This window comes from Aedes albopictus, chromosome 3 (assembly GCF_035046485.1).
Source record: "Aedes albopictus strain Foshan chromosome 3, AalbF5, whole genome shotgun sequence".
NCBI classification, from domain to species: domain Eukaryota; kingdom Metazoa; phylum Arthropoda; class Insecta; order Diptera; family Culicidae; genus Aedes; species Aedes albopictus.
In genome coordinates, this window is record NC_085138.1 from 130,131,273 (window position 1) to 130,275,451 (window position 144,179).

General features: G+C 38.6%; 2 protein-coding genes across 2 annotated transcripts; both read right to left on the bottom strand.

Annotated features, from left to right (window-relative positions):
• Positions 1–3,565: 3,565 nt before the first annotated feature.
• On the bottom strand, positions 3,566–33,184 carry LOC109405995 (fatty acid hydroxylase domain-containing protein 2). The gene is made up of 3 exons (XM_062859045.1): positions 32,876–33,184; positions 23,079–23,715; positions 3,566–4,865 (listed from the first exon to the last, which is right to left on the bottom strand). The coding sequence occupies exons 1-3, from the start codon at positions 32,973–32,975 to the stop codon at positions 4,721–4,723; spliced, it is 882 nt and encodes a 293-aa protein (XP_062715029.1). The 5' UTR covers positions 32,976–33,184; the 3' UTR covers positions 3,566–4,720.
• A 10,158-nt stretch (positions 33,185–43,342) lies between these two features.
• On the bottom strand, positions 43,343–102,955 carry LOC115261575 (fatty acid hydroxylase domain-containing protein 2). Its single transcript, XM_029863474.2, has 3 exons — positions 102,269–102,955; positions 50,742–51,378; positions 43,343–43,934 (listed from the first exon to the last, which is right to left on the bottom strand). Exons 1-3 carry the CDS (start codon positions 102,366–102,368, stop codon positions 43,793–43,795), a joined length of 879 nt encoding a protein of 292 aa, XP_029719334.2. The 5' UTR covers positions 102,369–102,955; the 3' UTR covers positions 43,343–43,792.
• Between the last annotated feature and the right edge of the window lie 41,224 nt (positions 102,956–144,179).

Genomic DNA, 144,179 nt, shown 5'->3' on the forward strand with positions numbered 1-144,179 from the left:
CCATACAAAAATCCAGCTCACTACTTTCAATCTAGTACTTCACTGATTGCTTCCTATTTATCTCACCAATATCACAGTATTGGCAAACTTCTCGTAACATTAATGAACAATTGGTCTGTGTGTCTCTGACAGATTTTAACAACGAAACTTAACGTGGGCAGGCTTTAATTACGTTATAACTCATACTACCCGAACTGGCTCCTTTTATGTTGCCTTTCCGCTTTGACTTCCAAAGCGTTCTAAACCGAAAAAATGCTGAACAAATTTGAGGAGAAACCTGAGATAATTCTGCCGAGAAGAATTCCGTGAGAAATCACTGGAAGACAATCTAGAAGAAATCGATAGATAAATGGTGGAAGACATGTTTGGAAGAATTAAAAAAAAATACCTCGAAGAACCGTGGGAGAAGTTTTTGAATAAATTCAGGAAGAAACTTTGTAAAAATTCCGTGAGGAATCTTTGAAAAACTAACTTGGGTAATTTGTGGACATAGTTCTGGGAAGCATCTCTGGAAGAACTCCTGAAGAAAACCCTTAAACGAATTCCGGAAAGAATCCTTCGGTATATTCCCGTGCAGCACACTTGCTCTAGAAAAGCATATGCAACTCTTGTATGTCTGAATTTGGTCGTATATGAGTACCCAGCTAACACAAAGTCTTATATGATGTTGAATAGGATGCTAAAGTGGAGGCCATATGCAGGCTTGTCCCGCACTGAACGCATAAAATTTTTGCTCTTTGAATTTACACCACCTTACTGATCATAAACTTCCAATGTTTATTGCTTAACCAATAGAAGGATATTTGAATATCCTAAATGTCATTTCGAACTGTCAAAAAACCGCACCGTAGTGCCGCGCTGGCGTGCGCAAAGAGAATTACACTTGAGTGCGCGCACTCTAGTGTATTTCACTTTGATCGCTCCGTGCGGCTCTGCGGTGCGGTTTTTTGACAGTTCGAAATGACATTTAGGATATTCAAATATCCTTCTATTGGTTAAGCAATAAACATTGCAAGTTTATGATCATTAAGGTGGTGTAAATTCAAAGAGCAGAATTTTTTGCGTTCAGTGCGGGACAAGCCTGGCCATATGCGTACCTGCTTCCATTTAACCGCGTGTAAAGTGTGCGTATATCGCCTCCACTTTTGCATCCTATTCAACATCATATACGACCGTGTGTTGACTGGGTATCATATATGCTTGCCTAGACCATGTGTGCCACTAGCGTTTAAGGGAATATGCCCGACCGTGAATTCAAAAAGAATTCTTAAAGAATTCCGGTGGATTCTTTAGGTGAATTTCGAAAGAAGTCCTAAGAAAAATTCCAAGACGAAATTTTGAACATTTTCCGAGTAAGATCTCTTTAAAAACGGTTATGTAAAAAGCCTCATAAAGTCCTTGATGGGATTCTAGAATAAACCCTTGGGAAATTATGGAAGAAATGTCTGGAAGATCTTCGGAAGAATTCCTGGTGGAATTCCTACATATTGAGATCTCTGGAATATTTCCCGGTCGAACCTTCGAAAGATTTCCGAAGTTAATTTCTGGGGGGATTCAAAAATATGATAATTTCAGAAGAATTTTGTGTTGCATCTTCACAAGATTTCCGGAAGAAAATCATGGAAGACTTTTGGAAGAAATCCCTGGAAGAATTCTGAAAGATATGTCTGAGGAAACAGGGGGAATCCTGGAAAAAATCTGAGAAGAATTTTTTGGAAGAACTTGAGGAGAAATCTCCACAAAAATACCGGGTAAAATCCTTCAAAAGCTTCTGGGATTAATTTCAGAAAGATTTCCGGAAGGTAATCTTTTGAGAATTCTTTCATATATTTTTGAATAGAATTCCTTGAAGTATTTCCTGAAAAAAATCAGACATAATTCTAAGTACAGGAGCTCGGAAACCATAGAAGAATATCAAGAGAAATCTTGGAAAAAAGAGAGAAATTTATGTAAGAACTCCGAGAGGCATTTATTTGGGATTTTGAGAGAAAGACCTGAAATAGTTCCAGCAAGAATCATTGGATGATTTCGTGAATGAGATCCCTGGAAAACTTCCCGGTTGAGCTCTGGGTTGAACCATCCGGGTGGGTTCTATGAATACTCCGTGAGGAATTATCTTAAGAATTCTGGGAGGAATATGTGGAAAAATTCTGGGAAGAATTCGTTGAAAAACTGGAGAAACTTTTGGTGAAATTCCTGGAAGAGTCCCAGGAGCAATCCTGGGGAGTACTCAGGATGAAATCCCTGGAATAATTTCAGGGAGAATCATTGAGAAATGTTCAAGTAGAATCCTTGAAAGAATTTAGGAACAACCCAAGCCTAACGATCCCTTAGCACAACTCCCTAAAGGAATCCCTGGAGAAATTCAAATAGAAAATGTTAAAAAGTGGAAGAATCCTTTGAGAAATTTGTAAAAGTCCGTAGAGGAATCTGTGGACAAATCGTTGGAGAATTATCTGGAGGCATCCCCTAAGGAATTTCACAAGGAATTACAAGTTGAAACCCTACAGGAATTTTCGAAGAAAACATGTAAATAGTTTCTGTTAGACACCTCTGGCGTAGCTTCTGGGATAAATCCCTTGAGTAATTTCTGCAGAAATCCCCATGGCGCTTGCCACGGATATCCCAGGAGGCATCCTTAGCGAAATTCCTGGAACAATCTCTGGAATAATTCCTAGAAGAATCATAGAGGAATTGCTATTGAAATCTTTTGAGAAAACTCGGTCAGAATTTCAGATAAAATTCCTGGAGAAATTCACTGAGGAATTCCTGAAAAAAAAGTTCTGGAGCAATATCTGGAGCAATTCCTGGGAGGAATCCCTGCAGAAATGGTATTCTTACATGAGATGAGATGAGATGAGATGAGCAAGTGTTTCTGAAGGAATTCCGTAAGAAATCAAAAGAGAAACTTCTGGAGCAATGCCTACAGATATTTCTTGGGAATATCAAGGAAAGATTTTGAAGAAATCTCAAGAGAAACCCTCGAGGAATTCATAGAGGATGACAGATAGGGAAATCTATAGAGGAACCATGGAGAACCCCCCTTAGGAATTCTTGGATAAATTGTATGAGTAATTTCTCCAGGAACTGAAAGCATACATACAGATTTTTAAGAAATCTCAAGAGGGATTCCAGGAGAAATCCTTGAATAAATCCATGGCAGATTTTCTGGAAGGTTCCCACCAGCAACTCCTGGAAGAATCCATAGGAAAAGCTCTAACTCTAGGAGGCATTATTGGGGAAATTCCTACAGAAATCTCTGGACACATCCCTTGTGGAGTTCATGTCTAAATTTTTGGAAAAAGTCCTTCAGAAAGAATATAAGGAGGAATGCCAGTAGGGGTTCCTGAAAGAGGTCAAGATTATATCGTGGCACGAAGACATTCTATTTATGCTCAAGGAAGTCAAGTAAATTTGCATTAACGAAAAGTTCCTGGATCAACTGAGGTCTTACTGAATACCCGTGCGTTTACAGTTTCGGCTATATGGGCTCTGTTTAGGGACGAGTTATTGAAATAATTACTGAACTCTGACGCAACTAATGGGCACAACAATCCGTTGTGAAGCCATATGGGTTCAAAGAACTGGGATGATTTGATACTCCCACAATTGATGCATTAGTAAGTACATTAGACGCAAGTAATTTTTGTCACACTCTGACTTAAAATAGAAACGACGTAGATATATTTGTTTCAAACTGAACATTTATTGAAGCATGTCAATGCTGTTATCGATCCTACTGGAAGTTACTTTACAACTTTGAAATAACTTTCCGTCTAGACTTGTTCCTAAATTTAATCGTTTCGCAAGTATTTATATCCATCTGTATATTCAATTGCGCAGGTAAGTGAATCTTAGGCTATATGAATGCAATCTCTCGAGTTAAAACTCGTTTGTGCTTTCTGGTTTTGTTGTGATTATGGTCTTCCTCAGGGCATACATTGTGTGATAATCGCTATTGCTATATGCTTACTATTTTTATCAGATAGCTACTGTGAAATGGCGCAGACTCTTTACGTAGGTCAACAATACATTAATCCGTGAGCATATCTAAACATTTAAAGTATTATTTGTATTATTTGTATTGAACTATGTATGTAACTCTTTGAAATTAATATATTATGCTGGTTGTGAATGATAACATGAGTCACCCTAAACTGCGTGACTAAGTAGCTTGTTTAGAGTGAACTCAAATTTATCATTAACATTCTTGTTGCGAGACATTTCTTCATGATGACAGTTTTGATTAAATGTTTAGTTTAGTTTCATGTAGTCTGTCATTTTCATAAGTAAACCTATTTATTTTACTAAAATTACCTTAACTCTAGTGTACGATCATAACTCCGGTTCATAAAGAAAATGATGGTGGTCTTATTGTACTTGTTTCTAAATTCAAGCATGTGTATCGTGTGTAAATGTGATGACAAAACGAATCGGATGATTTTGTATTCACTAGATACATTTGGAATGAACCAAACTGTCTGGTAAAACTGGAATTTCGATTTCACATGCTGGGGATCCCCTATCACACCCTGCGCGAGACTTCTAATGCAAAGTTGCTTGTTTCCTTCCGGCTGACTGATAAATCGACGCTCAAACGCTTACGTGCATAATGCACTGAGCAGTATGAGGTTCGTAATCACTAATCAGAACCGGCTTATCGTAAGCTAATATTATCCTCTTGTGTTTGTCCGGTGCGGTGCCCCATCCCAACTGATGTCTAATCGTCTTCTGGAATCAATTCGCGGGCTGATTTCAGAGAGAATATTCTCTTGTTGCGAAGGTATTGCTTCCTCTTGCGGAATTCGTCGTTCGTGCCGTGCAGCGTGTCCCACCAGCCGTAGTTTCCGTAGCACTGGTTGAATCTGGAAATAGAAGTTTGGAACAGGTTGAATGAGGTTGATCATGTTCAATGCAGCTATTAATCAGTTTGGGATTCTTCAATAATATGGCGTTGGTTTAGGTAAGAATTTTGGGAGCCCTGAAAGAATGTTGCTGAAATTTCTGGAAGAAGTTTATGTGAAATTCATAGTTCTCGAAGGAACAACAAGCATTCTTGAATTGAGAACATCTTAGATGCATTTTGTTTACTGTAATACATATTAACGTTAGTTGGAGTTACAACCATTTTTGCGGACCCCTCGATTTTGATCAATTGTTGGCACATTTAAATTTCTATAACTCGAAAATTTCTCCAGAAACCACTGACCTTTACGTGCCATTGAAGAAGCTTCTCTGCATCTTGAGCTGTCATAGTTTTTGTTGAAAAAAAATATCAACAAAAATCATCATAACCTCTTTTTAAGTACGGAAAATTTTTCAATTAGGTTTTAAAACAGTTTATTGCTACTCTTAATACGGTTTTCACGTGAGGGATGAGAACCACCATGTTTGTGGTGGTTCTTCCGGGTCTGTTCTGGCATTAGCCTTGAATAGGTCGTATGTTCATAATGATTTCTATGCAGATTCGGCCTATTCATATCCTTGGACCGCAGCTGCAGCTGCTTTATTCCATGAACCTCAATAGGGTAACTTTCCGGGAGTCGTGGATCGTCTATTTTCGACATGAATTTCGGTTTCGCAGCAATTACCGGCGAGTTGGGTGGTTCGCTATCGTATTCTCTGGGCCCGTTTCTTCTCTACGGTTCCCCGTGGAATTGCTATCACCGATTCTTCCAACGCGAACTGGCTTTTGAGTAACTCAGAGCGGCCCATACACCGTCCATCTTGCCGCCGGCAGCAGCGCATTTTCCTGACAACTACAGGCCAATCTCGATGTGTTTTCTGTCCACCGGATGGTCAATCGCTCTGGTACTCCGATTGCTCCCAAACGGTTGTTGGCGAGGTTTATCTCCACCTGCGTTACGGAAGCTCCTTCGTCTAGTAACGCCAACACAGGATGAATGAGCGGATTGTGGTATTCTCTTCAGTCGCCGTTTGTTGCAACGCATTTCAAACTTGCATAGCCCGCCGTGTTCGTTAGGATGGCACAACTTCTCCCGCGTCACCAGCTTCAAGCGCTCAACGTACCGCATCTTTTTGAAATCCCCGCAGGGCCACAGACGACGGTTCGTTAGAAAGCCACATCATGCACGGCTTCGGCTTCCTCGCTTCGCGTGTGTTGTCGGCCGAACTGTTGGCTTCACAGTGACAGTGCAGTCCAGCCTCATTTGGCCGGGTGTTTCCGGATCGGGAAAATGGTTTGGACGACGAGTGTAGATTGAACTCCCCAAACTTCACCTCAACGATGGCTTCGCAGGTGTCCGAAACTATGTCCATAAGGAAATCCATCAGCGTCCGCAACGTTGTTTCATGCGTTGTTTCCTCCCGACAGTGCTGGGAATGGATCCACTCGCGCTTTTCCCGATTCGGCAGTTTGGCGACCAGCGACTTTATCAGTAGCGGGCTGACGAGATGTTGCCGTACATCGGCTGCCTCTCGATGGCCGCAGAGTTGTTCCACCGTGTTTTCGAATGGAACAAAACTTCCCAAATCTTCTGGCTTCCAGCTAGTTGATCTTGTCCAGCAGGCTTTGAAGTAGTTGTTCCGGGCGGCCAAAGTGCCGACACAGCTTTTCGATGACCTGCGGGATGGATTCGGAAAGTAGTAACTGCTCAGACACCAGCTTGGGAGTGTTGACTTCCAGCGCGCCCTGGAGTCGCATCAAATTAACAGGCATCTTTGGACCACAGACAAACAGACGTTGCTCTTAATCTTCCGTCAATCGCGCGATTGGTCATCATCGTCAGCCCCACGCTAATGCTGAGTACAAGTTTTTTTTCAGCGTGTTGTACAAAATACAATAGCACGATCGCTCGACGGGTGACGGGTTCGATTCCCGGTCGGTCCAGGATCTTTTCGTAAAGGAAACTTCCTTGACTTCCTTGGGCATAGAGTATCTTCGTGCCTGCCACACGATATATACACATGCAAAATGGTCATTGGCAGAGGAAGCTCTCAGTTAAAAACTGTGGAAGTGCTTATTGAACACTAAGCTGAGAAGCAGGCTTTGTCCCAGTGAGGACGTTACGCCAAGAAGAGGAGAGGAGAGAGGAGCATTGCGATCCCAAAGGAAAAGCATTTCTGATCATGTTGATTAGGTAGGAGGTCACTGAATAGTTAAGTGATTTTTCTATTACATCGAGCGTGCAGAATTTTTACCGTTTAGACTAGAGTTGACGCTGACTTTTTGCAGATTTTCCGGATGCGAGCCTGCTTCTTGGCGACCATCTTCATCAGCCGGTACTCCTGGGCCTTCTCCTGACAGACCTTGCTTTAGCGGTACCAGTTTGCCCTCTTCGCTACCCACACAACGCCGGATGTGGAACCATTCCGGACAACCGTCGCAGCCGACCACCACACACGAATTGCGCTCTTGTTCTTCTGGGGTTCCTCTAGAACAAATTTTCAGGAGCGCGACCCCCTTTTGCCAGCAGACGTACTTTTCGCGACCCAGCATAGAAATTCTCTCATTTGTTGTCTGTTACAGTAAAATATTCAACTGTCCCTCGCGATCCAAACCATTATCTAGAAAGTCAAACTGAGATGCCACAAGGGGTCTCTTCTGAGATTTTTCAAAAATTTCCTACTGGGGTTATTTTTAGGTTTTTGTTTTGGAATTACTCAAGTTATTTCTTTCCTCCGGAAAGTCCTTCTGAGGTTCCTCAAAAAGTTCTTTTAGGAATTTTTCCTGGATTTAAACCCAAGATTCCTTCAGTAGATCCTTCTGGTATTTCTTTTGATGTTCATCCCTTATGTATTTACTCCAGATTTTATTTTACGATTCTTTCAGAAGCTTCTTCTAAGGTTATACAGGGAGCTCCAAGAGAAAGAGAGGAATACCAGAAGAAACTATTTTAGTACCTACACTCCCGTTCAAAAGTTTGGGGTCACCCCCTCAAAAACATGTCATTTTTTTAGGCCCATATCTCCGCCAATTTGCGTCCGATTTCAAAACCCGAGGTTTCATTCAAAAGATAATAAGTCAAAGAAACTTTGAACATGAATTAAAAAGACTTTTTCAAAAAAATTTGTATGTAAACTTAACCCAAAGTTGCCAAATTTTCTAAAAAATGAATATAAACTTACGGCAGTGTCGCTGGAAGTTAGGTCGACCAAATTTTAAGATGAGAGCGGTAATATGACCCATTTTCTATTAGCTTTCAACTGCTTTTTACAGAACTTAGCTAAAAAATCTAGAAAAAAAGTTATTAAGTAAATTAATCCTTGATGTCATCGACCAAAAGTTTGGGGTCACCCCTCAATATGATGTATCGGCCAAAAGTTTGGGGTCACTATCGTAAAACATGGAAAAGTGATTAGTTGATATCTTTGTCATCTTTCATTCAATTTTAATTCTTCTTGGCTTATTTGAAACAAAATGAATGATACTTACTGCATAGACATTGAACCACACATATTTGTTGAAATTTACATACTAAAACTTAACGTAAAGTTGCCTCATTTTTTGAAGCGTGGTAAAATGTGCTAACTTTACATAACATTTTTATATACAAAAATCGTTAAATACGTTAAGTTAATGACATCAAACGTAAATTTAGTTAATTATCTTTGAAATGAGCCAAAAATAATTAAAATTGAACTATAGATGACGAAGATATCACCAAACTGATGACAGATGACCCCAAACTTTTGGCCGATACATCATATTGAGGGGTGACCCCAAACTTTTGGTCGATGACATCAAGGATTAATTTACTTAATAACTTTTTTTCTAGATTTTTTAGCTAAGTTCTGAAAAAAGCAGTTGAAAGCTAATGGAAAATGGGTCATATTACCGCTCTCATCTTAAAATTTGGTCGACCTAACTTCCAGCGACACTGCCGTAAATTTATATTCATTTTTTATAAAATTTGGCAACTTTGGGTTAAGTTTACATACAAAATTTTTTGAAAAAGTTTCTTTTAAATCATGTTCAAAGTTTCTTTGACTTATTATTTTTTGAATGAAACCTAGGGTTTTGAAATCGGACGCAAATTGGCGGAGATATGGGCCTAAAAAAATGACATGTTTTTGAGGGGGTGACCCCAAACTTTTGAACGGGAGTGTATTTCTTCATAAAATGAACTTTTTATAACTATTTCATGTTCTGATTAACTACATAACATCCCAACCAAGGCTCCATAAAAAATGTCAAAATAGAGAATTAACGGGAAGTCCTATTAGCGATTGATTGTTTAGTAGCAATGATTTCAGCTAAATTAGAAGTACATTGCAAATTCCTTGAAAAAATTAGGCAAAACTAGCTTCTTTCTAAAAAAAAATAAAAGTTTACACCCATCTCTAGACATCTACGAATCAGATGACGTAAAAAGTTTAAGATCATTTCGACGCTTAAGAGTTCCTATTATGAAATTTAAATGTAGTACCCGAGTGATCAATGTCACCCCGCTGATCAATTTGACCCCGGTTTACGGTAGTTTCAGAAGGATCTCCAAGAGAATTCCCAGAAGGGATTGCATAAGCAATTCAAGGAGGGACTCCTCGAGGAATCTGGGAAGGATGTTCTGAAGGAATCCCATATGAAATTTTGGGATCCTAGTGAAACGTCAGAAGAAAAACAAAAAAAAAAATATCGTTGAGGAATTCCAGCAGGATCTCCGAAAGAAATTTCTGAAGGAAACCATGAAGCTACTCAGTGGCGTAGCTAGGAATTTGGAGGCCCGGTGCGGAACCAAATTACTGGGCCCTCATGAAAATTACAGATGTACATATTTTACAATGATAAATCTATACATTTTACTCTCGAATGATCGCGCTGTTGTGTTTTGTACAAAACGTTGGAAGACTTGTACTCAGCATTAGAATCTGCTGGCAGTGGTGGCCAACTGACTGACGGAAGGGTAGTCCACCTGGGATTTTATCAATAATATTCATAGGATTCCCAAGAAATTTCAGGAAAAATTATTACAAAAAAATACTCTTCTAGGATATGATATATATGATTGTTTTTGAACCATAGAGTAAGGTGGGGCAAAAGTTCGACCTTAGTTGAAAATTCAACGTATTTCAAAAAATCGAAGCAGATAAAAATAACAAATAGCGTGTGGTGATTCTACCATCCATCAGCTAAAATTTTACTGGACAAAGTTACGCCAAATGTCTTTTCAATTTTGAGTTACAACACTTTTTGTATGTGGGTAATTCTCGCTGAGACCGGCCCACTATTTACACCTTGTCTTCAAAAACGTGTAAGGTGCCGATTTTCTGAAAGCCATCGCCTAAAAAGTAAGAAAAATGCATTTGGTTACTCAAATTGATGGACCCCCCGTTAGTTAGAGCCACAACAATTTTTGCAGACCCCTCGATTTTGGTAAAATGGTGGCTCACTTAAACCGTTATAACTCGAAAGTTTCTTCAACAACCACCTCAAAACGAATTGTTGTTGAAAAGAAGAAAGATAGAGCTACTATTTACAATAATAAAAAATTGGGTCGGCCATATTGATTTTGGCCGCCATCTTGGATTTTTATACCAAAACATTTTTTTCACCATGAGGGCAACCATCGATTTTCAAAATTTTTACATCAATTGAAAGCTGGGACATTTATACAAAACATATCAAAAAATTAGAGATGTCTTTTTCTTCTTTCAAAAGTTATCTGCCGTTTTGTAAACCATACCACTGGGCCCGGTGCCGACCGTTTACATAAATGCAGCGTTATTTCGCAGTGTTTACGAACACGAATTAAAATTCTGAAACCACTAATGGAAAGTTGAAGGTTTAAGCTTTTCAAAACACTAAAAAAAGTAATAAAAACAATGCCCGCATCATTGAGAAACAGTCAAAAACGGAAACGCACCTCCGATTTGGCCAAATTTTGCGGCACGCGCCTTTGTGTATACATGCAGGCGTAAACTCGGATGCTGTTGTATGTCTCTGCCGGTGCGCATGGAAATGTATGGAGAAAACGTGGCTTAATTTGCAAAACTGTAGATAACTTTTGAAAGAAGAAAAAGACATCTCTAATTTTTTGATATGTTATGTATAAATGTCCCAACTTTTAATTGATGCAAAAATTTTGAAAATCGGTGGTTGCCCTCATGGTGAAAAAAATGTTTTGGTATAAAAATCGAAGATGGCGGCCAAAATCAATATGGCCGACCCAACTTTTTATTATTGTAAATAGTAGCTCTATCTCTCCTCTTTTTAACAACATTTCGTTTTGAGGTGTTTTCGGTGAAACTTTTGAGTTATAACGGTTTTAGTGAGCCACCATTTGACCAAAATCGAGGGGTCTGCAAAAATTGTTGTGGCTCTAACTAACGGGGGGTCCATCAATTTGAGTAACCAAATGCATTTTTCTTACTTTTTAGGCGAGGGCTTTCAGAAAATCGGCACCTTAAACATTTTTGAAGACAAGGTGTAAATAGTGGGCCGGTCTCAGCGAGAATTACCCATGTGTGTGTTTTATTCGAACTCTTGCCCCACCACTGCACAATGGGGAAAAACCCATGAAAACCAGGAAAAAAATCAATAACTTTTGTCGCAGTGGAGTGAAAATTGCAAACAAAATCATTTCCGCTTGGAATACGTCTGATAAATCGAATGGAACTAGTGTCGTTCACCGCACGAAACTGTATGTCGACCTACAAAGTCGATTTATCATCGGATTCTTGAATTTTCATACTAAAAGATGCGTTTTAACAGAATATCTCATACAATATATTGATATTATGAGTTTACTCTGGCATACAAATTCTTTAGAATGTACACAAGGTGTATTCGATATAAATATTAATTTATGTCGACTCAAGTATTATTTTGGCGAAAATGATCGATTTTCATACAAAATCTCATAATTCTGTCGTTGTTAACTAGGATATTATGAATTTACTCTGACATACAATTCCTTTAGTATGTGCACAGGTAGTATTCGATATAAATATTTTTTATGTCGACTCAAATTGGTTATTTTGGCGAAAATGATCGTTTTCATATAAAAAATCATAATTCTGTCGTTGTTAACTAGGAACACTAAATCGTTTCCGCTAAGTAAACGGCTGGCAAATCGACTGTAGCTAGTGTCGTTCACCGGACGAAATAGTATGTCGACCAACAGAGTCGATTTATCATCAGATTCTTGATTTTTCGTACTAAAAGATGCGTTTTGTATTAAAATTATGAATTTATTTTGACATACAATTACTTTTCAATGTACACAAGTAGTATTCGGTACAATTTTTTTATGTCGACTCAAGTAGGTCGTTCAAATGATTAATTTTCTTACAAATGATTAATTTTCATACAAATTGATATTTGTAATAGTTAACAAAGAAGTAAATATTTGAAAACATTTGAATTTTGAAAATTGTAATTACTTCTGCACCCCAAATTTCTCTCTCTCACTATCTTCTTGGCGTAACGTCCTCACTGGGACGAAGCCTGCTTCTCAGCTTAGTGTTATATGAGCATTTCCACAGTTATTAAGTGAGAGCTTCCTCTGCCAACGACCTTTTTGCATGTGTATATCGTGTGGCAGGCACGAAGATACGCTATGCCCAAGGAAGTCAAGGAGATTTCCTTTATGGAAAGTTCCTGGAGCAATCTGGAATCGAACCCGTCACCCCCAGCATGCTCATGCTGGATACCCACGTCTTTACAGCTGTGGCTATATGGGCCTAAATACTGTATTCCAAATTTATTTTTCTATCGTAAACAGCTATTTTATAACTCGAGTCGATTAAATCGGCTCGCCTGCTATCACTGTAGAGTCGAGCAGAAAAGCTAGTACAGAAATCGACTAGCTCGATAGCCGACAGAAGCAGAGTGGTCGATTTGTGATTTTGACAGTTTAGTGAGAGAAATTCCTCAAGGATTTCCTCCAAAAAATCCTCCAAGAATTCCTCCGCAAATTCCTCCGGAAATTCCTCCAAGAATTCCTTCGGAAATTTGTCATGGACTCCCTCCGAACTTTCTCCGCAAATTCCTCAAAGATTTCCTCCGGAAATGCCTCAAAGATTTCCTCCGGGAATTCCTCAAAGATTTTCTCCCGAAATTCCTTAAGGATTTTCTCCGGAAATTCCTCCAGGATTTCCTCCGGAGATTCCTCCAGGATGTCCTCCGGAAATTTCTCCAGGATTTCCTTCGGAAATTCCTCCAGGATTTCATCTAGATTCTAGAAAGTCCTCCAGGATTTCATCTGGAAATCTTCCGGGAATCCCTCAGGGAATTACTCCAGAAATTCCTTCAAGATTCCCTTCGGAAATTCCTTCAGGATTTCCTCCGGAAATTGCTTCAGGATTTCCTCCGGAAATTCCTTCAGGATTTCCTCCGGACATTCCTTCAGGATTTCTTTTGGAAATTCCTCAAGGTTTTCTTCCGGAAATCCCTCCAGGACTTTCTTCGGAAATTCCTCAAGGTTTTCTTCCGGAAATTCCTCAAGGTTTTCTTCCGGATATTCCTTAAGAATTTCATCCGGAAATTCCTTAAGGATTTCATCTGGAAATTTCTTAAGGATTTCTCCGGCAAATTCCTCAAAGGATTCCTCCAGAAATTCCTCCGGAAATTCTTCCAGGAAATCTACGGCAAATTTCTTCAGGATTTCCTTGAAATTCTTCCAGAATTTTCTTCGGAAATTTCTCAAGGATTTCTTCCGGAAATTCCTTAAGGATTTTATCCGGAAATTCCTCAAGGATTTCATCTGGAAAATCCACCAAGGATTTCCTCCGCAAATTCCTCCAATGATTCCTCCGGAAATTCCTCCAGGAATTCCTCCAGAAATCATTCCAGGAAATCTTCTGGATATTTCTTCAGGATTTCCTGCAGGAATTCCTCCAGGAAAATCTTGAGGAATTTCCGAAAGAAATCATGAAGGAATTTTCGGAGGAAATGCTGAAGGAATTTCCGAAGAAAATCTTGGAGGAAATTCCGGAGGAAATCCTGGAGGAATTTCCTGAGGAAATCCTGGAAGAATTTCCTTAGGAAATCCTGGAGGAATTTCCTGAGGGAATCCTGGAGGAATTTCCGAAGGATATCCTGGAGGAATTTGCCAAGGAAATCCTGGAGGAATTTCCGAAGGAAATCCTGGATGAATTTTTGGAGGAATACATGGAGGAATTTCCGAAGGAAATCCAGGAGGAATCTCCGAAGGAAATCCAGGAGGAATTTCCAAAGGAATTCTTGGAGGAATTTCCGGAGGAAATCTTTAAGGAATTTCCGGAGAAAATCCTTGAGGAATTTCCGGAGGAAATTTTTGGGGAATTTCCGGAGAAAATCTTTGAGGAATTTCCGGAGGTATTCCTGGAGGTATTTTCGGAAGAACTCCTGGGGGAATATCCGGAGGAATTCCTGGAGGAATTTCAGGAGGAATTCCTGGAGAAATTTCCAGAGTAATTCCTTAAGGAATTCCCGGAAGGATTCCTGAAGGACTTTCCAGATGAAATCCTGGAGGAATTTCGGAAGGAAATCTTGGAGGAATTTCCGGAGGACATCCTGGAGGAATCTCCGGAGGAAATCTTGGAGGAATTTCCGAAGGAAATCCTGGAGGAATTTCCGAAGAAAATCCTGGAGGAATTTCCGAAGCAAATCCTGGAGGAATTTCCGAAGGAAATCCTGGAGAAATTCCCGAAGGAAATCCTGGTGAAGTTTCCGTAGGAAATCCTGGAGAAATTTCCGTAGGAAATCCTGGAGGAATTTCCGGAGAAAATCCTTAAGGAATTTCCGGAGAAAATCCTTAAGGAATTTCGGGAGAAAATCTTTAAGGAATTTCCGGAGAAAATCTTTGAGGAATTTCCGGAGGAAATCTTTGAGGAATTTGCGGAGAAAATTCGGAGGGAGTCCATGACAAATTTCCGAAGGAATTCTTGGAGGAATTTCCGGAGGAATTTGCGGAGGAATTCTTGGAGGATTTTTTGGAGGAAATCCTTGAGGAATTTCTCTCACTAAACTGTCAAAATCACGAATCGACCACTCTTCTTCTGTCGGCTATCGAGCTAGTCGATTTCTGTACTAGCTTTTCTTCGACTCTACAGTGATAGCAGGCGAGCCGATTTAATCGACTCGAGTTATAAAATAGCTGTTTACGATAGAAAGCTGAGAAGCAGGCTTCGTCCCAGTGAGGACGTTACGCCAAGAAGATAGTGAGAGAGAAATTTGGGGTGCAGAAGTAATTACAATTTTCAAAATTCAAATGTTTTCAAATATTTACTTCTTTGTTAACTATTACAAATATCAATTTGTATGAAAATTAATCATTTGTAAGAAAATTAATCATTTGAACAACCTACTTGAGTCGACATAAAAAAATTGTACCGAATACTACTTGTGTACATTCAAAAGTATTTGTATGTCAAAATAAATTCATAATTTTAATACGAAAAATTAAGAATATGATGATAAATCGACTCTGTTGGTCGACATACAGTTTCGTCCGGTGAATGACACTAGTTCCAGTCGATTTTCAGCCGTTTTCTTAGCGGAAACGATTTAGTGTTCCTAGATAACAACGACAGAATTATGAGTTTTTATATGAAACCGATCATTTTCGCCAAAATAACCAATTTGAGTCGACATAAAAAAATTATTTATATCGAATATTACCTGTGTACATACTAAAGGAATTGCATGTTAGAGTTAATTCATAATATCCTAGTTAACAACGACAGAATTATGAGATTTTGTATGAAAATCGATCATTTTCGCCAAAATAATACTTGAGTCGACATAAATTAATATTTATATCGAATACTACTTGTGTACATTCTAAAGGATTTGTATGCCAGAGTTAATTCATAAATAGTATGAGAAATACTGACAAAACGCATCTTTTAGTACAAAAAATAAAGAATCCGGTCATAAATCGTCTCTGTAGGTCGACATACAGTTTCGTCCGGTAAACGACACTAGTTTCAGTCGATTTACCAGACATTTTCTTTGCGGAAATAATTTAGTTTTCCTAGTTAACTACGACAGAATTATGAATTTTTGTATGAAAATCGATCATTTTCGCCAAAATAACCAACTTGAGTCGACATAAAAATATATTAATGTCGAATACTACTTGTGTACATTCTAAAGCATTTGTATGCCAGAGTAAACTCATAATTTCAATATATTATATGAGATATACTGTTAAAACGCATCTTTTAGTGTGAAAAATCAAGAATCCGATGATAAATCGACTTTGTAGGTCGACATACAGTTTCGTGCGGTGAACGACACTAGTTCCATTCGATTTATCAGACATTTTCCAAGCGGAAATGATTTTGTTTGCAATTTTCACTCCACTGCGACAAAAGTTATTGATTTTTTTCCTGGTTTTCACTGGGGCAAAAGTTCGAATCTAGTGTTTGTTGAATTTCGCTAACCGTAGCACACTATTTTGACCCTTTGGTAATAGGAATACCTGAAACCACTTAATATTTGATGTTAGAACTGGAATACACTTTAAAATTCGATTTGGATTTTACCCAAATCAGGGTTAAATTTACTACACCTAAAATTAGTAGTTTTCCGTCAAATTCAGATAAAACAACTTTTTTTTCAACTTTAATCGAATTTTCTCACTAATTCCATCACTCTTAGAGATAATATGTACATTTTGCAGAATTTTAGGTGTATACCTAAAGTTGCCATATGACTCGAACTTTTGCCCCACTATGTGTAAAATACGATTTCCAAATCTTTTTTGCAAAAAGTTATACATGCTAGAGCATCTTCAAAATATACCTAGTTACGCCCCAACATAAAATATCGAATTCAATTTCATTAAAATTTCATTCCATGCGTTGGAAGGGCCATCGCATGTTACAATTTATTGATCAAAAACCAACATTTTGTCATAACTTCTCGAAATATTGATCAATTTTCATAATTTTTGGAGTGAAAGACTCTTTTTCAAAAAGGGTTCGAACAACCTTGACACCCGAAAGAAATAATTTGAATTGAGCTCAAAAACTTTAAAAGAAACTCTTGCCCCACTTTACTCTATATTCTTCCAAGAAGTTACATCGGAATTCCGGCAGTCCTTCTTATAGAATTTCTTTAAACATTCTTCCGTGGTTTCTTTTAGATTTTATAGATCCTCCAAATTTTGATTTCAACAGAAGATAAGTATTTCACCATACATTCTTCAAGGATTTCTCAAATATTCCGTTACTTAACTTTTTTTGAGATTTCTCGAAAAAAAATATCTTAGCATTTCCTCATACATTCATCGTTCATCTTGGCGTTCTTTTGAAGCTTTCTTAATATTTTTTCCAAGGATTCCATCAAAAAATATTGCAACGCTTTTATTCGTAAAATTTCTGTAAAGAATTTTCAAGGAGTTTCTCTAAGGTTTTAATAAAAGATTTATTCTAGAATTCCTCCAAGAAATTTCTAAAGATTCCTACAGAAGTTCCCCTAAGAAAATTCTCAGAGAAACTTCTGTTCTGTAGGAATGTTTTTGAAAAATCCTTCTGGAATTCCTCCAACGAATTCATTATTATTCATGCACACTAGTGTAGTAATAGAGATAGAGGCAACAGTCTTATTGTTTTCTCCATTTCTTGCAACATAAACAATATAGTTATCCAAAGTTTTTCTCAAACAGCATCAAATTAGGCAAGGAATCATAATACCCACGCTTATTGCACCATTTCATTGCAGAAACGGAGAATTGACCTTCTCACAATACTAAAATTCAGCTCATTACTACAAATCTACATAGTACTACACCAAACGTGCCCCATTCCTGGTAGGGTCAACATTCTCTTAATAATCTTACAATCCCAAACTCTTCCTATTCGAAAACAAAGCGATTACGACACCGATTTATTACGCAATTTTTGTTATTATTTGTGCCCCCTAAGACTGTTTGCCACTTTCTGCAGGAATTCTAGAATGCCTATCTATCTCTTAAGTGATTAATGCAAAGCTAAGATTTCATAGAGGATATCCATCGGGAATTCTTCAGGAATCGTTTCAGGAATTCCTACGGGAATTTTTCCAGTGAATTATTAATTATTTCTCAAAAAAGCCCTTCAAAATTATCAAAAGATTATTTTTGAATTTCTTCAAGGATCCTGTTAGAAACTCCTTCTTGTTTAATTTATTTAATAGTTTTTTCAACGATTCTACGGAGGATTACTTGTGGGATTTTTTCAGGGATTGCTTTAGGAATTTTTCCAAGGTTTTATTCAAAGTTCTAAAGGGATTTCTTCAAAGAGGCTTTTAGAAATTGCTCCTAAACTTTCTTCAGGAATTTTCCAAAGCTGTCTTCAGTAGTTCATTAAGTAAATAGTCTTGCGATTTCTCCAAAAAATCTTTCACAATTTATTCAATTATTCTAGGAGTTTATTACTCCTGCAAGATTTTTTTCGAAGATTCCTTCACTAGTTCCTCCAAGACATTCTATAGGAATTCTTCCAGAGGATACATTAAGTGTTTTGCAAGAAATGCTAAAGAAATTTCTCCAAAAAGCCATTCAAGGATTCAGCAACTGCTTCTTTAGAAATTCAAATGAACAAATATAAGAATTCTTTCAAGAATTGTCACAGAAGTTCTTCCAAGAAATTCTATTGAAATATCGTAAAACATTTTTAGAAATTGCTTTGTGAATTTTTAGGAAATTATTTGTGAACTTCTCTGGTAATCACCTTATTTTTTATGGAAATGCTTTAGGTATTTCCTTTGAGATTTTCTTCGTTGTAAAATCTCGGATTTTTTTTTGAAATTCACAAGAGTATATCTCATGTAGCTTCAAATATGATAACCGACGGAGTTCCGTAAGGAATTATCAAAATAAATTTCCAGAGGAATTTCCAAAGGAATTTTCTGAGGAATTACCGAAGAAGGTTTCAAAACCTTGCCACTTAAATGTACACAAAAATTGACTAAGGAATTTTCAAAGTACCTGTCGAATGAATTTCTAAAGGAACTATTGAAAGAATTGCAAAGATAATTGTCAGGTATATCAGCAAAGGGACGGCCGGTGAAACTTTCAATGAACTTCCAGCAATACTTATCCCGTAGGAGTTCCCTGATAAATTTTCAAAGTAATTGCATAAAGAATTTCGAAAAGTAATATTGTAGATATTTTCAAACATAAATAATTTCCAAAATCAATTCAGAGAAATTTACAAAAGAGTTACCGAATCAAATTCCGAATCAAGTCTTCGAAAACATTTTTCAAAAGAAAAACAAAAATAATCGCCAAATTAATTTCCAATGTAAATGCCAAATGAATAAACCAATCAATTCTCGTAGGAATTGGCAAAGAAGTTTCCAGAAGAGTGTAGAAGTTATTCCCAGGGTAATGAGCAGTGGATTTTTCAAACGATTTGTGAAAAAAGGCAAAAAGTTTCAGACGAAATTTCTGATGAAATTTCCATAGCAATAAATATCTGAAGAATTACGCAAAGCCATTGCTGAAGCATTTCCGAGAATCGATTAAAGTATCCAAAGGAATTGCTTAACAATTTCTCAAAAGAATTGCAGCTTGCAGCAGAAATTTTCAAAGAGTCTTCTAACGGAGATTAAAAATAACTATTTTTTTACCAAATGGAATAGCTAGCTCAGTTTTCACCCAGCTCCCAGCACCCAGTTTTCACTCAGCTGAGACAGTTTTCAAAAGAATTACCAAAGAAATTTTCTAAAAATAATGTAGAATGAATTCAGAAAAAAGTGCATAAAAAGGTATTTTCGAAGGAAATTTTCAGAGTAGTTGCTGAAGGGATTTCTAAATATTTTTTTAAGATATTCCTTAACGAATTGCTGCACGAATTTTCAAAGAAATTACTGAAAAAGATCCAAAAGAAATTTCCGATGAAATAGGGTGACGATGGGTATTATCGGCAGGTTTGTTCTCTTCGTCATGGAAGGTTTTTGCGGACCAAATTGCCTGAAATTTGGACATATAACTCAGCTTGGTTGGGAAGGATTTGAGGCCAACTCTGAGTTCAACAGGTTTGAAAAAACCCTCCATGACGAAAAGAACAAAAATGCCGAGAATACGTAAGTTCCCCTAGTTCAAAAATTGTAATGAAAAAATATAAAAATTCTCCAAGAATTCTCACAGAAATTCTACTGGGATTCTTTCAATGAATCCTTTAGGTATTCTACTCCAAGAATTCTATCTTGGATATTTTTTACGATTAATCTAGCATTTACTTCTACGTTTTCTTAAAAGATTTCCTTCGAAAGTTGCTGCAGCGATTGCTTCAGAAACTCCTCCAAGCGTTTCTGAACGAATTTCTTTAATAATATATATTCCCAAGAGTTCCATAAAAAGTATTTTAAAAATTTCCACAAACGATTCCTTTAGGGCTACCCCACATAATCACTTTAGAAATTTTCCAGAGGAATCCATTAAGATTTCCATCAAGTTTTTTTTAGAAATTTCTTCTAAAATTTCATTTACAATACTTAAACAGTTTTTTTTTTTGAAGTCATTTAGTCCTATAGTTATATTATGCCTCTCAAGAAAAATCAGAATATGGCGATTATCTGCCTCTGGCTTCTGATATCAGCGCGACAGTCACTAATCATAGCAGTGTCACCAGATTTAAAAGTATCTAATTCCACTATATGGGGTTTGACAGCAAGAACACTCATTCCACTGAGCTACTCTTGCCGTTCGTCACAAATACATTCAAAAACATCTGTCACTTCGCGAAACCCACGTGTTTTTGTTTTTGGCGGGAACACTTTTTCTTTTGTTTTGCCTTGCGACTGTCATGCGGCGGTATGCCTTGCGAGCGTACGAACGCCACAGGACTCTAATAAAAGATAAGCGCGACAATACCTGCAGGGATTTGTTAAGAAATTCCTCCAACAATTGCTGTAGGAAATCGTCCAAAGATTCCTTTGGCGATGTTTTCAAGTCCTCTTTCAGAATTCGTTAAAGAATCCTTTGACCCTCGAACGATCGCGCTGTTGTACTTTGTACAACACGTGAGAAAAAATCTCGCTTAGCTTAGCATTAGCGTAGTGCTGACGCAGGTAGTCAACCGCGCGAGTTACGGAAGGTTAAGAAACTCCAGTGAAGATTTAATATTTTTCTTCAAGGATTGTTTCAACCTACGTTACAAAGAATTGTTCAGGGATTTCTCAAAGTTTTCCTTCAGATATCCCTACAAGGATGAACACATTCATCGCCAAAGGGTTCCTACAGAAATTCCTCCAAGGAAATATATAGGAATTCTTTTGAAGATTATTTTTTAATTTGCTCCAAAGAATTTGAAAGGAATTTTTTGGGGCTTCCGCCATTGAGTTTTTGAGAGATAATCTAGGTATTTAATCATAAGTTCTTCTAAAAATCCGCTTGCTTTCAAAATTTCTTCAGGAATCCATTACGTAAATCCTCAAAGTATTCCTAATACTTCTAGTACTATTTCATAGTACTGTAGTAATCCTTCAAGAATGTCATCATAGATACCTCAAAATCATGATTCATTCCGAATACATCTTGGAATTCATCTAGATGATTCTCCAAAGATTCCTTTAAAAATTCCTCCAAAAATTCCTGCAAGTATTTCTCTAAAATTTCTTTCGAAATTCTCCCAAGGGTCCATTCAGGTATGCCTCCAAACATGATCTCAGAAATTCATTCAATATATTTCCTATGTGGAACACCCACAAGATATCTTCTTGGAGAAACCTCTAAATCTAAAGGAATCCTTGGAGAAATTCCTTAAGGGTGATCTAAAGGATTCCTTGATAGACTTCATGAAACAATCCTTGAAGGACTTTATGAAGGAACTCGAAGAAGTATTTCTGGACGAATGCTTGTAGAAATACCTAAAAAATTCATGAAGCAATTTCTGAATGAATTCATGAAAAGTTCCTGAAGAAAAGCTTTCAGGTATCATTGTAAGTATTGTAAGCATTGATTCATGCTTAGAAGAATTTCTGAAGCAATCCCTGAAAAAAGTTCTGAAGTTAATCTTAGAGGAATTTTTGTAGAACTCTTTGAAGTAACTGTTAGATAAATTATAAAAGATATTCCCGAAGCCAAGGTAAGTATTTACCTTGCCCGAAGGAATTTCCGCAGAAACCCTTCAAGGAATACTTGGAAAGAAATACTTGATGAAATAGTTGTAATACGTTGATTGCACTTATTTTTTTATACGAGTGCAAAAATAATCGACAAACTATTGTTATTACGGGTTTGACGTGACATGTGTTCAGCACTTAATTTTCATAAATGGGGCCCCTGAATGTTCTTAAACTATGTTAACAGCTATGTTTGGTCCTGTGGTTAGGATATCAGGGACGTTTTCATAATGTTCATGAATTTTACTTCCAAATCAGTACTGAATTTCGTATAATTCAATTGTAATTTCTAGCACATTATTTTTGTATTTTGGGGCCCCTGTACGTAAAAAGAGTAATCATCAAACTAATCAAAACTAAACTAAAAAAAACTACTTGAATAAAATGTGCGCATTTAAAATTGTTAATAATAGGACTACAAATTAGCCATCTGTGTGCTCCATTCCAAAAACTATTGATAATCACGAAGGGGCCGCTACATACCTATCAGCAGTTCTGCAAGTATTGAACTTATACTTATCGGAAACTATCACTTTTTAAGAAACTTTATTCAATCCAGTGTTCGTAACCTTCTCTGATTTGGAGGCCCTCTGAACTCGGGGGCCCGGTGCGGACCGCACCCTCCGCACCCCCCTTGCTACGCCACTGAAGCTACTGCTGCGGAAATCATTTGCAGGAATCCCAGAATGAATTCCTGAAATATCCATCGAAAGAATGCCAGAAGAAAATTTAGGAGAAATTCTGAAAAGTATTCCATGACAACACTCGATAGGAACTCCAGGAGGAAAATAGTTAAGAAACTCCAGAAGAAATACCACAAGGAACTACTGCAGGTGATCCAGAGGGCACAACATATCAACAATGTTTTGAAATACATATCCTAATATAATCTGAGTTCCATAACTGACCACCAAGAAAGTGACCAGTGTGACCAAAATGCTCGAAATGGCCAGAAATGATTATTTTTCGTAAATTTATGGAATGTGACACAAAGCACTATTAGACGTTTTTAATCTTTTGCGCCTCAAAACCCTGATATCGAAGAGGTATACACAAAGAACAACAAACACAGGCTACTTACTTCAAATGATGATAATCGTGCTGCTCGGAGCTTCCCAGGAACGGCAAGTGATATCCGCAGTGATCCACTAGGGTATCTACCATGACAAACACCAGCCACACGGCCACGGTGGCAGGATGGCTCGTCATCAGAGCAGGTCCGGCATACACCGGAATCAGATCGCTGAGGATGAAGTCGAAGGGATGGGCGTAAATGGCAGACCATGCGATCGGCGCTGGCCATTCGTGGTGCTTCTTGTGGATGTACTTGTACCAGAAGTTAGCATGCAGCAATCGATGCGTGTAGTAGAATGCAATTTCCCACAGGACGATCGATATGACCATGTCTCGGATGAAAACTTCTAGGGATGGTAACTGCCGCATGTCCGGCAAGTCACCTGTTATCCATTTCCGAATGTGAAACGTGGTGTACGTTGCTGGAATGCCGTACACGATTTGGTTGATTAAAGCTGTTTTGACCACGGGTTTCAGTTCGTTCCACTGCAAAGGCTCGTGTGTTCCGGGCTGGTTTTTGTATTTGCGTAGGCAGACCGGCCTATTGGTGAGGTCCATGTACGCGAAAAAGCCACCGATGATCCAGAACAAGCTGTACGACCATACCGATAAGAACCAAACGTAGAGAGTCTCTGGATCATCGCCTGTTCAAAAGAGAATAAAGACGGGTTGCATATTCAGTTTTTATCATTTTTTTTTAGCTTTACTATTGTAATACTCATAGATCCATGAAAAGCAGCACAATGTACGAGCAAATTGAGGTTGGTCAGTATCAATTTTCTGACTAGTAAGCTGATTGACCTTCTATTCACAGCTATTTATGATCAAATCACCATTACACCAAAAAGGTAAGGATGAAAACCTTTAAATCGGATATTTGAAGAATTTTCGAGCTTACCTCACTGAAGGTCAGCGCAATCATTCGAGTTTAATAACGATATGATGACACCGTGCCTCACATTTGTTGGGTAATGCTTCCGATGCGCTTAATTTGCCATTATCTCATTATGCTGTGGAAGCAGAACGCGCAATTTGGAGTGCTAGGCGTAAAAAACAAAAAATGAACAATAAACAGAATTTGATCTTTCCATGGAGGAAATCAAACGTTCATTTGACCATCCGCTGGAGGTTGCTTGAAACACATTTCGACTTGCCAAGTCGACTTGAATAAGTCTAGACCTTTCATTAACAACAAATAGGGCGAAGCACTCTTCCTACGTCGGTGTCAATTTACAACATCAAAGTGTCTTTTTAATAAAGCTCAGCTTGAGTATTTCTTTTATTACATTTTTGCATGTTCGCATAATTATCTATTCGTCTCTATCATTTCGCGATTTATATCTTTTGCATTTCTATTTACCCCATTGGTTTCGCGAATCACCCATTTTTGTCTAACGATCTGCTTTGACAAGATCAATAATGCGTTTTACAATGTTACAAAAATGCTAATAGCCACAAGACTAATGAATGCGTATAGCATTACCCACCACATAATTCACAACTCCATAATATGTAAAACACGGTTCACGTAACGACAGTAATTTCATATGTATCTACTAAATGACAACTAATTGCTTCGGGCCTATTCACATATGTAAAAATCTGACATTGAATTTGTGTGACTGTCCCCTCGGTCGTAAAGTTTTGGAAGAAAAGCCAACCAGATGATGGAAGTAAAATTAGTGTACCAAACGATGAAGTTATGCAACGAAGGTCGCCAGATTGAGCTGAGTTTTTTTTCTCCTTTCAATCGAGTTGCGTTGCCGTTAGCGTGAGGAAATGGCATGCAAAGCAGAATGTGTCGTTAGGGCACCATCATCACAACGACACGGGGGGTGGGTCAGGTTGGGCAAAATCGAAGACAGATTTTCTCCGGTTCAAGATTTGCGTTCACTAATGGTTGGTTAACTACAGTCATAGCACAATCATGGGTCACCCACAATTATGGGTCAATGATACATATTGCCCATTTTACTGGCATTTTACCAGATTAGCTGGTATGTCTGAAACATACTGGAAAAACTTGTAATTAGAGGGCACGAAATGTTGCTAATTGGCAAATTGAGAGATGAAATTTGTGAAAAAAATCGCGTTCTGGTGGGATTCGAACACACGACTCCGTATTCGCTCCGTATCCGGTCTAGCGAATACGGAGTCGTGGGTTCAAATCCCACCAGAACGCGTTTTTTTTTTCACAAATTTCATCTCTCAATTTGCCAATTAGCAACATTTCGTGCCTTCTAATTACAAGTTTTTCCAGTGTGTAATTATGGGTCAATTCCATTTGAATTGCATGGTGAACTGTCTGACTAATAATTGTGACAGAGTGACCCATAATTGTGCAATGACTGTACTCGAAACAGATTAATTTCACAGTGAATGCTAATCGAAATGTGTGTATGGCAAATGTTAAGCTAGGATAGATTTATATATGGCTCTCACGCTTTTTCGAATGTAGTTAGACTACATTGAGTGTCACACTTTGTCAGATCCCTCCCCCCTAAACGTTGGACGTAATGTTTAAATGATCACTAATTTTATTATTATTTCTTCATTAGTTCTCCAGTTCATCTTCTGCGGTCGTTTTGACTGCCTTTCTGTATCTGAACCGATTGCATCTCATTCAAGCATTACACTACAAGAAGCACATAACAAGATTATAACGGAGTTATGACAATTGTTGATATAATTAGTTGTAAGAATTTTCCTATGCAAATGTTCATAAGGGCCTGTCCATTAACTACGTAGACTACGTAGACTTCGAAGGACAGCACCTTAAACCACATTTTTTTCAGCGACGAAATTTATTGTACATAGTCCCACACTTTATTTAGTTTTTGACCTCTCTTTTGCTCAAGGTGAAACACTAATGCTTGTGGTGCACAGGGTCAAATATTTGACAAGGAAAGAACTCAAGAAACAACATCAGTTTGACACTAATGAAAATTCGATCGAGTCAAACAAGATGTTGCAGCATTGGTTTCTTTTTGGACAAATAGAGTGTGTGTAGTGACGGCTCGGCAGCTGGAGGCCGGATTTGCGCGCGTGTTGCATTCGGTGCTTCGATTTATATTTTGCTTTCGCAGTTTTAGTTCGATTGATGGCAGGCGATTATCCGGTGAGTTTGTTCCTTGTTATTCTCTTTCTATGGATTCTGTATCAATTATTATATTAATTCAATTTTATACCATAGGTGATACTTTGTATTCATATGTTTATAATGTCATCTTTTCAAATATATTTTTTTCATTGGCTTTGTATAGTTTGTCACCATGAGTGTCGACTTGAATTTGTGTTCCATTTTATCACTGCTCGGGATGGTACCCTACAAATTATATCTTCTTTTTATTGAATTTCATTTTTTTTGTGCAATCTCCTAACGACATGCTGTTTTTCTATGTATCTGTGTATATTTGTTGTATGTATTTTTATGAATAAATATTGTGCGATCACCTTGCGCGAGTGGTCGATTGTGTGCTTTCCGCGTGAAGCGAGCAATAGCGCATCAGATTGCATGCTTTGTCACGTCTTTTGTTGTCAATCTTGAGTGTCCACCCGACGCGAATGGCTTATTGTTTGCTTTCTGCGCGGAGTGAGCAATAGCGCTTCAGTTTGTAAGGCCTGGATTAAAGATTGTGGGGGCCCGGGGCCCAAGCGGATGTGAGGGCCCCTCGAAGAGATGAGCAAAAATTGTATTCATTATTTTCGAACAGTACTTTAGCAATATAAGATATAATGTTAATTTAAGCAAGCAACCTTAGATCCGGCCCTGAGTTTGTATATTGTCGCGTCTTTAATAGTAAATACTAACCGATCACCTGACGTGAGTAGTCGATTGTTTGCTTCCCGCGTGATGCGAACAATAGCACTTCCGTCTGCATATTTTGTTGCTTCTTTTGTAGTAAATATTGAGCGACCACCTGACGAGGGTGGCTGGTTGTTTGTTTTCCGCGTGAAGCGAACAACATCACTGCAGTCTGCACGGCATGCTTCAACTTAAAAAGGTCATATTACTTATCAAAGTGAATCCTGACCAAACGATACCTTCCCTACTAACAATCACTCCTTCCTGCAGCCTTTGGAGACGGCGGTAAACGCCAACTTTCACATACCAAAGGTTGCTATTAACATTCCTTCCCTCTTCCAACCTGACTGCAAGGACGTGGCCGGTGCCGTTATTGTACTGTTAAAGAGAGCCTCTGAAGCGTGCACAGTGAGAATGTTGGCCACTCCCAGTTAATTATTCAGTTGATTCATTGTGCAACTGTCATTGATGCGGATCAATCATGGAGTAGCAACCATAAGCTAAGCATTGCGAATCCATCGACTTGTCCACGTTGCGCGTTAAGTTAAAACAATATATCAACTCTGTACGATATAATAGAATATAGTAATAATTATGTGTATCCCTTTCGTGACGGAGCGCAAAAAAACTGAAATTTCCATACAAATTGCTCAAATTTGGCTCTCCAGAACTCTCACAATTTTTAATATACCAACACTTTTTCTTTGACATTTGCAAGAATTACTCTTTAACTTTCGATTCATAGCTTTATTCACATGGATAAATCGAAAGTTTAAAATTTGCGACAGTTAAAACTTTTTCATGTTTTACAATTTTTGCTCACTTTTTGTTTAACTTGTTGTAGTAAATCACACACACAACATAAACAAAAGTTTATTTGCATATATGTAAGTATATGTAATGGCTCAATATATAAAACAATTTACATCAGGAAAACAAAAGACTAAACAGTTGAAAAAAATACGCAAAACTGTTATTGCTCAACAGCACAATTGTGCTGGTTCGTCACGAAAGGGATATATGTAGTCTACGAACGGTTGACGAAATAAATAAATAAATTGTTCCCAAGCGAAAACACCTCAAGTAGTTGAAATGCTAAATAACAGTTTATGCTATAGCAAGGCAGTTATATATTTGAACTGCTTATATAGGGCAGCAAGCAGTTCAAATGCATAAAACGAGCTGCTGTACTGCTTATTCAAATGCTTAGTGGTTACCTGGGTACTTTAAGGTGTTTTTCTTTACATTTATGTGACTTCATTTATACACCTATGCGAGTTGAACCGTCATTAATAGGAAAAAGTACCAAGTGAAGTCGTATGATCAACGCAGCACGTGGTTATACACTCCCGTTCAAAAGTTTGGGGTCACCCCCTCAAAACATGTCATTTTTTAAGGCCCATGTCTCCGCAAATTTGCGTCCGAATTCAAAACCCTAGGTTTCATTCAAAAGATAATAAGTCAAAGAAACTTTGAACATGATTTAAAAGAAACTTTTTCAAAAAATTTTGTATGTAAACTTAACCCAAAGTTGCCAAATTTTCTAAAAAATAAATATAAACTTACGGCAGTGTCGCTGGATGTTGGGTCGTCCAAATTTTAAGATGAGAGCGGTAATATGACCCATTTTCTATTAGCTTTCAACTGCTTTTTACAGAACTTAGCTAAAACATCTAGAAAAAAAGTTGTTAAGTAAATTAATCCTTGATGTCATCGACCAAAAGTTTGGGGTCAGTGGATAACTGACACTGAGGAAGATTACAAGTGGTAGTCGAAATACGCGTATCTGTCAAAGGATAAGCAACATAGGGCGGAATTAAAAGGTACGAAACTGATTACACTCATTCATAGAGGGTATTCTGCTTAGAGGGTTCGAAAAGTCGGTACAAGATGAAAATAGTACTTTATACGATGTAATGCGAGGCAGTGTTGGTAAAAATTCAAATTCTCAAAACACAGTTGAGTTTTTTTCACGTTTTTTAACTCGCCAAACTCACCGCCGGGAAAATAATGCATGGTCTTATTATTCACAATGATGCAGTTTTTAGGATTGATACATTGATTCGTACAACAACAATGAATGTTACATTTATTTGGATTTGTTTTACATCAAAAGGAAATTTCGGGGCAATCGTATCTTTGATATTTTTGAATTCCTCCTGCGACATCACGCACACTATTTCAAAAGGTCCAATCTCGTGGTCGAAATTGTTTTGGACCTGAAAATTTGATTTTATAGGGATAGTTTCTACGAAGACGTTGTTTGATATATCAACATCCTTCTTTTGAAAGTATCATTAATATGATTAATCCATCTAGAAGTGAGAGTGGATTTTGATAAGTGGAGATTGCGTGTTTATGACTTCAGCAGAAGTTGTCATTATGAGAAAATTTGTCGAACAAGGTTCTGTTCTATCTCAACTTTTAGAAACATGGGTCATTATTTGTGGACGACCTCAACCAGTTTTTTCGTTGTAACTTGTTCCAGACAAATTTCCAAATGTTCTAAAAAGTTATTTCACATTATAAAATACATGTTTTTAGTAAAGACGGCAACATTGCAATGTATTGCTGTAATGATATTTGTTTAGGCTATTTGAGTATTTAGGCCTATTCCACATCTCCGTAATATTTTTCACTTTAGGCAAGATTTGTCAATTGAATATGAGATAAATGTACAATAGATGATAATTTTGTTGTAATAATAAAAAAAATCTCATGCTGAGTACTAGTTGCCTTGACTTGAAATTGAAATTTAAAATAGGTATGTGAGCTCGTTGCAAAAAAAATTAAAACATGTGTTTATCACATATAATAACTTTGTAGAAGGTTTGAATATTCTTAAAAAAAATCTAGAAAAAGTTGCAATGAAAAACTGATGTTTAGGATCCATTTACAGAAAATGACTCATATCTCTAACAATGGAGCATATAGAACAGGGACTCCCAACCTTTTTGAAGTGGCGACCCCTTTAAAATTGTCAAAACATCTGGCGCCCAATGAAATTAAAAAAAAAAATATGGATTTATTTATTTTAACGCAACGATCAATGATACTTTTTTTTTTTATTTCAAACTCACTTTTCACAAACAATGATGCCATGTACATTCAATTTAAGTCGCAGTCTAAAAATAGCGGCGCAGCCGACCTTTTTTTTAAAGCGTTGTATAGTGATAATTTGTTTCTGAAATTGTTGGTCTTGGGGATATTACATGGCCACTCGAGTGTGATAAACTTGCACCAATTTATGATCGACTGAGGGTAACTTCAAAAAAATTGAATGAGAATTGACAAAATGATAGCATTTTGAAAATGAGTTGTTGGGGTTCGGGTACGTGAAGGTTAAGCATCATAAAACGATCTGAACGTAATAACTAATGGATCACTTTGCGGTCTTTGGCAAAGTTTTTCGACATATCCTAGGCCATACTTCAACGTCATTAGTTAGATCGTTTTAGGCAAAACAAAAATGCAATTTATGAGAAAAATGCAAAAAAAAGTACGTTTTCCCATACTAAATTCCATACAAATTTCAATCGCAATACGAAAAACGGGGATGCAACCAATCGCTCCCAAATTTTTCACAGGTGTTTTGAGCTCTAAAAGAATTCGAAAAGGCTTTGTTCCAAAAAATGACTTTGTTGACCCAATCTAGTGTTTATGTATTCAGCAAACTTGTAAAAAATATCATTTTGAGAAAACAAACTTTTGTACTATCTGCTCATTTATTATAGATATGGGCATTTTTTTATTATCGTACAAACTGGGTCGAAGGGTCTCAGATTTTCATGAAACTTTTTCCACAGGCAGGGCTCATGGATATATGAACAAAAAAAAATTGAGGAAAATTCAGGGTCGCCTATTTTCTCGGAAAACACAGGTGGAATTATTTTGTATTCCCCTGACACTACTTACTTTGAAAAATCATAACTCAAAAACGAAGCATCGTAGAAACAAAGTTTTTTTTTAGAAAATAAAAGCAAATTTTCTCAGAAATAAAAAAAAAATAAAATATGAACTGAAAAAAGTTTCCCACACAATTTTTCACAGTTGAGGAAATTCGTAAAGAAAAGCCCGAACTCGTGGAAAATTTTCGAAAAAATATTTTTGAGAAGGTTATTTGATAAGCTTTAATCGCTGAATTTTTGGAATGCACTTTTTTTTCGTTTTTGAGTTATGGCCAATTTTGTTGAAAAATGTCCAAATGTGCCATAAAAGCCTTTTCTTTGAAAAATCATAACTCAAGAACGAAGGATCGTAGAAACAAAGTTTTTTAATAAAAATGAAAGAAAATTTTCTCAGAAATCCAAAAAAAAAAGAACTGGAAGAAAGTTTTCCGTAAAATTTTCCACAGTTGAGAAAATTCGTAAAGAAAAGCCGGAAAAACTATGTCTGAACTCGCGGAAAATAAAAGAAAAAAAGTTTGAGAAGGTAATTTCATAAGCTTCGATCGCTGAAATTTTTGGAATGCAAATTTTCGTTTCTGAGTTATGGCTGGTTTTGTGAAAAATGGCCATATAATATAGGCTTACATTTATTTTTTTACCATTTGCCCTCAATCGATCATAAATTGGTGCAAGTTTATCACACTCAAGTGGCCATGTAATATCCGGAACCATGCCGGAGGTATTTCGGATTGTATTGGGGTCAGGTGGGAGGGGTGTGTCAAATGGCTAAAAGTTATTATTTCGTGTGTTGTTTTGTTTGAAAGGCCCCCGCGGAACCTGTTCCAGGTTATTCGTAGTGGCAATATCAGTTGATATATACTTTTATTATTTATTTATTGCTCAAATTCATGTAGAGTAAGGACTTCTTCTTACAAATTTCTACAATTAGATTAACTTTGAATACATAAAACTTCAATACATTAACTAAATTAACCTTTACTCGTGTTATTAACTATACGAGTTCCGTGTTGCCAACCATGCCGTGACCTCTCTACGAAAGGATTTGTAATTTCTAAGAGATTTGATTTCAGAAGGAAGTAAGTTCCAATTAAAAATGCCTCGTACAAAGAGAGTTCCCCCATAGTGAGAGGTATTGTGATGACACAATATGAAATTTCGATTGTGCGTTCCTTGAAAAGGTCTTAATTTTTCAAATAGATACGAAGGTTTTTCAGTATTAACAGTTTTGAATAATGTAAGACAGTAATGTAGTTTCAAGAAATTGTGAAATGAGCAGCCTAAGTTGTTGTTGATAATGCACTATCATATCTAGAGAGATTGAAAATCCACCTTATACAGCAATTTAATGCAACTCGTAATCTATCGATTGCTCTCGCTGAAGCGTTTGTAAGAAACTCACAACCGTTCGACAAGTGGGATAAGACAAGTGATTTGAATATTCTAAGTTCAACTGCACTTGGCAACATATTAGCAGTAATTCTGAGTGAACGAAGGCTACCATAGATTTTGCTAGTCATACTTTCAAAAGAAGGGCTTTGATATACCGCACAATTTCTTCGAAGACACTTCCCTTTAACATGAATTTTTCAGGTTCAGGATGATTATGATCACGAAATTGGGCCTTTGGAAACAGTGTGGTTCACGCTTACGCTTAATACAAGCGTGTATTGTTCATAGTACGTGTACTCAGTACACGACGTGACCATTCCCGGGATAAGAATGATCTTTGGCGGCGCGCCATCTATAGAAACATTCTAGAGAATTTTTTTCGAAGACTGTAAAAGTTATATTTTGAACAGTAACCTATTTTTTCGGTGTAAATTTCTTGAATAATTTTTGCGATTTTTTTTATTTTCTGCTAAGTTGTAGTGGATTCAAAATTACGTATTTCTGTGAACTTTTAATGATTAAGAGGTGAATAGAATCATGAACTGTTACAACATATTTATCTTACTTCAGCTTTCTTGAACACGTGTTTGATTAACCAGACTGAATAAAAAGCATCTTCACTTTTGGATCACAAATCACTATCACACTTTTCGTTTTTGTCAAATGTTGAAATCATTGAAGCACCCCGTAGAAGATATTTACCGATAACGTCAAGCAGGCGGTCCCATTGATCCTGAAGAAAGGGCTTCGAGTAAATAGCATCACTCAGTTCTATTGACGCATTTGCGAAAGTATCGAACATTTTCTGGACTCCTTTTCCTTCAGCCAATTGCAATAGTTTGTTTTATTTTAAACCGAAACGTTCTATCTCATCAGGCACACCGACAACTCCCGTTTATTTTCTTTTTCCCCCCGAAACCTCACTAATGATTCCACCGGAGATAAGCCAAAGAAACGTTGTAAGTCACCGATTGTTCAGGTGCAACTGAATAAGCGCATTTGGACAGAGACTTGAGTTCTTTGCCCCACAACGCGTTGTCGTCTGGTACGCGTGCACGCGTGCGTTAGTATGATGGATTTCAGTCCAGTTTCCACTTCGACAGGAACGTTGATCAACGGTGGCGCGCCGACGAAGACGACGACGCCGATCGATGCCTATAGGCCTATAGAGGTGGAAGCAAAATACCTACGTCGTTTTGATATCTTAGTCAACGTTGCTTATTTCGTTGATTGCTCTCCATCGTAAAATTTTATTTGTCTGCTAAAATGTCTGCCATTGAAGTGGCGAAGTTCAACAACTAATTTCCTCTCAATATTGATTGGGGTTTTGGCAAAAGCAATCGACCAATGATGATTCCGAAAAATGGGTGTGATGTTATCACAACATCGATTGATGCTTATCTTGACACATAGCTCTGGGTATCTATATCTTTGGATTTCATTAGCTATAATCTACATTGCCTCATTCTCATGAATTTGGATCTTAGATCTTTGATCTATTTTTTGGTGAGCCAAAAATAAACGTGAAGTAGCACATGTTCCTGTCAGTTGATGTGGATTTTAATTGGAAGATCAACCTATTCAAATCGAACGTCAAATTTTTCTTTGTGTTTCTTCAAAAATAAATACGTGGGAGAAGCGTGGGAAAGTATGCTGGTTTCTGACTTGGCGACGGCACGGTGGCACCCTTCTAGGAATTACTATTGGGATTCCACAGGAAATCCAGCAATGTTTCGCAGTTTCTCCACAAATTTGATCCAGGACTCCTCCAGGAGTTTTTGAGGGATTCCCAGTGACTTCTTGATAAGATTCTCCCTGAGATTTATTTAGAATCCCTTCAGAAGTTCCCATTAGGGTTCTTCCAGGAGTTTTTTCTAAGATTCCTAAAGAGCTCCCATCTGGGATTCCTTCAAGAGCTCTCTCTAAGATTCCTCCAGGAAAAAACTAACGGAATTCTTCTAGAGAGTCTATCCTGGTTTGCTTGAGGAATACCTTCTGAGATTATTTCAGGAATTCCTTGATTTTTTTTTAAATTGAATGATTTAATTCCGAGATTCCTCTAAGATTACACCTTCCAAGATTACACTAGCAATTTTGTCTGAGATTCATCCTGGAATTCTTGTTCTGTGATCCCTCAGGGAGCTAAATCTGAGACTCTTTTTGGGGCTCCTTCTGAAGCTCTCTATGAGATCCTTCCAGGAGTTTCTTCTGAGATTCCTAACAGGTTCCATCTCAGGAACTCCTTCCATGATTCCTACTGGGACTTCAAGGGATGTCCTTCGGAATTTCTCATGGAGTTCCGGGAATCATCCAGGAGTAACATCTGAGATTTCCTCAAAATTGCTTCTGAGGAAAACGAGAAGGAGTATTTCGTCAGCGAAATCCTGTAGGGACTTCATGAAGAATTCTATATATAAAAACTGCAGGAAGAATTTCTCAAAATTCACCCTAATAAATGATTTTTCTTAGAGAATTGCAGTCTGATAAATTGCGTTGATTAATTATTTATCATCGCCGACGTTTCGGTCCGGCAATGTATCAACGCAATTTATCAGACTGCAAGCCGAAATTCTCTAAGAAAAATCAACAGTCATCCAGTCGAATCCTATAATCTCCCTAATAAACTCCTGAAGGGTTTTCATTAGATACATTTGAGAGAATTCCAGAATAAACTTCCAATAGAATTCCAGAAGGGTCTACAGGAATTCCAAACGGAACTTTTTGGAGGACACCTCTCTGATGATCGAAAGTGGTGTTTTCCATTTTACTAGAAAATTTTTCAATAGCCGAAACGTCTCGGAAAACTAAAAAATCTGAAACCGGATTGGCCATTCGATCAGCAAAACTTGCTAATGGTGCTTCGTCCCCTTCGTTTTGTGATCTCTTCTCGTATACAAACTCGTTTCCGTGCATATCGTGGATTGAGATAAACCTTGAACTGGCGTACATAGACTGAGATGACTCGACCTTAGGGGTCAAGCCTATAAATCATTTGGGAATTTATTATCAATAAAATGATAACAAATGGCATCTAAATGAAACACAACTGGTATGGTTCACATGTTAAACTTATTCTACTTTTGCTGGGTATGAAAACACGGGAAATTCGCGAAACGTAATAAAAAATATCTATTTCAATATTATCTATACGGAAGTGTTGGCTAATATGTGATACAGTAAGGACCCGATTTTGTCAGCCCCATTCTGCGACAAACTTATTGCTCTCATTATCTTTCGGACAAACTTTAACCAATTATTTAATGTTCATCATCAAACTATAGCTGAAATGCAGAACATAGAGGAATAAAAAGTTTAAAAAAACTATTTTGGTTTTTAAGGAGAGCAAAAAATGTGTTCCGAAAAGGGGCTGACAAAATCGGGTCACTTATGTATTCATTGTCAAAATCAAAATTATATAAGAACTTTTGTAAAAAATCAAATCAACAAGCCGAAATTTTATTATTTTGTATTTTTTTTTCGTTCACATTTAACACATTTGGCAACCCCAAAAAATATATTCAAGGACACATTTTATGGGTATATCTATGAGAAATCGAACTGAAGACTGATAACCTTTGGGATTTTTTTTTCCAATAATTGATGTAAAACCGACAGCAAGCTTTCGCTATTTTTGATTCTTTCATCCTTGTGCAAGTTCGAGGCCATTATCTTGATGTGATAAAACGATGCCCAGAGTTTGAACTTCTTGCCAAACCATGAAATTTCAAGCAAATTCATCCATGAATGCAAATCTTAATCTGTCTGGGACAACTTCTCATGCCATGGTTAACGACATCTGAGCACATCACTCATAATGGCTTTGAAGATAACATCAACCTCGACCGCGACTGTCGTTCCTGACGACGGTAGATTTTCAACATGATTGTGTTTAGTCCTTCTTTTGTCTTCAATCTTCGCCATTAAAATAGAACTGCTGTCAAAAAAGGATGATTGCGTTGCGATGATTGAGAGTGTCCCTATAAAATATACCATGCTTACGGATTCTAAGTGGATAATGTTTCAAACGACATCAAACCAGTGCTGAAAGTGTCATTTCGACATATCTAGATTCAATTGGCATTTTGTGAAGGTAGTCGATAACATTTACCTTAAATATTGGAGACTAGCTGTCCCGGCAAACTATGTCTTGCCGTCTTGTGGTGGTTTGACAACTGTTGAGCTCAAAAAAGCACCGCACTCTAGATTGATCTAATTTTCGATCGTGTTGATGTCCTTCCCAGCTCATGAAAAATCTGTACTTTATCAATTTTCTTACTTTTCTAGTTGATTTTCGTAACTTTTTGTGCATATAAACACAGCCACCACGAATACGAACCGAACCGTGAAAGAACCATGCTGATCGATTTATCCGTTTTTAAGTTTTGTTGCCTCAAAGGAACTTCAAACTTATTTTTATATATATAGATAAAGCGTGACTTACTTGTAGAATTGGCCTATCCGCTCAAGTTTTTCATATACAAAAGTTACTGGTTCAGCTTCTGAAATGAGCTGTAGGTGATTGAACCTAGATAAATATGTCGAAATGATATTTTCAGCACTGATAGAGCAGAATTGAATTTGTTTTATCTTTGCAGTTTCACATACTAGCAAATTAGTGATTGGTAATACTTGCTAAATTGCGAACTTTTGGGGTCTTTCACCTATTTCCCCCTTATATTAAATGTATAAAAAAGAAGTTCGGAGTTTTGGCTATAAATTATTACGTAACATATTGAAAATTTTCCAAAGCATATTCGAAACCAGTTTAATAAAAGTTTTATTGTGAAATCAGACCCTAGTTCAAATGTGTGTATTTGTACATGCTATAAAAAATGCTGTATCGTGGGCTGTATCTTTACTGGACTACTAGTATGATGCGATGACCTTCGAGACCTAGTTCGCGACTATCAAATCATCATTCAGCGAAGCTCATTTTTTCGAATACTTTGATAGTAGCCTATCTGCTAATCGAACGTCGCCTCTTAATGCAAGTTCGTAACCCAACGAGCTGTCGAGAAACGTTATTGATGGGTTTATGAGTCTGTATATAGACTGCTTCCACCCGAGATCACTGATCGACCAGACTTGATGGTTCATTAAGCCGTGTCGATTTTTGCAAAATTTCGAATATGCAAATGGTTGTAAACGGGCCAATGGTCCGGCAAAATAAAAAATAAAAATCTAAAAAATAAGGAAGCAAGTCCGCTCTTGACTTGAAATTGTATATGGGAATTTTAGTTAAGGTACTTTTAAGCAGCACTAAAAATTATTTTCCCCTCTGAAGATTGAGGGCATACATCAGTGAACTTTTTGTTAGAAGACAACTTTCTAGTTGCACTTCACATCAATTGGCATCACTGCACGTTTTGCGTGTGGAAGAGGGTGGTTTTGGATCCCGAGACATTGAGGTTGAAAACTTGCATGACAACTTGCGCTGCCCAGCGGCAAAATCATCAACTAATTGGTCAATTACCAGATTGCTCTTGTCCTTCTGAAGAACTTTGCCAAAGACGTTTTTTTTTCTATCTGCTATGGATCCCGTTATATTAAAGATTAAAACTTTGCATGACAACTAGCGTCATCTAGCGGCAAAATTATCAACTAATTGGTAAAGCACCAGATTGTTTTTGCACTTCAGAATAATTTTGCCAAAGGCTACGCTTTTCTATCTGCTTTGGTTCCCGAGATATTGAATCTTAAACTTTTACTTGACAAATAGGGGAATCAACGTATTTTGGACACTGCGTTACGCCAATATATTTTGGACACTTCCATTTGTTTTTGCAGTAAGTGTCCAAAAAATATTGGCTCGTTGCTGTGTCCAAAATATGTTGGTTCCCCTAGCACCATCTAGCGGCGAAATCATTAACTAATTGGCGAATCACGCTCCACCTGATCCGCCCATCGTGCATTATGCCAGCATGTATTTGTTTTGGACGCATTCATCAACTGTCCGACCTTTGCTGCTTTTGAATGCTCCGGCGAGATTCGAATGAACTGGATAGTTCACCCAAAACTCTCACGTAGTTTTGCACACCGTCAATTGTTGCTTTAATCAGTCTAGTTAGCTTCCCAGGAAAGCCGTTTTGTCCATAATTTTCCATAGCTGTGTGCGGTCCATACTATACTTTCGTATGTCACTTGGAAGTCGATAAATAGGTGATGCTGTGGGATCTGGTATTCACGGCATTTCTGGAGGATTTGCCATACGGTGAAAATCTGGTCCGTTGTCGACCGGCTGCCGATGAAGCCGGCTTGATAACTTCCTACGAACTCATTAACTCATTAGTTTTTGGCGACAGACGACGAAAGATGATATGGAATAGCACTTTGTAGGCAGCATTCAAAATAATCGCTCTGAAGTTCTCACATTCCAAATGGCGATCCTATAAAAGTTCCCCGAATACCATTATCCCGAATACCACTTCCCCGAAAACTAATACCACGAAAGCCATTACCTCGAACAGACCGTTACCCCGAATGGCACATTACCCCGAAAACCATTTCCCCAAAAGACACATTATCCCGAAAACCATTTCCCCGAATGACACTTATCCCGAATGCTATTTCCCTGCAAAATAATGTCTTTTAATTCATAATACTTTTTCCCCAGAATTTCTGATGTGCAGAAATAGTTTTCCCCTAATATAACATATACTGGCACTGCACTGATAATGAATGTAAATAGTATGAAACTTAACCCTAAAAGGGATACCTTCATGGCCTCAGTTTCATCACCTCGTTGAGTGCGTTCCATCAAAGACGAGCTCTGAAAGGCGCCTGGGGTCCAATGGACCCCAGGTATCCCTTTTAGGGTTAATATCAGATATTTTTCCTTCTTTTGCTCAACTGGTATTCTTTTGAGTCTGGGAATATTCAGGGGAAAAAAAGCTCATTTAGAATATATAAAAAAACAGTGGAATAATTGGGCGAGTTATATAGAGTGGGCTTCGTCGGCCGAGCGGTTAGTGGCGTCAGTCGTTTAGGTATCTCGTAAGCCTCGGAATGTGGGTTCGATTCCCGCTCCAGTCGGGGAAAACTTTTCGTCAAACGGAAAAATCTCCACTGGGCCACTGGGTGTTATACACTCCCGATCAAAAGTTTGGGGTCACCCCCTCAAAAACATGTCATTTTTTTAGGCCCATATCTCCGCCAATTTGCGTCCGATTTCAAAACCCTAGGTCTCCTAGATAATAAGTCAAAGAAACTTTGAACATGATTTAAAAGAAACTTTTTCAAAAAAATTAAACTTAATTTAAAGTTGCCAAATTTTCTACAAAATGAATATAAACTTACGGCAGTGTCGCAGGAAATTGGGTCGACCAAATGTTAAGATGAGACTGGTGATATAACCTATTTTCTATCAGCTTTTAACTGCTTTTTACTGAACTTGGCTAAACAATCTTGGAAAAAAGTTATTAAGTAAATTAACTCTTCATGTCATCCACCAAAAGTTTGGGGTCACCCCTCAATATGATGTATCAGCCAAAAGTTTGGGGTCACTTTCGTAAAACATGGAAAAGTGATTTGTTGATATCTTCGTCATCTATAGTTCAATTTTAATTATTTTTGGCTCATTTCGAAGATAATTAACTGTATTTACGTTTGATGTCTTTAATTTAACGTATTTAACGATTTTTGTTTATAAAAATGTTATGTAAAGTTAACACATTTCAAAAATGAGGCAATTATACGTTAAGTTTAAGTATGTAAATTTTCACAAATATGTATGATTCAATGTCTATGCAGTAAGTACCATTATGTTTCAAATAAGCCAAGAAGCATTTAAATTGAATGAAAGATGACGAAGATATCAACAAATCACTTGTCCATGTTTTACGATAGTGACCCCAAACTTTTGGCCGATACATCATTTTGAGGGGTGGTCGATAACATCAAGGGTTAATTTACCTAACAACTTTTTTCTAGATTTGCTAGCAAAGTTCGGTAAAAAGCAGTTGAGAGCTGATAGAAAATAGGTTATATTACCGGTCTCATCTTAAAATTTGGTCGACCTAATTTCCAGCGACACCGCCGTAAGTTTATATTCATTTTTTAGAAAATTTGGCAACTTTGGGTTAAGTTTACATACAGAATTTTTTGAAAAAGTTTTTTTCCAATCATGTTCAAAGTTTCTTTGACTTATTATCTTTTGAATGAGACCCAAGGTTTTGAAATCGGACGCAAATTGGCGAAGATATGGGCCTAAAAAAAGACATGTTTTTGAGGGGGTGACCCCAAACTTTTGATCGGGAATGTATGTGTTGCCCGTTGTCTAAGGTTAGTAATGTTCAGTCTGTGCGGCTTCTGGCCGAAGACGGTGTAGTGTCTCTTTAGAGTACTGCTCCTCTATCGCCTCTATCCAATTCAAGCTGTCTATGACAGTTCCATGGACTGTGTACAACTTGCCCTAAAACTGATGAACTAAACAATTAATCACTGTATCAATATAAGACAAAAGAACAAATTACGATAAAATAAGGTAAAATCTTCATTAAATGCATTTGCTCCACATCATAATCTCATTATTAACGCCTAAGTTTAGAAAGAATAGCCGATGCACAAAAGAAGGAAAAATTACTGATAAAAATTATGTTCATTTTTCCAGACATCAGTTTCTTTTACAACACAATTGGAGAATATGTTTTCGGGGTAATCATCCATTCGGGGAAATTGGCTATTCGGGGTAATGGCATTCGGGGTGTTGGAATTCGGGGTACTGGACCATTCAGTGTATTGGTTTTCGGGGAGATGGTTTTCGGGGTAATGGAATACGGGGAACTGTTATAGGACCTAATAATTAACATTGCTGATGTTACTACAAACCTGGCAAACACTTACTTACTTACTTACTTACTTACTTACTTACTTACTTACTTACTTACTTACTTACTTACTTACTTACTTCAGTAATCCAATCATCAACATAGAAAAAGCCCAGACCTGAGGCAGCTTCCAATAGTTTTGTCCAAAATTCTTTATCGTAGAAATAAGTTTATAACCCCTTCATAAAACTTCCTTAGATTCTTTTCGAAATTGCTCATGGATTTTTTTTGAAAATCCTCCAGGAATTCTTTTAAGCAAGTTTTTCAAGGATTTCTTCTATATGTAATTTGGAAAAACCTTTCATAGACTGCGTCAGAAATACCTCTAATATCCCTTGAATTTCCTTCGGAATTTCCTCTTAAGGATCCTTAAGAAATATCTCCAAGAATCTCTCTAGAAAAGCTTCCATAAATGTCCACAGAAATTCCTCCATAGATTCTCTGAGAAATCCGTACAATTTTTTTCAGGAAATCGTCCACAGATTACTTCAGAAATGAATTCAGCGATTTCTTCTGAAATCCCATACTTTAGAATTCCTCCAAAAAATTTTTCCAAGGATTTCTTTAAAAAATCTTCTAAGTATTTCATCAGAATATCATCCAAAGATTTCTGTAGAAATAATAATAATAGAAGTTTAATAGACATTTCTACCGGAATTTTATCTGAGGATTTCGAAATTTTCCAAAAAAAACTCAATTTATTTTTCTAGGAATCCCACCAAGGGTTTCTCCGCGAGTTTCTCTTGGAAGTTCTTCGGAAATTCCTCTTGGGATTCCTTCATGCATATGCCTGGAACTTCTTCAGATCTTCATCCAGTGACTCATTCAAGAGTATTCCTTAGATTTCTACAAGAATTATTCAGAAATTTTTGGTCGGAAAGTTTTTCCGATCTGATGAAAGGTTCATCGGCCCTGAGTCCTTCTGCGGGATTTCTGACTGCTCTGTATAAATGGAACTGATCAAATATATGGTCATTCAAATCACATCAAACTGGAATGCACTTTTCCATACGAGCCAATCCAAAAGAAATGTCACGATAAATCCCACGAAAACTGAACAACTATTAGGTCTCAATAAAAGGAATATCATCATCTACACTTGTCTAATAGATGAACACTGCCCCTAAACGGAGAAACGAAAGTTCCCAAAAGTGAGTTCACCAACTTTGAGTTGCGTGCGGGAAGCCAATTTTGAGTTGATGGAGTCGATGTTAAGGTACGTAGTTTGCATTTAGGCGTTTAGGTTGTCTTGAGTTCAGTTGATAACAAGGTATTTCAGTGACAAACATGTTACTGAGATAACTTGCGTACAGGCTATATCATAATAGTTCTCAAATCTGGACGCAATGGTCTTAACCCGATAAACGAGAGAGAGAGAACACTAATTTAAAATCTGAACCCACTATAAAGGTTAAAGTTTTAACTTTTCAAATCATAAAAAAGCAATGCCCGCATCATTGAGGAACAGTTGAAAACGGGAACGAACCTCCCATTTTCCCAAATTTTAACATGATTTACAAAAGTGCAGATACTTTCTATTATGAACAAAGACATCTCTAATGTTTCGATATGTTGCATATAAATGTCCCAGCTTTCAATTGGTGCCAGAATTTCAAAAATCGTCGATTGCCAACAGTGTTAAAAAAAGTTTTTCTGAATAAATTAAAAATGCAGACCAAAGTCGATATGGGCACCCCATTTTATTATAACCTGTTAATAGTAGCTCTTTCTTTTCTCTTTTCAACTGCGTATCATTTTAAAGGGTGTATCTGCAAGGTTTGACATTTGATCCTTCAGATCTCGCACCTTTGTGAGCCAAAAAATTCATCTCGTTCATGATGTGAATACAACCGATTATTTTTTTTTTGCACGGCCTATTTTTCGGCCGTAGCTAAGAAAATTCTAAATCTATTATCTTGGCTTTACGGATAGTACTGACAGTGTCTCCTTGTGTACAAATTTTCATGTGAATCGGTTAAAAATTGACGGAGTTATGGCCAACAGTCGTGTAAAGTGTTGTAATAACGGCACGCGTCCTGGAAACTTAAAACATAAGGTGAGTTCGTAAAAATCGAATCTGATGCGCCGTTTTGCCTCCTAAATTTGGCATAGGAACAGGGCATCTTTCATGGTCTGTCAATTTTTATTATTTGGTCTATTTTTATTATTTATATACAAAAGTAACTGATATGTATGGAAGATATCAGGAGACACCGCAGTGAGCGAAAAATAGGTGGCAGGTCTCAATTTGACCGATATCCTCTATTCAACATTACCCAGCGAACAACCATTCTGCCAAGATATTGGATTATTTTCTCTACAATTTCATTTCTATATTGACCACTGAAACTTAATGAGTCTTTATTTCTGCACAGCATTCATCTAACATTTAGAGGAAATGTGTCCCATCAGACCTGAGGAGATCTTACCATACAAGCTTACAAGACTAGTTCTTTTGTTTTAACTACTTAACACATTTTCAAGCAAGTGATATTCCATACCACTTGCACGTAAACATTTTCATCATTTTGCTTTCTTGGCTCCACATAAGCTCTGTTACACCATCAGCAGCAGTCTCCAACATTCAAAGCTTAATCCAAAAAGTAACTGTAGCACTAGTAGCTATTTGAGCATCAACTCCACCGATAGAGTGTGACCACTGTGTGTCAATTGGTTAAAGGTAGGTACTGTATCAATAGTTCTCCATTGTTCTTCTCTCCTGGGGTGCGTCCTGCTTTCAGGAACCCCTTCTATCCTCGTGCTCTGGCATTGCTCAGCGTGATCCTCCGCCGGTCTACTCGTCTGGAATTAGCTCGCGAGCTGATTTCAGAGAGAATATTCTCTTATTTCGCAGGTACTGTTTCTTCTTGCGGAATTCTTCGTTCGTGCCGTGTAGAGTGTCCCACCAACCGAAGAGTCCGTAGCACTGGTTGAATCTACAAATAGAGAAGGAAAATTGAAATGAGATGAATAGGCGTTGATTGTGGAGAGCAAAAAATAAACGAATGTCCAAAAAATGAATAAACTTTCAGCGAATAGGTGAAGAATTTGTTGACCTCTACTCAATAGGCTATGCGCAGTGGTCTGAATAGGTGAAAAATATATCAAAACTGTATTCTGCGTACGATTTAAACAGGTTTGCTTGTCGTAGGTTTGCTTTGTGTCCTATGCAGATACGTCTTTTTTCTGTGTAATTTAGTCCCCTTAAAGTTTTGTAAATTGCATGAACTAGACGTACCTACGCACTGGCTTACGCATGCGATTGTTTACTTAGTCCATAGCATAACTAAGGTTCATTCAAAACTTCTGATTTCCGGTAAAGTTTGACGAAATCCTACTCTAATTAATGTCAAAGCTCGAATTATCTTAAAGCAGATGCCTAACCGTAACCACTGTTCAGGTGCGTAAACGCATTCATATTCAGTGGAACCGAAAATCCAAATAAAACCAGTTTGGATTCAAGCTGACAGATTAGCGCTGCACAAGCATCAAGACATTAGTGGTGGCCTAAGATTGCTTGGGGGCTTTCACGGGTATATGTCGTCCCTTTCCCGATACCGTACGATATCACATTTCGGACGATTGTGTATTGTCGTTGTTGAGTTTAATAATTTATACGAAATTCGAATCTGTACGGCACCCGTCGATGGTATGCGGAGTCAGGTCGAGGCTGAGTTTATCAATGGTGGGCGCTTGATTGCCGCTTAGTGCAAATTAGTCACCGTTAACCGAACTTTTTGGGGGAACGTGTGTAAGGTCACGTAAGTACAGTACCGGGCGAAAGTTTGGTTTATTGGAATTTATTTCAGTTCATTTTAGCTGGAAAAATAAATCGGACCTTGGACAATGCCAAAGGCGAGTTTTTTGCCGTGCAACAATTGGATTATTGCCCTAATTAAAGTAAAAATTAGGGTAATTTTCCAATTGTTGCACGGCAAAAAACTCGCCTATTGTTGCACACTCCATGTTATTCTTATGAGGTGTGCAATAATTGATAAATTTTTAGCTGTGCAACAATTGGAAAATTACCCCAGTTTTTCAAGTCGACGTACAACGTCGAAAGTAATTATTAATATTTATCAGAAGAGCTATCACAACATTTCATAAACATAAGTGAGAAAACAATTAGGGTTTCCAGATTACAAAGTCCTTCAAATCTATGGCAGTAGCAGTAATTATTTTCTCAATAAACAATAACGTTGCAGCACCAGCCAGAATTTCCGGGTCTCTCGATATCTGGAAGGTCTCTTCTAAAGTTTTCCAGATATTTAAGGTCCGCCGAACTACTTTGGAGTTAAAAAAAAATATTCTACATGTGCAACAGTAGTCATTTTCGCTACACAGAGTAATGTTTCACTACGCATTAAACATATTCACTGAACCTCATTGAAGCTTTTCATAATTTTCATTCACCTCCCTGAAAATCACTACATATGATTAAACATTTTGGGGTATTCTGGGGCATTCAACATAATTACAAAATAACCTATCATCTACGTCCGTTTGGAATCCATGAACTTCTGTGGTATTCCATATCAGTCAAATTACAGTAGAGTTCAAAACATCAGGTATAAAACAGTATCAGTAGTCATTTTCGCTACATTTAGTAACGTTGCATAATCATACCCCTTGAAAACCAATAGGTAGACATTGTTATATACTGGTACCTCGTTTTATGCCATTGACTGGGAGTAAATAAATTAAAAATGTGTGTCATTGAGAAAATCTAGTTCGCGAGAACAAGCCTTGCTCCCAGGGATTTGGGATGGAGCCAAGTGAGTTTCCATGAAGCTAAAAAAAGCCCAAAAAAGAGGGTTCCAAGGAGCTTCAGGGGCGTTTCAGGGTATTACAGGAGCTTTTTAAGGGCGTTCCGTTAGATTTCGAAGATGTTTTTACGGGATTACGAGGATTTCAGAATCGTTTCAATAATATTAAGGGGGCTTCAGGGGCGTTTCAATGAGCTTTAAGGGCGATTCAGGAGGATCTTAGAAACCTTTGAAGGAAGAGTTTTCAAGGGCATTTCAGAGAGTTGCTGCAGGTTTCAGGAACGATTTAAGTGCGTTCCGAGAGGTTTCAGGGCGTTTGATAGCATTTCAGATGCGTTCCAAGGAGTTTGCAGGTTAGTTTCAGGAGGTTGTTGGAGCCTTTTAAAGGAGTTCCAAGGACCATTTCAAATGGATTATGACGATTTCAATGGAATTACGAAGATTTGAGGGGCGCTTCGAGGCATTTCCGATCAGGGTCGTATCAGGAGGGTGTTAGAAGTACATTAGAATGCAACTGGTTTCAGGGGTATTTTAAATAGATTATAGAGATTTCAATAGGATTACGGAGGTTTTAGGAGCCTTTTAAGGCATTTCAGGGACGCTTCGAGGGGTTTCAATAGTTTTTGCGAAGCAGTCTCTGAAAATCCACTGAAACTTCCTGAAATGCTTCCGAAATCCCCCTAAAGCTTCCTCGGAACCCATGTAACGCACCTAAAACCCTTCAGTTAGCTCAAAGCAATGGCAGGCAAAGAAAGCCCTTCAATTAATAACTGTGGACGTCCTTACACGCTCAGAAATCCGTTCTGATAAACGTGAACAAACAAACGCAAATATGAGAACAAGCAAATATACACCGTGAACTGGAACTAGTTCCAGCTGTCAATATGGGCGTTCTAGAAAACGTGAACTCTAGTTCACGGTGTACATTTCTTATTGTTGTTATCGTTGCTATGCATAGTTCCCGTTGCCGTGACTGGGAGTTCACGTATATCGGAACGGATTTTTTTGCGTGTAAAGAACACTTAGTTGTAGTGAGGCTGGCCAAGTCCCTTTGGGGACGTAGAGAAATAAAGAAAGAGAGGAGACAAAGACCCTCCGAAACCGCCTAAAACGTCTGAGTAACGCCTCTTAAACCCGCTGAAAATCCTCTGCTACTTTCTAAAATGCTTCAGAAATCCCCCTTAAACCCCCCTCGGATGGGTAACCATGTAACGCAGTTGAGGCCTTTCCAAAATCCCCGAAATCACCACCGTAACGCCTCGAAAACTCGGGATTCTATGAAATTACCTCAAATGCCATCGGAATTCCTCTGAAAACCCTTCGGACCCCAAGAAACCCGCCCAAGAAAATGCCTCCAAAATCTCCTTAAAACCTCCTCGAAATATGTGTAACGCAACTGAGACCCGAAACTCATTTGAAACATTCTGGAATGCCTCCGAAATCCCTCTGAAAGCCCCTGGGACCTCCTTAAAACGCCTCTGTGATCTCCTGGTACCCCTCTGAAACTCTGGGAATCCTTCGACACACCCCTACAACGCCTTTGCTAATCCCTATAAACGCTCACAGGTCGCCATTGCCATGGTTACCGTCATTATTACATTGTCTTATGCACAACACTGGTTCTGGATAACTCTCCCTCTTTTTATGCAGGGCATGAAAAAACTTGGAAATTTAAAATACATAATAAGTTTCTGGATTGGCTGGGTATGCGCAATCCAGATCCCATTGTGATCCACTAGCCTCTGCCCAGCAGCTCCTATCCCTAACTCCGCGTGTCCGCGTGGTACCGGCTGGAAACTACGAGCAACTTTAGGGAAGATCGGGTAACTAGCCCCGGTGGGAACTTTGGTCATAGGTTGACAGGTAAAAGGGGCTTGCTTCTGTAAACCTGAGCGTCTGTTCTCCAGGAGGAACGGCTCACAACAGCATCCTATACACATGTTAGAGGCGGCTGTTCTACGTCCAAGGGTCCGGGAAGGACTCTAAGCTCAGCTGTGCACTATGGTCCTCCGGGAAGTAGGGGGTTTGTGTCCGGCCCTACGAGCCAGCCGTATAAAAACTTTGTAACAGAAAATCTGCAACAGAATAATACCAATCGAGACCAACTGTAACGACCCCAGTGAACAGAGAAAAAGGACTTGCGATTGAAAACTCGGTACGTGGAACTGCCGATCCCTGAACTTCATTGGGAGCACCCGCATACTCGCCGATTTACTGAAGGACCGTGGGTTTGGCATCGTAGCGCTGCAGGGAGGTGTGTTGGACAGGATCCATGGTGCGAACTTTTATAAGTAATCATATCTACCAGAACTTCGGCAACACACGTGTGCTGTGAACAGCTTTCATCATGATGGGTGATATGCAGAGGTGCGTAATCGGTTGGTGGCCGATTGATAAAAGATTGTGAAGGTTGAGGATCAATGGCCGATTCTTCAACTTCAGCATAATAGACGTGCACAGTTCACACCCCGGAAGCACTGGTAATGACAAGAACGCATTTTACGCGCAGCTCTAACGCCAGTACGACCGCTGCCCATGCCACGACGTCAAGATCATCATAGGAGATCTAAACGCTCAGGCAGACCAGGAGCAGGAATTCAGTCTGACGGTTGGGAAGGTCAGCGCCCACCAACAGTCGAACGAAAACGGCTATGATTGATTTTGACTTTGTCAACAAAACGACACATTGATTTCGCCGCCTGCATATTTTGGCCATACGTAGTACCTTTTTCCAACACAGCCTCCCTTATCGTTACACCTGGAGATCACCACAGCAAATGGAATCGCAAATCCACCACGTTCTGATTAGCGGGCGGCACTTCTCCGACATTATCGACGTCAGGGCCTATCGTGGCGCCAACATCGATTCCGACCACTACCTAGCGATGGTCAAACTGCGACCACAAATCTCCGTCATCAACAATGTACAGTACCGGCGACCACCACGGTACAACCTAGAGCGACTGAAACAACCGCATGTCGCCTCAGCATACGCGCAGAATCTCGAGGCTTCGTTGCCAGACGAGGGCGAGCTCGATGAGGCCCCTCTAGAGGACTGCTGGAGTACAGTGAAAGCAGAAATCAACCACGCAGCCGAGAGCACGTAGGTACGTAGAAAGGAATCGACAAAACAAATGATTCGACGAAGGGCGTAGAATGGTTTTGGAGGAGAAGAATGCACCGCGGTCGGTAATACTGCAGCAAGGGACCCGACAGAACGTTGATCGTTATAAACAGCAGACCCGCCTCTATCGGGAGAAAAAGCGCCGCCTGGAAGAAGCGGAGTGTTAAGAAATGGAACTGCAGTGCCGTTCCCAAGAAGCACGGAAGTTCTACCAGCAGCTTAACGCATCCCACAACGGCTTCCTGTCGCAAGTCGAAATATGCAGGGTTAGGAACGGAAACCTTTTGACGGACGGACGTAAGGTGATCGAAAAGTGGAAGCAGCACTTTGATCAGCACCTGAATGGCGTGGAGAACGTAGGCACGGGAGATCATACTCGGTAACAGATGAAACGACGTTCCCAGTGCAACGTAGGACGGAAATAAACCAACTCCCACGCTGAGGGATGTTGGAGATACCATTCATCAGCTCAAAACCAACAAAGCAGCTGGTAAGGACGGTATCGCAGCTGAACTCATCACGATGGGCTTAGAAAAGTTGGCTACCTGTCTGCACCGATTGATAGTCAGGATCTGGGAAACCGAACAACTACCGAAGGAGTGAAAGGAAGGGGTAATCTGCCACATTCACAAGAAAGGAGATCATTTGGAATGCGAGAACTTCTGAGCCGTCACTATTTTGAATGCTGTCTACAATGTGCTATCTCAGATCATCTTCCGTCGTATGTCATTTAAAACATGTGAGTTTGTGAGAAGCTATCAAGCCGGTTTTATCAACGGTCGGTCGAAACGGGCCAGATCTTCACCGTACGGCAAATTCTGCAGAAATGCCGTGAATAAAAGGGCATTATGACCTTTTCGTCGTATTCAAGGCGACTTACGGCAGTATCGACCGCACAGAGTTATAGAAAATCATGGACGAAAACAACTTTCCTGGGAAGCTGAGAAGACTACTCAAAGCAACGATGGATGGCGTCCAATACTGCGTAAGGATTTCGGCTGAGGTGGACCTGCAAACAATCGGAGTATTGAGCGGCGCGTGTTAAGGACGACTTTTGACAGCAATGCAGGAGAACGAGGTGTGGTGGTGAAGGATGAACCTCAAGCGCAATACGCTTTCCGGTAAGCCCAGATGGCTACCAAAGCCGGAAATTTACGATGGGCAAGGCATGTTGCAAGAATGCCCGATAGCAACCCGGCAAAGATTGTGTTCGCATCTGATCGAGTAGGCACAAGAGGGCATGGTGTGCAGAGAGTACGATGAGCGGACGATGTGACCAAGGAAAGAGAGTGGCAGCTGCAAACCGAGTATTGTGACCTGCTAGGGTTTCGAACTACTTGGGCACCCGCGTCAATTCCCGGCATCTCACAACAAAACAAATCAAAATATCACTTGCCGCATATTTTCCAAACGCACTTCCATAGGTAATCATGTCTCGCAACATTTCCGCAACGAGATCCACAGTCAATAATCTACATTTTCACTCTGAAGCCGCACTAGTGCACAAAACAATTTTTACACGTAGACGGGTGCACTTCGTCAGCACAAAGGTGGATGCCGAAGTGATTTCCCATTTGAATTTTCTGAAAGTTTGGCACTGGTGCCGAGAAATGGTGCTAGACTAGGTGCAGTAATCTCGTTCAAAATCAACTTTTCGGCAGAAAATCTCTGATTCAAATGGGGGAAGTGGACGAAAACGGTCGTTTTGTTGTGAATTTAGGTATTGAACAATTTTGTTTACATGTAGTGCCTGGAATGGGGTCAAAAACCCTATGTTGGTTATCTTAAAAATGATGTTGAACATATAAATAAATGTATGTATGTATGTATATAGTACCAGCCCAACAACTTACTTCAAGTGATGGTAATCGTGCTGCTCGGAACTTCCCAGCACCGGCAAGTGGTACCCGGAGTGGTCCACCAGGGTGTCCATCATGACGAACACGAACCAGATGGCGATCGTCACCGGATGGCTGGCCATCAGTGCCGGTCCGGCGTACACCGGCAGCAGATCGCTGATGACGAACTCGAACGGATGGGCATACATGGCGGCCCAGGCGATCGGCGCCGGCCACTCGTGGTGCTTCTTGTGGATGTACTTGTACCAGAAGTTGGCGTGCAGCAACCGGTGGCTGTAGTAGAATGTGACTTCCCACGTGACGATGCACACCAGCATGTCTCGGATGATGGTCTCCAGCGAAGGCAGCGGCCGAACCGCAGGCAGATCATCCGTAATCCATTTCCGGCCGTGATATGAAAGATACGACGTTGGGATTCCAAACACCAGCTGGTTGATGATGACGGTTTTTAGCAGGGGTTTCAATTTATTCCATTCCAGGGGTTCGTGTGTTCCGGGCTGGTTTTTGTACTTTCGCATGAATTTTGGCTTGTTTGTGAGGTCCATGAATACGAACAGGCCACCGATTCCCCAGAACAGGCCGTAGGTCCATATCGTTAAACACCAAAAATATAGAAAATCCGGATCATCGCCTGGTCATGAGAAAAGGAGAGATAATTTAATTAGCGCTATATTCATTTCACAATGGTGTGCACAAACGAGAGCTGAGTGAGAATCTGTGCCGCTAAATGGCAAATATTTCCATGAAGTACTGGAGTAACTGTCTATTACTAATAGACTAATAATACTATTACTGTCTATTACGATTGGTGGGAGTTCGGCTTTGCAGTCTAAAGTTCTCTACACGGTTACAGAAGTTACACAGATTTGTGTACTACTAGATCAGCCTCACCGCTGTGTCAAATGTACACAGATACTTTTCCGGCTCCAGCGCTGGCATGAAAACAAAATTATCAATTATTTTTGCATTGATCGATTCCTGATAATGCATGTCATCGTTCAGAGAAAATTAGTTACGAACTTTGCTCCCATAGGAGCGCTAGAGCCAGAAAAGTGACTGTGTACATTTGACACAGGGGTGGAGGCTGATCTAGTAGTACACAAATCTGTGTACATTGTACACAAGCCTGTGTACATTGTACACAAGCCTGTGTTGTTTCGTTTTAGGGTGTAGAACGACCGTTTAGGATTCGTTCTAGAGAACTTTAGACTGCAAAACCGAACTCCTACCAATCGTTACATCCAAACAGTCGAACCCTCGAACATCCAAAAAACTGTCTATTACTTTATGAATTTCAATAAAAGTCTCAAAGATATTGCTGACTGCACCCCAAATTGGACTGACACAATAGTGTGCACACACCTTCAAAGTGTGATTGCAGCACAGGGACACGTCGGATCGAATTGAGGTCTTCGGTGCACTTATTCCTTATAAATGGAGGAATAAGTGCACCTAAGACGTCGAAACGATCCGAGGCAAATGTGCACTTTTATCACACTTTTGTAACTGCCGACTAGCTCAAGAGGGGAGCCTTCCTGAGACTCCCTGAAACAACACCTCAGGGTGGGCATGCTTCTCGACCAGTTATTCGCGGGCAGGGAATCTTCGCACTGTCGTACATAAAAACTCACGTCACGTTACATTTACACATTTATTCCCGGACTTTCCGGCCTCTTCTTCTCCCTGCACATTCCCACATTCTTAATCTACTCTAACCTGTCTTTTCATCTATTAGGGGCCCCTTCTTCTACCTTCCACCTCTCTCCACCACACAGTGTACTCCTCCAGGTCTTCAACGATGGCGACGTGCACGGTTAGTGTCTGTCGGTTCTTCTGTGGCCTTACGGGGTGGCGAAGAAACGCGATGGCGGCATTCACAGGCCCTTCTGGACTTCCCGCGGTCGAGTATGTTGACGGACTCGGTCATCGTGGAACACTCCGGATCATCCCAACGTAGGGGGGGGGGGGGGGGGGGTTGAACTTCTACAGAACCGTAGTTCTGTCCAAAAACAGCGGGGTTCTATGGATCCGGATTAGCATATTAGGACCCTATAGGTTGCTGAAGGAGGAACTGAATTACCTGCTGTCCTTCTGCGATTAACTTCCTTCTTTCTTCCACTTCTTCACCTTTTCTTCACCGGTACAGCACTTCAATAAAAGCAAGAAGGTGTCACTTCAACCATTTCGGTTGGCGGTTCTTTTACGACTCTCTAGCATTATGGAGTGGAGCGTAGTTAGGTCATTGGTCTTCATTGTTCGGGCAGTGACCCGAGACATTGAGCTGCAGTTATCGTGTCCGTTAAGATTTCCTTCCATATTGCTTTTCCTTATCGCCACCCCTTTCGGGCTACCAACAGGATCCTTCTTTCCCTCTGCCTGACAACTCATTGACGAAGAAAACTGCACAACACATACGAACACTACCTGCACTATTTTATATTAAACGCAATATACAATTTACACAAAATCTCAAAAACACTCCACACTGAACTGCGAACACTTACACTCTCCCCCAGCTCGGGTAAAAAATATTTACAAAGTAAATATTTTTTCCACAGATTACACAAGACTTCCCCGGTTACACGTACCTCTGAACCTACCAACACAAACCACTCAACACCAGAACAAATTCACTTCAACCGACGGTAGTTCACAAAACACTTGACTCGAAACGTACTAGATTAAGTCATACAGAAATACATCAATGAAACACATTGTAAAGGACCAGTAAGTACGTTTACAGAGTATCGGGGTCATAGGTTTTCATCGTTGTTACCAACTCCTCACAATTTAGAGATTAACTCTGTACTGACCGTCAACGCGATTGCTCTGGTCTCCAGCGATCAAATGCGCAAACATTGAGCTTGGCAACCTCTTCTAATACTTACATTTTGTCCATACGATTGTTTAAAAAGCTATTTACCTAACAAAATTGAATGACAACACTATATTTACACCACGTTTTTACCATATTGACAAGTATTTACAGATTAAAATTTCATTTAACAAAGCTACGGTATAGTACGGTAAAATGGTGCTTTGAAATGTTTCACCGGTTTGTCGGAGTTGTGATCGTTCTAGTACTACTTGTTTCGGATTCCATTCGAACAATAGGCTATTGATGTGCGTTTGTATTGAGATGATTACGAACTGTCAAACTACTAATTATTGTGCAATGTTATGGTGATGAAATATGATCAACATGAGGTAAGTACGATGAAATTACGTTTAAGAAAGATAATTTCTTTAGCCGGCTAGTAAAAATCCCCGTAGATTGGTGGCCAAAACCGATCCGGAAATGGATTTTTACTAGAGAAACATGTATTCTTAAACAAAAGTCCATCATAGATTTTTTTTGTTAGCTCACATTCTAAAGTGAGGTTATGCACTTTAGAATTCTAAAATTGAATGAATGATTGTTTTGGTCTATTTTTCTTTATTTGATTCAATTTACTGTGGTTATTTCTATTCTTTGGTCTGTGAGTACTATCAGTCTTCACCGCATTTCCTATTTTTTTTGAACTAGTAAATTCCGATAACTAACAATTAAAAAATGAAATGATAAAAATTAACAAAATTCTACAAACTTTACAAAACATGCAAAAACAACAAATTAAAATAATGAAATGGCCATCATGCAAAATATGTACAAAAATTTACAAAGAAATAATTTCCAATTGAGGTTAATTTATCGAGAATTTGATGTTTAGAAGTTCTCCTAGACAAAGCTATTAACAGGAGTAACTCCGCAATCAAATCTCTTTCAACCTTTTTAAAAGCATACTATGCTTCTCATTATCGATACAATTACCATTCATCCGCAGCATCTCCATTCAGATTTTCGCTAAGTCTGATTAGATGATTGTTGACAATCAGACTAGCTACTGAAAACGAGATATCTAGCGCATCATTCTGTCTCACTCCCACTATGGGTACAAAGTGAGCAGACATTCAAAATACATGGGCCCATTAATCACATATTAAAATCTTCCTAGGTATTTCTGCAATTACTGCCTCCGCAGCTTCGAGACAAGACGACGTCACCTAGGCCAAGCATCCGAAGAGTGGCTCGTACGAGGACTGGATGGAATAGTGTCTCTAGATGCAGTATTTACAGAGGTAACTATCCATTCCAGTTGTACTGACCCTTCGCTCCACACTTGCCTATTCATCCATCTTTCTCTCTTTTAGGGAATCTAGTCGCCCTACAGACGATCCTTCCTGTTTTGAGTGACCTGGCACTCGTGTGGTCTCACCGTCTCACTTGTGGTGAGTATATCCAGCAATTTGAATTGCTCCTACCATCTACCAGGCTACTAGATGCACGCAAATCAACCACATTCACCAACACCTTTCTACCGCAATCCCTGAGAAAGAAGAAGTGTTGACTTCTCAGTTCATCGTAGTGTAGTCCGCTGTTGGTGTAAGCGATGAATTTTGTGATCTAGTACCACCTATCTATGCTTCCCTGAGCACCTTTCATCTCTTTACTCTAAACAGAGTCTGAAATCATTTGGGCCGTAGTGCTCGAATTCAAATTCGCAACACTAGGACTATTACCACACAAAAACAAATAACCACTCCAAAGCTGAGTTTTGGCTGGGAGAACAACATTGTAGAAAAATCTAGAAATTCTTACCTAAAAGAATTAGATTTTCTTAATGGTTCAGTAATAAAAACTGTCTCCGACATTCAAACGTTAGCTTGGATGTGGGAACCAGACTCCTCTCTCGTGTGAAAACTTTCACTAGGCATGTTTTTCTATAATACTTCTTCTGTTCATTCTTCTTCCTCCTACTCTTGTAAACTCTCATTTATTTCTATTCATGCAATGCTCCATTGAACTAATCTAAACTTTTCTCTCATTTTAGCTCATTCAACTGAACGATGACAGTACGAGTAATCACCGACTCAGGACGTTTTCTGCACGCCAATTCGCAATGGAATTAGAATTTAAAAAGAACTATTTACGAGCTAAAAGTATCACAGATTAGAATTTGATAACCTAGTAAATTGAAAAATGCTAGGAAATTTGAAAACCTAGTAAATTTGAAAATCCTATTTGCACACGCTTCAAAAGAAGCACACAAAATTTGTTGTAAATAAAAATTATCTTTCTTTTTGGCCTTTTCATTTCACACACATCCGAAATCACATCACAACACACTAAAATTGTTTCAAACAAAAGTAAAAAGTTTAAAATGACTAGTATTGATATCTAATGTTCTTTTTGAACAATCGTTTTTCTTATGTTCATTGTGTTTCTGGACAACAAAACCCCTCCGTCGCAAATGAAATGATTTTGCGAACTGTGTTAGAAGAAAGAGTAAGTCCAAATGTGGTAAGTTAAATTCGTGAAGGCCTGGAAGTTTTACCAGAGACCTCCGTCGAAACCAGTTTGATCCAGTGCGATCTTCCGAACTGACCCTTCCAAAAAACTGTCAAGAAGACGATTTTAAGTTGGGCGCCAAAGTGTAACTGCCGACTAGCTCAAGAGGGGAGCCTTCCTGAGACTCCCTGAAACAACACCTCAGGGTGGGCATGCTTCTCGACCAGTTATTCGCGGGCAGGGAATCTTCGCACTGTCGTACATAAAAACTCACGTCACGTTACATTTACACATTTATTCCCGGACTTTCCGGCCTCTTCTTCTCCCTGCACATTCCCACATTCTTAATCTACTCTAACCTGTCTTTTCATCTATTAGGGGCCCCTTCTTCTACCTTCCACCTCTCTCCACCACACAGTGTACTCCTCCAGGTCTTCAACGATGGCGACGTGCACGGTTAGTGTCTGTCGGTTCTTCTGTGGCCTTACGGGGTGGCGAAGAAACGCGATGGCGGCATTCACAGGCCCTTCTGGACTTCCCGCGGTCGAGTATGTTGACGGACTCGGTCATCGTGGAACACTCCGGATCATCCCAACGTAGGGGGGGGGGGGGGGGTTGAACTTCTACAGAACCGTAGTTCTGTCCAAAAACAGCGGGGTTCTATGGATCCGGATTAGCATATTAGGACCCTATAGGTTGCTGAAGGAGGAACTGAATTACCTGCTGTCCTTCTGCGATTAACTTCCTTCTTTCTTCCACTTCTTCACCTTTTCTTCACCGGTACAGCACTTCAATAAAAGCAAGAAGGTGTCACTTCAACCATTTCGGTTGGCGGTTCTTTTACGACTCTCTAGCATTATGGAGTGGAGCGTAGTTAGGTCATTGGTCTTCATTGTTCGGGCAGTGACCCGAGACATTGAGCTGCAGTTATCGTGTCCGTTAAGATTTCCTTCCATATTGCTTTTCCTTATCGCCACCCCTTTCGGGCTACCAACAGGATCCTTCTTTCCCTCTGCCTGACAACTCATTGACGAAGAAAACTGCACAACACATACGAACACTACCTGCACTATTTTATATTAAACGCAATATACAATTTACACAAAATCTCAAAAACACTCCACACTGAACTGCGAACACTTACACTTTTTAGGCGTATCAAAAAAAGTGTGATAGTCCAATTTGGGATGTAGTCTGCAATAGTTTGAAAATGTCGATGTGCCGCACTAGTAATCCTACACTGGGAAAAAAATCTTCATTCCATCTATGTGTCCGGGACATGGATTTTTGCAATGGGGGTAAACAAATGTTTTCCATTGGTGCGACTCATACTTTTCATGAGGCATCATACAGCAGCGACTCATACAATTTAGAGCACATACTATTCATATGATATTTTGCCTGCGTAATCGGGTATTAGTTGCATATACAATGGATGTGGTTTCACACATGGATATTTGCCATTAAGTATGAGTCAATTTTCCTGAGTGTACACGGAGAAACAAAAGTACCCAAAAGTGAGTTCAATCCACCCAACTTCGAGGTTGCGTGCGGGAAGCCAATTTTGAGTTGATGGAGTTGATGTTGAGGTAGGTAGTTTGCATTTAGGCGTATTCGGCCAAAGTACCTAAAGTCGAAGTTTTTTTTACTCAACCGTCAGTTAAATTTACTCAACTTTCGGTTCTATGTCACTTACTCAATTTTGGCTTCCCGCATCGAACTCTCAAAGTTGGGTTGTTTTGCTATTCACTCTTTGACAACAACAAAGAGAGCGAATGAAAGAGGATGCAAAAAAGAACTCAAAAGTGAGTTTAAAAAAACTCAAATTTGGGTTTTCTTGTTTTTCAGTGTACATTATAGAGATCTGCGGAGGCGGCCATTGTAAGCCAATCGAGCAGAGAGAACTGTCAAAGTGTGAGCCAAATGAACATGCTTATCGTTCGTAGGAAGGCGTTGTTCGAACGGTATTGCAATCGGAACTAAATAAATTAAAATTATTTATTTTTAATATCGAGATATTGGCGGCATATGTATGTTTAGTAAAAAGATAAAAATTTATTAATTCTGCTTTCAAAAGCTCATGCTTATGACGACACTTTTGTTGCTGCACTTGTCGAAAATACTTCCATTGCTGCCTCTTGCTTCACTTCTGCCGATATGATTAGCGTAACACTTTTGCATTGAATTTCAGATTTCTTCGATTGCTCCGCTATTTCAACAAAGTTTTGAAAAAAAAAAATCTACCATAATTAGAAAATGTAAACAAAACAACTTGAACCACAACGAAGTCACGCACAAAGTTTGAACATCTAGCTTTGTAGCAAGTGTTGGCAGCTGTTGTAAACAAAACAAACAGCGTTGCCGAATCGACGTATGTAACTTCCGCTCATCTCTATGTAGAGGATTTCTATGCCGCACTACACAGTGGTCATACTGTTTTTGGTAGCTGACTGATGTTCTGATATGTCACAGGCAAACGTTACATGAGAACCGATCACATCCCGGGGACCGAGGAACCGGATCCTTGAATCGAGTGGACAATGTAATATCCAATAGCTGCAGCTTGATCCCACTTTTTTGCATCTGTCACGGCCATTGTTATATACTTCATAAAATTCTGGACATAGAAAACACCAGAGTCGGACATACTTCCGGGAGCCCGCGAACCGGTTCCGAGGACACCAGGTGGACAATGTTATCTCTAGTAACTATCAAGCCAGCTGATGAATTATCTATGAAATTCTGCTAACTTTGACATGCCGCATGGCATGAGCCTTCAAACTACAAGAGTTGGCTACATTACCAGGGTCCAGGGGGGAATAGGATTATGTGTATTTGAGATTTACCTGACAACCTAGAACATCCTGAACACCAAGAAATTTGGAGAAACGAAATAATTGATATATCAGTTGTTCTAAAAGCTGAAATTGGATATGAGCTTCGTTCATATGCATTCATTTAGCCTTCGCTTAGCATATCAAAAGGTGTTTTATATTCTGGGATGTTCTAAGTGCTCCAAACTGTCCTGTAGTAAAGACCTTCAAATCTACAAGAATAATTTTATGTGCTTTCGCCATAAATAATAGCATTGCATAATCTACTGGGATCCGTGAAGCTCGTGAAATCCTCAATGTCATTTATAGACACTATAGGGATATTCTAGGCCAGCCAAACTACCTTGGAGTTCAGAACTTCAGGTCTTGACTCGTAGCAGTAGTCTCTCTCTCTCTCTCTCTCTCTCTCTCTCTCTCTCTCTCTCTCTCTCTCTCTCTCTCTCTCTCTCTCTCTCTCTCTCTCTTCTTGGCGTAACGTCCTCACTGGGACAAAACCTGCTCCTCAGCTTAGTGTTCTATGAGCACTTCCACAGTTATTAACTGAGAGCTTCCTCTGCCAATGACCATTTTGCATGTGTATATCGTGTGGCAGCACCAAGATACTCTATGCCCAAGGAAGTCAAGGAAATTTCCTTTCCTGGACCGACCGGGAATCGAACCCGTCACCCTCAGCATGGTCATACTGAATACCCGCGCGTTTATCGCCTCGGCTATATGGGCCTATATGTTAATATTATGCAACTCAAAACAGCATAAAAGGAATTATTACGGCTGTAGACTCCATGAAATATAATGCAGCACAGTGTGTACGATTCTGAATGTCCCGAAGCTATGTCATAGTCACTGATTGTAAACAACATAACTCTAAATAGCCAAAACAGAAACATCAATTGCTGAAGATGCTAGATTTTAAACATTATAATAGTTTGGATGACACCAGCTGATCTGATAATGTCCATTGAACATTCAGAAGATTTACTGGACATCATAGATTACATATCGTTGCTTTGTATATTTAATGAAAAAAGTTACTGTTACATCCATAGACTTTAGGATGACCTAGGATATCCCGACTGATCTGGTACTGTCTATTGAACTTTCAGAAGACTTACTGGTCATGATACAAATCGTAGCTTTGTATAATGGAAGAAGTTACCGTTACACCTGTAGGCTTACTGGACATGATAGATTACAAACTGTAGCTTTGTATAATGAAACAAATTATCGTTACAACCGAAGACTTTGATCTACACTCAAAGATAGTTTGGAAGGCCTAGGATATCTCGACTGATATGGTACCATCTATTGAACTTTCAGAACACTTACTGGACAATGGACATGATCAGTGAATCGAAATTCAACCATCGCACAACAATAATGACAATGTCGCAACCTGCATTTGTTGCGACAATCCACCCAATGCGACATAAGTTTGTCCCAACTTGAACAAAATAGGATAAAGATCGTGCACCACGAGTTTAGAGATTTTTAAGCTTTGCATTGTGATTTTCAAGCGGTAACTACGAGTCGGTAAACACTGCAACGCTGCTGAAGATTTATCATCAACAAGTTTCGATTTTGGGATAGTAATAATTGAATATTAACGAGTTGAAAAGTACGCAACAAAATCAGCTTCCGTTTTGTCTGCAACAAAAATTTTCGAGATCATGTCATTATCTGTTACCAGTTGGGATAATGAGCAATCGCCGCGCCGTTTTTGTTGAATGTTTTGAGTCTGACAATTCTCTTCACTGGACATGATAGATTACAAATCGCAGCTTTGTAAAACGAAAGAAGATACCGTTACAACCGAAGACTTTAGGATCTAAACTCAAGAATAGTTTGGATGATTAAGGAGATTCCGACTGTTCTGATACTGTTTATTGAACTTTCAGTGGACTTACTGGACATGATAGATTACAAATCGTAGCTTTGTATAGTGAAAGAAGATACCGTTACACCCGTAGGCTTTGGGATTTAAACTCAAGAATAGTTAGGATGATCTAGGATATCCGACTGATCTGGTGTTATCTATTAAACTTTCAGAACACTTACTGGATATGGTAGATTACAAATCGTAGCTTTGTATAATGAAAAGAGTTACTGTTACAACCGATAACTATGGGATCTAATCTCAAGAATAGTTTGGATGACCTAGGACAGCGGTTTTCAGATCGTGCACCGCGGTGCACTTGGTGCACCGCGAAGCCATGACAAGTGCTTCGCAGCACTTCAGAAAAGTCTTGCATATTTAGGTTTAAATTTAAATTCATTACCTATTTCATGAAAAATAATTCGACTTAATTAGTACAACTGAACTATTGTAAGGTGCTCCAAGGGATTGAGAGTATAATTTCCATTATTTCAGCTGGCAAGTTGACCTTGAATCCAGCAAAAACCGTCTCAGATATTCGCGAAGAATCATGGAACAAGTCTGCCAAAACTCTTCTAATAGATATCATATTTTTCCAAGAACTCGAAATAGATGTTCACAAGTACCTACCCTACAAGGCATTTGCAATGTATCTTCAATGAATGCGCTAAAGAAATCTCAAGAAATCTTACTAATATTTCTGTGGCTTTGCTTAATACCACTGATCTCGAAATCAGGTGAACACACCACTCCTTCCGAATTGACAAGATGGCCTGGAAGGAATTTCTCAAAAATTTTGTCAATATTTGCCTAAGTTCTGAAAATAAAGCTGCTAAGAGTCTTGCTAGAAGTTTTTCAGAAATCCAGTAAATGCCTTGGAAAAACGTCTATCAAAAATTTTCTAGTATCGAGTCCCTAACTTCAAACCCACCTATCCAACGAACGTAAATTCTTGAATTTTGTCATCAAATTTGCTCGTAATTTGTAGAAAATCACGAGAATTGTCGTTTCCGTCCATTCTCAATTTGATTCTGAACCTGAATTCTCCGCAAATTCCAGTGTTAGAGTCGTTGAAGTTAGGTTACGAGACGCTACTACGCTACTAATAATTCAGTAGTCTCGGAAGGACTTTACCGAGGTTCTTAAAACAAAACACCACTCATTTGGCTCAAAATTTCATTAAGCATTTATAAAGATCTTGTTGGAAATTTCCAGAAACATTCTGAGCAAGAAAAATTTCAAGTCGAATAACTGTGTCACTTGACTATGCTCCGATAAGTGATCAAAAAACGTAAAACAGTGTCATAATTGGTGGAGGAAAACCTAATGACAAGTGTATGCACCTTGGGATTGCTATGAAAAATACAACAGCTTTTTGACGAATTTGGAATTGTATCTTTTTTTAACAATAATGAACATGTGCACCGCGGAGCGATTCATTTCCAAAAAGTGCACCGCGAGTCGAAATGTCTGAAAACCCCTGACCTAGGATATCCCCTCTGATCTGATACTGTCTATTAAACTTTCAGAAGACTTACTGGACATGATAGATTACAAATCGTAGCTTTGTTTAATGAAAGAAGTAACCGTTAGACCCATAGAATTTATGATCTAAACTCAAGGATAGTTTGGAGACCTACGATATCCGGAAAAAAATATTCTGTATCATATTCTATCCTTGTTATGCTGATGAGCACCAAAACTACAGGAAAAGGTAGAAAAATCTCTATAATAACGCTTGGAAAAAATCCGGCTTCGAAGGGTTTTAAGATAAGAATTGAAAAAAAAACAATTTTTTGCCCGACCTCAACGTAACGATAGTAATAAATACAAAAATATTGTTACTTTATCGAGAAATGACTGTTAAGTCGTTGTACAAAATCCGGGTCAATATAATCCGAACACCTTAAACGTAACTTTTATTAACACCTTCGGAAGGTTAATGATGGTGCCAAACGAAAATCAGCATCAAACTGATAGATCAAACAATCGGAATTTTTGAGTGTCGTCAACCTAGGTCCCAGTCAAGTCGGATCGCTATTCATTGAGTACGAAACCAGAATTTTGGAATGCGTCACGGTTATCGCTGGGACTTGCTGGGCTGCGCGTGCGAAAAAAGATGCTAATTGTCCGTTTTATAATTTTGCTGCGGATTGCTACCGACAAGCTTTTGTCAAACGAGAGGATTTGATTCTTATGAAACCTTTTTTAAGTGTACTCAAAACTTAAGGGTTTCAAATATTTCGCGGTGGGTTGGACTGCAATTAGTTCGGCTTATATCGTGTAGCTGGCAAGTGCACTCTATACTCAAGGAAGCCAATGAAGTTTCCTTTACGAAATCTCCCTGGACCGACCCGGGTTCAAACCCGTCACCCTCAGCATGATCAATATCAGTACCCGTGCGGCTATCTGGGCCCTAAATGCAGAAGTGATAGCCACTAAAGTGGTCTCGAGTTTGATACGTCACGGTCACACCTACAAAATTTATAAAACCGTTGCATGATACGGAAATGTTACCCAATCCATTTTTCTTGTCGGATCGATTATGAAAACGATATCATTCCCGGTCGCATGCTTCTCAGCCAATAATTCAGAATCCCACCTGAACCAGGCGTTCAGCGCACGAGACTGAATAAATTAACGCTAGGTTGCACGTTTAGTGCTGAAAAATACGACGGCAATATCTGTGACCGGATTGTCAGGTTCAACGTCTTCCCGGAGAGATCTTTTCGACCGTTGGACAATAAAATTTGGTCAATATGATAGTGCGGCTCCACTCTCAAAAGCGACCTTGGGTTCGGTATGCCACCTGGACTAGATCGTTAACTTATTTCTATTGTGGCGGCAACCACGAGTGTAAGAAGTATAATTTATGGAGGCATCCTAAACGAATCCTGCATTTAATGGAGCTTCAAGCAAAAGTTTCTTCTGTCATATACCAGAAATGAACTATACGGTGTGGCAGGCACAACAACTCATCTATTCACAGCGATTTTATGACCGACAACCAAATTGATGACCACAAGTCGGCAGCGGCAGGTCTCTCTCTCCTTTTGACCATTCGAGATACATAGATCCAAACTATGGGTCATCGAACTTTTCCCCACTGCCACATAATGTGGAAGAAGACGCATTCCGGTGTCGAATACGGCTGCGTCTGGCGAGAAAAGTTTATTCGATCGATGCTTCTATTTGCGTAGCGGTGTATATTGTCGTCAACAGATTGAAGGCCATTGGAGTTTTCTTGATTCTGGCATCCAAAATGAAACAAAATGGTGCTGTAATCTCATAGGTAGAAGCGTATTCGATGCGGCGGCGTTCAAGGCTGCCAAGAGTTATTTACGGTGACATAAATTGTTCGAAAATATGAGAACATCCTTGTGGGAATTTCCTTTGAGGGGGTTAAGCGTTTGTTTGTTGGTTGATGGTGTCGTCGTTGGAACCATGGAATTAGCTCTTTTGCCTGCTCGGAAGAGCTTTATAGCATCAGTTAGAATAAATTCAAAACAACTGGTAGCATCTAAAGCGTTGAATGTGTATCCGAAGCAAATAACATTGAAATTGGTTGATTTCTAATGCTAAGTTGTAAACAAAATTTTCCATCATGAGTGTGAATCAATATGGGAAATTTTTAGTCAAAGTTGAGTCGATGCAAGGTAGGTGAAGATGCTTTATTGAATAACTTCACAACCATATACAGCAGTGATCTTATGATCTGCTGAGGGCAAGAGATTGCAAACATTACTTATCTGCAACCTGACGTAGCAGGCGCCATTTTCATCTAAAAACAGAAAATCACCAACATTGGGGATTTTTCAAGAAACTTTTACAGAAATCTTCTATGTATTCCAGTAATTTCCGGAGGGATTCAGAAACTTCTTTCAAACTTCTCTAAGGATTCCTCCAGTAATTTTTCCAAGGACAAATCAAGGAATTCCTTTAGAGATTTCTACAAGGATTCCTCTAGCGAGATTGTAATCGTTTTCGTATTAAGCATGTTTTTGATACGAAAGTGCACCATTTTCTGAGCCATTTTTTCAGAGTTTTTAGAACTTTATTTTGGAACCTAAAATAAATTTTAAAGAGATTTTTTTGAAATCACTTTTTGAAAGTTGGGCAACAGATCCGCCCAGGCCCAGTACAAACTGCGACGAGGGGTGATTCGACAAATCGCTCCTATACAAACTTCAAATTGATTTGTAAATAGGTTCCCGGGCTCCAAAGTTCATTAAAATTTGGATTTTGGCTCTGTTTGACGAGCAGATTCAGAATATCGAATTATCTCAACATCGTTAAAGAAGCCGATTATTATAAGCTTTGAGAAGACTATGTTGCAGTAGGCATATCATGCCAACAAAAATTAGAAGATGAAATTGTTTCCCTATAAATAGAAAAAGTACATTTCTAATATTACAGCCCTGTTCATTACATTTTTTTCTCGTTCATCAAAACTGATAAAAATTAACATAAACCACACCCCTTCACCACCCCCTTTAACTGTATTGTTTCCTTTAACATAATCAGAACCTTTTTATGGAGTTCAAAATTCACAAAAAAAAAACTTTGCCGGTTTTGTCAGCCTAAAATACAATCAAGGTCCCTCTGTATACAATATTCTAAAGAAACATTACGTCACGCTTCACGAGGGGAGGGGAAATTCAACATAGTGCGATGACCAATACAAAAGCTTCAGGGGCCTTATTCAAATAGTATGACTTAGAGGAAAGGAAAAAAAAAATAAAAAAATGTGTTACGTAATTTATGGACGTCTCCCAATTCAAATTTCTGACTACGTCGCTGCTTCATGCACCTAAAATAACATTACTTTTCCATACGTTTTTAAATTCCAAATTATTTTTTTTTTGTGATTCGATTATCCGGAGAATTCGATAACCGATGACCCTGCCTCATGCAATTATTGAGTAAAGGTTATGAAATCAAATATATTGTATTTAGTTAACTTTTATTGCATTACTCACACAGGCCAATACATACACGTTTTTAGAATTTACACCTAAAACTCTCTGAACCATCTTGGAACGCCCTGAATTCTCTCTAAAATTCTTAAACTTCTCTTAAACTCTCAACTCAAACTCTTATAAAGCCCACAGCTCCATGAAACCCCCCGAAACGCCTTAAAACACATTGCAAATTGCAACCTTTCTGAAACCCTCTGGAAGGCAGCCGTAAACTTCTATTAAACTCCGTTAGAACCCCGTGAAACCTACTAAAACACAGAGAAACCAATTTGAAACTTCTTGGAAGCCATAGTAAACCACCTTAAACTCTTCTCTTAAGCTTTCCAGAAGCCCCATGCAAGGCCACATGAAACTTCATGAAACCCTCTGGTTTGCATTGAACCACCCCGGAGACCATCAGCAGCTTCTCTGAAATACACGGTAGCTTCCCTTAGGAACCCTCTGAGGTCCTCTAAAATGCGATAAAAGCCTTTGAAACTCTATGAAATCCATAGAAACGCTTTTGAACTGCATGACCTGAAACCTCTCAGCTCCAATTTTCTATAGAACCGTCAAACGGATCTGGCTGAAAATGTAACTCAATGTTTACTGTGCGGAAGAAAGCATCAAGTTACATTTTCAGCCAGATACGTTTGACGGTGCTCTAGATTTATGCTCGAGAAAATTGGAGCTATGTACTACAAATACCTTGTCCAAAATTTCTCGTAAACTTTAAGCCTCGTGATGCCCCTAACTTTTCATAAAACCCTCCGAACCATTATGAAACGCATTGAAACTCCCCTCAAACTCCACTGAAACTACAAGAAACTGCTCTTGGGGATTCAGGAACTACTTTGAAGCCCCCGGGAACACATCTGAAACCTCTGAAAGCCCATAAAACGCTTTGAAAGAATCTGAGACAATCTGTGAGTCAATAAATATTTCAATGACAAAACTCAGAAGAATAGCCTATAAATTTAAGAAGAAAAAAATCCTGAACAAACAATCAACCTAAATTGCCATTAACACGAGATGAAAGTTGCTGAAATGCATACGATTTCTAATGCACTACTACAATGTTTCCCATCAAAGAAGAATCATCAAAGTTTTTTTTCTTCTAATAAGCAAGACACACTAGCTGGTAGATCGTAGCAAACCATCCTCGCGTGCGGACGTCAAAAGTTTGCTCTCGTCGTGTTTTTTTTTTCTCGTGGCGCTTGAAAAACTTAACTCCAATATATGGATTATAGTGAAAAGTGAAAATTAAAGAAGATTTTAATAGTGGAAACAATGGTGTGTGTTCTAAAGCGGTGGACTGGAAAGGACGTTGTAATGTTGTAACATTTTTCGCGATTCCGCTGGTGGCGTGACACCAGGCCCTACGCCACCCGTTGAGTGCAGTGCACGGCGCAGTAGCTTCGCGTCGTAAAACTTGTCGGGAAATTTTACATATTGAGTGCGTGATTTATGGCCTAGCGATGACCGAGAGACTAAATGAAAGCAGATGTCGTCGCCTTGGACAAATTTTGGTGAGATTGTTCTAATTATACTTTGGTTTACAACTGAAATAAACTAAATACGACACAGTGTAAATGTTTGTGTCCCATCCCGGAAGTAAGAAGGCCCATGGAGTTATAAAATTTAATTTATGTTTTTTTTATTTGTTTATTTTTTCCTCTTCAATCTTGTGTTTGTCAAACATTGATTGGCTGCCTTAATCCTTCGGTCCCTTCAATATCTTCAGTATTGATATGCAGATGTCCATGTTATTTATATTTTTGTTTTTGTATACTAATATACTTTCTTTCAAGAATATCAAATACCATCCATCAATAATGTCAACTGCGCTCTTGATTGTCGAATAGAGCTACTCATAACAATTCCACCCTGCTCACACAAATTCCTTTTCCTTAACGTCTATGGAAATAGTTTGGGTATCCTGTATCTTCAAGTAGACGCTAAACTAACATTTCTATGCTTTCCTAGCGATTGTAAGGACGTGGCCAGGTATACAATACGATGCTTGTCTCGACCAACTCTAACACGTAGAAAAAGTCGCCAATCCCAAACGTGTGCGGTGATCTTGCTGCATAGGACGGCGTTGCAGTGGTGGTGCTGTGCTTGATTTGTTGCGATATCGGAGGAGTGGATGCCGAGAATGGTCCTTTGACGGAAAGGTAGCGGCTGGTGACCGGATCGAGTATGGTTGTCGGCATCCAGTGGCTGGTGGCTGCATCGAGCGCAGCTATCAGCATCTCCACAACGTTGGCTGGTGACCGTGGCGTGCCCGGTTGTCGGCATGCGGTGGTCGGTGACTCTGGGTAAGTCGTCGGTGCTGCTTATCCAGGTAAGTGCAACGAACCTACCTCCAGAGAACTTTAGTACCCAACAGTTTCTGTTAAATTACATTCAATTATTTCAAACTGTATATATTATTTCATCATAATACAGTTACATAACCTAATCATACTTAACCATACCCGTACCAAAATCCCATCTCCTTTCTATTTACGAGGGCGTCGGTGAGTCGCTGGCATCTCGATAAATAGATTCCTTCCTTAATATCCCTTCCCATCTGCATAACGTATTTCTTATCGTTTCAGAGAGCGAGCAATGGCGCTTAAGCCTAGGCTTGTTAGCCAGGACACAGTGTAAATGCCTGTGCCCCATCCCTGAAGCAAGATGACCCAAGGAGTGACAAAACCTTTTTAGCTACGTCACTCCCAACGTTGGTGTTTAAACATACTAAAACACTTACACTCACATGAACACATCTGCATATACTCTTCAAATACACTCACAAAATCTTGTCGTATCACTCGCTTATAGTGAACCCCAAATCCACCCATTCCAAATATCCAACTCCTTGACACCTATGGGGGCGCCGGTGAGTCGCTGGCCTTTCATAAAGTAGGTGTCATATCATCACATCCTTTCCTATCCTCGTAACGGAGAAGATGGGCGTGGCCGGCAATGGAAGTTCTCATGTCTTTTTACTTCAACCTCTAATTGGATAGCTATTCCTTCCCAAATAGCATTCCATAAGCAATTAGAATAGGAGTATTAAAGTTTTAACATGACAACTTTCAGTATGCAATCTACGAATTACTCCGTTACCACGCAACGCAACGCAACGCAATAAGCAAGACACACTAGCTGGTAATTCGGTCCAATATTTTTTTTGTCCATTTATCCATTCGATCTTTTGTCCATTTAACCTTTTGACCTTTGACCTTCTGTCCTTTGACCTTCTGCAATAAAGCCCCTAGGAATCCCCTTTGAATCTACTGGAACTCCTTTATAGCTCCTGAAATCCCCTAGAAATAATCTGAAATGTCTTGAAACTCATATAAACCCTCTGAGAGTCGCAGTTCTCGAAAACTCCCAAGAATCCCTCTGAAGCTGCCCTAAAACCCCCGGGAATATCGCTGAATCCTAACTCCTAGTACCGCCTCTCTAAAGCTATCTAAAGCTCTCTTAAATGTCCCGCAAAGTTTCGGAAGTCTTCCAAGGGGGCTGATACTGTCAAAATCCTCAGTGTTGAAATCTCTTTGAAACTTCCTCAAAGCTGTCCCGAAAGCTCCTGTAGGCTCCGAAACCCACTGAAGTCCGCTGAAAAAAAAATAGTCCTCTGAAACGTATCTGAAATCTGAAGTATCCGGGAACTCTTTGGGGTTTAGATTTTTGGATCTACAAGCGTTACCAGTGATCTACTGGCAAGGAGAATACATTTTACTAAGGTGGCGCAGATAAACATTGCAAACCACTGGTTGTCTCTTCCACTCTTCTGGTGTTCTTATGCAACTAAAATAGTGACGTCACTATTTCAGTTCCATAAGAACACCAGAAGAATGGAAGAGACAACCAGTGGTTTGCAATGTTGATCTGCGCCACCTTAGTAAAATGTATTCTCCTTGATCTACTGGAGCATGAAATTCATGCTGTGTGCTAGTGATCAAATCAATGTTTGTTTTAGGCAATGTGATGTAAGTAAGGTGAAGAGATCATTTTGTGTAATACACAGTACTTTGCTTGTGTTAGTGCGCTGTTTTTTATTTTTCATAGCAACCCGTAGAATCTTGACAACGCTTGACGTCATACAGTCAGTTGTTGTGCTATTCAGAGCCCGCCCACTGCCCACTGCCCCTACATTGCGCTGTTACCAAGGGTGATTTGCGTGTTATTTTTCAAACACAAACATGGGCAAGTTTTGCAGTGTTCGTGAAAATGGAGAGTTTGCTATATTTCATAACATTTTTATTCTATTTTAGGTTGAAATGTAAATGGTTTCGAGCTTCAACGAATGCTTTTTGCAACATGCAGAACATATTGATTCCAATTAACGGTAGTTCGTAGTTTATGGCAATGGTTTGATGCCACGTTGACTCCACCGATCAATAGGACCTGGAAAAAAAATCCCCACAATATTTGCGCTGCAGATCCTCCAGAATTTTAATCTGTAGCGGAGATGTAAAAGGGAATCATCAGGAGCCTTTCCTTAGTTTTGTTCCAACCGTTTTATTTTTTCGAACACACGAATCAGCTGTGGGGGTGTATGTTATTTGAAGGAAAGGCAACATGATCCCTAGGATCACGACCCAAATATGCTTATTGTTGAGCTTGTATGACGTCACCACCTCCCCTCAAAAGTTGTATATTTTTTAGGCTTACTAATACAGTCAAAAGCTGACTTCCTCCACACCTTTATTAAATCACATTGTGTTTTAGGATCTTCAAGAAGTTCATTGAGTATAGTTAATCGGACTCAGAAGCGTAATCAGTATGAAATGCTCTGAAACTACTTCAAACTCCTCTGAACCCATTTTTTTTCGAATTTCTTCGGGAATTCTATCGGGAATGTATCCAAGCATTCCACTGGGAATTCCTCAAGAACTTCCTTCAGGAAATCTTCCGGGAATTCTTCTAGGACATCCTCCAGAAGTTTCTCCGGGAAATCCTCTAGGAAATCCTCCAGGAATTCCTCCGGGGATTCCTCCGGAAATTTCCCAAGGATTTCATCTAGGACTCCCATCAGCAACTCCTTCAGGAATTCCTTCGCCAATTTTCACGGAAATTCTCCTGGAATTTTTTTCAGAAATTTCTCCGGACTTTTTTTTCCAAGATTTTCTCCGGGAATTTCACTGACAATTTCCCCAGGAATTCTCCCATGAGTGCCTCTGGGAATTCCTCCATGAACTCCTCCGGGAAATTCCTCCAAAAATTACTCTAGGCATTTCTCCGCGAATTTTTCCAGAAGTTTCTCCAGGAATATATCCGAGATTTTTCTATGGAAAACTGTCGTTTTTTTTTCAAGAAAATCTTCTGGTAATTTCTCCAGGAATCTCTTTAGGAAGTCTTCCGTGATTTTTTTTCTCACAAAACCCTCGAGAATTTCTCCCGGAATTCCTCTAGGACTTCCTTTACGAATGCCTCCGGGAATTTATCCTGTAATTCCTCCGGAAATTTCTCCAGGAATTCCTCCGGGAATTTCTCCAGCAAAACCTACAGGAGTTGTTTTGGGAATTTCTTCTGGAAATCTTCCAAAAAAAATCCTCCAGGAATTCTTTCAGGAATTCCTCCGGAAACTCTTCTGAAATTTCTCCGGGAATTTTTAAAGAAAATCTTCGGGATTTGCTCAGGAAATCCTCTGGGAATTTCATCAAGTATTCCTCTAAGAATCCCTCTAGGATTTCCTCCAGGAATTCCTCAGGAAATGTCTCTAGGGATTCCTCCGGTGATTTCTTCAGCAATTCCTCTGGAAGATTCTTCAGGGAATCCTCCTTCCTGGGGGATACTTTAAAGGAAATTCCTGGAAGAATCTCTGGAGGAATCCCCTTGAGAATTCCTGGAGAAATACCCGAAAGAATTCCTGGAAATAATCCCGGAAAAAGTCCTGGAGAAGTTACTGAAGGAATCATCGGAAGAACTACTGATGAGAGTCTTAGAGGAATTCCCTTAGAAATTTCTGGATGGAATCGTAAAAAATCCCAGTTGAATTCCAGGAAAAAAATTGGATGGATTTCCTGAAGAAATTCTTAGTGGAATTTCTGGAGAAATTACAGGGAGAATTTCCAGAGACATTCCCGGAGGAATTCCCGTAGAATTTTTTGGCGGAATCCCTGGCAAAAACAAAGGAGGAATTCCTGGAAAAATTCTCAGAAGGTTTTCTGAAAAAAAAAAGTCACGGAAGACTTTCTGGAGAAAATCCCAGCGGATTTTTTTTGAAAAAAAAAACCAGAAATTTTCCTGAAGAAATTCCCGGAGGAATACCTGGAAAAATTTTTGGAGGATTTTCCGGACAATTTCTTGAAGAAATTTCCGAAGCAATTCCTGGCGGATTTCCTGAATAAATTCCCGAGGGAATTCTCGGAGACATTCCCGGAGTTATTCCTGGAGGAGCTCCCAGAAAAATTCTCGGAGAAATTCAGCCTGGAGAAATTATCGAAAGAATTCTTGAGGAAGATCCCGGAATAATTCATGGAGTAATTCCCAGAGGAACTCGTGGAGGTATTCCTGGGAAAATTCTCTGAGGAAATCCGAAGGAATTCCTGGAGAACTCCTGGAGAAATTCCTAGAAGAATTCCTGGGGCAATTACCGAAGGAATTCCTGAAGGAATCTCCGCAGGAGTTCCGGATGTGGGTCGTAGAGGAAATCCTGGAAAAAATCCGGAAGAATTCCCGGAGAAATTTCCAGAGGAATTCCTAGAGAAATTCATGGAGAAATTCCTGAACAAACTCCCGGAAGAGTTCCTGTAGAAATTCCCGGACACATTCCCGGAAGAAACAACGGAGCAATGTTGTGGGATGACAAAATTTGTCTGCGGGGGGTCAAAGACGGTGTAGCGAAAAACCTAGCGAGTAAATCACGAATCAAAGACTCCACTATCAGACAGTTTTTAGCTTGCTGAAGAGCTTTGTTGAAGACGGCATCATTCTATCTTATCAGGATTCTGAGATATAGAAGTTTGAAGATTTTTGACCCTGGTGCCACCTAGCGGACGATTCTCGAACCAAAGACGCCATTGCCAGATAGTTCTTAGCCTGCTGAACAACTTTGCTGAAAACGGCATGCTTGTACCTCATTAGGATATCGAGATAAATGTGTTTGAATTTTTCAGACACAATGCGTCACCTAGCGGACAAATCCCAAATCAAAGACTTTACTATCAGATACCCGCATAATCACAAACTGTAAATGCATAGTTTCTCATACTGTATATGACCATTAGCAATTGTCATTTAACCATTTCTCAGACTATCAGAGACAACAGTAAGCTCGTCGGGGCCCGTGGCGTAGTGGTCCACACGTTCGCTTCATAAGCGGATGGTCATGGGTTCGATCCCAGCCCCGGCACTTGCAATTTTTCGTCAGTTGCTCTTCCTCCCGAGAGCAGCTGACACCTGACCCTCTTTGGAGCATATGCTCTAACGGACCCGGAAACTTGGATATCGGCGAACCGCAACTCATAATGGACGACCTCCAATTGGACTGAAAAAGGAACAAGAGCCATACATCAGCATCATCGTGCTCATCATTCTACTGTGGACAGGGTAGAAAAGTGAAAGCAGCACAAGGCACCAGTTCAATATAGTTGATTTAGAATAGTATACATTTAGGCGCTGTACAATATGTTAGTGTAGCGTCCAATTGGAATCGCTCACGTAGTGCCCTAGTGGACAAAGGAGCTGTAAATTAGGTTTAGTGATTAAGAATAAAAAAAAAAAACAGTAAGCTAACCATTCCATGTAAAGATTTGCCTGTTTGACAAACGGTAACCCGCCAAATTACAGTACATATGTGGAATAGGCGGTTAAGATAGGTTACCATAAAAAATCGCTCGTTTTCCCGAACAAATTTTTCGCAAAACAGTAAAGGATATGGTCAATATATTATCCAGTTTTTCAGACAATTCATTGCATAACAAATGGTAAGAAAACAGTTTAACAATAAATCTAGAAGAAAAACGAGCACTGTATGGGTTATTCAATAATAAAAAACTGTACATCAATATGTATGGTCTTTCATGGTATTTTAAGGGTATGATATATGGTTCTGATATATTTGAACTGTTTAAAAATAAAAAAAGCGGTTTTGAGTTCATCGGATTTTTTTATTCAAAAAATTGAACGCTCCATGCTGGGCCTGGTAATACCTACGATGATTGACTGATTAACTGGCGATTACTGGTGTGACAGTGGATTTTTCATCGCAAGGAGCACCCAATTTCCGCCCGCCGCAGGCCGAATCCTTCACTACAACCTTTAGTGGGACGTCTCGCAGTCGCACAGTCAGGCCGGATCAGGTTTTTATCGCCGACTTCAAGTTCCGGAATCCTGAAAAAAATTGAATCCTATGAGATATGGCACAAAAAACAAATTTACAAGTCATACAAAACTTACCCTTGTTTCAGCCAGACCGCTCCAAGTGCTTCAAAACGTTTTCCGAGACAAATTTTCAGTTTATTATGTCCACCCGCTCGCTGGCGAAAGATTTTGTTTTTTTTTTCTACTAAATGCAAACTGCAAAGTTCGATCGGCACAGATACCAATGCAAGCTACTATTTGACATAATGTTGAACTTAAGGACAAACGTCTTGAAATCCCGCTTGAACAGTGCATCAAAACATCAAACGCACAAATCTCAAGAAGCAAGCTTCAAACAACAGCGCTTTTCATTATTCTGTGCTTGCTCACTTGTAATAAGCATAAAATAAGAAAATCAGGTGCGTTGGTTTTGTTTACGAAGAGATTTGTGCCCTCAAAATCGTGAGTAGGTGCCAAAGTCAGCCATTGTGGCGGCCATTTTGGGATCCCAATAAGTCTGTCCTTAAGTGGCATACAGTGAAACGCGCATGTGTAAGTGTGTTGCACAAATAAAATCAAAAACCGTTTGAGAAAAGGTCATTCTATATTGCCACCATGCCTCCTGAGTTTTCAATACTATATTATTCGACAACTTCTGCACAATATAACATATTGTCACAGCTTTGTATGCGTTACAAAGACCGTTCTTTATGATTGAATGGTTCGAGTTTCATAGTTTCAACAGTAAATCACCTGTTTGAGGTACAGTAACAGTAACAGATAAAGAAGACATACTGTGTGGATATTAACACAAACTGTATTTTATTATGCGGGTAGTTCTTAGCTTGCTGAAGAATTTTGCCGAAGACAGCATCATTCTATCTTATCAGGTTGCTGAGATATGAAGGACTGAACATTTTTGACACTGGCGCCGCCTAGAGGCCGAATCGCGCACCAAAGTCGCCGTCGCCAGTTAGTTCTTAACCTGCTGAACAAATTCGCCGAAGACACTATACTTCTACCTCATCGGGATCTTGAGATATACGTTGCGCAAAGTATGTGGCCAATTTTGGTACCCCAAGACATTCCGGAATAACTCCGGAACCATGTGGACCAGGCACCCATGTCCCCGGCATCATAAACAAGAAGAGTTTTTCGGGAAGTTGTGAAAATTTCATCAAAATCCATCGAAAAACAAAAAAGTTATGACCATTTTTGTGCTTTTCCGAAGGTGGAAAATATACGTTGGCTAGATGAAGGTTAAGTGTGAAGGTGGCCTCACATTTGGATCTCCAACGTGGAGCTTCATCGTCGATATCATCAAAAGCCAAAACCGACAAAAATTCGAGAGCAAAAGTAGAGGTGGGTCCGCTACACTCTACGTAGAAGCGGAAACTAAATTTGCAAACAAGCGTTAGATTAAAACCCAGCAGCACATCGCAGCAGAGGCAGACCCAGAGGTGCAGTCTCAACAACGAAATCAAGCGAGTCGCCAGAAATTTGACCTGGCCACAGGTCAAAGCGATGGCTGGCAATCGCCCAGGATGAAGATCTTCCAATTCAGCCCTCTGTACCACCATGGGCGCTTAGGACTGAAAGTAAAAGTAAGTTAGATTAGATAAATAAAGGTTCCAGTGTACTGATTTTATGCGTTTCCCACAAATTCTAAACTAAATTCCTATAACGGAATGGCTGAGAAGTTAGAATTGAAAAGTTGATTTAATTAAATATTCATAAAATCTTGGTTATCTTTACTAAGACTTCAATAAAATTAAATTGATTGACCTTGATTGATTGGTCAAAATTCCATCAAATACAAATCATGACTGAGTTTTCGGTTGTTAACTTCTCAACAATCCATTCACGGAGGTAGCTAGAGGAGCAGTAAAACCTAAATGCGTTGGTTCATTTCATCAATACACCATTTTGAATCGAAACAAAAACTCAAAGGAAGAACAAACACGAGCAATAAAATTCCAATTGGAAACCCACTCGTAAATGATTGTAAACTGAAAACGAAAGCTCAAACCTTTCAAAATGGAATGCAATGGTTTTACGATGGACTTTTTTAATGATCAATCAGTCAATACCCATGAGCAACTATTTCGATCTGGTTGAAATCCAAAAAGTTGCAAGGTCAATTTATGCCATTTGTTTCACCTTGTCAGCGTCAGGTGGAAATGGAATTTCTGTTTAGGTATTTTTGTATTTCAATCCAGATTTGTAATAAATATATTCTTCAGTCTTCAATATCCCAAAAAAAATACCACTTATTCAAATGACAATGATACCCAACGGCATCTAACCTCCGTTGCATTTTTTTCTCTCCAAAGAGCTGAACTGTTGCGGCGTGACTTCACTGGATTAGACAATTCAGTTTATATAGGTCAGTCCATACACGACCGCCTGAGAGGTCGATCGTCTTTTGCCCCACTTCGAGTGTTGTGCCGTGCCGTGCCCATGGAACCAGCTTGATTCGAACCATTCAAACATATTTTCTCAGTCAGTGTCAGAGTGGCCGCTGCTCGGTCACACTTGGTTTGTGCTTAGCCACCAAAAAAAAAATGTCATGATTGAGATAATTTCTTGTTTTGAAGAGCAACCACCTTCTTGTAAGGAACCTATCGATTCGCACAGCCGGTTTATTTTCCTAGGTTAAACATGAGCGCGAACCACGCCAAATAAATTACCTAGGGGCTAAAAAGCATTAAAATCAATTCTGTTTCCTGGTCTGGCTGACCGTTGAGCTTTGACAATTTGGCGCGAAATCATTGTTCTCATCATGTATTTGAAAATCACTGACGAAGTTCTCAGGAAGAAACAATATCTAGTGTTTTAACTGCGATTGATTAGATTCGTCTGAAATTTGCACCTCTAAAAATTTGATTGATGAGCCGAAGCTTTTATGACCTACAGCAAAAAAAATCACTATCTTAGGCATACTCCTTACCTCCTTCGACGACTTAAGTGCTATTGTGTTTACCAGGTCTGTTCTGTACGCGTAATATCGCGCCGACTAAGCCGATACCGGTCTAGTGTGGCAAATGAATAATTCATTATACTGACAATGTGCGGTGTGGTGGGCTACAACTTGGCAGATGCGCAAAGCTACTCTTACCTACCTACCTATCAACCTACCGGTCCGATACGTGTGTGGCTTATTGGCATATTTGGAACCGTGGGGATGATGGTGAGAATCGATTCGCAAACGCGTGTGGCGCGCGCGTCTGCTAGCTTTGCCGGTTCTACTTTTGCTTTCATCCCAAGTTCGTTCATTGTTTTATCGGATAGGGGAAGGCGAGGCACATTAAAACAAATTTTGATTCAGTATGACAAAATATGACCAGGATGATGTTGTGAAACAAATGAATTTGGCAGCATGTCCTAAGTAACATTTTCAGTTTTATGATGCTCTTTTTTTACAAAACAGCTTAACAATCAATGCATTGCATCCTTCCCGAGCAGAAGGGAATACCTTACTAAAACCATGCGAAGAGCATCCTGTACTATAAGGCCTTAAATTGTTATTGCTTTGTTGTTCAACGAAATGTTAGAAGAACATAACAATAACAAATGGAAGTATTTGTACAGAGTATGGTATTTATGTGGTATTTGTTGATTAACTGTGAAAATAACTGAAGAACAAGTTTTGGTATTACATCAAAACGGTATCGATCAATTGTACAATTGAATAGCAAGAAATGCTATTACTTAATTATTCTATATCTACTACATAACAACTGTAATACTTGAAATCATGCATTCATTATTGAAATAACAAGACTTGTTATTTCTGAGGTGTTATTTGTACAAAATTATGGTATTCGTTTTTTTTTTTGTTATTTTGCCTCTTATGCCCATCTAACGAAGGGCATATCAAGGTATAATGGTCGCGTCGTACACGCACCATAAAAAATGCACGCATGAGTTACACAGCGTGAGCGCGGCGCCGCTGGAGGTAATCAAAGACGCGACTGCTCGAGGGTTAAGGATCAATATCTTTATATGTTATGCAGTTGTTATACTTTTCTGCTCGGGTTTTTACGCTATGAGAATTCCTGCCGACTAGCATATTGAGGTTTAGAAATCAACATTGAGAATGACAATACGTCCACAATAAGCATTTTGTACGGTGGACTTTGGTATGGAGCGATCTCTGTACCCCGGAAGTATGCGGTACTACCTATCTCATAAATGAGAGTTGACATTCAAGTCGCACATGAATGGAATACCACTATCGTTGTAGAATGTTTGAACGTGATGGCATTAATCATAGTTTATTAGACGAACATTTTAAAATAGAATTTAGAAAACTACGTATTATAAATCAATTGCTATTGAAATAACTAAGTCACATTTATTGCTGATTTTAGTTTTGGCCATCTGATATGATAGAATTAGTTGCATGTTATTTACAAACCCAATTTTTACATAACCTAGGTATTGGGGTATGACTTTTCGAAAATAGTTGAAACTGAAATTAATTCGTAGCTCTAGACTCCAATCACATAAAAAAGAAACCTCCGCCAAAAAGTTGAATTTTCGAGTAATAAAAAGATGTTTCCACTTAAAGTGTCATAACTTTCTAAATTTTCTAATTTTGTATGATATTCTTTAAAATTAAATTTTATAAACTTGTAGAATATTAAACCTTCCAGTACCATGCTAAATAAGTGGTTATCAAGAATTCTTTCATTTTTGTTTTCTTTTCACTCAACATGTTAGCTTCAGAGTCCGATATATTTTCAACTGCTCGACGAATTTCAAGTCTTTTAGCAAGCATTTACAGATATACTCAAACCTCCATTTCAGTCGAATCCATTAAAGTGAATTCCATTAAAGTCCCTCCATTTAAGTAACGCAACTTAAATGGAATTTGACTATATTCACAGCAAAACAAATGTAAATTTGCTACGGTTTCGAAAACATCCGTTCTTCGAAAACGTCATTAGGCTGAAAAGCCCGAATAGGGACCTTTTCGACCCAGTCATGAGGCTGAGTACGTCATTAGGCCGAACAGGTCAATAGGCCGAATAGGTCATTAGGATGAATACGTCACTGGGCCGTAAACATCGTTAGAACGCAAATGTCATTAGGCTGCAAAGGGCTTTGGGCCGAAACGGTCTTTAGGTAGAAAAGGTCTTTAGGCCGAAAAGGTCTTAAGGCCGAAAAGGTCTTTAGGCTGAAAAGGTCTTTAGGCGCCTGTTTGATCTCAAAACTGCACCACGCTCACACTGAATACAACGAGCAAAGATTTTATTTGAAAGTGTTGTACATACTTTTTGATGACCCATTCGGACTAATGACCTATTCGGCCTAATGACCTATTCGGCCTAATGACCTATTCGGCCTAATGACCTATTCGGCCTAATGACCTATTCGGCTTAATGACCTATTCGGCCTAATGACCTTTTCTACCTAAAGACCGTTTCGGCCCAAAGCCCTTTGCAGCCTAATGACATTTGCGTTCGGTCACACGACCTTTTTTCGACTAAACGATATATCGACCTGATGACCTGATGACAACATTTTCGGCCTAATGGCCTTTTCGACCTAATTACGTTTTCGGCTTGACGGTCTGTTGGCTTATTTCGATAATACTGTAAATATTTTGACGTAAACTGCAATGGAAGAGCATGAACTCTATTTAAGTCAAAAACAGACCCCATTTACGTAATGAATCCATTTAAGTAATGGATCCATATAGTTCTATGATACTTTACACCAAAAACTGCCAAACATGCCTAAATATATGCAAATTTAAAGTAAAGAAAGATTTTTTGGCAGTTTTTACTCAAAAGAAGATTTTCAACAAAACTTCAAAAAGACCTTTCTGCGTAATACCGGCAGTGCTGTCATGGTAAAATCAGAGCTGGTTTCTCAAGCTTTCCAAATTTTAGCACCCGCTATGTTGGTACGCCTTCAATTCGTCAAATCAAGCCTAATTCATGAGGGACCTCTTCATGTATTATTTATTTGCAAATTTTTTTGTAATTGTAAACCACGAAAGGGCCATTCTTGCAGGAATTTCTGTAATGAGTTAAGCAAAAACTTTTCTAAACCTTTCGCTGAGAATTCTTTCTGAATGTATTCCTTCCTATTCCAACTTCTTTCAAGGAATCTTTCAGGATTTCTGCAGGAATTTTTGTCAGAATTTTCTCTATAAGTTCCTCTTTGAGATCTCTCCAGGAGTAAGATTTTTCTTGAGAAAATCTCCTATGAATTTAGACAGGAGTTTCTCTTGGAGTTCATCAGAAAATGCAATAGGACACAATTAGTGAAGTACTAGATTTGTAGTAATGAGCTGATTTTTTGTATGGTGAGAAGGTAAGTTCTCTGTTTCTGAGATGAAATGATGCAAAAAATTATGTTAATAAAATTGCAAGAAATAAAGAAAACAACAATACAGTTTCCCAAAGTTTTGCTCAAAGAGAATCATATAAGGCAAGGAATTATAATGCCCGAGCCTTTTGCATTGAATATTTTACGACAGAAACGGAAAACTTACCTTCTCATCATACAAAAATTCAGCTCATTACTACAAATCTAGTGCTCTACTGACTGATTGTCTCCTATTCCAAAAGATTTTGTTTTACAGATACTCGAAGAATCTTCCAGAGTTTCGTCATAAAATCAGAAACTTATCCAGGAACTCTTTCAAAAATTATTGTTGGAAATTCTCCAGAAGTTCTCCAGGTTTTACCTTATATAATCAAGAATTTTTCCAGACTATAATTAAGATATTCCTCTAGAACATTCTCAACAGTTATTTTAGAAAGTTCTCCAAGGGTTTCTCCAGAATTCCCTTCAGGCATTCCTTCAGAGATTTCTAAGGATTTATTTTGTTTTTTTTTTCAGAATTTTTTTCGGTGATGCTTCCGAAACTTCTCCAAAGACTCTATCTCCATTGATTTTTTTAGAAGTTCCTTTCTTTTTTTTGTAATTTCTGGAAGAACTTCAGAAAACCCCATAGAGGAATTTCTGTAACAATTCCTGCAGGAGTCTCTGAAGGAATCCCAGAAGATATTTCTGACAGAGCCGTTGGAGCAATTAAAAAATCTAGTAGGAATTGTTGCAGGAATCCCTGAAAGATTTTCTCAGGAATGCTTGAAAGAAATTTTGGAAGAATTTCCAGAGGTATCTCTGTGGGATTGCTAATGACATTTTTAGAGAAATTTTTGAATAACTTTTGAAGAGATCCGTATTTTAAAGCTCTTGAAGAAATCTTGAATATTTTGAGAGTATCTGGGTATATTCATGAAGGAATGAATCCTTGAAGAAATTATAGAAGGAATCCGAGCAGAACTTTCTGGAAGAATCGCTGAGGCAATTTATGAGTAAATTTCCAGTAGAACCCGTGTAGAAATCTTAGGAAATACTTTTGAATGAACCTCTAGTGGAATATCTAGAGAAATCCTAGGGAAATTTTGAAGGAATCCCAGTGGGATTTCGGTAGAACTTCTTGAAAAAAAAAAACTCTTTGGAAGTTTCTTGGTGGAATGCTTAGAAAAGTTTATTGTGGAATATTTTTAAATAAATTCTTTAATTTTTTTTTCTTGCAGGATTTTCTGGAAGTATTTCTGGTGCAACCTGAGAAGTGATTCTGTAGCAATTCCTGTATGAATACCACATAAGTTTCTGTAAATATTCCCAAACAAAATTTCATGAAATATTTGTGAATGAATTATTGTAAAAAATCCTTGGAAATATCTCTGTATAAACACTTACAGGAATTTCTGGAAAAACTCTCGCCTGTATCACTCAAAGTAATATTGCATAAATCTCTGGAGGAATTTCAGCAGAATTTTGTGGAGAAATAGCTGGATATGTTTCTGCGGAAATTTTCAATAGAATTCATCAAACTTCTACAGGAGTTCTTGAAGAAATACATGTAGGCACTAATTCCTGAAAGAATACCTGCAAAATGCACTGATGTAACCACTGGAAAAGGTTACGGAAGAATTTTTAAGATAACTTCCCTGTAAAAATCTAAAGGAACCCTCGTAGATATTTCCGAAGGATTTTCTATATGAATAACTGGAAATATTCGCTGGCGAATTTTTGGAAGGAACATATGGAAATCTACACTTGAAAATAGTTGCAAAAATATCTGGAGAAGTTTCTGAAGGAATCTTTGAAGAATGTCCTGGGAGAATTTCTTACTGGGTTTCCGCAAGAATTTCTGAAGAAACCTAGGGCAGTTTTGAAAATGGATCGGGGTAGAATGCCGAATTCGTGAAGTAATTTCTTAAGAATTTTGGAAGGAATCCAAGATTTTTTAAAAGAGTCTTTGGACATTTTTATTAACAATTTATCATTTTTGTATGAACTTTAGGGCTTTTTGTGTGCTTTATAAAAACCTCCCTCTGATTTTTTTCCTTCTGACTGCAATAACGCTCCAAGTGGAACAGAGCCTGCATCGCAACGGCGAATTCCCAAAAAAGTTTCCTGATGGTGATCTTGGAGAAATCCATTGAGGAATCACTGGAATCCATGAATTTTGGAGAAATTCCTGGAAATTACCTAGGATTCTTGCAGAAATGATTGATGGAACACCTTATGCAGAAACAGATGAGATTCCTACAAAAATTCCTGCTACGATTCTTCTGGAAATTTCTTCAAAATTTTCAGCTGGATTCTTAGGACAAACAAAGGCAAGGATTCTTACATATTTTTTTCTTATCATGTACTCAGTAATGCTCCCTAGCAATCTACAAGATATTTCTTCAGGAATTCGTGCTGGGATTCATTCTGAAATTTCTGATGGAATCCATCAGGAAGTGTTGCTGCCATTCTTCAGTCAATTCTTGCTGGAAATCTTCCAAGAATACTTGGAGGACTGCTAAGAACAATTACTGAACAAATTGCAGCTGAAATTTCTGGAGAAATTTGAGAAGAAATATCTGTAGGAATCATCTGCTCTGAATTTTTGCTGGCATTTCAAAAGAAATTCCCAAGGAAATCCTTGGAGAAATCGCATGAGAAATCCTTATTAGAGGTATTTCAAGAAGGATTTGTATAGGAATCTATGGAGAAACCTCTGGAGCAATCTCAGCAAGAATTTCCAGATAACTCGCCTGTTGGGAGGCCTCGTGGAGGAATTCCAAAACAATTTCTTCAAAGATTTCTCAATTGATTCCTCCAAGATTTCCTCCGTGGATTTCCCAAGAGTTCTTTGAAGAATTCCGTTGAAAAATCTCAATGAGTGCCCATTGCAGAAGTTCCTTTTGTGATCTCTACAGGGATTAAAAAAATCCTCCACAAATTTCTCTTAGAATTTCCTCAAAAATGTTGCTGGGGTTCCTCTACGAATTCCTTATATGGTTCTTCCAAAGATTTTCCCAAAGATTCCTCCGGAAAATCTTCTTGGAGCTTGCTCAGTCAGCAATTTGGTTTCTATATCGAAATTGCAACTGAAATAGTCACACATATATAGCACCAAAGAATTCGTATTCAATGCACGAAACAGGCATATACATACTAAAGTGGAGGCCATATCCAAACATATATCCAATGACTGCGATTACATCCAACATGATTTACGATTTCTCGAAAAATTTCTACGATTTCGTCGATTTCCTCCGTCTACATATACGATTATGCATGATCTTATTACGAGTGAGTGTACCAATTTACAACTCAAGATTTTAAAATAAAAAAAAAATGGTTTTCAGTGGGAATCGAACTTAGATCCTTTAATTGAGAACTGTGCGTTATCTCTATTGGCTATGTTGCCAAGTTGGATATATCCAAGGAATCCTTTGGGATTATCTCTTGAAAGTAATATTGCCTTCAATTATTCTTGATAGGACTCATCCAGCAATCCCTGCTGTACTTTCTCTAATGATTCCTCCAGAATTCCACGCAGAGATGTTCAGAATTCCTTCAGAATTTCTCTAGGGATTCTTCTAGGATTTCTTTTTCGTATTCTTGCTGAAAACTCTTGTTGGTGTTCAACAAGAGTGCATAGATTCTATAACATTGTTCATGTGTTCATGTCTTCAATAAATCTTTGATAGTCGCGATAATACGACCCAGTTGGTCCAACATATATGGGGTTACCCTATTTCTAACCGTTGGGAATTTCACGCGAACAAGTATGCGGACGAACATGCTTTGCCTACCGTTCGGTTTACCCGGCAATGAAAAGCTTGGAATTTTCAACACAAGCAGCATGAATTGGTAGTAATGATCGTGTAAAATTGAAACCAAACCGGTTGAATAATGGAATGGAGGTGTGATTTTTTTTTCGACCCAACATGCTACTCTCCGCATAAGTACTTCAGCTTCAGCCGGCTTTGAAGTTTGACCTGGGCTCCATCATCGGTGAGCGAGCATAGCATAGCCAAAACCCGTACGGAGTACATTGACTTCGAAGCACTCGGGTGACCTTGATCATCATTACTTGGGTTTTGACGAAATTGCTGCAATTACCGAAACTAACCGGTCAACTTCATCAATCGCTTGCGAGCGAGAATCCGTGTGTGCTGCGAAGAATACTGCTGGTTATTGTTGGTTGGTACATTTTGTTGATCTAGGCTCTAGGAGTAGTGGGTAGAATGTTCACGAAAGGTGAAGACGAGAAGATGGTGATAATTATACGGATTTGAAGGTTTTCATGCTTTGGTGATGTTGGCCCAGGCAATAGGTTCTTCATACATTATTCTAGTTACTTACGCACGAGCTTGGCGGCGGTGATTTACGATTGTGCGTACGTCAATTATACAGTTCTGCTACGCATTTGTGGTTACGCAGAATTGTTGCGGCGAAGGGACAAAGGGCACTCTACCGTAAGAAGGGTTCCAGATTTCCGATTTTATTTGTTTGACTGAGTAACACACATATTTTTAGACAGTCTATGTTCCGTGCTTTCTAAATATGGTCGAGCTATTGCAATAGCTCTGTGCAGGCCCGTGTACAGAAAAGGCGATAAGGGAAGGGTTTTCCTGATTTCTGTAAAAAAGAAGAGGGCGTCTAGTATGCAAAATATCGATAACACTAGTTTACTGCATTTTTGAACTCGGTAAGCTGATGATCATTTTTGGTGTAGAACCATGCCCTGAGTTCGAAAACGCGAATGAAAAAAAAATACAGTAGAGCGGAATTTTTTTCGACTTTCCATACAAGGGTTGATGATTTAAAATCGATTTTTGTTCTATTTTTAAGCAACGTCGCTCACTTCACACATCTCATTCTTCGTAATGAATGCTCCGATTGAGCTGATTTTTTTTACTGTAACTTGCCTACATATGATATGTCAAATAAACGTTGAGAAAGAATTTTTAGACTGTTTTTTTCTTATTGAAAAAAAAAAATACATTTCTTCATATATTTTGGAAATTTGGTTAACATTTAAGGAGATCGTCCCTAAAACTCGCCAATATCTTGAATTTCATCAATCTGACGCAAAACCTGCATTCAGATGATCGAATGGTATTGTATTCAGCTTTTAATTATTGGAAAAAGATTTCAAATTGGTTGAGCAAAACGCAAGATATTTGAATTTTAGTAAATTCCATATTTTTAAAAGTTGTAAAACTCGATATTGAGCTAAAACTAAAAAACTGCTATACTTAAAATTTTTTGAAGCACGGTTTCGAAATCAGTACTAAATTGTGCTTCAAAAATTTTGGTCGTTGACAGAAGTTCACGACTTTCATTTTATTTTGTAAACTAGTGTAATGGGAGGGGCTTAAATCCCAAAACCCCTCCGGATTGTGCACGGACAAAGTGCCTATTTATTCTAGAACATTATCAATATATTTTGAACTGAATGATGTAGCAACATTCTCAGCGCACTAAAATGTGCGTTTTTAGAAGCTCTAAAAATCTTTGATGAGAAATTTGAAACAAAAAAAAAAAGCGATAAATCGATTTGTTCTAGCGTCACCATATGAAAACTATGGGAAAATGCTCCAAATTTGGTCAAAACAGTATAAACGTGTTGCTATGTCATTCCGTTCAAAAGATAGTGATGATTTTCAAGAAAAAAATAGGCACTTTTCTACTATTTTTTTCTTGAGTTACAAAAATAACACCCCTCTATTTTTTGATAAGTTTTATAATAACATTTCTTCTTTTGCATGCTGGCAAAAGATATTTTTTTAAGTTTGCCCCAACCCGTCAATCACCTTTTTAAAACTATGATTTTTTTTAGAAAAACACCTGTAATTATTGAATGAAGAGAGATAACGACCATCTCAGCGTACGAAACAACTCGTCTTCAAATGCTATACAAGCGTTTTTTTGGAGACTTTGATGAAAAATCGAAACTGAAAAAGTTAACGCCAGAAACCCGGTTTGTCTTGAATCACCCTTAGCTAATATCTCTAGATCGATCAATTTTAAAGCTACATAAAAATTGTTTTCAGCCAACTTGCTCAAAACTGATAGATCTACAACTTTCCCGGAGAATGTTTACAGTTATGCTTGCAAATAAAAAAGTTTGGTTTCCATTTTTTTTTTGAAAATATGGACCATCCTAATTTTCATGCACATTGGAAAGAGGGCCTTATTATTAGGGACAACTTTGTAGAAGACCATATTTCGACACTGATTCTTCATTAGGGCCTAACTGACATTTTCGATTTCTCTTCATCGATCCTCTCTTTGTGTTATTACGGAAAGTGTATTAAGTTTTCCAAAGTTTTTTTTTGGTTGAAATGCAAAGACGACGACTACATCTAGCTCTAGAAACAAAAATAATAATGATTTTGTTTGTTTTGATCAAGTTATTAGCGAAAGAGAGTGTCGATGAAGAAAAATCGATCAAGTCAGATAGGCCCTTATGAAAAATCAATGTCGATTTGTCTAAAAAAATCATTTGAAGGCGCTGAATGCATCTTTCCTCGTAAAACTGGTCTCCAAAGAAAACTTAAAGAAAAGTTAAATCATCATGTTACAGATTATTCCAGAATATCTTCCACGTATTCCTCCAGAAGTTTCGCAAAGAATTAGACGAAATCTGGCATGAATTGCTTCACCAATTCCTCCATGATTTTTTACAAATCATTTCAGAGAAATTTTGAGAAATTCTCCTAGGAATTATTTCAGAAATTTCTCTGGATACTTATTCAGATATTTCTCTAGGCATTCGTTTGGAGAATCTATTGGAGATTCTATTAGAAAATGTACCTTTAAAAATCTTCAAAAATTTTCCTACAATATTTTTCTAAAATTTTTTTAGGAAATTCGTCCGAGTATTCGTCCAAAAGTTCCCTCATGGATTAAAAAAAAAATCAATGGAAGTTTCGGAAATTTTCTTCAAGAATTTGTTTAGAAATTCCTCCTATTCTACAAGTTCCACGAATAATTTCTTCGGAGCATTTTGCATGATTCACTTTTGAAATTCCTCTATTTTTTCTCAAAAAAAAAAAAAAAAAATCCATGAACTTGAACAGAAATTCTTCGACGGATTCTTCATAAATTCGTTAAAAAAATTCTTTACACATTTATTCAGAAAATTTTTCAGAGATTTCTTTAGAAAATCTTTCAGCGAAGCCTTAAAAAAAAAAACTATTACAGAGTTTTTTCAGAAAATGTTTCGAAAGTTCCTTCAAAAATTTGTACCCAGGTAATTTTGAAAATTCTTCCAAGGATTCCACCAGAAATTCCATTAGCAACTTCCTTTTTCTCCAGAAATTCCACATGAGATTCCTCCAGAAGTTTCACAAGGAGATGTGTAAGAAAGTTATGTATGAGTTTCAATGGTTTTTATTAATAATTCGTCTAATAATTTTTCCAAGGATTATTTTAATAACTTTTTTTACAGACTTTTCGATAATTTTATGTATTATGGAGTCTAGTTGAAATCCATCCTTGGATTCATTTGAAAAATCTTTCCGAGTTCCTGAAAAACATCTTCTATGGATTCTTAAAGAAAATCTTTCAGGGACTCCTTTTCAAATTCCTCGTAGATTTTCTTTAAAAAAAATATCCAGAATATTCTAATGAAATTCAGTCACAAAGTCTTTCTTAAAATTATCAAGGAATTCCTTTAGGCTTTGAAATGTCCTCCATAATTTTCTTCAAGAACTTCTTAAGAAAGTTGTGAATCCAAAAATGTTACATGGATTCCTTTAGAAAATATTTCAACAATTCCTTTCACAAAACCTAGCATAGCTTGTACCAGAAATTCATCTACGAAATTCTCTAGATTTTTTTCTTAGAGATTCCTCCAGAATATTTTCAAAACATTCATCAAGAAAACCTTCCATGAACTTTTCCAAAAATACTTCTTGGATATTTTTCGATAATGATTCACGGGTACATTAAAAATCAAAAATTCAAACGTCCATCTAAATTTTCTCAGAATATTCCTTAAGAATTTTATTTAATTATTGCTTTAGAAATTCTACAGGTGATTATTGAGGAAATCTCCAAGATTTCTTCACATTCCTTAGAATATTCCTACAAGACATGTCCATTTTGAAAATTGCTCCAAGGATTTCTTAAGAAAGTCTTAGGAAATCCACCAAGGATCCCTTCAGAAATTGTTCTACAGATTCTTTCAGAGATGCTTATGAGGATTCTTACGGAAAGGTTGAAAGACATTCTCGCAGGGATTCTTGCAGAAATTCGCATAAAGATTTCATCAGAAATTCCGACGGGCATTCCTCTATCTATTTTCTTAGAAATTTCTCCAGGATTTCCTCCAAGCGTACTTCTTGGAACTTCTCTATGGATTCCTCCAGGAATTCATAAAAAAAAAATGTTTAGGATTTTTATTAAGTGATTTCTTTAGGATTTTTTTTCAAAAATTTTTCATGAGGTTTTGATGGGAATTCCACCAGGGGGTTTTAAGGCTTTCCTCTTGGAATTTCTTCAGAAAATGCATCTACCCGGGCAGAGTTCAAGTACTGACGATCAAAATGTGATATTGGTTTGTTTGAGATAAGAGGTAAAAGTACTGAAAATAATAGCAAAAATTTGTTCTTGAACCATCTAACCAATAGCAAAATATGATATTTGAAGATCAATCAAATAGCTCACTGCTATTGGTTAGATGTTATCAAGAGCTAAATGTGCTATGATGATGATGTTCCAGGAGTAAAATTGAGATATTATTTTCAGTACTTTTACCTCTTATCTCAAACAAACAAATATCACTTTTTGCTCTCTATATCAAAATATGCTATTATTGAGCTTTTTCCCTCTGCTCGGGTATGGACTCACAAAATATTCCTGTTTTTTCAGAAACTCTTTCAGGAATTCCTTTAGAATTTCCTTCATTTTTTTGAAATTCCTGCTGCAATTTTATTAGCGATACTTTCGGAAATATCTTCAGATTCTTCTTCAATATTCCTAGAATTACTTCAGAAACTTCAGCTGTTATTTCTTCAAATGTTTTGAATTTGCTACAAATAGTATGTATCTCTGCCATTCCATAGAAAAACGATATAGTGCAACTGCGATTAGGGCATTTTTTTATTATCGTACAAATTGGGCCGAAGGGTCTCAGATTTTCAAGAATTTTTTTCCACAGGCTGGGCTCATGAATATATGAACAAAGAAAAACGAGAAAAAATCAGGGTCACCTATTTTCCCGGAAAACTCAGGTGCAAATTCTTTGTTTTCCCCTGACACTACTCACTTTAAAAAATCATAACTCAAGAACGAAGCATCATAGAAACAAAGTTTTTTATAGAAAATTAAAGCAAATTTTCTCAGAAATAAAAAAAAAATGAACTGTAAAAAGTTTTCCACAAAATTTTCCACAGATAAGAAAAGCCGGAAAAACAATGCCCGAACTCGTGAAAAATTTTCAAAAAAAATATTTTTGAGAAGGTTTTTCCATAGGCTTTAGTCGCTGTGCATACTTTTGAGTTATGGCCAATTTTGTTGGAAAAATGTGAAAATACATACAAGCCTTTTCTTTGAAAAATTATAGCTCAAGAACAAAGCATCGTAGAAACAAAATTTTTTGATGAAAATGAAAGCAAATTTTCTCAGAAATCATAAAAAATATGATGTGGAAAAATATTTCCACAAAATTTTCCACCGTTGAGAAAATTCACAAAGAAAAGTCGGAAAAACTATTTCCGAACTCGCGGAAAATTTTCAAAAAAATATTTCTGAGAAGGTTATTTTATAAGCTTCGATCGCTGAAATTTTTGGAACGGACTTTTTCTTTCTTTCTTGAGTTATGGTGAATTTTGAGAAAAATAACCATGTACGCATATATGGTCATTTTACACATAATTGGCCATAACTCAAGAACGAAAAACAAGTGCATGCCATCAAAGCTTATAAACTACCGCCTCAAAAATATATTTTTTTATAAAACCCGCGAGTTCGGGCATAGTTTTTCCAGCTTTTCTTTATGAATTTCCTCAACGGTGGAAAATTTAGTGGAAAAGTTTTTCCACTTCATTTTTTTGGATTCCTGAAAAAAATTGCCTTCGTTTTCATTAAAAAAAACTTTGTTTCTACGATGCTTCGTTCTTGTGTTATGATTTTCAAAAAAAGGCTTATGTGATACATTTGGACATTTTTCAACAAAATTGGTCATAACTAAAAAACGAAAAAAAAAGTGCATTCCAAAAATTTCAGCGATTAAAGCTTATGGAATAACCTTTCCAAAAATATTTTTTTACGAGTTCGGGCATTGTTTTTCCGGCTTTTCTTTACGAATTTTCTCAACTGTGGAAAATTCTGTAGGAAACTTTTTCCAGTTAATTTTTTTGATTTCTGAGAAAAATTGCTTTTATTTTCCAAAAAAAAAAATGCCCATTATCATGAAACTTGGTGGGTCTGTAGTTCATCGTAAATAATTGAATCCGTAGTTTTTTTTATTTCGTCATTAGGGTGATCAATTTTCATATATGTATAGTGGTACTAAAAATCAAGTTTTAAAAACTTGAAATTTTCAAAAATTCATAACTTTTGAGCCAGCTGACCGATTTTAGCTGCTTTTTTTCGTTTGAAAGCTATTGTATTTTAGTTTTCAGGAAAAAATACGTTGCAGGGGCTGAGTTGTGTTTTTGTGTAAACAATATGCACATATATTATTTTTTTTACGATTTTAAGGTCTCGGGACCAAAGGGTTATCCTAGGATTACATTTATTTCAGAAAATTTTTAGTTTTTGAGATATGGTTTTATGAATATAGAGAGTCATATAATTTGATACTAGCTGCTCTAAAATTGCCTAAAATTATAAATTCCCATAAAACTAATTCTTGTATTGATTTTTTGAGTGATTTGATATCCATACATGTATAAGGATTTAAAATATAATCAAATTTAAAAAAAAATGTTTTGTATGGGAAAATTTGACCTTTTATTTTCAAAAAAATCATATACCAAAAACTAAAAACATACATCTTCAATATTTTGATATGTTGCGCCAAATTTCCTGAGTTTTCCGATAAAATTATAAAATCAGGGTACCTCTTTGGTCCCGGGACCATGAAAACGTAAAAAACTTATATATTTGAATATTTCTTACACAAAAACGCAATTTGGCCCATTCCACGTATTTTTCCTAAAAACTAGAATAGTTTTCAACGAAAAAAAAGGTTAAACTGGTTCAAAAGTTATGATTTTTTGAAAATTTGTAGTTTTTAAAACCCTTGATTTTTAGGATCACCCTATCTGAAAATTGGTCACCCTAATGATATAAAAAAATACGGATCTGATTATTTTCGACCACCAAGTTTCACGACAATCGGAGTTGTTCTATATCTACGGAATGGCTGTCTACCAAAAATATCAGGAATATATTACAATTCTCGGTGAGGAAGTCTTACGAAATCTTGGAAGAAGTTTGTTTGAAAGCTTTAAGGAAAAGTGTGATGAATGGGCAGTTTGCATGCATCCGCCAAAAAGGGGCTGTCCGTAAACCATGTGGTCATTTTTTGGAAGATAACAAAACAAACACCTCCCCCACCCTCTGACCCCAGTACAATCCGGAAAATTTACGAAATGCCAGCATTTTCAAAATGAGTTGTCGGGGGGCGGGTATGTGAAGGTTAAAAGTTTATTGATTAAAAATTTGCACAAAATTCGAGGGTTCACTAAATCGTGGTATGTCTGTACATTTTTTCGCCAAAAATCTGCGCTGCCTTCTAGTGATTCAAAAATCTCCATTCATAATTAAATGTTAAATAAAGCCTATGAAAATCTTAACTGCTACAGAAAATTAAATGCAATTTAATTTAATATAAAAAATAACATGAATTTATCGTGGAGTTAAAAGTTGGTTCTACGAACATGAAAATAATCTAAGCTGGAATCAACTTTGTTCTTTTTTCACACGCTGCTTAAAAAAGGTTATTGCGTAATATTTGAATATCAGTCTAATATTATCTTTAGAATTCGCTATATTTGGCTCTATTATAAAAGACGTTCACCTTGATCATCGCAGAAATTTAGCACAAACGGGTGAACGTAGCGGAAATCCATGCTGATTTGGATTCCATAAAAATAGAAGCCATTTTGCATATCTGACCAGATGTCTCTTTTCAACTCGAAGTCATCAACGGTCAGAAATATCCTGTTTTTGAAAATTTATTCAAAGGAAATTACTGTGGTTGTACAGTAGCAGAATCTTCAAAATTGTGCACCAAGATATTGAATTCCACATTACAGAGCATCGGCGGCTTCACTCAATTTATGATTAGTATCAAATATTTACTGGACCTAAAAGCGACAAAGATCATCAATGCCAAGCAGCCAACAAGGCGAGTGGCGCCTCTATATTGGTAGGGGTGAAGCGAAGATGTGATCACGAAAGACCCTCACCGCCATCAAATATCTAAACAACTGGTGCCAAAATCCATTTACCGGAACATACTTCCTCCGCCGAGGACAGAGTCACGAGACGTGAATCGAAGCATGCAGGCAGCAGAGAGGCCGTAATCGTCGGTCGGTCCGGTGCGTTCCACGCTTGTGGGTTTATTGGAGTGCCATTTGAAGGGGTCGAGTAGTAGAGCTAGAGAGGTGGTGTTGCATCAACCAGTTGGTGACGCTGCCACACTAGCCAGCAGCGTTAGGCGTCCTTCCTAAGCATTCGGCTTATGTATTGATTGTTGTTTTCTTGCTTTTATTTTCACAAATTTCGAACTGGTTGTGCACGTTGCTCATAGCGTTTAACCCATTTTGAGTCATTGGTACAAAAACTACTCGTATCAATTAAAACGGATTAACGGCGTAGATTTCGTGCTAAACGATTTCAATGAACAGTGATAAAATATTTGAATTTTTACGTTCATCTTTGATGATTAAAACCCGCGACTATAACGCCGAGGACCTGGGATTGAATATTACTCCCGGCATACTCATTAAAATGTAAATTCATCCTTGAAAAGGAAATTGAACCCGTTGGTTTCGGAAATAATCATCATCGGGCTAAAAATCGCGTTAATACAGATGAACAATAACAACCCGCTGAATAACAGCTTACGTAGCCAAAATTTTTAAAATCAAGCTAAAGAGAAGATTGTTCATCTGCTGTACAGCAAAAATGTTTTTTTTTGGGAATGCACATTCTTTGGTTTTGTTTAAAATTATCAACTTCTATTGGACTTCCTTTGATCAATGTTTAGCTACCCCTAATTCGATTAGCTTTTAATGTTTTCCTTTGTCTGAACCATACGCTTAACCCTAATCCAAAACACACTAATCAAAGAAATTGCTACCACCTCGCGTCGCTATTAGAACGAAACTAGCTCCAGCTGGATTTGCTTACCAGCCGACACCACGACGGCGTGGCATTAGACATTCACATACGGGGAAGAATTAGCAGCATCGTCGTGTAGGTACATATGATAGATAGATCACCCCGATAAACTGTGATCTGTGGGAATACAACCAACGAACGAACGAACGAACGATTGTAACGCAAACGGTGGTGATTAGCGTAGAGTAGTGTGAGGAGGTGTAAAGGGTGATTAGCAGTAGTTTACCTGTTGTGTAATGGAGATTATTGAAACAAACACGGAGCGGTGGGATTCTTTTTCTATTCAGGAGAAATGTTTTGTTTAAACCGGCGTGTTGCATTCAATTCCCCATTCGGTAATAATTTACGTTTTATAACTATATTCATAGGGTTCATATGTGCAGCTGTAGAACAAAACGCAGACTGTATCTGGGTTCGATTCAGGACCTTTTCGCCCATATAGCCGATGCGGTAAGCACAAGGGTATACCCGGGTATTCAGAAAAAAACATGCTGAGGGTGATGGATTCGATGACCGGTCGGTTCAGGAACTTTTCGTCGAGGTCATTTCCTTGACTTTCTTGGGCATATAATATTAACACACTTTCGCGACAAAGCATGATTGCCTCCGAAAAGCTAGTTTTTGGAACGCATTTGACTTTCTCGATTTTGAATAACTTTTGCAAAAGTCCTACAACTTTTGATACCAAAGATGCAAATAACGATAAGACCCTTGAGCATATAATGCCGTTTGGGACATTCCTCTTTTAAACGTATATAAGGGTGTTCTGGAACGAATTCTGAAAAAAATTAACCTTTCAAGGTTGTTTGGATTACAAATATGATTTTTACACATATTTCATTAAGTTTAATTGACTTATGATGTTCGGAGAATTTGTAGCAGACAAATATATCTTCCAATTCGTTCAAAAAGAATTATGTTCTAGCGTAGTTATGATATTTTGAAGTTCGAAAATAGTCGAAAAACACAGAACTGATTTGATATACCTCTTGGTTTCAATGAATTTGGCTTAAATTTTGTCCTGTGAATACTTTTTGGATGTCAACTAAAATATGGGGGTGCACTACAGAATCAAAGAACATTTTTGAAAAGAGGACAAGCCTTACTTCCATAGCACAGCGCAACATAAATTAACTTTTGGTCTGTCTCAAGAGCAAATTTATATGTCTCTGAGCTATACCCCAATTTATAGGGCAAAATATGCGATTTTGGGCTTTTTTGACTGCCAGCCATTAAGGCGAAACTGGATCCATTTCCTCATTTTTTGGTTTTTGATTTTTATAAAATAACGAAGCAATATTTTCAAAATAGGGTTTCGTGCACATGTAGAGTATGGATCAGAGTATCTCCTGATTTTTTTTCGTGGAGGAAAATGTTTTTCGTTTTTGCAAAAACCATTTTTGAATAAAATTTCACAAAAAAATGGTTTTTGCAAAAATGGAAAACATTTTCCACCACAAAAAAATTCAGAAGATACCCTGATCCATACTCTACATGTGTACGAAAACCGTTTTTGAAAATATTGCTTCGTTATTTATGAAAAATCGAAAACCAAAAAAATGAAAAAATGCTTCCAGTTTCGCCTTAAGCATGGAAATATTATTTCTAGACAATAAAAAGGTCAATTGGTCAATTAACATCTAAATTAACGACTCATGCAAAATATTTTGTTTTTCCAAATCAAATTTGATAGATTTAAGCATTTTATGATAGTTAGTAAACTTGCATGCAACTTTTGGAGGGTGACTTGTGTGGGAAATATCGTACCTATCATAAATCGCTTAAAACTATCAAATTCGATTTGGTCAAACAAAATATTTTGCATGAGTCGTTAATTTAGATATTAATTGACCGATTTACCTTTTGATTGCTTAAATAAAATATTTCCATGCTTAATGGCTGGCAGTCAAAAATGGCCAAAATTGCATATTTTGCCCTATAAATTGAGGTATAGCTCAAAGTTCTGACGTGCTGGAGCAAATCTGAGCCCAGATTGCGAGCTTCCTCGGCCGGTGTCTGGCTATTTGGCTGGACGACGTTTGGTCGAATGTCGTTTGGCAGAAAGCTGTTTGGCCGAATGCCATCTGATCGAAATGGTCGTCTGGCCGAATGCCGTTTGGCCGAATTATGATCAAATGAATTCAGAGGTGACGTAACATTCTAGCTGGTAATATGATCATCTGATATATTTCCTTCTCTGAATCAAATAATTATTTCTAGTTTTACCATGAAGAGATCAGTTAGAGCTGAATCTGCGAATATTTTCTCAGACATTCTTCCTTCTTTGAATCGTAGGCTGGTCTTTGAAGTTATACTGACATAGAGTACAATGGCATGATCACTTAAATTTATCATTCCGTTCTCGGCCAAACGGCGTTCGGTCAAACTACTCTTTCGGTTAAATGGCGTTCGGCCAAACGGCATTCGGCCAAAAGACCATTTTGCATTGGCATATCGTGTGGCAGACACGAGGATACTCTATGCCGAAGGAAATCAATAAAATTTCAATTACGAGAAGTTCTGGGAAAGACCGGGAATCGTTACCCTCAGAATGGTCATGTCGAATTCCAACGCTTCTACAGCTGTGGCTATATCTGTGTGGTTTTCTAAAGTTTAACGAAACATTCAGTCACGTTTTTATCCTGGGTGATAACAGTGATTTTTCGGTATAATCATGGTCAAAATAAAATTTACCGTGGATCAAACTAAACCATCAGTTTGGCGAACACATTGGGAATAATAAGGAAGATATTGGTGTATTTTTCAATGTTATTCAAATTATCTTCATCTTCTTCTTCTTTTTGGCTCGACGTTCCAACTGGAACTTGGCCTGCCTTTTCTCCAACTTAGTGTTCTTTGAGCACTTCCACAGTTATTAATTGGAGGGCTTTCTTTGCCAGCCATTGCATGAATTCGTATATTGTGAGGCAAGCACAATGATACACTATGCCCAGGGAGTCGAGAAAATTTTCCCGACCGGAACGGGAATCGAACCCGCCGTCTCCGGATTGGCGATCTATAGCCTTAACCATTAGACTAACTGGAGACCCTGTTATTCAAATTATGTAATTAATAATTTAAAAAAGCCAGTGATGCGAATTGACAAGCTTCCTATAAATTGGAAAACTTTTTATTGTCAAATAAGTAGATATGCAGACGCGAAGTCATTACTCGGTTTTGGGGGAAATTCAATGCTGAATTTGTTGACAATTTTTAAAATACATAGCTCCTAGTTATTAGCAAGCAATGTTTGGAATTCCTCAAGGAAGCTTCTCTGAAATATTTTTCAGCAATATGTGACGACTTTCATCCGAAAATTGCGCTAAGATCCATTTTAAACTTTATGTTTTCATGAAAAAATAAACAAATTAAAAACAAAACTGTATTTTTAAGTAAAAAAAACGCTGTTCCTTTCATAATTTGGAAAAAAAAAACAAGCATGAATTTTAAAATTTATTGGATCTCCAGAACCACTAGGACTTCTTTCAAAATTTCGTGTAGCAGTTTTTATTCTTGAAATTTTGCCGAAAAGCCCACATAAACATAAAAAATTCTGTAAAATTCAGTCGATTCCAAAAAAAAAAACCTAGAAACAAAAAATTCTTGAAATGTCAGGGAGTTTTAATGATTCAATTGAGATTCTGGACTTGTATTCCAATACTATTTATATTTCTCAAGTATTTAAAAACCCCTTTTTGGTGTATTCACCCCCCAATTTTAGGTTTTCTAATTTTCGCCCCCTTCGGTCTGATTTTCGCACTTTGGGAATCACCGCCTTAGAGGTTTCCACAGAAATTTCTTAAAGGATTTCTTTAGAAAATCTTCTGTCTAGTCTGGAATACGTTTGTAAAGGTCAATTTTCTTGGCTGGGCTAATGTGACCCATCCGCAGGGTTAAGGGAGTATTTTGTGGATTCCTTTTAAAATTTTGTCACGGATCGCTTCAAGAACTCTGTCTAATATTATTTTGGAAAATTTTTTTGCTATTTCTTGAAATCCACTCCAGAAATCTTGCGGAGATTTTTTCTAGCAATTCCAGTAGGAATTTCTCCAGAGATACTAATAGAAATTCATACAGAGATTCCTTCAGGAACTCCGCCTTGTATTTTTTTTTTCATATTTTTACTCAGATTTTTTCCACAATCTCCTTTACTAATTAATTAAGGATCTAATTCAGGATTTTGTCCACAAATAGTCCCAAGAATTTCTTTGCTGTTTATCAAGATATTTTAAAAGAGGTTGCTTCAAAGAATACGTCTACTCTATGAGTGCTTTCAGGAAATTCTCCAATAGTTTTATTAGAGAACTCTCCAGGATTCTATTGTTTTCCATTTTTCAAAGATTCCTTTCACAAATTTCACCAAGGGTTTTTCAAGAAGCTTCATAAGATATCATCAGTAGGAGTGTCATTGGGTCAAAATTGCATAGTGCTTCCCTTTGTAAGCCTTAACAACTATATTTCAGCTTTAAATTGATCTAAATTTGGTTTTCTCGTTCATTTTTATGACTATTGAATGTATGGATATTTACGCGCAACTTTTAAGTGTTTAACAGTTTGATACAACATCACAGTAAAAAAAAGCAAAAATTTGACCATATTTATTGTCAAATTATCAACGATCCATGACCCAATACAATACATCTACTTTTCCTTAGAATTTAGTTCCAACTAGCATTATCAATAAGAAATAGTAATATTCTTTATCAATTATGAAACAAACAGAGATGTGGCCAGTTTTTGCTCTGCATAAATATTTATTTTTAAAACTTTGCAGAGTTGTGCATCAAATGATGTGAATGCGCAAAGCTGTTTAAATTAACATTTATAGGGTTTCTTAACTGATTTATTGCGTTCGTCTGGCCCAAAACACCCCCCCCCCCTCCCAAAAGCTTGATTTGTACAAAAACTTGAATAAATATGTTTTCCAATCGAAATACCATACAAAACCAAGATAACTCATATAACTTTTCAAAACAATACACCCTGCAACCACCATTTCTTTATGAGTCGTGTGCTCAGCTCTTTTCTACGAACCTGTTCATATAAGGATTTCGTATGGTACATCTATTGCATCCACCATACCCATGATTTTTACCCCCCAGACCCAAAGTGACGTATTCCTTCGGGACTTTCTTCCTTCGGGATTTTTTTTTTCAAGAAAGCCTTGAAGGATTATTGAAAGAATTCAATCAAAGATTTCTTCGGATATTGCTTCAGGAATTTTTCCAGATATTTTTCCACTCATGCTTTTTGAAATTTCTTCAGGAATTCCTCCAGATATATCTCCAGAGGCTCCTGTTGTATTTCAAGGATTTGGGAATTTCAGCAAGGGATTATTTTAATAATTCTTCATGGATTTATTTTTTTTTTCTGAGATTTCCCTAGGAATTTCTATGTAGTCCTTCAAACATCCTTCTAGGATTTCTGCAGAAATTCCTACAATGATTCATTTTGAAGTTGCTCCTATGGTTCCGTCACAAATATCTCCTGGGACCACTCCATAGATTCCTCCAGCGATTTACTTGGAAGCTTTAGTAGAAGTTACACAAAAAAAAAACAGAAAGAATCTGTAGGGGTTGAGAGAGATAGAGAGAAAAAGATTAATAGGGCATATAGCGTCAGTTGCGGTGATGCACTACCGGAAAAACAAAGCAAACGATCAACATGAAATGAAACGTCAGTCTTGTAAAGCATTTTGTGCGAGAAGGTATCGCTCCTCCTCGTTGGCGTGCGTTTGGCTGCAGGATTCGGCTGGTGTGCTCGGAGGTGTCCCTCCGGACACTACAGAATCCTTAAATAAATTTCTAAAGGAATCGCTGCACAAATTTCTGAAGGTATACCTAAGAACTCCTTCATATGCCTTAGGAGATACATTGAGGAACTTCTTGAAGATTTCCTTATGGGAATCCTTAGAACAATATTTGAAAAAAAAAATATTCAAGAAATCCTTGAAATACCTTTGAAGGAACTCTTTGCAGAATGTCAGAAGAAACTTCTGGAGGAACGTTGGAAGTAATCACGAAAATATATTCCTGAGAGAGTTTTTGAAGAAATTTATGAAGAAAATAAGAAAAAAACGATCTTTGAAAAGATTTCTAGAAGACATTTTTGAGAAAATTCCAAAGGAAATCCAAGAGGTATTTCTGAAGGATTATTGAAAGGCATCTAGAAGGATTTCCTGTAGAAATTACAGACAAAGCTAATTGAAGAGTTCTTGAAAAAAATTCTGAAGAAATTTCTCGAAGGACTCCTGGAGATACCTCTGGGGAAATTCTTGAACAGATTAAAAGACAAATGAGTTCCTTGGAAAATTATAACAAGGAATACATGCATAAACCTCTGAAGGAATTCCTACAAGTTTTTGTAAAAGTTTCTGAAAAACAGGTTTTCTGAAAAAAATCCCTAGAGGAATTCCTGCAAGAATCTCTGAAGAAATCTCCAAAAGCACTCCTGCGGACATCTCTGGATGAACTTTTATATGAAACTGTGAAGAAACTTCCACAGGACTTACATTTTTTGAAGAATCTTTGGAGGAATACTTGGAGAAACCCGTGGACTGGTTCCAGGGAGAATCGCGTGTCCCTCGAAGAATTACAGGTGGAATTCCTGGAAGAAATCCTGGAAGTCCTGGGGAAATCTTCCATGGATAGGAATCTATTATGAAGGGAAGTATCATAAGAGGAATTCTTGCCAAAATCATCATTCGAAGAATTTATGCAAGAATTTTCTTTCTACATTCCAGAAAAACTTCGGTAAGCGCCGAAAGAACCCCTGACGGAATTACTGCAAGTTTTTCTTAAATGGATTTTTATACATTTACCAAACTATTACCGTCAAAATAAAGAAAGGTCATCCAAATAATATGCACAAGCCGCAATATTGAAATCATTTTTATGGGGGCGCTGAAATGTAGAAACCTTGTGAGCTGTGATTTTACCATGACAGCACTGATTCAATAATCAGTGAAATGTTTCATGAAATTGCGAAATACATAGTTGAAGATTGGTGATCTCGACGTTTAATCAGGATAAAATTTATGTTGTTACGCTGTTTAGTAAATCCCTATAATGTAAAAACCGTAATATCTACAACTCTATTTCTTCTTTGAAACGTCGTATAATTTTCGACGTTTTCTGGAGGTAGGGACTAATAAAAAAGTGAAACTAACCTAGTTTGAACTGTGCGTGGAGTTTAGAGGAATTAGCCAAAAAATGTTCACTTGGTGGTATACACATTAGAAACCAAAAAGTCTTCAAGGGTTTTGACATCTTTTAAATTTACAAAATCCACTAATTACTGAAAAAATCAGGAAATGCATCCAGTTTTGGCTTAATACGACTCTCAGAGATAATTTATGTTAAAAAAAACTGCCTATAAATTTACTGCGGGACCATACAGGAAACATTTCTCGCTCATTTTAGGAGACATTCATTCTAATCGATGACTGATTTTAATTGATCACAAAAAACTCAAAAAACGAGGAGAGTTATTGCAATTCTAAGCACATTTGAGGTCCTTAGGGTTCTAAAATCATTGATTTTAGTAGAAAATCATGTTTTTTCAGTCCCATACTATTTTTGACAATTTTAGGACCCTTGAGGGACCACTTAACTTTGAGATACGTTCCTAAAATTTTGACTCGGTCATTTCTTAGCTAAAACGATAATTTTCCAACAACGAACTTATAACATTCCTTTTTTTGCAAAATAAGTGACGGCCTAATGTACGTGTTATGAATTGCATTTCTGAATAGCGCCCCCAATCTCGAAAGACATCATGTCTAGTGTTCACCTATGAACCTAGTAGAATTTTGCATAATGTTTTTTTTTCTTATCTATGTAGCATAGCATTCGCAAAAACAAACATCTGATGCATATCATCGCAATGTTTGGACCGCCGCATCGTGCTCTTGGTCGGATTAGTCAAGCTAGCTAGCAGCAGCAGCGGCAGCAGCAGTTGCCTATGGGGAGTAAACGGGTCGGGTCGACGACTGGTGGAGGGGACCGGCTGTGTGTCTAGAGGTCGCCCCAGAAGTAAATACCAGAGCAGCAGCTATGATATATGTAGTGTGCGCCAAATTTGCTGAATGTCAACTTTGGAAAGTGGCATTGTTGCACACACGTTTGTGTTGCGGAGAACTTGCTTCAACACCGCTTCGGATGGGAAAACCAGTAGGTAGCTGGTGGTTATACATTTGTCACTTACGAATCATCACCGAGGGCACGAACTTTGGGAAGATTTTGTCCTACCTTATCTGCAGGAAGTGTAGTTGTTATCCTAAGAATGGAGTTCTGATTGATAGAAGCTTTCAAGTCCATGTATCCAACGGTTTTTTTTTATAATGCTTCCGTCTTGAATTGTGAGCGTTGGATACTGACTTGATTTCCTTCGATACATTTGATCTTTCACTTTCGGTGCAATCGACTTCCGTTCTTCATATCACACATTTCATGTATAACTCACTAATGCATCGTGTCTCACTTTTTGAATTTCTCGTTTGGCACCAATTTTTATCACACAATTTATTAAAAAATCATATTTACCAACAACATCCAGAAAGGCATCCCATTTATTCTGGAAATACGAACTGGAATTGATACTATCGGGCAGTCCGATGGTCACGTTCGCCACGGGATCGAACATGCTTGCAAACACCTAGGTAGAGCCACAAAAGATTTCAACAAATGCAGCTACAAACCCCCCAGCTTCGATTGGCACTTTGTCCAAATCCACTAGTTGAACTTTCGGTATCTCTAGCACCACCAAAAACTGTATCAGCTTCAGGCACCCGTCGCAGCAATTAAAGCACAGCACCTTCTTTTCTTCTCACACCGGAGATCTGATCAGAAAAGCGTTGTTAGTCGCCGGTTGGCCGAGAGCAACTGAAATTGTGCGGCGATCGAAGGCATGGGTTCTATACCCCGATCCGGACGCGCGCGCGATAGATTGACGGATTGAGTTTTTTATTTTGTTTTCGCTCCACCACACTACACAGTGATAGAAATGACGATTGAAACGATCGAGACGGCGACGACGACGACGACGCAGACGATGATGACGTTCCGAGGTGGGTTAAGGAGTGAGTTGTTTGATCGTCGTCCATTCAGCGCAGCATCGCATCGCGCACGCTAATAGACGAATAGCTGCCGCAAGCAAGTGTGCTCGGAATCTCTTGACCCAACAATAGCTGATGGATGATGGTGGGTCGACCGCTTCTTGACTGTGACTGCGTGCGTTGCCGGTACAGCAGCTAGGGGTCGCAACAGCGCAGGTAGGTATGTGCAAAGTTATTTGGCGGTTTATGCAAACACGAGTATACGATGTTTTTCGGACGCTTTGGTTTGGCTATGACGAGAGCTGAGGTGACGACTGTTGTCGGTGGCCAGCGAGCGGTGACGGGGAAGCAGGTGGTGGAATAGGTGGGATGTGGGGTTGCTTCTTGAAAACAACTACACTTCAGCTAGCTTCTTGTAGCAAAGAGGAAAAGCGGTTCCGAACATAAACATTTATTTGCATGTAAGTCTTTAGTGGCGGATCAGTCTAAACGGCCGAAATTCATTTGTCCGAAAATTATGTATGACGAGATTGGTAAGAGCTTAGCAAGGGGGGTGTTACATTATTTGCAATAAGTTTACATTTGAAGGGAATTACTTTAAAATAGTCGTAGCATATGTTAGATACTTTACTTATTTACTTTTTAATCCTGAGCACCCACGATAGTGGTGCAGAGGGCCTACTGGAAGATCTTCATCCTGGGCGATCGCCCACTATCGCCTTGACCTGCAATGTCCTGCTGGGTTCCAGCAGATTTCGTTCCTTCCCGCCTCTGCATAGAGTGTGACCGACCCATCTCCATTTTTGCTCCCGAATTTCTATCGCTATCGGCTTGATGACATCGACGATGGAGCTCCACGTTAGAGTTCCAATTGTGAGTCATTGAGTGTTCTCCATTGATAAACACCAAGTTTTACTGGCGTACAGCAGCTTTCGGACTTTGATGCGTCAACTAATCTGGTTGTTTTGCCATACATTTTTTAAATTCGCAAAAGCAGCCCCCACCTTTTTGATCAGTGCATTTATGTCGATCTTGGTGCCACCATTGGTCGCCATTTTTTTTTAAATTCTTCAACCACTTCACCTAATGTACAGCTCTTTTGTCCACTAGGGCACTGCGTGTGCAATTCCAATTGGCAGCTGTACCAACACTTTGTCCAGCGCCTAAATGTATTCTATTGTATTCTACTATATCGAACTGGCTGCCTTTGCGCTACTATCACTTTTCTACCCTGTCCATGGTAGAATGATGAGCTCGAGGATGTTCATGTGTGGCTCTTGTTCCTTTTCCAGTCCGATTGGGGGGTCCAATATGAGTCGCCGTTAGCAGATATCCAGCTTCTGGGTCCGTTAGAGCGTATGCTTAGAAGAGAGTCAGTTGTCAGCCGCTCTCGGGGGGAAGAGCAACTTACGAAAAATTGCAAGTGCCGGGGCTGGGATCGAACGCATGACCACTTATGAAGTAAACGTGCAGCCACTACGCCACGAGCCCCGGCATCGGCAGCCATTCGACTACTAAGATATTGGAAGCTCTCAACATTTTCCACTGCATGCAATGAGTCCGATAATTTCTGAACGACACCCTTGCGCCTGAGGCTCTAAACATGTTTTCATGATTGAGCCGGTCGAAAGCTGCAGAGGACTTTGAGAATGGTAGGATAACTTGAGAATTTGAGGAATGGCACTTTAAAGGCTGGGTGGGTATGCTGCGCAATTCAGATCCCATTATAATCCACTAGCCTCTGCCGAGCAACTCCTATCCCTACCTCCTCGTGGTACCGGCCGGAAACTATGAGCAACCTTAGGGAAGATCGGGTAACCCCCGGTGGGAACATTGGTCATAGGCTGACAGGGAAGGGGGGGGGTTGCTTCGGCAAACCTGAGCGTCTGTTCTCCAGAAGGAGCGGCTTACAACAGCGTCTGATCCCCATGTTAGGGGCGGCTGATCTACGTCCGAGTGCCAGGGTAGGACTCTAAGCTCAACTGTGCACTATGGTCCTCCGGAAAGTAGGGGATTGGTGTCAGGCCCAACGAGCCAGCCGTAAAAAAAACCATTCTAACGGAAAATCAGCAACAGAATAATACGAACCGAGACTTACGGCAACGACCCCAGCGAGCAAAAAGACTTGCGATTGGAAACTCGGTACGTGGAACTGCCGATCTCTCAACTTCATTGGAAGCACCCGCATACTCGCCGATCTAATGAAGCACCGCGAGTTCGGCATCGTAGCGCTGCAGGAGGTGTGTTGGACAGAATACATGGTGCGAACGTTTAGAGGTAATCATACCATCTACCAGAGCTGCAGCAACACGCGCGAGCTGGGAACAGCTTTCATCGTGATGGGTGATATGCAGAGATGCGTGATCGGTTGGTGGCCGATCGACGAAAGAATGTGCAGGTTGAGGATCAAGGGCCGATTCTTCAACTTCAGCATAATAAACGTGCACAGCCCACATTCCGGAAGTACTGATGATGACAAGGACGCATTTTACGCGCAGCTCGAACGCGAGTACGATCGCTGCCCAAGCCACGACGTCAAGATCATCATAGGAGATTTGAACGCTCAGATAGACCAGGAGGAGGTATTCAGACCGACGATTGGTAAGTTCAGCGCCCACCAGCAGATGAACGAAAACGGCCTACGACTCATTTATTTCGCCACCTCCAAAACAATTGCCATACGTGGCACCTTTTTCCAACACAGCCTCCCTTATCGTTACACCTAGAGATCACCACAGCAGACGGAATCTCAAATCAACCACGTTCCCATTGACGGCACTTCTCCGACATTATCGACGTCAGGACCTATCGTGGCGCCAACATCGACTCCGACCACTATCTGGTGATGGTCAAACTGCGCCTGAAACTCTCCGTCATCAACAATGTACGGTACCGGCGACCGCCACGGTACAACCTAGAGCGACTGAAACAACCGGATGTCGCCTCAGCATACGCGCAGAATCTCGAGGCCGCAATGCCAGACGAGGGCGAGATCGATGAGGCCCCTCTAGAGGACTGCTGGAGTACAGTGAAAGCAGCCATAAACGTCGTAGCCGAGAGCACCATCGGATACGTGGGACGGAATCTACGGAACGAATGGTTCGACGAAGAGTGCAGAACGGTTTTGGAGGGGAAGAACGCAGCGAGGGCGGTAATGCTACAGCAAGGGACTCGACTGAACGTGGAACGTTACAAACAGAAGCGGAAACAACAGACCCGCCTCTTTCGGGAGAAAAAGCGCCGTCTTGAAGAAGCGGAGTGTGAAGAAATGGAACTGCTGTACCATTCCCAAGAAACACGAAAGTTCTATCAGAAGCTCAACGCATTCCGCAACGGCGAGCCGAAATATGCAGGGATAATGACGGAGGCCTCTTGACGAACGGACGCGAGGTGATCGAAAGGTGGAAGCAGCACTTCGATCAGCACCCGAACGGCGAAGAGAACGTAGGCACGGGAGCCCGCGGCAACGGAGGATACGACGTCGCCAGTGCAGCGGAGGACGGAAATGAACCAACTCCCACGCTGAGGGAAGTTAAGGATACCATTCATCAGCTAAAAACCAACAAAGCAGCTGGTAAGGATGCACTGAAAATATATTTTGTTTCATTGTACGAAATCGCTCGTCATGTTTACAAATGCCATTCGTTGTTTTCTGCAACGAAAAGCTTCGTAATGTGCATGAGTTCGTTTCGTACAAAATTGCTCCGACAATTTTTTCTGTCTCTTTTTTTGTCGGAATGACATAAAACATGCTTAAAAAAATCCACACGTTCGTCCATTACGATATCACACGCTTCGATCCACGTATCTTCTGATTGATACCTACCAGTGCTAGCCACCCATCTGTGGGCGCTTGTTGAAGCCGTTCGAATACAACCAGAACGCTTTCCACTTTGGTTCTGTTTATAAATAACTTTTACTTCCATCCGAGAGCATGTTTCCTTTCCTCTTCTCGCACACGCACCGTCATATGCTCATGGAAACATGTTGCTTTGTTTTCTCTGCGATCCAATCAATCGTCAGTGATGACTGCAAAGCTTAGTTGCATTTTAGGAGCTAAAATCTACGTTGCAAAGTAGGAGCTAAAATCTACGAATGAACAAGCTTAGCGTCTGTCGGATTCGTGATTTCGTACATTATACAACTCCATTTGTACTGTTTCAGCATGGTGGTACGAATGGACCGTACATTATACGCAAATTGATTTCAATTTACGAAAACTGGTTTTACGAAGCATATTCGTTGAGGTTTAACGAAAGAATATTCTGAGTGTGGTATCGCAGCTGAACTCATCAAGATTGGTCCAGAAAAGTTGGTCACCTGTCTGCATCGGCTGATAGTCAGGATCTGGGAAACCGAACAGCTACCGGAGGAGTGGAAGGAAGGAGTAATCTGCCCCATTCACGAGAAAGGCGACCATTTGGAATGTGAGAACTTCAGGGCGATCACTATTTTGAATGCTGCCTTCAAAGTGCTATCCCAGATCATCTTCCGTCGTCTGTCATCTAAAACGAATGAATTCGTGGGAAGTTATCAAGCCGGCTTCATCGACGGCCGGTCGGCAACGGAACAGATCTTTACCGTGCGGCAAATCCTCTAGAAATGCGCATCACCTGTTCATCGACTTCAAAGCGGCATACGACAGTATCGACCGCGCAGAGCTATGGAGAATCATGGACGAAAACGGCTTTCCTGGGAAGCTGACTAGACTGATTAAAGCAACGATGGACGGTGTGCAAAACTGCGTAAGGGTTTCAGGTGAACTATCCAGTTCATTCGAATCTCACCGGGGACTGCGACAAGGTGAGGGACTCTCATACCTACTCTTCAACATCGCTCTGGAAGGTGTGATGCGACGAGCCGGGCTCTACAGCCAGGGAACGATTTTCACAAAATCCGGTCCATTTGCGTGCTTTGCGGACGACATGGACATTATTGCCAGAACATTTGGAACGGTGGCAGAGCTGTACACGCAGAAAAATCCGTTCCGATATTCCTGAACAAAATATCACGAATGAAGGAACGTGCAACACGATCACAATCGTGATTTATTTCTCGTAAACGTGACTCCGATAGCCACATTACACGAACACCAATCGTAAATTCAAGAACTCAGTTCCGGCCACCTCAATTTCAATATTCGTTTAGTAACGCATCGAAAACTGTGAACATAAATCGCGATACAAGAAACCTTAAAATCAATTTTGGGACTTTGTTCCTAAATGCGAGAACTCCGTTCACGCGCGCTGTCATCCACACGACACTCATCAAAAGTGCCGCGAGAGTGAGACTTTTTTCAAAATGTATTCCTTCTGTCTTCTGTTGATAACTATCATTTGTGATTGATGTTGTGAAAAATAGAATAGTCAATTTCAGCAAGTGGCGATTAAGTAATTAAGTGCTTCTTACTGTTAAAGTAAAGGCAGCTTGTAAGTGCTTTTCTGATTTCAGCGATTTGTGTGCCCAAAAGTTGGTGAGGCTGTCGCCGTTAACTCGTCTTCGTTCCCCGGATGCTGCTGTTTCCCAAAAAAAAAACCCCGTTGAGGCATTCAAAACACGTAAGTTTGTGAAAATGAGATAAAAATATTCATATTCTGCACAATTTAGACCACGAAAACTGTGTTGCAGTTGCCAGATTATATCTATATCGTTTCAAAACATAAATTTATCAATGATACAGTTTCTATAGAGAGAATCGTAGGTTCACGGTTTTATGGTATTTGCATTTGTTCCTATAGCAGACCATGAACTAAGTTCCACATCCCGTGATTCAAGATCCAGTTCCCGTGAACCAAAAACTATTTTCCGTGAACTTGGTTCCCACTTCTGTGAAGTGAACTGTCGATAGCAGAACACAGTTCATATTTACGTGATTTTTGATCTTTTATGTGCCCGTTACTCATGCGTTACGAATAAGTAGCAGAACATGGTCCACGAGCCCGTGAGTTTTAATCATGGTGTATATTCGTAAGCGATAGTTCTGCTTGTTACAGAAATCGTGACTAGTTGTAGACGAATTTCGGAACGGATTTTTAAGCGTGTACACCCGCCTGAAACGCGAAGCAGCAAAGGTCGGACTGATGGAGAATGCCTCAAAAACAAAGTACATGCTGGTAGGCGGAACCGAACACGGCAGGATCCGTCTGGGTAGTAATGTTACGATAGACGGGGATACTTTCGAGGTGGTGGAGGAACTCGTCTACCTCGGATTCTTACTGACGGCTGACAGAAACGTGAGCCGTGAAATTCGGAGGCGCATCATCAGCGGAAGTCGGGCCTACTACGGGCTCCAGAAGAAACTGCGGTCGAAAAAGATTCACTCACGCACCAAATGCACCATGTACAAAACGCTAATAAGACCGGTGGTCCTCTACGGACACGAGACAGAACCAGGTGCTCGAGGAGGACCTGCAAGCACTCGGAGTTTTCGAGCGACGCGTGCTAAGGACGACCTTCGGCGGTGCGCAGGAGAACGGTGTGTGGCGGAGAAGGATGAACCACGAGCTCGCTGCACTTTACGGTGAGTCCAACAACCCGAAAGTGGCTAAAGCTGGACGGATACGGTGGGCATAGCATGTTGCAATAATGCCGGAGAACAATCCTGCGAAGTTAGTGTTTGCTTACTATCCGGTTGGTACAACAAGGCGTAGAGCAAAGAGAGCACGATGTGCGGACCAGGGGGAGTGTGAGCTGCCGAGCGTTGGGCGTGACCGACGTTGGAGAGCTGCAGCTGCAAATCGAGTATTATGGCGGCAAATTGTTGATTGAGTGTTACCATGAATTTGATGTTGAACTTATAAAATGAAATGAATGATTTTTTTGAAGTTCAGAAATAGTTGAAAAACGCAAAATCGATTTGATGCAGCTTCAGATATCGAGACATTTTCACAGGATTTGCTCCTGCTTTAGGCTGATTAAACACCTCTAAAACAACTGCTTTGAGATGCTTATCAAACTATCAAAGTTCCCTCCAAAGTTGGTTATCCGGTTATTTGATCTTCCCTAAACTGGTTCGATATCTCGTGCACTTCACCATAAAAACACACCCCCAAATCGAACTCACAGCAAATTCCTGTCTTGCTTTAGTACGTGCATGTACCCTTCAAGGTTGAATATTCAACTTTTTGTCAATATTTGATAATGCAACCGTGAAGCAAGAAAAAAAATCTGGCATCAGCCATCAATCCTTGACATCCAGCACCACAGAATTATCGCTAATTTATTCGCATTCTTATATCGGTTTGCTTTTTTTTTGTGTAACAAAAAAAATCGCTAATGACAGACTTACACCACCGGGTCGTTTGCGTACCAAATGGCGGTGTGTCGGGGACACAGGGACCAACCACTACTGAGAGATCCAGATCCACCCATGGTTGCTGTCTTCCTGTTTAATGATCATTCTTTAATTACAGATAAAGAAATGGGTTCGGGTCTTTCGACAAAAACTCTAGGTTGTGCGGTATTTAGGCAACTGCATAGACATAGGCCTACGTTGAACAGGTTAGCTTTTAAGAAACCTGGTTTCTCTAAATGAGACCAATTTCAACTTTTTGAACAGTTACTCTAAAAACTAATGAGAATAACATGCTAGACAAAGAATAGATCTGCGATTTAGAATATATGAACATACATCTCTATTAAACTCACACAATATAATAATTATTGTTATCTTTATGTTTCATTTGATGTTTTATTGCTTTCATAATCACGTGTTGTCTGAGAGTTGATGCAAGAATAAAAAATTCTTGTCCACAAATGTGACTTGCCGTGATGTGGTTGAATGTTAAACACATTGTAAGAAAAAAAAGTTGCGTTTCCAGTTGTGTGTTGGTTGTCTCGTGAGGTCTGCTAATTAATTCCTTTACCTACAAGATTCGGTTTTGTTATTCCGTTGCAAGTTGTTTTTGACACTTCTTGTTTATACCGTATTAGTGAATTTTAATCCGACGGTAATGCAATGTGATGCTGGATCAAATTCCGGATAAGGACTTTAGGTAATGAATTCCTTCATCAAAATTGATCTTTTGTATAGTATGGGCATAGCGTAAAGCCCCAGCTGGGACAGTGCGTGCTTCTCAACTTGAGGAACTGTCCGGTGTATGTAAGATCAGCCTTAGAGAAAATGAGGTATCTAAGCCTGCTGGAAAGTTCGGTCATACCCAAGTACCTAACATTTTTTGTTCTGATGAACTAGGAAAGGTTAAGTAAAAGAACATCGGGTTAAGTTCTGCTCCTTTTAATCCCACTAAGAATTTGCATCCTTAGACAGAAAGGTATGTATTTCGACCTGAGCTGTAAGGTCAACTTCAGTGTCTCGTACTTGACTCGACTCAGTGCACTGTGACGCAGCTCAGCAACTACTTTGTCGGGCAGTTTCTGAGTGGGGGCGGATATTGCCATCATAGCGCACCCATACCGAGTATCTACCGGCAACGGCAATTGGGTCGCGGATGGTTCTGGAAAAATGGCGGTGATATGGACGACAGGGAAATACCCCGCCCAGGAGTTGGTGTCTACTACATACGAGGGCTTCGTGATCGCTAAAGTAAACAGGGTCTTCTTCTGTGGCTGTTATGTGTCTTCGCGGTGATCGATCGAGCGGTTTTTGCAGATGTTGGGCTGGACAGAGCGATAGCCGGTGATATTAGCGGGTGACCTAAGTAGCAGGACCGTGGAATAAGGAAGCCGTTTCACGAACCAGCGAGGTCAGATCCTGCTAGAGACACTGGCCATACTAGATGTTGACCTGGCTAATGTCGGTACCAAGAGTACCTTTAACCGGAACGGTGCTTTGCTTTTTGTAGTCCTTGTCTAACAAGTAGTTCGAACTGGAGTGTAGACGATAGCTACATTCACACCGATCACCTGGCGGTTCGCTACAGTACCGACTACAACAACAACAGGTAGTGGGTAGACGAAGAGGCGGCTAGGCCAAGGTCAAGCCGTCGCAGGTGGAATAGATCATACTTTCGACGAGCGAAATCTACTCATCTAGGTACATAAGTGGTGACGAGCTGTATTGGCGGGGCTCTCGCGTGCGTGCATTGCGACCATGCCTAGACAAGTTCACCCTAGAAATGGAAGACCACCGGCCTTACTGGTGGACTCAAGCGATTGTGGACCTGCGCCGCACCTCCCTACTGTTCGCCACTGCAAAGGCCGGGCTGAAGACCTACATAAGGGCAAGCAAAAAGACCTGCTATGAGAGTCTCCGTCAGAGTTCCAATGCGAAACCGTGGGGTGATGCCTACAGAATCGTGATGGCCAAGACGAGAGGTGTAATGGTTCCTACAGAGCAATCTTCAAAGATGTTGGAGGGGATCATCGTGGGGCTTTTCCGCGTCATAATCCTAGTCTTTGGCGTCCTTTCGTAGGACAGCCGAGGACTGGGGCTGTCGATGAGGAGAGGGTCACCGATGTGGAGCTTGCGGGGATAGCAAAGCCTATTATCGTAGGTAAGGCCCTAGGTCTTAGCATCGTGCTGAGGAGCGTGGGTTCGATTCCCGCCGCAGCTGTCAGGAAAAGTTTTTGGCTGTGCCACTGGGCGTTGCATGCTAGTCCGTTGTCTAGTGTCGTGCTTCCTTCACAGAGCGAAAAAGCTAACTGGAAGAATTGAACGTGTCCGTATCTTTTTAAAAAAGGTCCGGATGAAGGCCTTAAAGGTAGCTACATATTGCAGAGGATCCCGAAATGTTCAGGTCTGCTATGCAGAAACGCCTGGACGAAGAAGTTTTTCCAGTTGTTTGGAAGAGGTAGAACCTGTTTTTATTGCTAAAGGTGGGGAAACCACCCGGGGACCCGTCGGCATATAGACCAATATGCTTGATCGTCACAGGGAAGGTGCTCGAAAAGATCATCCTCTATAGAATGTTGAGGCACACTGAGGGTGTAAATGGTCTATCGAGCAGCCAGTTCAGCTTCCAGAAGGGGAGGTTGACCGTAGATGCTATCCTGTCGGTTTCAAAACCGCCGAGATAGCGCTCACGTGTAAGAAATGGGTGATTCGCTACTGTGCGGTAGTGACTCTGGATGTATAGAACGTGTTCAATAGTGCCAGTTGGCTGGCTGTTGCTGATGCGCTCCTACGTCTAGTCTGGGGACATCCGGGTACCTGTATAAGATTCTCGGAAGCTACTTCCAGAATCAAGTACTAGTTTACGACACGGAGGTGGGTCGAAAGGGCTTTCACATAGCCTCAGAAGTCCCGAAAGTTTCTATTCTGGGTACGGTGTTATGGAAGTTCATGTACAACGAGGCGTCGAGGTTGAAGTCCCCGGTGGGAGTGGCAATCATCGGCTTCGCTGACGACACTACGCTCGAAGTCTACGGTGAATCGATCGAATTTAACTGCTGCCCACTTGATCACTGGAGGAGTGGTTGAGATCCAGGAAACTGGAATTGGCTCACCGCAAAACAGAGGTGGTGGTTGTGAACAACCGTAAGCCGGAGCAACAAGCGGTGATCAGTGCAGGCTATTGCACTACCACTTCGAAGCGTTCCATCAAACACTTGAGGGTGATAAGCGACGATAAGCATACCTTCGGTAGCCACGTTGATTACACCCGCGAGAGAGAAGCCACAGCCATAGTGGCACTGTTTCGGATGATGTCCAATAGTTTTGCGGTGTATGCCAGTAAGTGCAAGCTTCTGACTAGTGTCACCTCGTCGTTACTGAAGTATGGCAGCCCGGTTTGGAGCATGGCGCCAAGTACCAAAGGCAACCGTGGTAAGCTGGAAAGTACTTACAGGCTTATGTGCCTGAGGGTTGCGAGAGCATTCCGTACAGTGTCACACGATATGCTCTGCGTCGTCACTAGTATGATATCTATCGGCATCCTTATCAGGAAGGACACAGAGTGCTTCGAAATGCGCGGCACAAGAGCCATACGCAGGACTGCCATGGTCTCATAGCAGCGCGCGAGGGACAGTTTCAACAAAAAAAGGTGGACCCATATGTTGATACCGAGGGTGGATAGTTGGCACCATGGGGAAATAACGTTCCACCCGACTCAGGTCCTTTCAGGTCATGAATGCTTCCAAAAGTATCTACATCGATTCGGTCATGCGGGTTCTTCCGAATGTTCGGTTTGTACTGATTTATAGCAAACGGCGGAAAACGTTTTGTTCATGGGCCCGCATTTTCACACAATGCGTGACCTTATGCTTGCCACATGCGGGGAGGACACAACTCCGGACCATCTTGTTCAGAGGATATGTAGGGATAAGTTTGGCTGGAATGTCGTTTCAACGGCTCTCGCCCATATCGTCTTGGAACTACAGGTGGCAAGTGAACTTGAAGAATGGCTAGTACAAATGCTATACAAGAGGTGGTCCAAGGCTTCGGAGTCCTGTAGGTGCCTAGCGGCCGAAAATGACAATTACAGCGAACAAGTGGCCGCCGAGATGACATCCTGGTGTTGCTGTCGTGGCGTCGGTCTTACTGGCCTGGATCCGAGCCCGCGGTTGGGAAGGGGTCCCCAGTAAGGGCCGGTGCAGGTGGACGCCCCACTGCCAGCAACTTTGACTGGAGCTAGCTGATAGGGCCTGAGACTTAAGCAGGGCAAATTGCGTTTCACCCAAGTATCAATTCTTGATGCTTACAGAACAGTTGGGCGCGGGTGTGGTGGCTGACTCCCCGATCAGAAAGGCATAACAAAAACATAACATAATTATATCAACGGTTGGTATCTATATCAAGGTTTGTTATATTTAGATATATTTGTTGGAATCGGTACGTAAACTAGTTTGTATTATTTCAAGGTTCTAACAAAGTCAGTTACAATAAATGAATATGTGATTTGATCATTATTACATCAACATTATAACAAACTCAGTAATAATTTTTAAAATCCAATGTGTAACTAATCAATATTTTTTGGTAATGTTTAGTGAAAAAAATAACCGCTGTATGGTGCCATTGTGTTTAGAAAATACGCAATTTTTGGTATCTTTTATTATACGAGCTACCAAAAAAGCTTATGTCTTCATCAAATTTGTACAGAAAGCTTATGACTTTGGAAGGTGGAAAATGAGGTAAGCAACTCCACCATTACGTGATGATGTTAGGTAATTTTAAATGTTTCATATCATGATCCAGATCATCTTCGCAGTTCGTATGTTCAGCAAAGTTGTTCATGATTCTTGAAATTCTCAAATGGTGTAGCATTTTATGCACAATTTCACTACTATGAGCTATTTGATGTGTTAAATCTCATTATTATGCTGTCCTAGGAAGTTCGAATCATCACCCTTCAGCAAAGTAGACGAGAAGCCCTTGGCTTTCAAGTGGAAAATGTTATATGTAATTGAACCGCGGCGTTTACATTTGTTTACAGGATTTTGTACATGTCTTACAGGTTGAATGTTTATTATGGATGGCTACGGAGAACTTTCAGGGAATATTTCTAGAGATATTAAAAGTATTTCTTTTGTAGGTCTTCCAGGGATCTCACTAGAAGTTCTTCCAGAGATTTCCCCGAGAGTTTTCTCTACGATTCCTACGTGAATTCTTACTGACGATCCTCCAGTCAAACACACTCAGTTGAGCTCAACTAATTTTCATTCTTTTGCCGAGATCCGCACAGCCGAGCGCTCGGCAATCGCATTTTAACTGAGATATCAGCAAAAATTAAAGTTTATTCATAGAATCACTCATGGGTGCCGCTATCATCAAACATCAAACGTCAAGCGTTTAGCCGAGATTTCAGCAAATGAACTTTAACCGAGATCCGCACAGCCGATCTCGGCATTCTGTTTTAAGTGTGAATATTCAAATATTTCTCCAAAAATTCTTGAAGATATTTCCCCTAGAGTTCCTCTAGAAATCGTTGTTGGAGAATTCTTCAGCAACTTCTCCAAGGATTTCTTAGGAAAGGCTTCCGATGATTCCTACAAAAAATACTCTTAAGACTCCTACGGTAATTCCTCCAAGGAATTCCTCTAGAGATTTTTCAAAGGATTCCTCCAGGAATTTCTGCAAAAAATCCATAAGAAATTCCTCCACGTATTCTTCCGGATAATCCTCTAAGGAATTCTTCAACAATTCCTCCATGACTTTTTCCATGACCTCCTTTTTCAATTCTTCAAAGAACTTTGCCGCAAGGATTTGTTGGAAGATTAGTTCATCTACATGTTGAGATCCCAAGTAAACCACTCTTATGAACCATCATCTCTGATCATGGAACACGAAAACACATTCCAATTCACCAATTATATGTCTCCGACCAGATTACGTCACCTTTGATCTGTCGGAGCTCTCAACTCAAACTACTAATATTAATTCACAGTATACAGATCATTCGTGATAGGGATTTCCCGCAAGGTTTAACTTAAGTTTAAAATCCAACATACATTTCGTCCCTTGAGAATTTCTTCAGAGAATCAAAAAGGGAGATTCTTTAAGACATTCTTGGCAAATTACTTCAGCCTTTGCATCAAAAATTCCTTAAAGGATTCTCCATCAGCGAAACGAAGTGTTTTGATATCCCTTAGGATTTCCTGAACGCTCTGTGCTCGAAAACAAATTACTTCAAGTATTTATCAAAAGGTTTCTTTACAAATTTTATCGACAATTACACCAATGACTCATTATGGAAATGCTTTTTTCTATCCTTTTAAAAATTTCTTCATAAATTCCTCTCCAAGGGAATATTCCTGCAAGAATTTGCGGTGGATATTCCTACTGAAACATTCACCACTTAAGCGCCATAATACTACTGACTGAACAACTTTGCAGAAGGAATATCATTAATTAATAATAATGAAATAACCCGAGCAGAAGGGCATACCTTACAAATACCGTGCAAAGAGCAACCTGTGCTCTAATACCACAAGTTGGTATTGCTGTATTATTCTACGCAATGTTATGAGAACACAACAATAACAAATGGAGGTATTTGAGCAAAGTTAGGTATTGATGTGGTATTGTTGATTTAGCTGGGAAAATAACTGAATAACAAGATTTGTTATTACATCATGGAGCTTTCGAAAATTGTTCAATTTAATAGCAAGACATGTTATTACTTTGTTATTTCATACCTTCTGGATAACAAATTGAGCACTTGAAATTTATGGTATGCATTCATTGTTGAAATAACAAGACTTGTTATTTTTCAGGTGTTATCTATACAAAATTATGGTATTCATTTTTGTTATTTTGCCTCTTATGTACACCTAATGAAGGGCATATCGAGGTATAATGTTATTTAAGATAAACACCTCGATATGTTATTTTGTTGCTATTCTTTTCTACTCGGGAAAACATGCCTAAAAACGCTTTAAACATTTAAATAAACGCTGGCGCAACAAGTGCTTAGTTACACACTTTTCACTATTTGAAAGTCATTAGCTATCTGTTCAACTTAGTCAATAACACGAAGATATAATTGCTATCAACTGTATTAAAAACAGTTTCGTGTGACGTCCATTCGCGTAGGTACAGCGATGTGGGCTACAGCTCCAAAGTAGTGAACGCTGGCTCTAGTGCACAACGAGGGTACACGACATTGAAGCAGAGGGACTAAATGGGCTGTAGTAACGTGCATGGTGACGTCATAGCTGGGTATGATGACGTCATACTTTCCCTCTCCGGTAAGTTGGATCAGCGAGTCTATTTATAGAGGAGCTATCAATATGAAGAACCATTTCAGCATATTGCCCCTCACTTCAAGTGCTTTGATGGCCTCACTGGTAAAACGACGAGCTCCTATTCTAGGTTCTAGCCGTCGTAGGTTCGAATCCCTGGGTTTTATGTATACTATGTGGAGAAGTTTTTTGATGCCAGTAACTTTTTACTAAAAATTAAATTTCACTCTAAAAATTGATAACCCAAAAATGAGTTAATTTTTACACTATTTAATGTTTACCCAATATATTTATAACTACTTTATAACAGCATGTGATATAATTTGTTTGATTTTTTATATCTCATTTTGTTATAAGCTTGTTATAATTGTATCAAGACCTGTTATAATTATGTTATAAATATAGCAATTTCAGTTGTAATTTTTGTTATTTTAACACCTAACCGGCGAATTTTATAACTCATTCTGTAATGAAAAATCTTTGGAATAAATAACTTAATCGGTTATAATTTTGTTATGCCTTTCTGATCGGGTCTGTTCGCCTTCCGAGTACAAATGAAGTGATAAGGACTACTCGGGAAACAGTTTAAGCGCCATCAGCATGCTACCTTAGTGGACTCCCCAAAGCAAGTCATCAATGTTCGTTGCTGCAGGCTACGCAGTAAACCTTGAGGGTGCGATGTGTTCTAACCTCTCCCTGAGGCAATACCTTCTGGTGGTTCCGGAGGAAAGAGTAGTCCTGGCTATTACTTTGGTTGTAGAACACGGTCCGTATCCCCAAACTACCCGGACCTCCGCGTTCAGGTGTCTGTTGAGTAGAATTTCCCCCCATCGCTTAGATGAAAAAAAAAAAACACATAACCAACCCACGGAACATTCAAGCTTCACTGGGATGTTACGCAATTGACATGCCATGTTTTCTTTCCGCATGCGAAAGAAATGATAAATATCACACCGCTGTTCCTCATGTCTAGTAGATGTATGTGTACTGTTTATGCAAACAATTTATTTCGGCATGCATTTTCGTGTCGTGATTTACAATACAAGGGCAACCTCGGTCAAGGTGGCTTAACTGCTACAATAAAAAACTGATCATTTTAAGTGACCAAAACTGTTGGTTATGAAAGACAGTGTAGGGGCTACGTAATCCATCGTTTGGGAGCAATTAATTTGAAATGAAAAGTTTAAAAGTTTACCGTACTTTTTTTTTACATCTACAACCAGTTATTGTCGAATCAAAAGAATTTATTGCCAATCATTAGGAATTTTCCTACAATGTCATTCAGCCTTGAATCACTTCTCTCATGGATCAAACGATGGCTAATTTTTCGCGATGATACCGTCCATTAAAGGGGATAGTTTTGAACTAGCTCCATAAGCTCTGGACGCAGTGGCTTAATTTCCCCAACAGGGGAGGAAAAAAAAGCTCTGTACAGTCGGTTCACCTACAGCCTACATTTGCCTCGCAATGCGTAAATTGTCTTTCTTTAAATGATCCTGATTTTTTGGATATTTGACAGATTTACTGTGAATGCTATAGCCTGACAACTGAGACAACTGAGAAATTTTAATGAGCGTGAAGTGGATGGGGCCTTCTTATAGGAGAACCGATGGAATGTGGATGACTGCTGCCGGTCAAATGAAAGCCAAGTCCAATCGTACGCGATAACTCCCTATGTTTTTGTCACCCTTCGGAGCCTTTGTCACTGCATATTTGCAAGGTTACAAGTCCGACATGACGACAATCGTTGCAGAATTATTTCTAATGCAGTGTATCCACACGACGCATCCAGCAAAAAGTAGCTAAACCGGTACAATTATTCGCGTCTCTTAGGGGGGAGCCTTAAATCAATTTGCCACTTTTCTGCGCAAAAAAGTAGGTAAATCGGTACTTTTTATTCAACATATTGTTTGCATACCATTAAGCGAGACAACACTCAGCAGTTTTTTTTTTCGGGCGTGTCAATTACACAGGGTAATAGATCGTTTAAAGGCGCTGCATTAGGTAGGGTCAGGGACCATTTGGGCAGGAGCACCTATTTTGGGTACTTGCTGCTATAACTCAGTCAATTTCAAACCGATTGACTTCAATTTCTGAACATGGCTAGATAATGTGCATATCTGACCGTGTTTCAAAAATCAAGTCAATCGATTCAAAATTGGCTGAGTTATAGCAACAAGTGCCCAAAATAGATGCTCCTGCCCAAATGGTCCCAGACCCTATAACCGCTTATTGATTCTGCATGCGATTCACGATGATTAGCAGCACAAAAGATTTTCGCTCCTCTCATGAATAGCTAAAGCATGGGGGACTGCCGCTTCCTATCAATCAAGGTGGTTGTATACTTTATAGCCACAGTCACAGTAGTGGCAGAAGAGCGAGACCTGATGCCCCGAACGCGCCAAAGTCCTTTATCATCACAGATCGTCTGCTGTTTGGTCATCCGACGAGTCGGTCGGTACTATACTTAGCAGTGTTGTCGCTTCAGTTTTTGCCGTTAGAGCTACCGTGCAGACCTTCGCAGTTTTGCGAGTGTCAAGTGTACAATTTTCAGTTTTCAACTTTATTGTTTAGTTTTAGCAGCTTTACACATGTTCTCCGCCGTCATAAATAGGCTTGGCATCGTCGTCATACGTATTTAGCGAGCGGGGGACTAACGTGAACAAAATAAGTATTGGTCATTTACAGTCGCTTAGCTTTATCGTCACGGACTGTGTAAACTTCAGTGGCTTCTGGGCGGTTTTATGATGCGACCGGAATATAATCATAATTCCAATCGGTTCGGTGGTTCTGTGATTGGCGGTAGGGAACAGTTGCAGTAAGATTTTGTACGAGGAAGAAGCTTCCTGCCATGGTATATTGCATTGAATCGTAGATGGGCATTTGATGCGATGACTACTAGGAAATCGCTTCATTGATCCTATTCAATCAACACATTGTTTTGCTTTTCCTGTTTGGGTGTGCCTCTGTAAACAGTAATTAGATCTATTGTATCATTACCGTTACCTTATTTCAAGGTCATATGCACTTCAAATTACCTATTTTGTATTTTTCAAGATAACATCAAACAAAATGAGTACACTGGAACTTCATTTAGGTAGAATTCATATACGTAAAATCTATTTGAATATATAGATTTCATTTCTTATCTAGATGCAATCACCAACAGCTCATTTCAGAAGCTGAACCTGAAAATATGGTATATGAAAAGCTACGGCTAGACCAGTTCCATAAGAAAGTCATGATGAATATCAATTGGCATTTTTCCAAGGCAGTCGATGACATTTACCTTAAATATTGGAGATAGGACGGTTTTTCCGTGACATTCTGTAGAACTGATCTACCCGCACAAGGATTCCATGATATGTCATATTTTCAGGTTCTGCTTCTAAAATGAACTGCAGGTGATTTAATAAATTTATTTATTAATTAATTAATAAATTTAATAATTTAATTAATAAATCAGGGATGGAAAATGTCACGGAATTTCATAAACAAGGAAATGTTAGAACATTTAATATTTCCACCACTTTTGGTGTAATATTCTGTTCGTACGTATCACCAGTCCATAACGCTGATTAGTTATGGATAATCAATGATGTTGTCAATTAACATTTCCGACTAAATGCAGTAAAATTAGCAAATAACGAAATGACATTTTTATGACATTTCCCATCTCTGTTCTAGATATGCCCTAATGAAATTTCCAGCACTGGTAACATTAAAACAGTTGGAGTACTTAAGATTAGGATTGGTTGAGAAAAGAAACAGCGAGTGTAGCTACCCAAGTAACACAACTTGTTACAATACTGTATATATTACATGATTCATACAAACGTCCATGTTTTGTTTTGAATATGAAAAACCAATTTTCGTACACTTATATCACCGAAAAAGCGCAAAAAATGGCGGCTTATAAAACATCTTTGATGTTACTAAAGATGTTTTTCAATACATTCTTATAACATAAAATAAAGTATCGAATATGTTCTCAACAACATCGTAAGAACTTACTTTTTGCTAGCAGGAAAATTATTCTTTGTCAATCGCATACTGTGGAAATAAATGTGACATGTGATATTTGGTAATGGCTCAAAATAATTTTCAAGCTTTACATTTCATTTGTAATTTACCATTACGATGTTTGGTCACTATGACTTAAATACATGTGCCACTCAAAATTTATGGTGAAATAAACACATTCACTCTTCATAAATTAATTCGCTTCCCATCAGAATGAAAACGAGATGGAAGGTTTTTGTCATCTCAATGGTTTTTGTGAAATTTTCGAGTACATTTTCAGATATGCAACATGCTGGATTCTTGACACAGTACCGTCAAAAAGTTTTAGAATGTTATTTTCAATTATGACGTATTAATAATGTGATTTTACACTGTAGTATTTGTATTCGTTATCATTAGGGCAACTATATTATTACATTGAATCTTAAAATTTTCCCAGATAAATAATTATTCGGAGAAAAACTTGTAGATGAACAAACTGCTATACATTCATAAAAGCGTTAGTTGTAAAATCTTTTAGCAGGCGCTGTAATTTATCTGGCCTGATAGGAAAGTATTCAAAATATTGGAAAAACGTTCAAACTACAATTTTTGTACATCTCAATAACATGTTTGTCGAGTAGTACTTGAATCGATTGAAATACATTGAAAAAACATCTTGGCAACCTACTTGCAATATCCATTTTCAAATAGCATACAACGATGTGATTTTTGGTTTTAGATACCTGTTTTGAACATCAGTGCAACAATAACAAAGTTAGAGTGCAGCTCGTGGGATCAATCTGAATAAATTCGTGTCTAATTTTGCGGTATCAAAAATTGTGTTCTAAGTTAGTTTTCGTCGTCACGTAAGTACTCAAGGTGTCCACACAAAGTGAAATATGAGTTTCGAGTGCTATTATAATTAAGTTTCGGTTTAGTTTTATGTGCATAAGATGTTTCATAAATTTAAGTGAGAAAACTCAGATGATATTCCTTTGTATGAGAACTGAGGTAATATACACAAAAATTATTTGAAACATACATAACGAATGGTAAGTTTGCAGGTTGCTTCCTTTAAACTATAGGTTAGAGCTCGTTTGATGTAGTTTACAATTTATATACACTTTAAAAGACGAAAACAATGATTTAGATGATTGAATGGACCCTTTAACGTTTTGAGATAGGGGAGCTTACGTATTTTTGGCAGTTTTGTTCTCTTCGTCATGGGGGCTGGTGGAATTTCTGGAGGAATCCGTGAAATAACTCCTGGACGGATTTCTAGAGGAATCTTTCTCTCTTCTTGGCGTAACGTCCTCATTGGGACAAAGCCTGCATCTCAGCTTAGAGTTCTATGAGCACAGTTATTAACTGAGAGCTTCCTCTGCCAATGACCATTTTGCATGCGCATATCGTGTGGCAGGCACGAAGATACTCTATGCCCAAGGAAGTCAAGGAAATTTCCTTTACGAAAAGATCCTGGACCGACCGGAAATCGAACCCGTCACCATGGTCATGCCGAATACCCGTGCGTTTACCGCCTCAGCTATATGGGCCCTTTCTAGAGGAATCTCTGGAGTTGAAATTCATGGATTAATTCCTGGAGAAAACCTGCAAGAATTTCCGGAGGAATCCCTTGGAGAAATTCCTATAAAATTTCCTATAGAATCTCCTGAAGGAATATCTGAAGTAATCTCTGAAGGATTTCCTGCAGAAATTCTTGAAAGAATGCTGTGGGAATTTCCGAAGAAATTCCTGGAGGGATTCCTGAATGGCAGACAATTAAACGTTCCATAATAAATACAAAATTTCCCATAAATAATTCGAAAAGTCCCAGTGAAGAAACAGGGGTGTAAGCAGTAATAAATTACAAAAGTTCCATAAACAAATAAAAAAATGCATAAATAAATCAAAAGTTTCCATAAATAATTGATTTTTAAGCAATTAAAAAAGTCAAAAATGCAATGAATAAATCAACTGTTGTAATAAAAAAAGCCATTTTTCCCACCGAATAACTTCGAATTTTCCATAAATAAATCCATTTTTTCCATAATAAATTAGAAGCTCTCAGTTGATATCTGTCGAACTGCTCCTAGAACACTATGCTGAGAAGCAGGCGTTATCCCAGTGGGACTTTACGCCAAGAAGAAGAAGAAGAAAGAGGAGGAGACGAATAAGAATTCATGCAAGCATGAATTTCATTCTAACTTAGGTAGCATAGTTGACTTATGTTCAAGAAACTTTTTTAGGGAACCTTGGATAATCTATTCTATACCAACCACTTATCTCTCGCCCTAAGCTCACCTACCCAAGTAACACAGAAAACATCTTTGAAAATGAAATCTGAAAAAGATGTATTAATATAGTACTTTAATCGTATCTATACACATCTTATGTTGAAATCAGGTTTAAACTATGTTTGGCATTAACAAGTCACTGAAAAATCTTATCAACCTCACCACACGTTACAGCTACGTAAATATAACGTTGATTAAACTTGAATTGTGTATCGTTGTCTTCTTTCAATTTAAGATGATGTGTAAAACATCATCAGCACATAGATATAACCTTTAGACTCAAGTATGTTACGATTACGATATTTTTACGTATTCAATACAGTTATGTATAAGTTTATCAGATCTCTGGTGGAATGCCGGTAGCAATTCCTGGAAGAATCTCAAGAGGAATTCCTGGAGGAATCCCATGAGTTATTCTTTGAGAAATTCATGGAGGAATTCTTGGAGAAATCCAGAGAGAAATTCCTGGAGGAATCCAGAGAAGAAAGAACATCTGGAGGAATTCCAGAAAAAAAACTTCTTAAGAGTTCTAAAGAAATTTTCGGAGGACCTTCTGCAGAAATTGCTGAAAAAATCCTTAAAGAATTCCAGAACGAACAACTCGTGACCCCTCAGAAGGAACTCATGAAAAAATCCCTGAAGGAATTCTTTGAGGAAATATGTAGAGTAATCTTAAGGGAATCCTAGTGGGAGTTCCTGGAAGAATACCAGAATGAGTTCTTGGGGGAAAACTGAAAACAATATTTCTAGCGATATCCCCATTGGCGTAGCTAGGATTTCTTCCTGGAGAGGGCCCAGGGGGGCCTGACTTGAAATGAATTTTAAGCGGGATGGGCGCCCGATATGTGAATATGCAAATTGGTATTGTAGTTATGAGTAATCAAAATGACTGTTTTAGATTTGTTCCAGTTTTTTTAAACTATATGAGTACGAACAATGCCTCCAAGATTTTTTTTTCCATAGCTTGCTTCAGTGATTCCATCATGGCTTCTTCCAGAAATTCAATCAAGAATTCACCTAGGGATTCCACTAGACATTTTTTCCGGGATATGTCCTAGTATATCTTTAGAGGTTCCTCCAGCAATTGTTCCTTTTTCCAGCAAGTGCTTTTTTCGAGGTTTCCTTTAGGAATTTCTCCAAAGATCCGGTATTTCTGCAGGTATTCAGAGATTTCTACAGGGATTTCTCCATATATGCCTTCCAGAATTCCACTAGAGATTGCTCCAATAATTACATCTGGAATGATTCGAAGTATTTCTGCAAGAATTAATTCCAGAAAATCTTTTAAAAATTTTACTTAGAGATTATTAAAAAATACTCCTAGAATTGTTTGAAAAAATACTCCAAGAATAGTTTGAAAACCTTTAGGGATCCTAGTATTCCTTCAACAATTACTGCAGACATTGATTTCTTCAATTTTTCTATCCAGGAATATTCCTACAAAAATTCTTCCAGGTATTCGCTAAGAAAGCTCTCCTGGGATTCCATAGAGTTCTTCATGGGGTTGCTTCCGGGATTGCTCATCGGGTTTCTTCAGAAGTTACTTCGAGTTCCTCTAGGGATTCACCGGAAATTTCTTCTGTTATTCTTTCAAAAACGAATTCCGGGATTAATCCAGGATTTCCTCAGGAATTTTAGCGGTTTCTTCAGTATTTCTTCTAAGAATTCATCAGAAGTCCTCCTGGAATTCTCTCAGAAATCGAACTTTGTATTTCATCATAAATCTTGAGATTCCTCCAGAAACTCCTCAAGGGATTCCCTCGGAAATTCCTCCCGGATTTTTTCTTTTTTTTTTCAAGAACTATTCCAGGTATTCCTCCTGCCAATCCTCTAGGATTTTATACAGGCATTTCTCCAGGGACTTCTGCAAGAGTTCTACCAAGAATTTCTACAGGAATTACCCCAGGTATTTCCTCAGGAATTCCTCCGGGAATTTATTCTAGAATGAATCCAGGAATTCTTCCAGGGTTTCCTCCAAGAATCAATCCAGGAATTTGTTCTCTAGGGTTTCTTCTACACATTCCTCCAGGAATTATTTCATGGATCCCTCCAAAAATTCCACCGATGATTCCTGCAGTAATTCCTCCTGAAAATCCTTCTGGAATTCCTCCTAGAATTCCTCTGGAAATACCTCCTGGAACTCTACCAGAAATTTCTTTCAGAATTCCTCTAAAAATTTCTCCAGGAATTCTTTCAGAAATTTCTCCATGGATTTCTACCAGAATTCCTCTAGAGATTCTTCATTCAGGGGTTCCTCAAGGTATTCGTTTAGGGATTCCTCCAGGAGTTCTTCCATTACTAGTTCCACAAAATTTCCCCAAAATTTTCTATAGAGATTTGTTCAGGAATTCCTCCTGAGGTTCCTCCAGAAATTGTTTCAGGGACTCCTCCAGGTTTATTTCCAAGAGTTCCCCCAGGGACTCTTCCAAGTAATTCTCTAGAAATTCCTTTAAGGATGCCACCAGGAATTCCTCAAGAAGTTTCTTAAGAATTACCCCAAGAATCTGTTCAGAAAGTCCTCCAGGAATTAATCCAGGAACTCCCATAGGAATCCCTTCATAAATTACTACCGCAATTCCTCCTGGAACTCCTCAAAAAATCGCTCTGGGAATTACTCTACAAATTTAGAAATTTCTCTTGGACTTTCTTTAGAAATTTATCTTGGAAATTCTTTAGAAATTTATCTTGGAAGTTCTTCTGGAATTCCTTCAGTAATTGCTTCCAGAATTTCTCTCGAGATTCCTCCAGGAATTCATTCCAGGAATAATTCCTCGGAATTTCCCCGAAAATTCCTTAACAAATTTCCAGGATTTCTTCCTGGGATTCCAGCAGGAATTTGTCCAGAACTTTCCAGGCATTCCTCCTGAGGTTCCTCCAGAAATTGCTTCAAGGATTTTTCAAGGGATTTTTCCAAGAATTTTCCCATAAATTCTTCTAAGAATTTCTCTAGAAATTTCTCTAAGGATTCCTCTAGGAATTTTTCAAGAGGTTTCTTTAGAAATTTCTCCTGGAAGTTTCTCCATGGACTCATCCCAGGATTTCTCTAGGAATTCATCTAGAGATTGCTCGGGGAGTTCTTCTAGAGGTCCGTCCCACAAAAACTCCACCAGGAATTCATCTAGGAATTTATCCAGAGATTGTTCCAGGCATTAGTCCAGGAATTTCTTCAGGGATTCTTGAAGTAAATTCTCCAGGGTTTCCTCAAAGGATTTCTTAAGGAATTTCTCGAGATACTCCTCCAGCAATTGATACAGGAATGTCTCCAAGAATTTCTCCAGGGGCTCCTTAAAAAATTCCCCCAGAAATTCCTCCCGGAGTTTTTCCAGGAATTATTCCAAGAATTCCTCCAGGGGTTCCTGCATGAATTCCTCCTGAGATTCCTCTAGGAATTCTTTCAAGGATTTCTTCGGGAATTCTCTAGGAAATCTTCCAATGATTCCTTCAGGAATTCCAGAAATTTCTCTGTGAATTTATCCAGGAACTATTCCAGGTATTCCTCCAGGATTTCATGCAGCATTTCTCCAGGGACTCCTCCAGGAATTCCACGAATCTACCCCAGGTATTTCTTCGGAAATTCCAACAGGAATTTCTTCAGAAATAGATTCAGGAATGGCTAAAATATAAACGACTCATAAGAAAGTGATCATTCTTCATAAATAATTCCAAAAGTGCCAGTGAAGAAACAGGGGTGCAAGCAGTCATAAATTACAAAAGTTCCATAAACAAATAAAAAAATGCATAAATAAATCAAAAGTTTCCATAAATAATTGATTTTTAAGCAATTAAAAAAGTCAAAAATGCAATGAATAAATCAACTGTTGTAATAAAAAAAGCCATTTTTCCCACCGAATAACTTCGAATTTTCCATAAATAAATCCATTTTTTCCATAATAAATTAGAAAATTCACAATAAAAAAATATCGAAAAAGCAATAAAAAATTCAAAAAATGCAATAAAAAATGACTAAATTACCCATGAAAAACAAATGCAGGAAAGTATGAGCCAGTGAAATGCTGAATCGCACTTATATGACTGTAACGACTGAAAAGCCTGCCTAACTATGATTGAAATTTACCGAGCAATCGCTTGCTGTCCGAACTCGCTATCGCTCGTCGGACCTAAAAAAGGGATAACATCTATGTTTGCATTATACCGGGCAAATTCTTGGGTCTGTGGTTTGCATAGAACCGAAACGATGCAGTTGCGGTGCATCGGATATCGGAAACTTCGGCAGCCTTCTGCAGTCTCAGTTACTCAATCCTCTATGCGGCTTCGCCGCATGGTCTATGTATTCTTTTGGCTTAAAGTGCATTTACGTTTATTGCTCGTTTTTTGACATTTATTGATAATTTATTTTTTCAGTTATTGCACTTTTTAAATTATTTATTGCTTTTTCGATATTTTTTTATTGTGAATTTTCTAATTTATTATGGAAAAATCGGATTTATTTATGAAAAATTCGATGTTATTTGGTGGGAAAAATGGCTTTTTTTATTGCAACAGTTGATTTATTCATTGCATTTTTGACTTTTTTAATTGCTCAAAAATCAATTATTTATGGAAACTTTTGATTTATTTATGCATTTTTTTATTTGTTTATGGAACTTTTGTAATTTATGACTGCTTGCACCCCTGTTTCTTCACTGGCACTTTTGGAATTATTTATGAAGAATGATCACTTTCTTATGAGTCGTTTATATTTTAGCCATTCCTGAATCTATTTCTGAAGAAATTCCTGTTGGAATTTCCGAAGAAATACCTGGGGTAGATTCGTGGAATTCCTGGAGGAGTCCCTGGAGAAATGCTGCATGAAATCCTGGAGGAATACCTGGAATAGTTCCTGGATAAATTCACAGAGAAATTTCTGGAATTCCTGAAGGAATCATTGGAAGATTTCCTAGAGAATTCCCGAAGAAATCCTTGAAAGAATTCCTAGAGGAATCTCAGGAGGAATTCATGCAGGAACCCCTGGAGGAATTCTTGGAATAATTCCTGGAAAAACTCCGGGAGGAATTTCTGGGGGAATTTTTTAAGGAGCCCCTGGAGAAATTCTTGGAGACATTCCTGTATCAATTGCTGGAGGAGTATCTCGAGAAATTCCTTAAGAAATCCTTTGAGGAAACCCTGGAGAATTTCCTTCAAGAATCCCTGAAGAAATTCCTGGACTAATGCCTGGAACAATCTCTGGATAAATTCCTAGATGAATTCCTGGTGGAGTTTTTGTGGGACGGACCTCTAGAAGAACTCCCCGAGCAATCTCTAGATGAATTCCTAGAGAAATCCTGGGATGAGTCCATGGAGAAACTTCCAGGAGAAATTTCTAAAGAAACCTCTTGAAAAATTCCTAGAGGAATCCTTAGAGAAATTTCTAGAGAAATTCTTAGAAGAATTTATGGGAAAATTCTTGGAAAAATCCCTTGAAAAATCCTTGAAGCAATTTCTGGAGGAACCTTAGGAGGAATGCCTGGAAAGTTCTGGACAAATTCCTGCTGGAATCCCAGGAAGAAATCCTGGAAATTTGTTAAGGAATTTTCGGGGAAATTCCGAGGAATTATTCCTGGAATGAATTCCTGGAGGAATCTCGAGAGAAATTCTGGAAGCAATTACTGAAGGAATTCCAGAAGAACTTCCAAGATAAATTTCTAAAGAATTTCCAAGATAAATTTCTAAAGAAAGTCCAAGAGAAATTTCTAAATTTGTAGAGTAATTCCCAGAGCGATTTTTTGAGGAGTTCCAGGAGGAATTGCGGTAGTAATTTATGAAGGGATTCCTATGGGAGTTCCTGGATTAATTCCTGGAGGACTTTCTGAACAGATTCTTGGGGTAATTCTTAAGAAACTTCTTGAGGAATTCCTGATGGCATCCTTAAAGGAATTTCTAGAGAATTACTTGGAAGAGTCCCTGGGGGAACTCTTGGAAATAAACCTGGAGGAGTCCCTGAAACAATTTCTGGAGGAACCTCAGGAGGAATTCCTGAACAAATCTCTATAGAAAATTTTGGGGAAATTTTGTGGAACTAGTAATGGAAGAACTCCTGGAGGAATCCCTAAACGAATACCTTGAGGAACCCCTGAATGAAGAATCTCTAGAGGAATTCTGGTAGAAATCCATGGAGAAATTTCTGAAAGAATTCCTGGAGAAATTTTTAGAGGAATTCTGAAAGAAATTTCTGGTAGAGTTCCAGGAGGTATTTCCAGAGGAATTCTAGGAGGAATTCCAGAAGGATTTTCAGGAGGAATTACTGCAGGAATCATCGGTGGAATTTTTGGAGGGATCCATGAAATAATTCCTGGAGGAATGTGTAGAAGAAACCCTAGAGAACAAATTCCTGGATTGATTCTTGGAGGAAACCCTGGAAGAATTCCTGGATTCATTCTAGAATAAATTCCCGGAGGAATTCCTGAGGAAATACCTGGGGTAATTCCTGTAGAAATTCTTGGTAGAACTCTTGCAGAAGTCCCTGGAGAAATGCCTGTATAAAATCCTAGAGGATTGGCAGGAGGAATACCTGGAATAGTTCTTGAAAAAAAAAAGAAAAAATCCGGGAGGAATTTCCGAGGGAATCCCTTGAGGAGTTTCTGGAGGAATCTCAAGATTTATGATGAAATACAAAGTTCGATTTCTGAGAGAATTCCAGGAGGACTTCTGATGAATTCTTAGAAGAAATACTGAAGAAACCGCTAAAATTCCTGAGGAAATCCTGGATTAATCCCGGAATTCGTTTTTGAAAGAATAACAGAAGAAATTTCCGGTGAATCCCTAGAGGAACTCGAAGTAACTTCTGAAGAAACCCGATGAGCAATCCCGGAAGCAACCCCATGAAGAACTCTATGGAATCCCAGGAGAGCTTTCTTAGCGAATACCTGGAAGAATTTTTGTAGGAATATTCCTGGATAGAAAAATTGAAGAAATCAATGTCTGCAGTAATTGTTGAAGGAATACTAGGATCCCTAAAGGTTTTCAAACTATTCTTGGAGTATTTTTTCAAACAATTCTAGGAGTATTTTTTAATAATCTCTAAGTAAAATTTTTAAAAGATTTTCTGGAATTAATTCTTGCAGAAATACTTCGAATCATTCCAGATGTAATTATTGGAGCAATCTCTAGTGGAATTCTGGAAGGCATATATGGAGAAATCCCTGTAGAAATCTCTGAATACCTGCAGAAATACCGGATCTTTGGAGAAATTCCTAAAGGAAACCTCGAAAAAAGCACTTGCTGGAAAAAGGAACAATTGCTGGAGGAACCTCTAAAGATATACTAGGACATATCCCGGAAAAAATGTCTAGTGGAATCCCTAGGTGAATTCTTGATTGAATTTCTGGAAGAAGCCATGATGGAATCACTGAAGCAAGCTATGGAAAAAAAAATCTTGGAGGCATTGTTCGTACTCATATAGTTTAAAAAAACTGGAACAAATCTAAAACAGTCATTTTGATTACTCATAACTACAATACCAATTTGCATATTCACATATCGGGCGCCCATCCCGCTTAAAATTCATTTCAAGTCAGGCCCCCCTGGGCCCTCTCCAGGAAGAAATCCTAGCTACGCCAATGGGGATATCGCTAGAAATATTGTTTTCAGTTTTCCCCCAAGAACTCATTCTGGTATTCTTCCAGGAACTCCCACTAGGATTCCCTTAAGATTACTCTACATATTTCCTCAAAGAATTCCTTCAGGGATTTTTTCATGAGTTCCTTCTGAGGGGTCACGAGTTGTTCGTTCTGGAATTCTTTAAGGATTTTTTCAGCAATTTCTGCAGAAGGTCCTCCGAAAATTTCTTTAGAACTCTTAAGAAGTTTTTTTTCTGGAATTCCTCCAGATGTTCTTTCTTCTCTGGATTCCTCCAGGAATTTCTCTCTGGATTTCTCCAAGAATTCCTCCATGAATTTCTCAAAGAATAACTCATGGGATTCCTCCAGGAATTCCTCTTGAGATTCTTCCAGGAATTGCTACCGGCATTCCACCAGAGATCTGATAAACTTATACATAACTGTATTGAATACGTAAAAATATCGTAATCGTAACATACTTGAGTCTAAAGGTTATATCTATGTGCTGATGATGTTTTACACATCATCTTAAATTGAAAGAAGACAACGATACACAATTCAAGTTTAATCAACGTTATATTTACGTAGCTGTAACGTGTGGTGAGGTTGATAAGATTTTTCAGTGACTTGTTAATGCCAAACATAGTTTAAACCTGATTTCAACATAAGATGTGTATAGATACGATTAAAGTACTATATTAATACATCTTTTTCAGATTTCATTTTCAAAGATGTTTTCTGTGTTACTTGGGTAGGTGAGCTTAGGGCGAGAGATAAGTGGTTGGTATAGAATAGATTATCCAAGGTTCCCTAAAAAAGTTTCTTGAACATAAGTCAACTATGCTACCTAAGTTAGAATGAAATTCATGCTTGCATGAATTCTTATTCGTCTCCTCCTCTTTCTTCTTCTTCTTCTTGGCGTAAAGTCCCACTGGGATAACGCCTGCTTCTCAGCATAGTGTTCTAGGAGCAGTTCGACAGATATCAACTGAGAGCTTCCTCTGCCTCTTGCATGTGTATATCGTGTGGCATGCATGAAGATACTATCTTAAGGAAGTCCAGAAAATTTCCATTTCTAAAAGTTCCTGGTTCGACAGGGAATTCAACTTGTCACCCTCAGCATTACTTGCGGACATGCCTTTTTCAATAGAAGCTATATGGGCCCTCATTTTACCATGTGCGTTAAAATGGTGAGTTCAATCGTTCAATGTCTGCTTGAGAATCTCCAAGAGTTCCCTTACGGCCTATACATCAGTGCTATTCTAGAAAATCTTACAGCCCTTTTGAAATGACCTGTGTGTCCCCTAAAGCTTTTCCGATTCGATTCCACTAATTCCGAAACCTCGTGAAGCACCGCAAATTTCATCTGAAAACTTGGAAATCCTTCTAAAGCCTATCTGTAACCTCCTGAAACGCCATGAAACGCCCCGAAATGCCTCTGAAATCCCCCGGATACTCTTGTAACGCTCACTTGAGAGCCTGTAAAGACCGCTTAAACCACTCTGCAACTTCCTGAAACACCTTGAAATGCTTTGAAATGTTCTGAAACCTCCGTGAACCCCCCTGTAGTTCACCTGAGTGCCTGTGAAGCTACCTTAAACTCCCATGACCCCTTTTGAAACGTGTTTAACAACCTTAGAAAACTCTCTGAATCTCCCTTGATGCTTATCTGAGAGTCTGTAAAGCCCCCAAACCCCAATTGAAACCATCTTGAACGCCCTGAAATGCTTCGAAATGCATTGAAACGCAATTGAAACCCCAGTCTAATAAGGCATAGTGAAGAGGTAATACAAAATGTTCGCAACTATCTTGAACTATCTTGAACGATCAATCGCAGCTCTCGATAAACAAACAGCTCCAGTGCTCTTGCCAAACATCCTAAAGGGTTAGGGTCTCAAGTTGTCAAGAACGATTGGTTCTACACTTTTATGTCTTCGTTTTTGATCTAGATCTACTGAAACTAATCTAGATAAGTGTTAACTTTCAATAAGACGCTCTAGTGTTCTCGATATGCAACCTAGAGGGTTGGAGTCTCCGGCAAAAGATTTCGAATTGATTGGTACTACATTTTTACGTCTTTGGTTTTTATCTAGATTTGCAAAATCTGATCTAGATAATTTTTGTCTTTCAATACGACGCTCTAGTTTTCTTGGTATGCACCCTAGAAAGTTGGAGTCTTCGTTAAAGTGCTTTGGATTGGTTGACACTACATTCATACGTTCTAGATTTTGATCTAGGTCTAGATTTAGAAACTGATCTAGATAAGTTTTATCTTTCAATACGATGCTCTAGTGTTCTCGATATGCATCCTAGAGGGTTGGAGTCTTCGACAAAGTGCTTAAAAAATCTAGAACAGTTGTATCTTTTGATATGATTATGATGTTTTCTAGATATGCATCATGAAGGCATGGAATATTTGAAGAAGTATCTTTGATTTATTCATACCACATTTACAAGCCTTCGATTTTGATCTAGATTAGCTTTATCTGCTCTAAACAATTTTCTTTTTGTGTGTCGGTCTAGTATTCTAGATTTGCATACTAGAGGGTTCCAGACTTCGACGAAGTACAAAGTAGGTTGATAGATGAAGCTTTTTTACGTTCTTGCTATAGATTTGCTGTAACTTACTTAGATTAGCTTTTTTGGATATCACGTTCGAGAGCTCTAGATATGCTCTCCAATGGTGACAACCATCGACAAAGTGCTTTGGATTAATTGGCACTACATTCTTACATCTTCGGTTTTTTTTTTCAACTTTAACTGATCCAGATTAGTTTTTTTCGTACCATACCCAGGTAGAGGTGAATACTTAACAAACCAATAACTACAGAATAACATATTTTGTTATCAAATCCAAATTTACAATTCTGCAGTTGTTTATGAATAGCTCAGGATGACACATAAATGACAAAACATGCTATCATTGTAAAACTTGTTATTGGCGAGTTGTTATTGAATACTACAGAGGAATTCCACGGAGTCATGTCAGTCGATCCTGAGCGACCATTTCAAAAATATCTGAAACTTTGCACAGTTTTTCAATTTCATCTAAATCGCCATTTTTCGATATTAAACCTTCATATTCACTCACGACTAACTTTTCAAAAGGGTGTATGCGAAAATAGTTCAAAAATATTCTGAAAGCTGTACAGCAAAAACGGATTGTTCGATTGTTATAAATTTTTCAGCAAAGTTAGATAACTAAATGATGACTCCTAAGAAAATATACACTGTAAAAAAAATCTTTTTTTACTTTAAAAAAATATGATCTTTGTCACAAAAACTCAAATATCTCAAAACCCTATCTTTTTACCAACGTCAATTTTTTAGCGGAAATGGCCCATTATATCAGCTATCTACCATAAAATTTTGGTGATGGTAAACTGATAAACAAAAAAGTTATGACATTTCAAACATTTCACAATTTTTACATTTAGTAACAAAAAAAATATTTTTTTCTGTGTAAATTATTTCGAGAATTATATTTTGATGCTGATTTTATTGTAAAGGCTACCGCCTGAATTAAACAAGTTGTTTTCATGATATTTTTGTTTGATTATTCATAATTACTATAGTACGCGATCCAGTGTTGTGAATAAAAATATTGAGAGTGTCATACTTTTTATTGTACGTGACTGGTGAAAAAATCCCTTGATAGTGTTGAAAAGCTGTTGTAAGAAAAACTGTTATAAGAAAAATGGAATTAAACTTATTTTAAGACAAAAGCTGAATAATAAAAGTTTTATATACGCGTATACGTCTAGTTTATCAGCAAAAAAAAAAAATACCTCTTAGAGAACAGACTTTATGATCGGAAGAATGCGAGTAACTTCAACAACAACAAATGCATGAGAGGTACATACCACAGACAAACAGACGAAACGCCTAGAACAATTTTCGTGAAAATCCATCGCCCAGTTCACACTATCACCACCTGGTGGAAATGTTTCACGAAACACTGCGTTGTGCAATATCGTCATCAGAAGGCGCTAGTGTGAAACGTCAAACGCAAAGAAAAACGATGGGCGCTCTTCTGGTTATGAAAGCCACAACCAAGATTCAAAATGATCGTTAAAGGCGTGGTCAATGAAAATTTCGTCAGTGTTATGTTTGTTTGTCTGTATACATACCATGACAATGCTCACGAAAAAGTTAAAAAAAAAATACTACCGCTATGGATATTAAAAATTTTATAGTAAATTCTTTCTTCAGCCAAGCAAACAACACCAAACTAGTCAGTTAAAACTAATAAGTGATTTTGTTTATTATATCTAACGAACAACATGAACAGTCGCTTTCTCAAAGTTCTTCAACTCAACGCTCTCTTGTAGACCGTTTGATGAAAAAAAATGTTCAAAAGAGTTACGAAATCTCACCGAAAGCACCATAGATAAACTGAAAGAGACTGGTTATGCCCAAATGTCCACATTGAATAGAAATTTACGCATTTGCACGTCCTGCCGTCTAGACTTTGACAAACGAGCCATCTGTATATCATCTGTAAAGCAGGGCGCAGGAAGTTCGAAAACGACAACAACTGAGAAATTGCCAGAAGTGCTAAATGCAGAGAGTCATGCCACCGTACCATCAGCGACATCTGTTTAAACAATTTAATCACGCCCCTTTTCAAAAATGCTTTGAAATATTCTTCAACATCTATACCCATTTCAATATTTTTAACGTTGCAAAACACGCTTTCAACATTCATCTTGAAGAAGAGGGAAAACACTTGTCCTCAAATGAAACAGCAAATTAGTTAATAAACGACTAATGCGCGGAGGGCGTGATAAAATCGGAACATTACTGTACATATAACATACATAATACTTAATAAAAACAGCTTGTATTACTCACGCAAGGCCAGTAACAATAAAATCAGCATCAAACTGCGATTTCCGGCCGAAATAATTTACACTAAAAAAAAAAAATATTACTAAATGTGAAAATTGTGAAATGTTTGAATTGTCATAACTTTTTTATTTATTAGTTTATTATCATCAAATTTTTATGATAGATTGCTAATACAATGGACCGTCTTCCCTAAAAAAATTACGTTGGTAAAAAGATAGGGTTTTGAGTTAGGTATTTGAGTTTTTGTAACAAAAATTATATTTTTTAATGTTAAAAAAGATTTTTTTCACGGTGTATATTTTCTTAGGAATTACCATTTAGTTATCTAACTTTGCTGAACAATAAAATTAGCATCAAACTGCGATTTCTGACCGAAATTATTTGCACAGAAAAAAAAAAATTTACCAAATGTGAAAATTGTGAAATGTTTGAAATGTTATAACTTTTTTGTTTATTAGTTTACCATCACCAAATTTTTATGGTAGATTGTTAATACAATGGACCGTCTTCCCTAAAAAAATTAAGTTGGTAAAAAGATAGGGTTTTGAGTTATTTGAGTTTTTGTGACAAAAATTATATTTTTTCATGTTGAAAAAGATTTTTTTTCACAGTGTATATTTTCTTAGGAATCAATTTAGTTATCTAACTTTGCTGAAAAATTCATAGCAATCGAACGAACCATTTTGGCTGTGCAGATTTTTGAATATTTTTAAACCATTTTTACATACACCCTTTTGAAAAGTTAGTCGCGATTCAAAATAAAAATTTGATATCGAAAAATGGCGATTTAGATGGAACTAAAAAACTGTGCAAAGTTTCAGTTCAATAGAAAATCATGAATTAAAAAATTTCCTTAATTTTGATGCTGTTGCTTGGAATCGCTCTACAATAACACAATAATAACAAATATTACTATCACACTATCAGCCATAACATCAAAACAATAACATAATTTGCCATCATATTAAAATATGTTATTATTTTGACATTCTTTTTACTATTATTTTGTTATTACAATGACAAAATCAGTTATTCTTTAGTTGTTATGCCATAGACATTTAGTTATTATTTTTGTTATTTTAACTCTTATTCCAAACAAACTAATAGCTAATTTTTCCATTTAAACATTCTATTTTAATGGTAAAATATGCCCTTCATTTGCCATTCCACTCTACCCGGGTATATTTCTCTTGAGCTTTGGTTATGTATTTGCTTCTTCGGCAATGTTCGTTTCCACATTTGCAACTAGCGCAGCCTAGCGGCACACAGTGGTCCAGATTTGAAAATACTTGGCAAAAACTGCCAAATCATAGTAGTCTGCTAGTTTTAGTCTAAATGAATATACTGAAACATTATTGAGCTCTCAATTTCATATTAATGGCATTTTCATTATTTGTCGATTTCTTCGAACGAATTCCGAACAAAATTGCTATTTTTCATACAATTTGGCTATACACATATCATTATGGCGCTAATGTTTGGCAGCTCTTGGCAGCTGCAATTTTCTTTAATCAATTCTGCGTACTTAGACGAGCGTTTGAACCGAATATCCGCGCGGGGAGTAGCTGGGATCGATTTGTAAGACACTTTGTAGTTGAAGTATAAGAATTTCTCGTACCAATAATATGTGATGTCAATTTTGGAGCCAAAAGTGTTATTTTGATCTCTTTTTCCATTGCAGGTGCCTAATATACACAAGAACATACGAATAAACTTCTGGAAGTCATAGAATTACTTATATTTTTTGACTTTTGTAGTGGTTGAACTTGCTTGTGTTTTTATCAAAAAATCGGCAATTTTTCCATCAGCAGCTATTTAGCGCTGTAAAAAGATACAAATTCATGATTTCTAATTTATTCAAAAGACAGTCAACGCTTCTGATATTGTAGATGAATGATCGATATACTGAAACCCATTTAAGAGATGTTCAAAAATTGAGTTTCTGCCAGCTTTTCTCAAAATTGGACCATTGTGCGGCAGAAACTCACACCAAACGAATGCTCTCTAAGTAATCAAGATTCTAATACATATGGGATAGACATTTTCTCGGTGTTACGTTTGTCTTTGGTATCACAGAAATCACAGACAAACAAATGTAACACTATCGGTTTTGCATTTTCATATATCTCATGGTCCTAATTACTTGGAATGTAATAAAATTTGTCTTCTTATCTTGTAAAAAAATCTTGAACGGAACGACTCATCAACTGTAAACCCTTGCCTTTCCAAAAACAACTTTTCCGAAACCATCTTTGCAAGTGCTTGCATATTCTTGGAGGAATCTGTATCTCCACGAAATTCCAGAGAGAATCTCCACAAGTATCCGAAGGGAATCTCCTAGTAGAGTAATCTCCACCAGACTCCAGGAAAAATCTCTACTTTCTATAAAATGCTGCAAATATTCTCAAATTTTGGCTGCTTCTTGACTAGTTAGCTGTAATTGGTACAATTTTGGGCTTGATCGGTTAACTCAACTCGAACTTAAAGCACTTCTAGCTATTTTTTTTTCTTATTTGACTCCCGTTTTTCAAAGTGCTTTGTCGCAGGATTAAGTGAACCGAATTAAATGAAATTTTATACATTCATGTCTAGTATACTTCCGTTCTGCACCCGAAGAAACCAATTTTCTAAGTAATCAGGATCCTGAGATATACAATTTATGGAATTTGCGTACTCGCTAGCACCGGCTAGTGGCAAAACCACCAAATGAACGGCTCATCAACTGTAAACCCTTGAATTTCAAAATACTTTGCCAACGAAACCATCTTTCTAAACACTTTTATATTCCTGGATCACTCAGAATACACGAGAGTCATATCGAAAGATAAAACTGATGTAGATCTAGTTTTAGTTCAGGGATGCCGTATATACAGATTTGTCTGTATTATACAGATTTTTGAGCATCTCTACAGATTTCTTTTTTCATGAAATACAGATTTTTAAGCTTGGAGATTATTTTATCTTTGTATGGGATACAGATTTGTCCTCAAAATTTCGTTTAGAATACAGATTTTTAAAAAAGAGCGATTCAGATATTTTTTTTTTCAAAAAAAATCGTCTGGCATCCCGCGCTAGCCAAGGGCTGAAAGTTAAAGACCAATCAATCTGGCATCCCTGTTGTAGTTCTATACGAACAACGAAGCCGTAAAACTGTAGTAACAACCAATATAAAGTACTTTAAGAATACTGCAACCCTCCAAGATGCATATCCAAAGCTCTAGAATGAGATAGAACTGATCTAGATCACTTAAGACAGATAAAGATCAGTGCCGAAGACGAAAGAATGTAGTATCAACTAATACGAAGCACTTTAGCAATGACTGCCATCCAACAAGATGCATATCTAGATCTCTGGAGGGGTATATCGAAAGAAAAAAAACTGATCTAGATCAGTTACAGCAGATCTCTACCAAAACCGAAGAAGTGAAATATAGCAACTATCAACCTAAAGCACTTTGCCGAAGACTCCAACCTTCTAGGATGCATGTTCTAGTGTTCTGAAGAGACATGCAAAAAGAATAAAATGCCCAGAGCAGTTACAGCCAATATAGATCAAAATCGGAGGCTTTTAACTGTGGTATCGATAAATCCACTCCTTCAAAAACTCCAACCCTTCAGGACACATATCTAGAACACTAAATTATCATATCAAAAGGTGCAACTGATCTAGATCAGTTAAAGTAGATCTAGAGCAAATCCGAAGACGTAAGAATGTAATCCCAACCAATCCAAAAACACTTTGCTGAAGACCCCAACCCTCTAATATGCATATCGGGAACACTAGAGCATCTTATTGAAAGACAAAACTTATCTAGAACAGTTTAAGCAGATCTCTACCAAAACCAATTACGTAAAAATGTAGTACCAATCAATTCAAAACACTTTGCCGAAGACTCCAACCCTCTAGGATGCATGCCGAGAACACTGAAGCATAGTATTGAAAGAAAAAACTTACCTAGATCAGTTTTAGCAAATCTAGATCAAAACCAAAGACGTAAAAATGAAGTACCAATCAATCCAAAACACTTTGCCGAAGACTCCAACCCTCTAAGATGAATATCGAGAACATATTGTAAGATCAGAGATAAAGTAAGATATCTAGATCAGTTTCAGCAGATCTAGATCAAAACTGAATACGTAAGAATGTACTATCCAATCCAATGCTCATTTTCGAAGATTCCCACCCTCTGGCAAGAACACTAGAGTATCGTATTGAAAGACAAAGCATATCTAGATTGGTTTTAGCAGATCTAGATCAAAACCAAATACGTAAAAATGTAGTACGAAACACTTTGCCAAAGACTCCAACCCTCTAAGATGCATATCCAGAACATATTGTAAGATAAAGCGTTATATTGAAAAATACAACTTATCTAGATCAGTTTCAGCAGACCTAGATCTAAGTTGAATACGTAAGAATGTAGTACTGACCAATCCAAAGCTCTTTTTCGAAGAATCCTACCCTTAGGATGCATATCGAGAACACTAGAACATCGTATTAAATCCACTCGTTCTACATGGGAATATAAAGTTCTTCTTCTTCTTCTCTTCTTATTGGCGTAACGTCCTCACTGGGACAAAGCCTACTTCTCAGCTTAGTGTTCAATAAGCACTTCCACAGTTATTAACTGAGAGCTTCCTCTGCCAATGACCATTTTGCATGTGTATATCGTGTGGCAGACACGAAGATACTCTATGCCCAAGGAAGTCAAGGAAATTTTCTTTACGAAAAGATCCTGGACCGACCGGTAATCGAACCCGTCACCCTCAGCATGGTCATGCTGAATATCCGTGCGTTTACCGCCTCGGCTATATGGGAATATAAAGTACATGTGGTGTAAGGGGCTGTCCATAAACCACGTGGTCATTTTTCATTTTTTTGGGACTTCTCAACCCCCCCCCCCCCCCCCCCCCGCGTCGTCATTAGTCCATACAATTTTGTTTTCTTCCATACAAAATGGTCATTGGCCGAACCCCCCCCCCCTCCTCATGACCACGTGGTTTATGGACAGCCCCTAATGAACAAAAACGTTTTTATTTTCAAAAAATTCGATGGTCGATTTTGTATGAAAAAAATGGTCCAAATTTTAACTTTTTGTCAACAAAGTTTAAAACATTGTTGTTTTGTGATGCGTTTATCTTGCTTTGTTTTGTGATGCGTTTAATCATGCTGATTTTTTGAAAGGTTATTGCTCTAATGTTCATGAGTTACTTGTGCGGAATCGAACTCGATTGGTCAATTATTTTGGACGATATGGCAATTTTAGTACATGCCCATTTATTATAGTACATTTTTTCAAAAGGATGAGTTTCTAAAAGTAATGAAGCAATCAAGTTGAAATTTTGTCCACAAGTAAAAGGAACATAGGCTTTTCATTCCCTATCATTCGATTTTCAATTCGCTCACCATAACAGAATTTCGAGCTTATAAACCTTCATGCACTCAAAAATGGCAGTTTTTGGAGAGACATTTTGTTCTAAAAAAGCCCATTCATATTTGTTATGGCTCAAAAAAATCATGAGTGTTCACAAAGGCCTAATGTGTCCATCAGTTAAAACAGAAGTTGTAAAAAAATTCTAAACGAACAGAAAAAAATACGTGTATAAGGTGGCAACATAGTTGCCACTGCCTTATAAAGGGTTACAAGATAAAACTTATCTAGATCAGCTTTAGTAGATCTAGATAAAAACCGAGTACGTTGAAATGTAGTACCAAACAATTCGAAACACTTTGATAAAGACTCCAACTCTCTAGGATGCATACCGACAACACTAGAGCATCTTATTGAAAGATAATACTTATCTAGATCAGTTTCAGTAGATCTAGATCAGCGATCCTCAAGCCTTTTTTTTTCAACTGTTTGTATTGCACTCCGTAGATCCATTTGTGGAACATTCAACACGTTATTCTAGGTTATTTTGGAAGTAGAACAACCTCCTTAAGAAAAAATTTGAGAAATTCTACGGCAACATAGAAAACTGGGCGTCGCGCGGGCCGCACATTGGTGATCACTGATCTAGATAAAAATCGAAGACATAAAAGTGTAGCACCAATCGTTCATGACAACTTTGCCAAAGATCCTAACCCTCTAGGATGCTTGGCAAGAGCACTGGAGCGCTTGTTCATCGAGAGCTGCAATTGATCGTAGCTAGGGGTGTTCAAGATAGTTGCGAACATTTTGTATTACCTCTGCATTATGCCTTCTTAGAAGAAAACACGTTTTGCAGTCATTTTAAGTTGTCACGACTTACATTTGGCATGCAAACTAAAAAATATCAAATTTAGAAAAAAAGTTCCTTACTCACGCTATGCTGGAGGAAAAATGAGCAGCCATATTTTATACAAAACATGAATTTTGTATAAAATAAAAGTAGAATAGCTAGGTAAAAGATCCCTGAAAGAAAATTGAAAATCGGTTCACAGGCGGCTGAGAACGAACTACTCAAAGTAAAAGTTCCAACTTTTTTCTGATCTCGGTTTTCCGCGTGAAGTTTTTAATCACGGTAGGTATTCGGAGCTTTAATAGTGTTATACATTAATCCATCATTCTTCATAACCGAATTTAAATCACAATTTACTTTCAAATCAACTCCATTGTTGTCTTGAAACTCAGTTCCACACCTCAAATTTAACTCGGAATTTTATACTGTCAAAACAGTCGCGTGGCATTTTATTTTTAGGCGATTGGTACGAAAACAAGCTAAACAAATCTGTAACCACCATTAAAGAATTTGTTCATTTCGAGTGCCATAAAATGATTCTATCCACATGAATAACAACGCATCACTTCCACCGTCAGCCTAACCCAACCAACGATGCCGATTTTTAAAACAATGACTCTGTCCGGTCTTCTGGTTGGTCATCATTAGCGATGAAATCGCCATCAAGCATCAGATAGCTTGCCGGTCGCCGATTGATCTCGGTCGTAGCGATTGTGTGTGAATGTATGTGGCCAGTTAGTATGATTTCTCGGAATGTAATTTTCAAGATGCGCAATTGAGCTTCCGCACACTTTACCAACCGACCGGCAAATGTGTCTTCTCATTTTTGAAGATGCGTAAACTTGTCCTTGACTTACGTGAGGTGAGTTTGAGATGAGGTAGCTCATAATCAACGTATTCATGCCAGATTTGGGTCTCTCCTCAAGCTCATTTTAATGCGTAGATTTTATGGATGGAAATTTACAAATATTTCAGAAGAAACAACAGAAAGATAACTTAGAATCTCCCGTCAAAGTGACAAAGATTTGGAAAATCCATAGAGCGGTTAGTATTCTGATGTAAACAGCTATAATTGTACACCAAATTTTTTCAAATGCTTCCAGCACAAAAAAAAATCAACAAAATAATTGCTGAATATCGGCAATATTTTAGATGCATTTCAGCACAACGTTGCTGATCAACTGTCAAAATTGCTGGATAGTTCAGAGAGTTGAAAAATAAATGCTGATAACAAATCAGCAATGTTTGCAGGAATACCAGCAAACAAATTTTGCAGTGTAAGAAGCTGTATCTAAAGTTCTCCAAACAAAGAGTGTTGCAACATAGGCTAAACATTTGACTAATTCGCAATAGCTATATCAACAATTTTTCAAGGTGCCCCAGTTTTACCAAAATCTAAAAGTCAACTGAATTAATAATATGTACACTGCAATTGAAAATTAAAGAGCGAAAATATTATTCTTCTGCTAACAAACATTATCCCGGGACTCTGAGCAGAGCAAAGTCCACCCCAGATCTTTGTCAGCACTTTGATTTCCAGCTTGCAGTGGTCCACGGCAAAATGCAAATTTGTTCTCATCGTTGAAGTTGTATCCATCATGCGTCAATACCACCCATCCAACGAGAGAAGAAAACATACTCGCGTTCCATTAGTGGCAATGGTTTACCCATTAGAATGTCACCTCGGCAAACAAAATCTGTTTTTGTCGCTTGCTGCAAGTAGGTATAGGTAGGTATATAAATTCGTAATTGAATCTTGAGAAAAGAATGATGAGCTCAGATGCGACCAGAAAATTTGAAGTAACACATTGCCAATGACGACAATAGGGTAGTGGATATGATAAAGTGCTAAAAGATGGTGGGTGGTAAAGGTCAATGATCTTTTATC

Coding starts and splice junctions, on each gene's coding strand:
- LOC109405995 (XM_062859045.1), bottom strand. CDS start 32,975: ATGTTCGATACTTTCGCAAATGCGTCAATAGAACTGAGTGATGCTATT. Junction 23,716..32,875: donor CCGCCTGCTTGACGTTATCG/GTAAATATCTTC, acceptor TCTTTTGAACAG/GCGATGATCCAGAGACTCTC. Junction 4,866..23,078: donor CACGATTATCATCATTTGAA/GTAAGTAGCCTG, acceptor TTCTATTTCCAG/ATTCAACCAGTGCTACGGAA.
- LOC115261575 (XM_029863474.2), bottom strand. CDS start 102,368: ATGTTCGATCCCGTGGCGAACGTGACCATCGGACTGCCCGATAGTATC. Junction 51,379..102,268: donor TGCCTTTCTGGATGTTGTTG/GTAAATATGATT, acceptor TCTCATGACCAG/GCGATGATCCGGATTTTCTA. Junction 43,935..50,741: donor CACGATTACCATCACTTGAA/GTAAGTTGTTGG, acceptor CTCTATTTGTAG/ATTCAACCAGTGCTACGGAC.